The 105,616-nt window shown below is 45.1% G+C and overlaps 2 protein-coding genes and 2 long non-coding RNA genes across 5 annotated transcripts; 2 read left to right on the top strand and 2 right to left on the bottom strand.

Annotated features, from left to right (window-relative positions):
• Nucleotides 1-8,358: 8,358 nt before the first annotated feature.
• Nucleotides 8,359-70,738, top strand: NET1 (neuroepithelial cell transforming 1). 2 transcript variants are annotated; one of them, XM_025445180.3, is made up of 12 exons: nucleotides 8,359-8,502; nucleotides 28,359-28,425; nucleotides 32,508-32,567; nucleotides 62,787-62,894; nucleotides 63,527-63,694; nucleotides 64,102-64,164; nucleotides 64,435-64,531; nucleotides 64,911-64,987; nucleotides 65,656-65,913; nucleotides 66,346-66,516; nucleotides 68,318-68,504; nucleotides 68,822-70,738. In XM_025445180.3, exons 1-12 carry the CDS (start codon nucleotides 8,375-8,377, stop codon nucleotides 69,226-69,228), a joined length of 1,791 nt encoding a protein of 596 aa, XP_025300965.1. In that variant the 5' UTR covers nucleotides 8,359-8,374; the 3' UTR covers nucleotides 69,229-70,738. The 2 variants fall into 2 exon arrangements, with proteins under 2 accessions (XP_025300965.1, XP_025300964.1); XM_025445179.3 differs by lacking the exons at nucleotides 8,359-8,502; nucleotides 28,359-28,425; nucleotides 32,508-32,567 and adding an exon at nucleotides 57,139-57,398.
• On the bottom strand, nucleotides 69,963-79,011 carry LOC125753637 (uncharacterized). Its single transcript, XR_007405905.1, has 2 exons — nucleotides 78,703-79,011; nucleotides 69,963-72,233 (listed from the first exon to the last, which is right to left on the bottom strand). It is a non-coding gene; the product is annotated as an uncharacterized LOC125753637 (long non-coding RNA).
• An 8,883-nt stretch (nucleotides 79,012-87,894) lies between these two features.
• On the bottom strand, nucleotides 87,895-88,751 carry CALML5 (calmodulin like 5). The gene has a single exon (XM_025445524.3). It carries the CDS (start codon nucleotides 88,608-88,610, stop codon nucleotides 88,161-88,163), a length of 450 nt encoding a protein of 149 aa, XP_025301309.1. The 5' UTR covers nucleotides 88,611-88,751; the 3' UTR covers nucleotides 87,895-88,160.
• Nucleotides 88,752-95,427: 6,676 nt separating this feature from the next.
• Nucleotides 95,428-97,360, top strand: LOC118354140 (uncharacterized). The gene is made up of 2 exons (XR_004814152.1): nucleotides 95,428-95,576; nucleotides 97,132-97,360. It is a non-coding gene; the product is annotated as an uncharacterized LOC118354140 (long non-coding RNA).
• Nucleotides 97,361-105,616: the final 8,256 nt, after the last annotated feature.

Raw genomic sequence — 105,616 nt, 5'->3', positions numbered from 1 at the left:
GAGATCCTCATTTGTTTCCCAAACTTAAGAGTCTCTTACGGTTTGTCTCTCTCTGATTTAAACTTGTTTTATTTTTTTCCTCTCTTCTCCTGTGATCCTGTTTTGTTTCTTAAGTTCTATACATGAGTGAGATCATTTGATAATTGTCTTTTTCTGACTGATTTATTTTGCTCATCATAGTATCTTCCAGTTCCATCCACGTTGTTGCAAATGGCAAGACTGATTGACTGATTGATTTTTTTTTTGCTGCTTTAGAATTCATCTTTGTAAAAAAAAAAAAAGGAATTCATCTTTGTGTTCAGTTTCTTTAGTTTTACCATACGTGTCTTTTTTGCATATTTTTTATAATGTGTCTTTATGTGGATTTCTTTATTTGTCTAGCATTGGATTTGTTGGGCTTAATGATATGTAGATCCATGTCTTTCTTAAGTTTTAGAGAGTTCTCAGCCATTACCTTTTTGAATATTGCTTTCCTCTCATTTTCTCTTTCCTCTTCCTTTTGGTCGACATTTTTACTGTAGCTGGTACATCTCTGAACACCTTGTATTTGCAATCTCTTTGTACCCCTGTGCCACATCCTGCTTAATTTCTACGGCTATCTTCCTCTTCATCCATTGCTTTTCTTTGGCTTCGCCTAATCTTTTTTAAAAGTCACATACTGAGTTGTTAATTGTAATTATATATGTTTTCGCTTTTAGAAGTTTTTTTTCTAAATCTGCTACATCCAGCTTTTTATAAATAAATAAATAAATATTTTATTTATTTGAGATAGAGCAAGAGAAAGAGAGAACGAGCGGGGTGGGGAGCAGAGGGAGAGGGAGAAGCAGAATTCCCACTGAGCAGGGAGCCTGACTTAAGACTCAATCCCAGGACCCTGAGATCATGACTTGAGCCAAAGGCAGACACTTAACCAACTGGGCCACCCAGGAGCCCCTCCAGCTTTTTTCTCTTTTTGTAATTGACTCTTTCCCAGTGATATTTTCCATCTTGTCTTCTATACATTTAGACACAGTAACTGTAAATGTTTCCTAATCTGTCTGATTATTCCATGAAACAAACATCCTTCTGGTCTGTTTCCTCTGTCAGTTTTTTTTTTTTTTCTGATTCTTCCCAACAGTGGCTTTTCCCCCCTTATGTGTGAGCTTCTGATTTTCTTCAAAAACTTACATGAAGAGCATCTTTGAGGTCTGAGATGAACATGTTTCTCCAGAGATGATTTGCGTTTGCTTCTGCAAGGCACCTAGGGGATTTATCTGTTTACACTGATTCACTGAAGTTTTCTTTTTCAGACCATCCAAGTGAATGATTTTAGGTTCCCTTTTGGTCTAGGGCCAGCTTGTGGTTATAACTTCTGAGATGCAATCCCTCCCAACATCCTGCTCTGCTCAATGCCAGGAAAAAGCTTTGTCATTTCTTGAGTGTTGAAAACTAGAGCCGGCTTACCCTTATTCTAAAAGTATTTTGGGATTTGAACTTTTTGGAGAAGGATCTCCTATGAAACTATCTTGGGTTGGGGTCCTCTTCCTTGTGCCCACTGAGTCCATGAAAGCTGATGCTTCCCGGTTTGGCACCCTTAGCACAAAAGCAAGTTTCTGGCCTCCACCACCTCTCTCATTTCCTCAGGAATTGGCCTATCTTATTCATGAGTCCTTTCAATATATTCTTTTGTGTGTTTGTTGGCGTTTTTAGTTTCACTTAGTGGTCAAAAGGGTCCAAATAACTTATCCCATCTTATTACTGGAGCTGGAACTGTTTTTTCTTAGGATTTTATTTATTTATTCATGAAAGACATAGAGAGAGAGGCAGAGACACAGGTAGAGGGAGAAGCAGGCTCCCTGCAGGGAGCCTGATGTGGGACTAGATCCCGGGACCCCAGGATCATGACCTGAGCCAAAGGCAGATGCTCAACGACTGACATATCCAGGTGTCCCTCCAATTGTTTATTTTTAAACTTGTAGATGTGCTTCTTATAACGATGATGAGAGTCTGTCTTTTGATGAGAAAATGTGTTCACATTGCTTGTGATTACCAATATGCCTGAGTATATTCTTGCCTTACTTCATGTTTTCCACTATGTTTTTCTTTTCTTACTTTTCTCCAATTTGATAGATCGATTGAATTTTCTTTGCACCACAATTTTTTTTTCTAGTGGTTTGTAAGTTGTAGCACATTTTCCAGGACTTCTGTTACTCTCAAAATTTTAATATGCAGATTTGATTATATTTTTTAATTTATATATTATTTTAATCTTATATTTTTGTCTTTTAGAAATATATTACCCGCTGAAACACACACACACATTTTCAATCTTTCCCCTCTCCCTTTCCAAAAATTTTTTTTAAAAATTTTATTTATCTTTTTAAAAATTGTATTTATTTATTCAACAGAGACAAAGAAAGAGACATGGACACAGGCAGAGGGAGAGAAGCAGGCTCCTCGCAGGGAGCCCAATGCGGGACTCGATTCCCAGGCCCCAGGATCATGCCCTGAGCAGAAAGCAGACGTTCAACCACTGAGCCACCCAGGCATCCCAACATTTTATTTTTAAGTGATCTCTACACCCAGTGTGGAGCTTGAACTTATAACACTGAGCGAAGAGTAGCATGTTCCACTGACTGAGCCAGTCAGGCACCCCTCATTCTTCCTCTTTTGATGCTATCTTCACTTCTATCACTTCCCAAACTGAAAATATCTGGAATTTTGGTGCCTAAGTATCACTAAAATAAATTTTTTACACTAGCCATCAAAAATTATTTGGGCATAAAGATAGTTTTGGCTTCTTTATACACTACTGCTCCCTGTAACCCACTTATTCTTTCTTACAGGATTTGTTAGTCATGTTGCTACATTATATATGCAATTATTTTTTTCTTTTTTTAAATTTAATTTAAATTTTTTTTGCAAGTAATTTTTTCAATTATGCAGATGGTACATTTGATAGGTTCTTCTTGCAGATCCAAAAATGTGTTCTCTTGTTCTTAACCTTTAAGTACCAATCTGTTTGAATATGGGCTTTTAGGTTCCAAATCATATGTCCTCAAATCTCTGAAGATATCGACCGTTATTTTTTCTTTCCAATGAAAACTATTGCACTGCTCTGATTCTTTTTTCCTTGTAGATAACCTATTTTTCTCTGAGAACTTTTATGATTTTTCTCTTTATTTCTTCTAACATGAAAATTTCCATGACGTGTCTATATAAGTAAATCTTTTTAAAATCACCTTGTTCTGTACTTGGAGGACACTTCAAATATTCAGGTCATATGCTTTCTTGAGTCTGGGCTTTTTATTTATTTGATTATTTTCTCCTCTCCATACTGCCTGTTCTCTTTCCTGGAACTCTTGTTAGATGTAAGTTGAAACTTTTAGTTCTACCCTTTTGACTCTAAATTGTCCTTTCATTCTTTCGTTTCCCAGGCTCTTTGCATTATATTTTTGGAAAATTCCTCAGCTAGAACTTTTGGCTAGTTAATTTGCTTCTCATCCGTGTTGGCTCTGCTACTCATGTGTCTTTTGGTTTATTTTTATTTTAAATGGCCAGAATTTTAGTGTGTTTTTTTTTTTTTCCATGGCTGAACTGGCATCTCATCTCTCCCTTTGAAGTTTTCTTCTGTTTACTTTATTTACTCTCTTTCCTTGTGTTCAAATTCTTCCCCCTTTAGGATTTTGATGTCTCTCTCATCGTGAAGGTTTTCCTTAAATCTTTTAACAGTCATGGTTTTGTCTTTCATCTTGTTTTCTTAGACCTCTATTTGCCAAGCTGTGCTATTTTCTACAGCCTGTTTCTAGTGATAAAGGGGGAGGGTTGGAATGTACTGCCAGAGTGGCTTGTACATCTCCTGGTTTAGTGTTCTCCATCTTCCCTGGAATATTCAGCTTTCTGAGGCACTGCTCCACATCTCCAGCTCTGAGTCCCACTCACTGCTTTAGCCTATGGGCAAGTATACTTCACAATTGACTCACGTGCTCCGTATATACCTTCCAACTTAATGGCTCCAACAAATCATTCAAACTCCTTCTGCATCTTGTACCTGTTGATTCTGCATGGGGAGCTCCTTTAATCATGTGCTCTCCAGCAGTTTTCTCCTGAATTTATGAGTTCTACTTGTCTCAGAATTTGATCTTCATAAAGTCAATCCTGTCTGTCCCTACCTGCCAATAATCCCCCAAATTTTTAGGGTTCTGGTAGTTCTATATAATAGAGATGAAGAGTAAGCCGATTCCATTTTATAAAATCAGAATCATGTTTATTATGTTGCTGTGTCAAATTTCTCCCATTGCCCTCTGATTATTTTTAATTGAAACAAGATAAGGGAAAATGAGATGATTTGAGTATCTCATTTCTGGTCCACTGACATATTCAGTATGTTTCATTTTTTTTTTTAATTCTCAACCTCATATAGAGCTATGATTAACTTAGATTTGCAAAGGAATTAGAACAAAATTAGAAGAATCTCTTCTGCAAAGTAACTTAAGAAATACATCTTAGTATTATTTTTTTTAGTAATTCCTTACTACCTTGAAAGACTAAATCTGAAAGCAATAAAGTTCCCTAAAGTAATAATAATTGGAATTTCAAGTCTGGAGAAGTCTTCTGTTGTGATGGTTAGTTTCATGTAGCAACTTGGCTAGCCCATGGTGCTCAGTTATTCAATTGAACACTAATCTAGGTGTTGCTGAGAAGGCCTTCTGTAGATATGGTTAACACTGACAATCAATTGATTTTAAATATTACCCTTGATCATGTGGGTGGGCCTCATCTAATCAGTTGAAATGCCTTAGGAGCAAAGCAGCAGCAGCAGCTTCAGCATCTACCTGAGTTGCCAGCCTTCCAGTCTGTCCTACTGACTTGAGACTTTACAGTGCCCACAGTGATATAAGCCATTCCATGAAATACATCTCTACATATGTATAATATACTACTTCATTATCTCATATACATATAATCTCTCCTCTATATAAAACTCCATTTTTCATAAACATAAACACACACATACACACATATATATTATATAAATTTATTACTATTTCTATTTCTCTGGTAGACTCCTCACTGACACATGGGGTGGCACTCCTTAGATCTTGAAAGAGAATGAAAAAATACCTGCATGTATAAAAGTATGGTGTGTATAGTTAGGATTTCCTTTCTTTACAAAGTTCCCCTCTTAAGTATTTTTTGTTTTGGTTTGTTTTTCTTTTTTTTTTTTTCTTCTTAAGTATTTTTTAATATAGGCCAGTCAACTCACTGGCTAAGTGAATGAGAAAAAGAAAGCTTCTAAGGAAGAAATTCCTGTTCAACAAAAATTCTTCAGCATTGAGAAGTAATTCTGATATTCTCACATTTCTGAAGTTATCTTTGCTAATTCTCCGTTGGCAGCCAGAATCACTTTTCATTGTCATTCCCACCCCCGCTGAGCCCACATCCCTATATTCCTCCCTCTCCATCTTCCTCCCCCATGACTAACATAATTCAGTACTTTAAAACTCCAATGGCCTCCTCACAAGACAGTCCAAGAATAAAAGCAATTCGACTCAATCTACTTCTAATCAATTGTGCTTCTCCTGGGCACACATTTTTCTCCCCAACTTCCATTCTCCTAAAACTCCCCCAGCTGGCACTCTAGTTTCCAATTTTACTGTTTTTCTCCTTAAAATATCTAAAAGCAAACCACAATAGTAAATAGATGATAAATGGGTGAAAAAAAAAAAAAGAATAACTCTCCCTTCCTTCCCCTACACACAAACACACATGATAGATTTTAAAAAACAATAAAACTGATTTCAAATAGTCTGCTCTCTGGTGCCTGTACATACTGTTCTGCTGGTCAGATTAGATGATGGAACATTGTCTTCATCAAATAATTTTACCATCAGAGTAACCTTCCCATTTGGCAGTTTATGAAAGCACAGCTTCGATATTTTTTAAAGCATTCTTCTAACTCTGATTTTCCTGCAAAACATGTCTCTGAGGGCCTGGTGAAAGAACTGAAGTATCCAGGGTGCAGAATTAAAGAAACTTGTGCATTCCCAGCATTTTCCCTCTATAACCCCACTCACATACAACTGGCACATACTATCTGACCGCGCTGGTTGCTAAAACAAGCATGATCCGTATCACTTGGTAAGTAGTTTCACAAAAAGAGAGTGGGATTCACTTAGGGAATGAAGAGAATAGGTTTTAGAATTATTGATTTGTGAACTACTTCATATCAGTCTACTAGTTGTTGAAATAACCTTTGAGAAAGACCCCCAAGAGAATATTTGTAAATCTCTGTTTTGGTTGAAACCAGCTCCTTCTGGGCACCTGGCTGGCTCGGTTGGAGGAGCATGTGGCTCTTGATCTTGGGGTCATGAGTTCAAGCTCCTGTTGGGTGCAGACACGACTTAAATAAATAAAAACAAAGAAAAACAGATCCTTAACATTTCTTTTTTTTTCTCTCTCTCTCTCTAGCATTTCTGTACTGCTTTATTCTAATGGCTGCAAAGCAATACTCTCTTCTTTAACTTTGGGGGAAGGGTAGGATAAGGTAGGATAACTCAACATGATTCTCATAACACAAGAACTTTTCCTTGTCTTATAAATGCAATTCAAATTCAGCATCTCATGATTTAAAAAATCACGAAATAGGGACTCCTGGGTGGCTCAGTGGTTGAGCCGCCGCCTTTGGCTCAGGTCGGGATCCTGGGGTCCTGGGATTGAGTCCTGCGTTGGGCTCCCTGCAAGGAGCCTGCTTCTCCCTCTGCCTGTGTCTCTGCCTCTTTCTCTGTGTCTCTCATGAATAAATACATAAATAAAATCTTTTTTAAAAAATTCTGAAATACAATAAAGTAAAAAAAATTTAATACTCATACTCTGACTACTTAGAGATACATTTATACATTGATTTCATCTTCTTCCTGTTTAATTGCTCACAAGTCATAACTCAGAATATACTGAATATACCTTTATATTCCTTGTTTTTATTTCAAAAGTACAGTACTTATTGTATCATACATTCCAAAATTAATTTTTATTGGCTGCAAATACTCTTTCTAACGGATCAACTATCATTAACCACTTCCCTATCATTATTTAGATTGTCTTTACTTTTTCTGATATTAGAAACATCAGTGCCCTTAACATCTTCACGTTGTAGGGAGAACCCAATGTCACATCCATCCTCTCAGGGTGTCCAGTGGGCATGAGAGTTAAAATGAATGCAGATTAACAGGGTTTGAAAAGCAAATCAAGGGCAGCCCGAGGGGCTCAGCGGTTTAGCGTCTGCCTTCAGCCCTGGGCCTGATCCTGGAGTTCCAGGATTGAGTCCCACGTTGGGCTCCCTGCAGGGAGCCTGCTTCTCCTTCTGCCTGTGTGTCTACCTCTGTGTCTCTCATGAATAAATAAATAAAATCTTTTTTTAAAAAAAAAAAAAAAGGTCAGAGGAAGAGAGACTTAATTGTGGGAAAGTAGCTGCAATATATGAGAAGAGAAGAGGTACTGTAATGAGTGTTGTTTCTACGAATTCTCTGTCCTTGGGCTTCCTCTTATCTCCCCAATGGGTTGTTCAGGACGCTTTTTCCTTCTTGGTTCAGGAAGGGCAGCTTTCACAGGGGAGTCCGACCTCCAGGTTTGAGGAAGGAAAGGACGAGCTCAGAACTGGTGCACATAGCTCAGAACAGACCCGACAGTATACTGGGGGGGGGGGGGGGCATGCTCTGCACCCCTCGATGCACATGCAATCCTTTTTTTTATTATTATTTTTATTTTTATGTTATGTATTTATTTTTTTGCACATGCAACCTTATGATGCCTTAGGATGTAGTCCCAGAAACGGAATCTGTAGCGTCAGAGAGAAGTTTTGCAGCCTTTGACACATAAAACGCAAGAACTTAAAAGCAAAGACCGTGCTATTGAACGCCCGTGTTCTTTACTTGAGAAGGTCCTTCACTTGCTGACTCGGCTCCCGAGGGCGATCAGACCGCAGCAGGGCTTCCCCAGGCGCCGCCCCGAGGTCGCCTGCACCTGCGGTTCCCGGGGATCTACGTCACGAGGAGGTATGTGGCCAGCACATCCCAGCTTAGGGCACCACCTTCGGCCTCTCTCGGACCCCAGCACCCTTCCGGCGCGCCCCGGCCGCGGGCGATAGCCCAGGAGCTGTCCGAAGCGCCTGCGCGCCGGGGGCGGGCCTCGCGTCTCCTAGCAACCGCCCGCCGCCCCCGATTGGCTGCTCGCCGCGCGGCCGCCATTTTCAAACCCCGGAAGATGGCGGCGGCGGCGGCGGCGCCCCCCTGACAGGACCCGCGCTCCGGGCCGAGGCGGTCGGGCGCCGTGCCCGTCCCAGCGGGCCCCCCGGGCACCCGGCCACCGCCCCACCCCCGCCCGCCCCCTCCGCGCCATGGAGCCCGCGCCCGCGGCCCCGAAGCCGCCCCGGCCGCGGAGGCGAAGCCGTCGGGCCTCCGGGCTCCACGCCGACGGCGCCGCGGGACCCTCGGCCGACGCCCCCAGGCCCGAGCCGGACGGCGGGTAGGCGCGGGGAGGGGAGCGGGGGAGGGGCGGAGAGGGGATGGAGGGGGAGGGGCGGGGGCTGGAGGGCGGGACCGGGGGGAGGGGAGAGAGGAGGAGGGGCCTCCCCCGCCTCCAGCCCTGCCTCAGAGGGGGCGTGCGCTCCGCCTCCCCCGCGCCCCCCTGCTGGGGGGGCCTCAGGCTGCTCCCCCTACTCTTCCCCTTCCTCCCCCCGCTCTGGGGGGGCTCAGGCTGCTCCCCCTCCTCCCCTTCCTCCCCCTGCCCTGGGGGGCTCAGGCTGCTCCCCCTCCTCCTCCCCTTCCTCCCCCTGCCCTGGGGGGGCTCAGGCTGCTCCCCCTCCTCCTCCCCTTCCTCCCCCTGCTCTGGGGGAGGGCTCAGGCTGCTCCTCCTCCTCCTCCCCTTCCTCCCCCTGCTCTGGGGGAGGGCTCAGGCTGCTCCTCCTCCTCCTCCCCTTCCTCCCCCTGCTCTGGGGGGGGCCTCAGGCTGCTCCTCCTCCTCCTCCCCTTCCTCCCCCTGCTCTGGGGGGGGCCTCAGGCTGCTCCTCCTCCCCTTCCTCCCCCTGCTCTGGGGGGGGCCTCAGGCTGCTCCCCCTCCTCCTCCCCTTCCTCCCCCTGCCCTGGGGGGGCTCAGGCTGCTCCTCGTCCTCCTCCCCTTCCTCCCCCCGCTCTGGGGGGGCTCAGGCTGCTCCCCCTCCTCCTCCCCTTCCCCCCCCCTGCTCTGGGGGGCTCAGGCTGCTCCCCCTCCTCCTCCCCTTCCTCCCCCTGCCCTGGGGGGGCTCAGGCTGCTCCCCGTCCTCCTCCCCTTCCTCCCCCTGCTCTGGGGGTGCTCAGGCTGCTCCTCCTCCTCCTCCCCTTCCTCCCTCTGCCCTGTGGGGGTCAGGCTGCTCCGCCTCCCCCGCGTCCCCCTGCTCTGGGGGGCTCAGGCTGCTCCCCGTCCTCCTCCCCTTCCTTCCCCTGCTCTGGGGGGGCTCAGGCTGCCCCTCCTCCTCCTCCCCTTTCTCCCCCTGCTCTGGGGGGGGGGCCTCAGGCTGCTTCTCCTCCCCTTCCTCCCCCTGCTCTGGGGGGGCCTCAGGCTGCTCCTCCTCCTCCTCCTCCTCCTCCTCCTCCTCCTCCTTCTCCTTTTCCTCCTCCTCCCCCTTTTCCTCCTCCTCCCCTTTCCCCCCTGGCTGTGGACCGGCTCAGGCTGCTCTGGCTCCTCCTGCTGCCCCTCCCCCAGGCAGCGGGGTGGGGGTGGGGGGTGTGGTGGGCGGCTCAGCTGGGGGGTAGGCTCAGAGGAGGCAGTGACCCTGCTCTCCACTGGCTGCAGGGGTGGGGTCGTGGCGGGGGCGGGTCCTAAATGCAAACCGGGAGCCTGAAAGTGCCGTGGGTGACTCCCAACAGGCAGGGAGGTTTTGGCCTAGAGGGTGCCTGTGATGTTGGGGGACACCAGCATCGGTCTTTTGGAGAACTGGCCCAGTCGGTGAACCGAGCAGAACTGCCGGTTCCAGCCTCCCCAGTGCAGAGATGCGAGAGGGTGGCCGCCGACCCTTTTTCCCTGTTCACGCCGTGTCTCGAGTGTCCCGAGTGTCCGGAAGGGGCACTGAGGGCTTCAGGAGGCGGTCTGAGGAGCAGCGCTGCAGGGAAGTGCGGAGAGCTCCGCTTGCCCACCCACGTGGGAGGTGGGACCCTACATGTCAGGCCTGTCCTCGCCCTCGCCCGTCGGTACCTGGAGACGGTGCCGGCCCCCTCTTGTACAGGTCGAGACCTGTGCCGGGCGTCTAGTGAGATGGTGCCCGTGCCGGGCGGACGGAGCAGCTGCGCAGAGAGCCCTGTTCGCTCCTGCTTGTGGTTCTCGTCTGTGAGTTCCACCTCTGCTCATCATTTCAGAAGCCCCTGTGGGCCATTTCACACACTGCTTTGGGCAGAGTCCCGTACATGACTTACGTTCCCTGTATGCCTGATGTGCTGATCCCTTTTTGAGAGCCAAGACACCTTACTTTCATCAGCAAGGCATTTATAAACCCATCAGTAGGTTACTCCGCAGAGGTCTAGGTTTTTTGTTTTTTTGTTTTGATTCTGGGAGTTCTGGTGAATAAAGTAGATGAAGTCCCTGTTCTTGTGAAGCTTGACTTCTCACTAGGGGAGGGTCACCTGGTTGGCTCAGTGGTTGAGCATCTGCCTTAGGCTCAAGTCCCCAGGACCTTCATCAGCCTCCCCGCATGGAGCCTGCTTCTCTCTCTGCCTCTCTCTGTGTGTCTCTCATGAATTAATAAGTCTTAAAAATTCTGATTGGGTGAGAAAGACCTGAATCAAATATATAAAACAACAGGTGGTCATGCTGTGAAGAGAATAAAGGCATTAATAGACCTAAGGAAGGGGTAGTGTTGCTGTTTTTAAAAGAGCAGAAGGGGGATCCCTGGGTGGCGCAGCGGTTTAGCGCCTGCCTTTGGCCCAGGGCGCGATCCTGGAGACCCGGGATCGAGTCCCACGTCGGGCTCCCGGTGCATGGAGCCTGCTTCTCCCTCTGCCTGTGTCTCTGCCTCTCTTTCTCTCTCTGACGATCATAAATAAATAAATAAATAAAAATTAAAAAAACATAAAAGAGCAGAAGGAAAAGCCTGTCTTACAACGACATTTGAGATCTGAAGGAATTAAGGAACTAAAGCTTTGTGAATATTTGGAGAGGAGCAGCAAGTGCAAAGGCCTTGAAGTAGAATCTTGTTTGGTGTGTTTAAGGAACTGCAAAGAAGCCAAGATGAGCTAGTGCTCAGGGGAAGAAGGGCAAAGGATGCAGAGACATGGCTGGGGCCATATCATGCAGTACCTAGGAGCCCCGGAAAGGGCTTTATATTTGAATTCGTGAGTTGGGAAGCTAGAGGAAATGATGTGATGTATATTTTAAAAATACCACTCTGTTAAAAAGCAGAGACCAATTAAGGTATTGCAGTGGAGACATCATATCAGAGTGGGAGATGTGGAAAATACTCACATTTGGGACGTGCTTGAAAATAGAGCTGACAGGATTTGCAGATGGATTAACTGTGGAGTTAAGAGAAAAAGACAAAGGAGCACTCTGAGGTTTTTGGCCTCAGCACTAGAAGGGTGGATTTTACTCATGTCAGAAAAGGAAGACTTGGAGGAGGTTTGTTTTCTGGTAGGTTATGAGACGCTTATTAAAGAGTTCACAAAATAAAGAGTTCACAATTATTTTTTTCCTCTTTTTTTTAAATTGAAATATAATCAACATACAGTGTTCTATTAGTTTCAGGTGTACAATATGGCGATTCAACAATTCTATACGTTATTCTACTCGTTACTCTCTTATTTGCTTTTTTCTCTTTTTTTAACCTCTTATTGAACTTTAACACTTGAAAGAGTGCACAAATTGTGTTTAGCTCAGTAAAATTTCATTAAGTGAACCCACCTACATATCCAGATACGAATTTGAGAGTTGTCAGCAAATTGGCTTGAAATCATGGAACTGGGAAGTCATCTAGATAGCGAGTATAAATAAAGAAGAGTTTGAGGACAAACTCTGGAAGCACTCCCAATATTTAAAGGTCAGGGTAAAGAGAATTCTCAGAACCAAGTAAGAACAGTATCTAGGAGGGCAGATGAAGAAAGGACTTCAAGAAAGAGGATATGGTAAACTATGTCAAATGTTACTGATAAGGAAGGACTGCAAAGTTTAGGTTGGATAAGGAAGAAAAAGACCATTAAATCTGGTCATGAGAAGAACATCATCTTAGATCATTTCTATAGACTAGATAAAATACTGAATTTAGAATGTTTGCAGGGTTTGAGAAGAAAATGAGGTTTGATTTATTCAGGAAATATGTAAATGCCAGATACTAGAAATACGGAGATGGAAGATACTATCCTTAATCTGTAAGAGTTTATAATTTTATAGGGAAGAAAGATACATTGATAATTACAGTTGTGACAAAAGTTACGTAGAGGTGTACACAGGATGCCATAGATGCAAATAAAGGGAACACTTAAGAAAAGAACAGAAAATGATTTCCTGTTGAAATCCCTGAGTCTTGGAGGACCAATCTAGAGAGGTGTAAACAGGTGGCTTCTTACAGGGGAGAAGCATGCTGAAAGGCCCTGAGGCAAATGAGCATGAGTTCTGTATATCACCTAGTTGGCTGTGACTGGACACTACTTGTGTGGAGGGAAGGATTTAGGGATAGTGATGAGAGATTATGCTGAAGAGGTAAGAGCCACATCATGAAGGAGTCCTTTATGCCATAAGAGTTTGGGTTTTATCTTAAAGGTGATGGGGAAATACTGAAAGACAAGCCAGGGACATGATCATATTTGCAATTTAAAAGGTCATTCTGCCTTCACTGAGAAAAGTAGGTAGCAATTGGGGTCATAACACTCCTTAAGTCTTAGAAAATACCCCCAAATTTCAGATTTGTAGTCCCTTGCAGTCCAACTATGGATACCAAATTAAAAATCCCAAGTGTAGATGATGACTTGGTGGGAAGTCAGTCTGTAGTAGTCTGGATAAAAAATGAGTTTTTGAATGAGAGCTGGCAATGAGATTGGAAAACAAGAAATACTCAGTGTGGATTGCACTTTCAAGAAGTTTCATTGCAACAGGAAGGCAAGAGTAACGGGGGAGGCAACACAATTTTGTGGGGCAGACTCTTCAGGTATAAACTTGATAGGATTGGGAAATAGGTAGAGGGAGACAGGAAAGAAAGGATGATTAAGCAAGGAGCCAAGAAGGCAGAAAAGGATGGAATTCAGATTAAGGGTAGAGAATTTAGCCTGGCTAAGAGCTATGGATGGCTTACTTTTGGATAAGTTTTGAGGAGTAGGGAACGTTGTGAGCGGGAATTTGAGGCTGCCATTTTTTTGTGTGGGTAGAAATGAGGTCTGCTGAAGAAAGGAGGTTAACACAAGCGGCATGAGGATAAAAATGAACTTGGAAGAACCCTGGAGGCAAACTAGGGAGTGAAATAACTATTCCATTTTCCAGAAAGAATGTAAGACACCTGCATAAAGACACAAAATATGACAGGGTAATATCAATTAATAGTGGAGGAAGGAAGAAACAACTATTTAAGTTGACACCAAATCCGGAAATCATTAAGGAGAAAACCTGGTGTATGAATCTATGTAAATATAAAACTTTCTGTAGATAAACTCACTGTACACTAATTTGAAAAACAACATACAGTACAATTTTGCCCATTTAAAGTATACAATGTTTTTCTATGTATTCACGTATGTGCAACCATCACCACCATTTTAGAATAATTTTATTAATCTTGAAAAGAAACCCCATGCCCTTTGGTTATCATTCCACCTCCCCAAAGCCCCTCCCCTTCCTTTGTCCCCAGCTCTGAGTTCTTTCTGTCTCTGTATTTCCCAGCTCTGGACATTTCATACAGATGGAATCATGGGGCCTTTTTTGCTGGGCCATCTTTTGCCCATCTTTTTTTAGTTATTTGTCCTTCATTATTGAGTTACAAGAGTTCTTTATTCTAGACTCAAGTCCTTTATCAGATTTATGATTTGCAGATATTTTCTCTTATTCTCGGTTGTCTTTTCAGTTTCCTGATGTCCTTTGAAGAACAAAAGTTTTTTTTTTTTTTTTTTTTAATTTTGATGAAGTCCAACTTATTTGTATTTGTTGCTTTTTCTTTTGGTGTCACATCTAAGAATCCTTTGCCAAATTCAAGGTTGTGAAGACTTACCCCTAAGTTTTCCAGTTTAAGCTCTTATATTTAGGATTTTGATCCATGTGAGTTAATTTTTATATATGATGTGAAGTAAGAGAACTCTTTTTCCTGTAGCTGTCCAGTTGCCCCAGCTCCGTTTGTTGAAAAACCTGTTCTTTCCCTATCAGACGGGCTTGGCATCTTGTCAAAAACCAGTTGATCATAAGTATCTGTTTCCTTTGGGACTTTAGATTTTATTCCCTTGATCTGTATGTATATCCTTGTTCCAGCACCACACCTTATTATCATTACTTTGTAGTAAATTTTGAAATCGAGACATACGAGTCCTGCTTTTGTTCTTCATTTTTCATGACTCTTTCACCTATTCTGGGTCTATCGCAACTCCATGTGAATTTTAGCATCAGCTTGTCCATTTTTACAAAGAAATCAGCTGGGATTCTGATAGGGATTACATTGAATCTGTAGATCAGTTGTGGGAGGTATTGTCATCTTAGCCATGTTAAGTGTTTCATCTATGAACAAATAATGTTTTTCCAACTATTTAGATCTTTATTCTTTCATCAGTATTTTGCAGTTTTCAGAGTATAACTTTTGTACTATTTGCTTAATTTATTCCTAAGTATTTTTTTTCTTTTGGATGCTATTGTAAATGGAATTTCTTTAATTTCATTTACAGTTTCATAATTTCAAGTGTATAGAAATACAATTGATTCTTGTATCCAGCACTGTTGCTGAACTCATTTTTTATCGTTTTGATTGTTTTTCTTGGTGAATTCTTCAGGATTTTTCTACAATGTTATGTCATCAACAAATAAAAATAGTTATATTTCTTCTTTTCCAACCTGGATACCTTAATTCTTTCTCTTCCCTAATTGCCTTCACTAGAAACTCAAGTACATTGTTGAATAGAATCAGAGACTGGAAATCCTTATCTAGTTCCTGACCTTGGAGGGAAAGCATCAAGTCTTTTACCTTTAACTGTGATGTTAGCTGTGGAATTTTGTAGATGCCCTTATCAGACTGCCATTTATCAAACTTCTATTTCTAGTTTTTTGAGTGATTTTATCTTGAAAAGGTATTGGATATTGTCAGATGCTTCTCTCCCCGCCACACCCTAACTTTGGTCTGTTTTTTATTGTTACGATGTATTGCCTTTTTTTTTTTCTTCAAAGATTTTATTTATTCATGAGAGACAGAGAGGAAGAGACACAGGCAGAGGGAGAAGCAGGACCCATGCAGGGAGCCCAATGTGGGACCCGATCCCGGGTTTCCAGGATCACACCCTGGGTTGAAGGCGGAACTGCTGAGCCACCCGGGCTGCCTGTATTGCCTTTTTTTTTAAAAAAAAAATATTTTATTTATTCATGAGAGACACAGAGAGAGAAGCAGAGACAGGCAGAAGAAGAAGCAGGCTCCATGCAGGGAGCCCAACGGGGGACTCATAGGACTCGATCCCAGGAACCCCAGGACCACATCCCAGGCTGAAGGCAGGCACCAAACCCGCTGAGCCACCCAGGGATCCTGATGTATTGCATTTTTAAAAACATTTTTATTTATTTGTCAGAGAGAGGGAGCACAAACAGAGGGAGAATCTGGCTCTCCACTGAGCAGGGAACCTAATGCGGGACTCAGTCCCAGGACCTGGGATCATGACCCAGGCCGAAGGCAGATGCCCAAACCAACCTTGCTACCCAGGTGCAATACCCTTGATGTATTACATTAATTTTTAGGTGTTATAACAACTTTGCCTGACTATAAGTCTCCCTGGTCATGGTGTATAACTTTTATACTATTGGATTCAGTTTGCTAGTATTTTATTGAGAATTTTTTTCCATCTATATTCACAATATAGTTTTCTTCTAGTGTCTTTGGTTTTGGCATCAAAGTAATACTGGTTTCATGAATTGAATGGTGTTCCCTACTCTTCCGTTTTTTGGAAGAGTTAGTGAAGAATTGGTATTAAATCTTTAAATGTTTGGTAGGATTCAGGGGTAAAGCCATCTGGACCTGAGCTTTTCTTTATAGTTTTTTGATGGCTAATTTAGTCTCTTCCCTTGTTTTAGATCTGCTTCTTAAATCAGTTTCAGTAGTTTGTGTCTTTTAGAAATTTGCTCATTGCATCTAAGTTAATTTGTCAGCATACACTTATTCATAGTATCTTTTATAATCTTTTATTTTGTAAGATAAATGATAATTTATTATCTTTTATTTCTGTTTCTAGTAATTTGAGTCTTTCCTTTAATCTTGGTCTGTCTGGAGATTGTCCATTTTGTTGATCTTTCCAAAGTATGAGCTTTTGATTTCATTGATTTTTCTCTACTGTTTTTTCTGTTTCATTAATTTCTACTTTAACTATTATTATTTCTATTCCTTTGCTTGTTTTGGGTTTAGTTTGCCCTTCTTTATCCATTGTCTTAAAATGGAAAACTATTTCTTTGAAATCTTTTAATATAGTTATTTATAGCTGTAACTTTCTCCCCAAGCACCACTTTGGTTGCATCCTACAAATTTTGATGTTTTGTGTCTTCACTAGCACTAATCTCAAATTATTTTGTGATTTCTCTTTGCTTTCTTCTTGAAGACTCATTGCTTTCTCTTTGCTTTCTTCTTGAAGACTCATTGACCCATTGTTTACTCAGGAGTGGGTTGTTTAATTTCCACATATTTGTTAGTTTCCCAATTTTTTTTCCTATTGTTGATTTCCACTTGCATTCCACTGTGGCTAAGAATGTATTTTGTATTATTTATATCCTTTTAAATATATTAAATGTTGTTTTATGCCCTAGAATATAGTCTCTCAAGGAGAATGTTCTATGTGTATTTGAAAAGAACCTATATTCTTTTGGATGTAGTGTCTATAGATGGCTGCTAGATCTAGTTGGTTTATAGGCTATTTAAGTCTTGTATTTCCTAGTTGATCTTCTAGTTACTACTGTACCATTATTGAAGATGAGGTGTTGAAGGTATTATTGTTGAACTGTTTTTCCCGTCATTTCTGTCAGTTTTTGCTTCCTGTATTTTGTTATTAGATACATACATTTGTAGTTGTTATTCTTCCCTGATGCATTGAACCTTTTATCATTATAAAATGGCCCCCTTATCTCTGGTTACTGTTTTTTGTTTTAAAATCTATTTTGTCTGATATTAAATAACAGTCTAGCTTTCTTGTGGTTTGCTGTTTGTATGATGTCTTCTCTCTTACTTTCAAGCTATTTGTATCTTTGAAGCTAAGATATATCTTCTATAGATGGTACAGTTGACTCTTGAACAATGTGGGTTTGAGCTACATGGGCCCACTTATATGTGGATTTTTGACAGTGCTGTAAATATATCTTCTTTTCCTTATGATTTTCTTAATAACGTTTTCTCAAGCTTGCTTTATAGTAAAAATGTATTGTGTATAATACATATACAAAATAAGTGCAAATCTACTATTTATGTTATTGTCAGGGGTTATGGTCAACAGCAGAGGGTATTAGTAATTAAGTTTTGCACGAATGAAAAGTTAAATGTGGATTTTTGACCACATTGTCCAGGGGGTGGGGGGGTCACAATGTCCTCCTAACTCCACATTGTTCAAGGGTTGATGATATATAGTTGGATTATGATTCTTTTTTTTAAATCCAGGTTAACAATCTCTTTTGATTGGGTGATTTACTCCCTCATTTGTAATATTAACTATTGATAAAATTTGATTTATGCCTGCTATTTTATTTTGTTTTCTATGTGACTTTTGTTTCTCTGTTTGCCCTTTACTGCTTTCTTTTGCATAAAATTTCTAATTTATGGCATTTTAATTTCTTTATGGATTTTTTTTTCTCTTTTAAACTGATTTAATTGATGCTCTTTTTTTTTTTGGGTAGATTCCTATAGGCTCATTGCTTTTAGTCTGAATAATTCTGTATGTGGGACAGGTCTACAAATAACAAATTTTCTCAGTTTTTGTTTATCTGATAATGTCTTTAGTTCACTTTCATATGTGCAAGATAGATTTGCTGGATATAGCATTCTTTGTCAATAGTCTTTTTCCTTGAGCACTTTGAATATGACATCCCACTGCGTTTGGCTTTCATTGTTTCTGCTTATAGGTCAGCCCTTAAACATGTTGGGATTACTTTGTAATTAGCAAGTCATTTTTCTCTTGCTCCTTTTAAGATTCTCTCCAATGTTTGACCATTTTTACTGTGATATATCTGTGGATCTCTTTGAATTTATCTTCCTTGGACTTCACTTAGCTTTCTGGATGTATATGTTTTTGTTTTTCAGTAAATTTGAGTCTTCAGGCATTATTTCTTCAAATATTTTTTCTGCTCCTTTCTCTCTGGTACTCCCATTACATGTATGTTGTAGAAGAAATTTGGCAGATGAAACAAAATTTTAAGAGTACATATATATTTTTTGATATGGATTTTATTTATTTATTCATGAGAGACACAGAGAGGCAGAGACATAGAGGGAGAAGCAGGCTCCCTGTGGGGAGCCTGATGGGGGGCTCAATCCCAGGACCCTAGGATCACGACCTGAGCCACCCAGATGCCCCTAAGAGCACATATATTTAAACTGAACACTATATATAAAGTAATTTATCTTAAGAAAGTAACTGTACAAGTATATGTGGGTGTATGTATAATCAAGTATATCACAACACATTTTTATAGTAATAAAAAGGCTAGAAAAAACTGGAAGGAAATTAAATACATTATGATACTTTTTTACAGTGAAATATTACTACAATAGTTTTAAGTCTTTTTCCATAATTCAGATGGAGTTTATTTGGTATATCATATAAGGTATATTTGGATGTCCATTTTCTTTACCTGTACAAGTCTTTTCTAGGGTAGCAGTTCTCATTTTTGTGGTATCATGACTTCTGTATACTCTTTAAAATTATTGAGGATACCAAAGAGCTTTTGTTGATGTCTATTATATTTATTTAGAATGATTAATTTGTTAATTTTTTTAGCAGTCAGACCCGTTATATTTGCATAAACAACATATTTTTGAAAACAAAGATTTTCAAAACCAAAAATTAGTGAGAGGTCTGGAGTTTTTATAAGTTTCATTGATTTCTAATACCTAACTTTTTTTTTTTTTAATGATTTTTTTTAATTTTTATTTATTTATGATAGTCACACAGAGAGAGAGAGGCAGAGACACAGGCAGAGGGAGAAGCAGGCTCCATGCACCAGGAGCCCGATGTGGGATTCGATCACGGGTCTCCAGGATCGCGCCCTGGGCCAAAGGCAGGCGCCAAACCGCTGCGCCACCCAGGGATCCCTCTAATACCTAGCTTAATAAAAGAGAGCAGGATTCTTTTGCTTCCTGCAGTATGTAGAGATGAAGTATATTAGAGAATGAAGTATACTTGAGTATATAAAGAAAATATGCCCTGACATAGATTTTTAGTTCAAAGTGCATGAGCCCTTTAATGGTCTTTTCAGACAATTATGGGTATTCTTCTTGGATTAATATACCAGAACTTGACAAGTGGTAGTTTCTTAAGGTTTGGCTACAGTTTGGAATCTGAAATGTATCATGAACTTTTCATTCTTTGTTATACTAAAATCCATTGTCTTTTAAATTTTTTAATAGATATGTTTTACTTATCCATGATTTTGTGACATGTATTTGTCATTTAAAAAATACTGGTGTACTGAGTTATGCAGATCTTCTAAAGGTTGATACAAACTATTACATGCTATCAAAAAATCACATTTATATAATCACCAATCTCACTTGAAAAGCTTTTAAGTGTTGAGGTATGCTCACATGATACAGTTTTCAAACATCCTAATTTTCATTTGAAAGCACAGATTTTTATCATTGGCAGGAATACTTCATTGTAGAGTAAATGCCTGCAAAGTAGTCAAGTCCAAATAATGATAGTTTATCTGTTAGTGGCTCCTTCAAGTAAATACATTGTTCTCTGAAAATGACCAGCTAAATCAGTTCATAAATCCATTGATCACACAATTGCTTTTCTTCAAGACAACCTTGTTAAACTATGTGCCCTTATTCATCAAGGATCTTCCTCTAGCAATTTTTATCTTTAAATTGTTGCATTTCATCTAGTTATTTTCATATCTGATTATTGGGGTTTTTTGAAGTTAATGTGTTTTGTCTCTGGCTTCTCTAAAGAGTAGAGAAGAGAAGATACAACCCAGTGTATAGGTGGAGGGTTTGGTCTCCTAATACGGCTTACACATTGTAACAAAAAAAAGAAGAAAAAGTTTAGAATATGTTGGTAGATTGGACAGCGTAAATGTGGGGGATATAATATTATAAGATGCAAAGTCATAAGCTGAAAGTGAGGGCCAGTTGAGGAGGGAGTATTGGAAGAGTAAGAGAAAGGTTTGAAATAGTTATTTCCAAAAGTAGGAGAGGAAATGACCAGTAATTTCACTGCTAGGCCAGAGTGAAGACCTACCTGAAATTTGTGGTCAGGGCAGCCTGGGTGGCTTAGTGGTTTGGCGCCGCCTTCGGCCCAGGGCATGATCCTGGAGACCTGGGATCGAGTCCCATGTCAGGCTCCCTGTATGGAGTCTGCTTCTCCCTCGCCTGTGCCTCTGCCTCTCTCTCTCTCTCTCTCTCTCTCTCTCTCTCTCTTTTTCTCGTGAATAAATAAATAAAATCTTAAAAAAAAAAATTTGTGGTCAGAAATTTAAAGTGAAACTAGTCAGCACATGGTGTGTGTGTGCGCGCACACGTATTTGTGCATGTGTGCATGCACATGCATACATACACATGCATGCCCACCCTCTAATAACCTGACCCACAGGTCTGGAGCTCATTTCCAGCTATACCCATTGCTAATAATTAATCCTGGCCTGCGAAGCAAGAAATGCGCTACGTCAGAATGAAGTGGGCAATAGAAATGGCTAGGATGTACAGCTCCTAGGAGAGATAGATGACTTACTGTTTTTAAGTCTGTACCAAGTTAAATAAAGGGTTATGAAGCTGGTTTGCCTCCACTAAATACTGATTGTGGGGGGAACATGTCATATGTGTAGTGACTGCTATAGGCTCTAACAGGGGAGAAATTAATGGGGAGGAAGGTAGAAACAGCTAGAATCCAGTGGAGTGTAAGCTTCTGTGTAGGTTCTATGGCAGGCCTCTCAAATCCTTTCTCCCCTTATGTCCCTCTCTTTTTGTCCTGGGTAGGAGGAAAGGGTCTTGTCCACGGACCTTGTCCTGGGTAGGAGGAAAGGGTCAGTCCACTGGGTAGGAGGCCCTGCCATATAATTCAGAGCTCAGAGGAAGGCCTGCTTTCCTGGTCTCATTTCCCTGATGCTGACTCTGTTCGGGCCCTAGCTTTGATTCACCTAATTATTTTCTCTGGTAATGTACATTCTTTTAGACTGACACCCATAACCCAAATAAAATACTAGTGTTTAAAGAGTTTAGGCTTTACGGTCAGGTTTCCTGGGTTCAAACTCTGGCTCTTGAGGACTTAGCCTCTTTAAATCTTATTTCATAGTATCTCTGCCTCGTTAGGTTTTGAAAATCATGTGACATAATTCATGTAAAGCATTAGGACAGTACCTAGACAGAGCAAATGCTCCATAAATATTAGGTATTATAATTTGTAATTTTTGCAGGAAACACTAGAACTATCACTTACTTAACATTTATCAAGAATATTAGCAGTTAGCTCTGTTGTCAGCTTTTGTAGAGGTGGTGTAGGATATTTAGCAGTGTAATGCGAGATGCAAACTGACTAGATGTGAATCCTGATGCTGCCACTGCCGACTTTGAGGCCTTGACTAAGGTTTCACTGATGTGTGCTGCCACCTTCTTCATTTATACTTTGTTTATAAGAACCCGACTTTTAGAGTTGCTTGTAAGAGTTATGAGTCAATGTACAGAACTCATGTAAACATCCAGACGCTTAGAATAGTGCCTGGGACATAACAGGCATTCCATAAATTTCTTGATGCTGCTGTTATTAACTCTAAGAAACATTGAGTCATCCATTTTAGTACCAAGAGGGCCTTAGAATTTAGCACAACTTCTTCTATGGATGAGAATGTGAAGCTCTGAAATTTCACAGCTCGATGCTAGAAAATGTCCTGTATTTCCTAACTCTTAATGTTCCGTTTGCCATGCCTCCACAATATGTCTCTAAAGAGATGTATTAGTAGCATTAACCATTGGAACAATTACCATCAGTCATGTAACCACATTTAAGGAGCTTTTCTATGCAAATACTACAATTACTGGATATAAATAACATTTAAATAATTCTATTTCTGCTGTTTGGAGCCTTGGGAGAATCTACCAAATATTCTATATCACTTGTATAGCAGGAGCATAAATCCCTACTGATCCTTCTAAGGATTTTATAGCATTTTTCTTTTAACAGACTTGAAGTAATGTTCTCCATTGGTAGAAAGATAATACATGGGGTGCCCGGGTGCCTCACTCAGTTAAGCCATAGACCCTTGATTCATGATCTCAGGATCCTGAAATCCAGCAGCATGCCTCCCCCAACACTACATCAGGCTCCATGCTCAGCAGGGAGCTCGCTTGTCCCTCTCCCTCCCCCAACTGTCATGTGCATGTCATTCGCATGTGCATGCGAATGCTCTTCGTCTCTCTCAAATAAATAAAATCAAAAAATTAAAAAAGAAAGATAATTCCATCCCAGTGATTAACCAGTGGTGATGGGACTTACTCTGTACATTTTTTTTCCAATGAAAGTGATAAATATACAGAATGCTATCAAGGGTTAAAGGTAGTCTTTAGCCAGACTAGCTGTTATATAAACTCAGAGCTAAGGATTTCTGTTCCCTTATTTAAAGAAATTTCACTTTTTGAATAGGCTATTTTTCAAAATGTATTTTATTTTATTTTGTTTTGTTTTGTTTTGTTTAAGATTTTATTTATTTACTCATGAGAGATACAGAGAGAGAGGCAGAGACATAGGCAGAGGGAGAAGCAGGCTCCCTGCAAGGAGCCGGATGTGGGACTCGATCCTGGATCCTGGAATCATGCCCTGGGCCAAAGGCAGACGCTCAACTGCTGAGCCACCCAGGTGTCCCTCAAAACGTATTTTAAACCACATTAGGGCATATAAACAAATAATTGAGCCAGTCCTCGATAATTTGAGATTGTCATTGTCATTACTGTTTATATAGTTGCTAAAAATAAAAGGATATCCTCATTAGTTCCTAAGGCTATTTGCTCCCAAATCAAATGATTACTTTTTTAACAGTTTTATTGAGATACAATTTGCACATCATAACATTTACCCATTGTAAGTGTATGATTCAGTGAATATTAGTAAATTTATGTAGTTGTGCAACTATTACCACAATCCGTTGATGGAACATTTCATCACCACGGATATTACCTCATGTTTGTGTGCCGTCAACCCCCACTTCCACCCATAGGCCTAGGCAGCCACCAACCTGCTTTCCATTTGTATAAATTTATATTTCTTTACATCTTATATAAATGGAATCATATAATATATAATCTTGCAGTTTATCCAAATTATGGCTTGCATGAATATTTCATTCCTTTTTATTGCTAAATAGTATTCCATTATATGAAATGAATATTCTACATTTTGTATATATGCGTGATGCTCAAATGTGTTCTAGAAATGTTCCAAAATATATCTATTATTTGGGGCTCACAGATAACAAAGTTGAGAAAGCCCTAATAGAGTAAGAGATATTAGTCTATATGACTTTCTTGCGGAACCTTTACCAAGTGGGAGAAGAGACAATTTCTTTTTTTTTTCTTTAAGATTTTATTTATTTATATATTTATTTATAAATGAGAGACACAGAGAGAAAGGCAGAGACACAGGCGAGGGAAAAGCAGCTTCCCTGTGGGGAGCCCGATGTGGGACTTGATCCCAGGACCCCAGGATCACACCCTGAGCCAAAAGCAGACGCTCAATTGCTGAGCCACCAGGTGCCCCAAGAAGAGACAATTTCTTAATAGCAAAGATGCTAAGTAGTCAAAACAGTCCATTATATCAGATATTTGGCCCAAATAAATGAATTGTTTCAGTAATATTTGTCATTGTTTTTTGCCTGATTTACGAAGAAATGGGAGAACCTTAATAGTTCAGCACCCCAAATACCAACAAATTTTCACTACAGAGAATAGTTTACATCATTCTTTCTACATTCATGGTAACCTTAGCATCTACAGAGTAAAATTTTAAATTTTAGCTGCTTATGAGTTATGCATAGTAGTTTGTAGTTAGGCTAAGACATTTATTTGAGTTGCACTGCTGGTGTGTAGGACCAGCTTCCTTTGTCTAGCAGCTGTATTTCAGCCCTATTGTATTCTTTTCTTGTTTTACCATGTAGGAACTAATTCTCCGTAACAGATCTGGAGGCATCACAATTTTCAATTATACTCTGTCTTATTTTGGGTGCCCTATGCATCAAGTCGTCTTGCTAAATGTCAATGACCTAGTCTGTTATATTCCTATCTTTAGCCCTTCTATTTTCCTTGCTTTTTAAAAATATTTATTTTGCTAACTCATTTTGGTGGTTCTTTGTTAAAAACTTCTAAATGTCTACCTTGTTATAAGCCAGTATCTTTACATTTTTGTGGTTTTCCTTTTTAATTGGAAGATTAACTCCCTTATGTTGTCTAGTACATTTTATGAAAATGTTCATTGAGCTGTCTTTCTGCTATTTATAATTCAAATTCAGTTCTTACTTATTTGCCACGATAGAAGAGGGCAGTAATACAAATCATAATCTAAGAATGAACTAACGATTTTTCTCTTATTGAATATCATCTTTACCATTGTAGTTTTGCTTTGTGTAGGCCAAAACTAGTTCAATGTAAAAATAATTTACATTGTTTAAAAACACACCAAAAGATAAGAAAAGAAGTATGGATGTTAGGCCAAGGAATAATCACAATGAATTAATAGAAAACACGATTTACTACAACAAGCTGGTTCCTTCACTTATTAGTTTATTTTATGCCTGAAATGTTGTAATTGTTTGAATATATTAAAAAGAGGATTGGACAAAAATTATTGAAAAGATGAAGGACCATCATTTCTTATTTCAGCCCTTAATACCTCTTTAAATGAACTCTGCTTAGTATCTTTTAGAAAGGCCACTTACAATTTTAACATTTTATGAAATAAAAACTTTTTTTCCCACAAGGATTTAAAATAGCTATTACATTTGGGCCTGACCCCTGTGAAAGATAACTGTATGTCTTTCCAAGATTTTTTAAAAGTTGGCACTGTCTTACATGATTTTTGGGCACAATTTGTTTATTGGGTTCTTTTTTTCCATGGGTATTCAGAATAAATAGGTACTTGTTATTCAATTGGGAAAAAATAGCATTACTATAAAACTGATTACAGCTTGTACTGGAAAGAATCTTGCCATCTGATTGGAAATATTTTTCCAGTTTGTTGACCTATTTGAAATTCCTAAGAGCTATTTTTCTTTCCAGCTTTCAAACATGAAATTCATTCTGAGGTCAGTTTGGTTGATTCTAGGGACTAAAGAAATGAGTAACTTTGGTTTTGTGTTCTCCTTAAAACTCATCTTAAGGATGTATTTATTGAATATTTTAAGTGCTACTATAATTACTACTTTGTAATGAATATTTGCATTGGATTAAAAATAATCTTATGAGAAATCATAATTAATGCTTCTCAACCAAGTCCCCACTGATGCTGTTATTAACCATGTAGTATATAACAGCACTTACCTAGAGAAGTATTTTTAAAAAGTATGATCCATGGATACATGGGGTATGAATGTCCTGTTTTTCCCTATTATCTTTTAGCGTTGTTTATAATATTATATCTATGTATTGTTTAGACATATGAATTCTGATTCTTTTCAGATGTCATGTTGGTTTAACCTAAATACCTCACTCTAGTGTTTTATCAAAAATCATACTATTTTCTTCATTGTTACTTTTTCTGCAGTGGCAAGAAAAATCAGTTCCTTAAGTTCTCTTGCTCCGCTAAAGAGGCCCTGGGGAGGCCTGGGATGGGGGGACGGAAGGGGGTGGGATGAGTTTTAATAGTAATAAAGGTGGGGCATCCAGGGGTTCAGTGGTTGAGTGTCTGCCTTTGGCTCAGGTCGTGATCCTGGGGTCCTGGGATCGAGTTCCGCATCGGACTCCCTACAGGGAACCTGCTTCTCCCTCTACCTGGGTCTCTGCCTCTCTCTCTGTGTGTCTCATGAATAAATGAATAAAAATCTTTTTTTAAAATAGTAACAAAGGCTTACTGTTTTAATATTTCATAATAATAATTTAAATAATTATTTAGGAAATGCTTACTTAAATATCTTAAGATCTTTCTGCATCTAATTATCAGTGGAACCCTATTTCTCTGTGCCGGGAAACTTGCTGGAAACTGAGGCTGACATAGAAAGAGGGAAAAATCTGCTAGTTTTGTCATTGAGCCCACTTTCTAATATGCTTCACTAAACTTTGTTGCTATGCCTTCACCCTCTTGCTTCTTCCCGACCAGTCTTGTTGCCTCCCAGTTCATCCCTCTTGTTCCAAGGCTTATTGCTGCCGCCATTCAAGATCAAGTCCATACTCTCTAAGGGTTGTTATGTAAGGCCTTTTATCTAGTCCTACCTTATTTCTTTAGATACTCAAACATAAGGAACTACTTGCTGTTTCCTGAATATAATTCATTTCACTCCCACTTGTGCTGTTCTCTTTGCCGGAAAAGCCTTCCTGGCTCTCCTATGCTTTGCTAATTACTATTTCTCTTTGATTTAGCTTTAGTATTGTTTAAGAATGGATTCTGTGAAGCCTTTTGACATCCTCTTTCTCTGTGTAGCCATTTTCCCTTGTGTTCCTTGTCAACATGTAAGCAGACTGCTGCTTTATATTTAGCTTAAAAAACTACCTGTATTTGATGTAAGCTTGTAAAGTCTTGTAGGTTTAATAGCGTCTGTGGTATTTTGTACTTAGAGTGAATAAAGACCATGAGGATCAAGGGTGAGAGGTGGAATGAATATACAAATGGAGGATAGCCTTTCAATCCAGAAAGCGGAACACTAACTTTTCTAACAATTGAACCACGTGGCCAGGACTTGATCATAACTGCCAGGTTCCCTAATTTTTATCCTTGCTTCCAACTTAGAACCAATCAAAGCAAGCCAAATACACCTTCCGCCGCCACCACCAATCACATAGGATGTCTCACCTTCAGCTTCCCATTGCCAACAGTCTCCAATCAGGGCACACTTTTGAAACCTTCCCTTTTTTCCACTATGAAGCTTTCCCACTCTTCAGCCTTCCTTTGAGTCTTCCTCAACACAAATGATGGTGACTGACTCCCCGCGTCTGGCAGGCTCTGAATATATAGCCTTTGCTTTTCTCATTTATTTCTATACAAGGGGAAAACCTATTTATATTTACTTACATCCAAAGTGATTAATGGTAAGTATTTATAAACCGTATTTCTTGTGCTATCTATATTTTGTGGTTTTTTTCTACATGTTTTATAAACATAGAGGTTTATATTTTATAAAGGTGAAGACAGGTTTTGGTTATAAGGATTTTCATGAATGGAAAAATAACACAGAAGAAAAGTCTGTCACTTAATAGTAATGAACAAAAACTAGTCAAATTTTAATCTTGAGATCTTCGTCTCAGATACAGTTTTTAAAATTCTTTATTTGGTTAATTAAGCCATAACTTTTTTAAAAAGTACATGCAAGAGATTTAAACATGAAATGCAAATTAAATATGTTTGGGTTTTATTATATTGAACATCCTTTTATTTTTAAAATACTAGGCATACATAATGACTTTTATTAAATATTTTTTGCATCATTTACTGCTTTTTATTTAACCTATTAGTATACTATACTATATAGATTTCTTGCTATTGAACCATGTATATGTACCTAAAGTAACCCTGCTTGGTTTGGTGAATTATTTTTGATATGTCCACTAATTTTATAAAGGCCCTTTCACCTTTTTAAAGATCGTAAAAATGACTAAACCCTATACCCTGGTTTTTTTGGGTTTTTTTTATTTTTTTTATTTTTATTTTTTTTTGCATGCTCTCATTTCTACAATGAAATGACTAATAAGGCTACTTAAAATCATTTTGAACCTATGAAAAAGAGCTTTTAGTATGTCTAGAGTGCTTTGTTTTATAAAAGTTACTCTCAGTTTATTTATTACTTGAATTTTCTTTTAACAGATATTCCCTTCGGAGAGGTAGCTCCTTCACATTTTTAACACCTGGCCCCCATTGGGACTTCACTTTGGTGAGTAGCTCCTGGGTATTTTATGTCCGGGCATTGATAGAATTAATTCCTAGATTGTCTTTCAGTCAATGTGGTGTACAACTCAGTTGTCGGTACTTCTCTGAGTATCTTAAGGTACAGACTTCCTATCACCATCCTTGGCAGTCTAATTTAATTCTTTTCTGCTAACAAGCTAAAAAAATACTTTTATTTCAATTAAATATAAAACGTATTTTGAAAAGTACCAGATCTTTTTATTTTTAACCCTATGCAACCCTTTTTCTTATTACTACCAGTTTTTAAATTAGAATATATTATGAAACATGAAGTTGTTTTTGTGTTCATACTCTAACAGCTTTTTTCTTGTTTGAAAAATATAAAAATGATTTCAGATGATATATATGAGTGAATTATTTTGTGTTGTTAATCATCCTTGTATCCTAGTCTCATTATTTTTAGAATGAGACTTTACGGAGGCATCTAACTGCAAAATGACACCAGACAATTGATTCTTTTTGTAATTAAAAACTCATACCTTATAAATACTCATAAAAATAGTGTATATACAAATAGAACATGATTCTTTATTTTCTTATTTGGAAGAAATAGCACATATCATTCTGTTTCTAGTTTGCCAAGCTTTACATAATCATGTGCCAATGGGTTCAGCAATACAGATTTAATTTGTACTCTCTTCTTTTGTGTTTAATTTATATTTCTGTTGGAGACTTTGAGATTTCTGTACTCTTAACACCAGTAACTTATATTAATTGGTCAGTGAAGCATTCATAACAAGAATCTCCTGACTTTAATATAATTCTCTATTTTCTTTGAAACTTTTTTCATCTTAGTTTCTTTCCCTTAATAGTTGACAAGCCTAAACTCACACAGAAAAACTTTAGTAGAGAAGTATCTCCAAACTTGATTTTGTAAACCTATCAGCAAAAATATTTTGAACATGTATGCCTGATACATTTATTTGGAATTTTTATGTATGTACCACCATTATTAACTACTAACAGCACAGTACTCAACTTAGGGTGAAGTTCATGATAGTGGACATAAGTCTTTATTGCAAATAGCCATGACATTTTCACAGTGTGAGGTCAATTTCTTAATCTGTTATATTTCCTTATGATGTAGATGATGATGAGCTCATCATCTGTGTATTGAATATTAGTAAAGCTTATTCTTAAGGATTAGTAAATACATAAAAATAGAAGTTCTTGCATTTTCCTCCTCCACTCCAGGGAAGATATCTTACATCTCCTCTGGGATGGGTACATCCCACTTGGGAAAAACACTTTTGTAGAGTTCTCCCATGACAAAAGAAACGTCTCATGGTTCATGTATTACGACGTTTGGAATGTGATTAAGGAGTTCTAAGAGAGAGATTTATAAGGAAAAAAACATGGTTTAAGAAAGGAAAAAACAAAAGTAAGCATCTAGCTTACTTTTTTTATAAGTAAAAAAAGAGATTTATAAGGAAAAAACATGGTTTAAGAAAGGAAAAAAACAAAAAGTAAGCATCTAGCTCAAGTAATTAGAGAAAACAGCAGAATGAACCCAAGAAAATAGAAGGAAAAGTGAGAATGGTTAAAAATAAAATCAGCGCCCAATCATGAGAAAATTCTTGGCAAACTAGGAATAGAATTGAACTTTCTTAGCCTGAGACCTACCACAAGCAACATGTTTTGTAATGATAATATGTTAGAAACATCCCCTTAAATTTTTTTTAAAAAGCCTACTGTCACCATGTCTATCCAGTATAGTACTGGTGCTTCTAACCAACACAGTTAGACAGGAAAACAAGTGGTATTCAAATTAGAAAGGAAGAGACAGTAGGATTCCATTACTTAGGAACAATATGACTATCTACATAGAATATCCAAGAGAATATTAATTGCAGCTGTTAGAACTAATAAGAGTTCAAGCAAGATTACAGACTATAAAATTTATAAAAAGAATTCAATAAAATGTATATATACTGGCAATAAACAATTACATGTAACTTGTAAAGCTTTTATTGAAATAACAATTTTTAAACCTAGAATAAATCTATGAGAAGATCTGTGAGATTTTTATTGGAAAGATTGGAAAGCGTTAATAAAGAACATAGACACCAAATTAAATGGAAAGAGAGTTACGCAACATGAAAATATCAGTACTCCCCGTATTAATTTGTAAATTCAATGCAGTTCTGATAGAGTATAAGAGATCTCAATTCTACAGCTCAGGAAGAAAAGTGAAGGCCCGACAGCTGTAAAAGTATTGTGCAAGTCGGGGATACATGTGACTTATTATATTAGCTGTTTAGACTTATCCCACAGGTACAGTTAAGTATGGAACCACAGTGTGAATGAAAGTCTAGGTAAGTAGGCCAATGCCATAAGATCGAGAACCCAGAAACTGACATATATATGAGAACTTACGGCATCATAGGCATCAGGGGGAATAGTGCTTGCAACAGAGATAATAGCGGTGGGACAGTTAGTTAGCTGTGGCTCATACCATATACCAACAAACAAGTTCTAGATGGGCTGCACGTGTAAATAGGAAAAGCAAAATATTCTTAAGATACTTAAAAGAAAGTACAATAGAATGTTTTAAAATATGTTAAATGTCTTTATACATATGCAGACACATGTACATGATTTTATATAAATGCATAAGTACACTCATAAATGAGCTTTTCCCCTCAGTACACTTCTTTCTGACAGTTTTCCCCCTTTCCTCTCTTCCGTCAATCCTTCCATCCCCAACCTCCACTCTAACCCTTGTACCTGTCCTTTATGTTTTGCTCATATAATTATTTACACACACACACACAGCTTTACAAATAAAATACACACATGCATGATCTTTGCTTAGTTTGTTTTTCTAAATTAGGATCATATTATTCATATTTTTCTAGATCTTCTGGATATGAACTTAGGATCGATAAAGATTTCTTGTCACATCATTTTTCATTTTTTCCAATCCTGATTTATATTTTCTTTCAGATCTTACACAATTTTCTTAATGTCTTTTAGCTAAATTTTGAAAAGTATGTCATAGCTTTGCCCTGCTTCTTTGAGCATTTTGTTCTGAGGTACTTTCATTCCCTGTAGGGATGTTACTCTTCCCTTTTTCCCGTTTTTTCCTTAGTTACTTTGTATAGGATTTGACTTGGAGAATTTTCTGTTCATTTTAATGTGAATTTAGTTTTTCTGAACTTTGCAAAGAGGCTTGATTCAGATCAACTTTGATCTTCACAAAGAACTTTGCTAACTTCACAGAGCTCCCTCTCCTCATTTTGATGATGCCTTACTTCTGCGAGATCCAGGCTCCATCTGTTCTCCCCCTTCCGTCTGGACTTCATCTTTCCTTTTCTCTATAGTCCCTATCCTGCTCGATTTTGACTCCACTCCTAGCAGTTTCTCCTTGGGATAGAGTCAGGTCCTGGAAGGGAACCCTGGCTGGTCAGTTTTGAGAGTTCACAAGAGCTAGACTGTGTCACAGGTAATCCGAAAAGTTATTCTGAGGGGTAAGTGGATGACATGTTACTTAACGATTCTTCTTCAGTAGTGATAAAGGACAGAAATAAGATTGTACAGTTTCTCCACTACAGGCATCAGCAGAGTTGAATGAGGCTGAAGAATGATAGCTAGGAGTGTGTTGTCTTCCAACCAATAAATCCTGCTTCAGGCAACAAGTCTTAATTTCTTTGAGCCACGAGAAAAGGATTTTTTTTTTTTCCTAGTGAAGGCCTTCCCCCCTCCATAGGATAAATAATGTGTTCCTTAAAAAAAAAAAAAAAAAAAAAAAAGTTGCCTTTATGTTTAAAACATAATTTACTTTTTCTCAGAGTTGTGTTCTAGAAAAACTTTCCGTAAGGTTTTTTTTAATAGGGTGTAGCATGAGATGATTCACTCAGGGAGACTAAGTAGTAAATATACTAGAGATAATTTATGAGCATCCCTCAGAAATAACCTCTTTTAAAAAAATTTTAAGTACAGCTTCACTTTTTTTATAGTGATTTTTCTGGTTTTATGGAGTCCTTGTTTAATGAAGCAACATGCATTCCTTCTATATAAGAATGAAATCTTTTTTTTTCCACATAGAAAAGAAAGCGGAGAGCAAAGGATGATGATGTTGTGAGCCTTAACAGCCTTGATCTAAAGGTAAGCCTTCCTTCTCTGTCAAAGAAAAGCACTTTAAAAATGCAGATAGTGTTTTATTTTTTGTAGCTATAATAATAATGAATGCTAATTTTTAAAAAATTGTAAGTGCAAAACTGAATAATGCTGGCTCTTATAGGTATTTTCTTTTTCCTGTTGTTCTTAAGAATGAGGTGAGAAAACAAAAAAAAAAAAGAATGAGGTGAGAGCCTTCCTTAAGAACCATGTAGGCTTTAGCTAGTGCTCTCACATTCAAATGTGTAAAGAGGTCAGGCCTACTGTATATGCCTTGAGGAAGGAAGGGCTGTGGTGGAAAAGAGAAACATGCCCTCCTGCAAGAGGCAGCTGCTACTGTGCTCTAGCCCTTGGCTACCTTTAGGACTATCGAAATCTGGATTTTTAAGTGAATACTATGTAAAATTGTTAAGTCCCAAAACCTAGTGTCTCTGGAATTTCTTAGACCATTTTCGTCAGTTGGCCAACTTTATAGAACCATCTTGGTTTTAAGGAACCTTTTTTTAAAGATCGTTATGTAAAAGTTATACATTTGTTAAGTGAGTTAAAAAATGTCTGGCATCGTGTGAAATGATGGCAAATTTTTATAGGTCTGTCCATCAACATTTTACCAAATCCAGCTAGCCAGAGGGGGGTGGGATGGGGCATGTGTATGTACATAATATGTTTATGGAAGAACTCTGTGTTTTAAGTGTTAGGCTTTTTGCAAAACAATTTTAATTACACTTAAAAATCTTACAAAGAGAAAAAAGGATAAAATGGCAGCTCTGAATATTTTTAGGTATGCTTCAAATCAGATCACATACAGAAATAGGACAGTATTTATCATTCACCACAATAAAATCCATGGTCAAATCTACTTAAAGACAATCCTCTGGTTGATCCCAACTTCTGCATAAAGACAATCCTCCTTTGGTTTATCCCAACTTCTGCAATTTGGATCATTCTCATTTTAACTATCAACCTGCCTCCTCTCCCCTGTATTATTTTGAAGAAAATCCTTTAAGTTGTATCATTTTATCTTTATCGTCAGATTAAGTGTTCATACTTCCCTTGATTTGTCTTACACCTTTTTTGTTTTGGTTTTGTTCATTTTGTCTGTTTGAATTGGAATTCATATAAAAGTCCAAACGTTGTCTCTTCAGTGTCTTTTAATCCACAGATTCTCTCTCTAGCTTTTTGGGTTTTTTTAGGATTTGTTGTTGAAAAAGAAATCGTGTGTAGAGCCTTTTACAGTCTGCATGTTCATGGTTGTGTCTCCATGGTATCATTTCTTCTGTCCTCTCTTCCCTTTATTCTTGATCAACTGATAGAGCTAGAGATGGTTTGGGCTCTCTAATTCCTTGGGAGGTACATCATGTCTTTTTGTGATGTTGTCAAAATTAATTATCATTGCCTAGATTTATTTGTTCATTGAGGGTTGCAAAATGGTGAAAGTGCCTTTATCAGTCATCTTTATTATATTTCTGTAAAAAGAAAACTGCCCTTGGGGCACCTAGATGGCTCAGTCAGTTACACGTCTGCCTTCAGCTCATGTCATAGTCTCAGGGTCCTGGGATCTAGACCCACATTGGGCTCCCTACTCAGCAAGGAGTCTGCTTTTCCCTCTGTTCTCCCTCTGCCCCACACCCCCCACTTCCTGCTCTCTCTCTAATAAGTAAATAAAATCTTTAAAAAAATAAATAAATAGAACTCCCTTCATCAACCATTTGGTTACTATGACGTACTTACTTATACTAAAGGTAGGACAGGTGCTTGATTTGATTCCTTTTATGGTTTTCAAAAGTGATGAGTTTTATTCATTACAATTCTCTGAAAATAGTTAATTTTTTTCTTTTTAATATAATTATGAACTTGCAGATATTAGCACATTTGTGGTGTTCTGATCCATTCTGGTTATTACTCTTACAATGTTTAGATTACCCTATCTTTGGCCACTGGACGCTGCTTCAGGATGGCTTGCTCCTAGGTCCTTTTTTCCCCTAGTTTTAAGGTATAATTGACATTTAATATAATGTAAATTTAAGGAATGCAATGCATTGATTTCCTATATCCTTTGACATTGACCCCCCCCCCCTTATACCTAGAGGCTCAGTGGCCTCCCTTTCTTCAAGGATGACCAGTTATTCCATGCCCACTTGTACATTTTGTTGTTTCTGCTCCATACCTGGACTCCGTCATTTATAAAAATCCTGGTTTCCTTAGGAAATGGTAGAGGCTTAAACCTGTACTTTAAGAACACTCCCTGCTGCTGTATTGATCCTTTTTCTGTGCCTTTTAATGGACAAAGCTAGGAAATATATATCACTTTTTCAGATAAATTATAAGTTTATACTTATATTTCAGATTTGAGGCTACAATGTTTCTTACTCAGTCTCATCAATATTACTATCTGGATTTCTCGGCCACACCAAAAATCTAGGTCTTGGAGATACTGACATAATTACTGATTTGATTTACTCACAGTTCAAAGACGACAGTCTACATTACTGCAAATCACTACTGTATTACTATAAATGAGACAATTACTGAAAACATGTTTCATTTTTCAGATTTTTTTTGTTTTTTACATATAAGTTGTAGTGAGTATTACAGCTTACTATGTTTTTCAATTATTGAACTAGTATTTTTTTTGTTAAGATAGCACTTGCAAGTAGGAACAGGGGAGGGGCAGAGGAGAGAGAGAGAATCTCAAGCAGACTCCTTGCCTCCTTGCTGAGCATGATGGGGAGGGGTGGGGTTGGCTCAATCTCAGGACCCCAAGATCATGACCTGAGCTGAAACCAAGAGTTGGATGCTTAACCAACTGTGGCACCCAGGCGCCCCTGAACTAGTGCTTTTCTATGTGTAATTACAACAACAACTCACTTGTTCCTTTTTATTTTCAATTTTTAAGAACTACTACTTTTTAATTATTTTTTCTTATAATCATGTGACAAAATTGTATGGAATTTCTTTTTTTTTTTTTTTTTTTTTTTTAATTGTATGGAATTTCAAAGTTAAGTTCCACAGTATTCTTGTTTCTATTCCTGGCCCTTCTACCCTACTTCTTTCTTCCATACAGAATCCTTTTTTTCTTTTTTTTTTTTTATTTTATGCTTTATTCTTTCACTTTTTAAAAATAGAAGCAGTTGCATGTATATTTGTATATCCCACTTTATTGGCTACACAGTAGCACGCTGTCCTTCATTATGTGCTCTATTTTATTCTTTCCTTGTTTGTTTTGCTTGTGTGTTTATTGCTTTGTAATGTCTTTCCATATTTAGGAATGTTCATGTTTTTGTTCTCTTGGTTATTTTTTTTTGCTTCAGTTTGCTCTTTTTAGCCTTTGTAAGTTGGTTCATTCCTATGAGCATTATTTTAATCAACTAACACCTCTTCTCCCTCCTCTCCTCCTCTGTTAACAAACTAAAGTAATATCTCTTCATTCTAAATTAATACATTTAAAGTATTAAGTGCTTATTTTACTTTTTATGAACATCACCATTTTCCATTTCTTGAACAGTTTAATTGTGTCCATAAGATCAGAGCATTTAGCCATTGCAGACTGCTGTGTACCCTGGTAACCATTATCTAGGCTTTAGTTTCACAGGTAAGTGTATATTGAATGTTGAGTACCAGTTCTAGGTTTTTGGTTTTCTGAAATTCATTCCCTAGCAAAGGGGTCAGCAAACTGTAGCCCACAAACCATTTCTGATCTGCTCATTGACTGACATGTATTGTTAACGGCTGCTTTTAAAAACACTACAGTGGCAGAGGTTGAGTAGCAGTGACAGAGACCATCTGACCTATAGAGACTGAAATATTTACTATTTGGCCTTTTATAGAGAGTTTGCTGACCCCTCCTCTAGACTTGAGTAAAATTCAGAGGACTTGTTTGTTAATGAGGACAGTATTATGTGAGTTACCGAATGTTCATGTTGGTTGATTTGCAGTCACTGTACTTGAAGGGTTTGAATGGATGAAATCCATGGCTCACATTTTCTTTCCTTGATAATTAAATATTTTACTCCATTAATTTCTGCATAAAATGCTACTGTTGAAAAGTTACTATAAATACATATTTTTGAGTCATCTTTTATTTTAGGAACATTTTTTTCCTCATAGTTTTTGTCATTTTTTTCTATTCCATTGTTTTCTGTCCTCTCCCTGCCTTTTATACTTGGATTGGATTTTTTTTCTTTTATATTTATCACTAAAAATATTTTTTATCTGCTCATATCTTTTTTATTTTTATTTTTATTATTTTTAGTAGGCTCCATGCCCATCATGGAGAGCAACATGCGGGGCTTGAACTCCTCATGACCATGACCTGAGCTGAGATCAAGAGTCAGATGCTTTGCTGACTGAACCACCCAGGCTGTCTTTAAATTTGTCTTCCCTTTTGTCTTCTTTTTCTCTTAATGCAGTAGATAGATTTTCTTTATTCTGAAATAATTTTTCTTCTATTTTTAATTGTTTTTGAGTCTGTCACCTCATTACAAATCTTGCTTTCTCTGCCCATCTAATTTCTGAGTTTTGTGTTCTTCCATAGCTTCTATAATTTTTTTAATTTATGTTATAGAGATATTATTCTACTTCACATTTTCTGCATCTTTATAATACTTTTAAAAGGGATTCATGGGGACGCCTGAGTGGCTCAGCAGTTGAGTGTCTGCCTTCGGCTCAGGAAGTGATCCTAGGGTCCTGGGATTGAGTCCTGCATCAGGCTCCCCATAGGAAACTTGCTTCTCCTTCTGCCTGTGTCTCTGCCTCTCTCTCTCTATCTCTCTCTCTCTCTCTCTGTCTCTCATGAATAAATAAATAAAATCTTAAATAAATAAATAGGATTCATGATTCTTTTCTGTTGCTCTTTTTTTTTTTTTTTGAAGTGGAATAAGTTTTCCTGTCTTAAAGGTGAGAGGAGTGAGCCCTTTTACCCTGTCTTCACCTTCATTGCTCCAGAGCTCCCTCTTCTGTTGTCTGCACAAAGTGGTTTTTAACAGTACAGCCTCAGGCTTTCTGAGATCTTTTTCTTTTCTGCTCTTTTTTATCTGGGCTTTTTTTTTTTTTCTTTCTTTGCTTCTGTTGCTCTGTTCCACTCAATTTGGATCTACTCCTAGTATTTTTTTCAAAGTAGTGTTATCTTCAAGAGTTTAAGTGCCGCAGACTGCTTAACCTTTATAGCACTGCAGGATCTTTGCTCAGCCCAAGAATTTGATCTTGGGGTCCTTCCCAGGTTAGACTACTGTCCGCAGACTAGCATGCTCGTGAGGGGTTCCCTGTCCTCAGTGCTCTCAGAGAAGCCCAGTTGCCTTCCCTTTGATAACCCTGTAGGTCTCCTAGCTGTCCTATTTGTCACTGCCTGGCCAAGAAAAGGTTTGGGGGGAAATACTGTGTCTTCATTTTGTTGTAGATTGAGTTTCCTGTTTTGCTAGGTTAGTTGCTCTAGCTGCCTTTTTTTTTTTTTTTTAACTTTAAAGAGTGAAGACCTGTCAAAGACTTAATTAACATAATAATGAGTGAACCAACAGAATGGTAAAGCTAATCAAACGACTATAGGAAACACTGAAGTATTCTAATTACTGAAAGAAGGAAAGAATGGTGAAGGGGGGCCTGGGTGGCTCAGTCTGTTGGGTGTCTGACTTCTTCTGGCTGGAGTTGTGATCTCAGGGCCCTGGGATGGAGCCCCACGAGGGGCTCTGCGCTCAGCCTGGAGTTTGCTTCTCTTTCTCCCTCTGCCCCTCCACTCATGCTCTCTGTCTCTCTCTAAACTAATTAAAATATTTTTTAATAAAAGAAAGAATGATGGAATAAGATTGCTGAATTAGATGGAAAACAGATTAATGTCCTCATCTGTAGCTCTACCTGCAAAATGTATTTGCACTGTTTTCAGCTTTCTGCAGTTTAATATTTGCCGTTACAGAGTCACAAAACCTGATCAATAACAGTGAGTCAGAGAAGATGCACATCCTAGAAGATGAAATCATCCACTGAGAGGACGTGGGGACACCCTTTATGTCTGATTTCAAGTTTTGATTTTCCTCTATTGCTAATTGTTAATATTACCACTTTTCTAATTCTGATTTATACTCTTTAATAGCTAATATTGGAATATTACAGTTTTTTATGAGCATGTTTTTCTACCAGGCTTTTCTTTTTTGTCGGGATATTATTTTTTCCCTTATACCTTTTTTCTTCATGAAAATTTCATAGAGATGTGACTGTGATTCTTTTCTATTGGTCATTACCACAGGAAAATGGCCTTAGAAAGGAGGAGTGCGTCAGTAGAGCTTTTCTAGCTTCATGACTCTAAAGCTTCCTCTTCTGTTGACTTTAACAAATGGTAGATATAGATAGACTTTGAGCTCTCCAGGACCTGTTTCCCTCCTCAACTTTATTCAGAACTCTTTCCTGTGTATCTGTCACTTCTATTCCTCTTGACTTGAATCTATTCCCAGAACTTGCGCCACAGTGTAGGGCTTTGTCCCGGAAGGGAGCTTTGAAAGTTTCTAAGCTCATGTGTTCCAGCCTTGAACCCTTTACTGCTACACTTGAGGAGATAAAACCCTTCCCGGTTTCAATTACTGTGCTCTCTGAAGCTGCAGCCAGTAGCTGTCATGGTTTCAGGATTCCTCTCTACTCAGACCTGGCAGATATTTTATTTTTCTCTGCTTTCTCTTCTGATACCATATAAATCTTATAGTTAGTTGTTGGTAGTTTATCCATATTAACTTGTATTTTGGAGTTAATGGAGATATGTACCTTGTTACATATCTATTCATAATAACCTTTGGGTTTTGGCCTAGCTGTCCTTGTTCTGAAGGATTTGGAAAAATTGTAAAACTATGTCTCTGCCACCACCTTAAGCCAGAATTATGCCTTCTGTATCTTATTCCCAATGGTGAAAGGCAAATTTAGCGTTCTTCTGAACCTAATATAATTTGATCACATATTATTGACATTGAATTTACAGGAATTATTTAAATTGCTATAATTCTTAGGGTCATATGTTATGAACTGATACCAATATTCATCAACTAGCCAAAAGATAAGCTTTTTATTGTCTTTGAAAATTTATCAAGTTTGGGGCAATGATTATACATTTGCATGTACTGTTACTAGCTTCTTCAAATTGTGGAGTTATCTTCAAGAAAGAAATCCTTATAAAAATTTGGTGACATTAACCAGACTCACTTGCATGCCATGATATAATCTCCATTTCTTCTAAACCTAAGTAATCATATACAACTGTGATAAGAAAAGAATGAATTTGAAATAATAATTTATTGAATATCATCTTTGTATACTCAAAACTTCACTAGGGTCAGCTCTAAATTCTTTCTTTTTTCTTTTCTTTCTTTCTTTTTTTTTTTTTTTTTTTTTTTGATTCCACAAATATTTTATGGAGCACCCATAGTGTTCCAGGTCCTATACTTAGTTTCCAACCAGGACAAAATCATGCCTGCATAGATTACAGAAGTATGATAGTGTTCTTAAAAAGAGGAATTGGAGGGAGAAATAGAAGATTTGGGGAGGTTTTGATTTGGAGTTGAGTTTTTATGAAAGTGAATATGAACTGGGAAAAACCAGACACCCCAGTTGGGGGCGTCTACAATGGAGATTATCATTGGATTGGAGAAAAACCAGACACCCCAGTTGGGGGCGTGTACAATGGAGATAGTCATTGGATTGGAGCATGTCAAGAATTAAAATGAGTTAAGTGTAAGGAATAATAAACATATTATTTGGAAAGAGTCAAATATATGAGGAAGAACTAAGAAATGAAGTAGTACAGAGGCCTAATTGGCCACTCAGTTTGGAGGCTGAAGAGTTTATCAATCTATGAAAATGAGCAGAAAGGACATTCTGGATTCTTGAACTGATTTTCTGTGGTTACAGTCCTTCCATCTCTGTAGAAAGTACTGGTTAGTGAGGGCCTGGTACAGAGTCTGGAAGCCTGGAATGAGACTGATGGCTGTGGAAATGAAAAAAGCATTCCTAATGTTTCATCTTCATCAATTTTTTTCTTCTTACTTAATTATCTTTCTTTGGAGAGTTCATTCACTCGCCAGATTCAGCTGTCTGTAATTGATGACTCCCTAATCTGAATCTCTAAGCTAGATCACAGTCCTGATTTTCAGACCCTTTATCCAGTTGCTTCTAGAGATACAGCCTTGTAACTGGCCTCCCTGCCTATAGCCTCTTTATGATGCTGTATTGATTTTCTTGGGTCTGTTTTTTTTGTTTTGTTTTTTGTTTTTTTAAGAGAGAGCGAGCTAGAAAGTGAGCATGCGCGTGCATGCAAGTTGGGGAGGGGCAGAGGAAGGGAGAGAGAATCAGAGAGAATCTCAAGAGGACTCCTCCATGCCCAGGGTGGAGCCCAACATGTGCTCATTCTCATGACCGGAGCTGAAAACAGGAGTCGGGAAGCCTGACCAACTGAGCCACCCAGGTGCTCCTCTTTGCTCCTCTTTGGTCTGTTCGGTACCTTGCTTAAATTGTTTCAGTAGCTACTCATTGCTTTAAAGATAAAACCCAGATATTACTTAACAGGTAATCCCCATTGTATGAGCTTCCTGCAGCATCTCTTCAAAATCTCTCTTCTTATCATACTCCCTGTTTCCTTTCCCTTCTACATCCTTATTTTCTTTGCCTGAAGAATGCCTCCCTATCCCCACTCAGGCATTATATCCAGGAACCCTTCCCAGAGTCTTACACCTCTGCTGTATCCCACCCCCACGAACCTGGGCTGGTTACTTTTCCCATTAGCCCTCTAGGTAGGGAAAATTGAATAGAGAAGGAACAAATTAGGATTTCATGAGGAGGAAGGAGGTCAGCATTGAAGTTCTGATGATCACAGTAGCATTAAGCTATATTTATAGCTTGAAAATAACAACTCAACTCTGACTGCAGGTCAGAGTCACCTGAGAGTTTTTAGAGGAGGAAATGTATGGCTAGGTCCTATCCCGGACTGTGTAAATGTGAGGAGATGGCGGAATAAGGATGGGTGCCCTTGGGACCTAGGAACATCTGGTTGTTGGTTTCTTTTAAGATTTTTATTTATTTATTCATGAGAGACACGGAGAGAGAGAGAGGCAGAGATACAGGCAGAGGGAGAAGCAGGCTGCATGCAAGGAGCCTGATGTGGGACTTGAACCTGGGAATCCGGGATCACGCCCTGAGCCAAAGGCAAGCATTCAACCGCTGAGCCACCCAGGTGTCCCTTGGGTTTTGTTTTTGTTGTTAAAGTTGTTGTGGTGATTCTTAAGTATAGCCAGGGTTAGAAAACCATTAAGTTAGAATGTGACATTCTTAAGGTTGTCCTTCTCCCCCAAAACACACCGTGAAACAGATACACTGCCAACTCTCCCAGCCCTGTTTTGGTTTTGCGTGGCCTTTCATCTAAATACAACAGTGATTATGTAATATACTAATCACTTTGTATGGTCTTTTGAGGACTGCTGCTTCCAGCCATTGCTTCATTTACCTCTACTTCAGTCACCTAGCCCCATGGCCTGACACATAATAGGTGCTCAGTAAATATTTAATGAATGAACAGATAATATAGGTTAAATGAATCCAATAAGACTTTGGACTTAGGTAAACATGTAATATGAGCATTGTTACATGTTTTGATTTTGGATATCTTACATTAGGAATGTAATACTGATGTTAAGAATTTGTCATGTAGGGGATCTTTGGCTATTTTGTTGCGAAGTTGTGGTTGCTTAATCAAATTTGTCTCTAAATTTTAGCACTCTGTTTTATCAGGTTGCCTCACCATTATATTACATATAAAATTATTCATTTTAAAAGGAACAAAGTATTTGTTTTTCAAAGGTGTTTCTCAGCTGTGTTGTTAGCAACCATAACCTTGCCCTTTTCTTCTGATAGTAAAGAGTCCAAAGTGACTTTTTACAAATAATACCAGGATGAGTAATACTGAGTCATATTTTTATGGCTAAAGTTTTTTAGCTCTGATAGTCATGAACAAAAAACAAACCAGAACTCTTCAAAGGAAATGATTATATATATATATAAATAGTTCATTCTTTTTCAGAATGTTCAGATTTAGGGATTTCACTTTCTGATTAAATAGTATATTAAAGGGTTATACTTTGAGTATTTGTATACTGTAACTTTTAGATTAAACATAATGAGTTATATATATTATTCCTAATAAATGATTTTAAAAACATTTGTGATTGTTTAGAATTATAATACTCTTTTGTCAGTTCCTGGCTTAATAAAATCTCACTTTTGACAAACCCACCTCTTAGAACCATGACAGGTAATTGGTGATTTTTCTGAGGCACAGATTTGAATAATTTGAAGCTCGCTGGCATGCTAAAACTAGTGGCTTATTATATTTTTTAAAGATTTATTTAGAGAGAGCAGGGGGAGGGGCAGAGGGAGAAAGAGTCTTCACACAGTCTCTGTACTGAGCAGAGAGCCTGATGCAGGGCTGGTTCTCACCAACCCAGAGATCAAGACCTGAGCTGAAACTAAGAGTTGGAGGCTTAACCCACTGTGTCACCCAGGAGCCCCTAGTGGCTTATCTTATGAATAAGGCTAACTTACTGCTCCCCCTTCTTCCATTTTGATGTAACTTATGGTCTCTGCTGGTTGCCCTGTAAGATAATATAATAAAATATTATTTCTGTGGGACACAGGTCCAGAAAATGAAGCCAACTGCTGGCACAAGTAATGAAAGTTAAGAGGAACAGAGGATAGATACAAGACAATGGTTCTTCTTAGCCAAAAACATAAAAGTTAAACATAAAACAATTACTCCTGATAATGCTCTAAGAAGCCACTGAAGTATCCAGAGTTATTTATCCTTATGCTTAATCATTCCTAGACCTCTGTGAATCATTCCTAGACTATGTGCATTTAAATGCTTGTATCTACTTTTCAGTTATAAAAGTAATACAAGAATGTATTGTCCTTGTTCAAAATTAAATATTTTTTTTTAAGTTTCCTTGTATCACCTTCATCCTGTGAAGTAGCCAGTTACTATTTGATGTGTTCCAGGTTCCTTTCTGTTTATTTAAGTACTTTCACGCAATGTATATAATGGTTACCTATATATGATCTTACTATACATGTGTTATAGCTTGCTTTTTTCTCTTTATGTCTTATCAATACCATATAAAGCTACCTTATTCTTTGGTTGCCATATTCCTGTTCCATAGTATAAAGTACCATAATTTATTTAACCAGTCCTTAAAGAATGGCCCTTTAATATCTTTTCCATTTTTTTCACTTTAAAAATAATGCTGCAGAGGTGCTTGGGTGGCTCAGTCAGTTAAGCACCTACCTTCAGCTCAGGTCGTGATCCCAGTGTGCTGGGATCAAGCCACACAGGAGGCTCCCTTCTCCGCGAGGAGCGTGCATCTCTTCTCCCTCTACTGCTCTCCCTGCTTGTGCTTGCGCTCTCTGTTAAATAAATAAAAAATAAAATCTTTAAAAAAAATTTAAAAATAATGCCACAGTGTGTCTTCTTGTATACAGAGGAACCATTGTTGTGTCTCTAATACAGATATCGAGGTAGAAATGCTGGGTTACAAGTTTCAATTTTGATAATATTGTTCACTTGCCTTCCAGTAGTTTGACAAATTTATACGTCTTCATCAGTTTATGAAAACATATCTCTGCATTCTTCTCAACCCTGAATGTTTTTAATGTTTTAAATTTTTGCCACTGTTGTGATAGACAACCGGACAGAAAGTTAATAAGGGAATAGAAGACTTGAACACCACCGTAAACCAATTGGACCTGACATCTATAGAACACTATCCAAAACGAGCAGAATATACATTTTTCTCAAGTGCATGTAGAACATTCTCCAAGATAGACCATATAAAGCCTTAATCAATTGGAAAAGATTGAAATTACAAAATTGCATTGTGATTACAAAAATAAAATATTTTTGTAATCACAATGGAATGAAACTAGAAATAATAGAAGGAAAATTTTAGCACTATCTCGTATCAGATTACCTTACTACTATATTATGTATAATAATGTATGTGAAAAATTCACAACTATGTAGAAATTAAACAACACAGTATTGGACAACCAGTGGGTCAAAGAAAAAAAATCACAAAGAAAATCAGAAAATACTTTAAGACAAATGGAAATGAAGACATAACAAAACATACCAAACTAGTGGGATGCGGCAAAAGCAGTGCTAAGAGGGAAATTTATAGCTCTAAACTCTTATATTAAAAAGGAAGAAAGATCTTGGGGCACTTGAATGGCTCAGTTGGTTAAGTGTCCAACTCTTGATTTTGGCTCAGTCATGAGGGTTGTGAGATCAAGACCCACACTGGGTTCTACTCTGGACTTGGAGCCTGCTTAACTTTCTCTCTCTCCCTTTCCCCCAAACCCCTGCTTGCGTGCATGCACTCTCTTTCTCTCTCTCAAAAAAAAGATCTCAAATGAGCAACCTATTTTCACACTTTAAGGAACTAGAAAAAGATGAACAAGCTAAACTCAAAGCTAGCAGGAGGAGGGAAAAAGTAAAGATTTGATGGGCATTAAATTAAAAAGGGAATAGAACAACAATAGAGAAAAATCAATGAAACTAAAATATGGTTCTTTGAAAAGATAAAACCAACAAATCTTTAGGTAAATTGACCTAAAGAAATGAAATGAAATAAATGAAAATGAAATGAAAATAAAGACATCACTACCAATTTGCAGAAATAAAAAGGGTTATGAGAGAGAACTGTGAACAATTTTATGCTAACAGATTGTATGACCTAGATGAGGAGGACAGATTCCTAGAAACCTACCAAGACTGAATCATGGAGACAATCTGAATAGACCTATAACTATTAAAGAGATTGAATAAGTAATCAAAACACCTCCCAAAAAAGAAAAGCCATGGACCAGATGACTTCATTGGTGAATTCTACCCAACATTTAAAGTAGAATTAACACCAGTCCTTCTCAGATTCTTCCAAAAAATTGAAGAGGCCAACAATACCCTGATACCAAAGCCAAAGATACTACAGGAAAACTATAGACCAATATCCTTTATTCCCTTATAAGTTTTGATGCAGAAGTCTTCCAGAAGATACTTGCAAAGTGGATTCAGCATGATAATAGGATTATACACTGAGACCAACTGAGATTGATTCCCAGGATGCAAGGATGGTTCAATAAATGAAAACCAATGTAATAACCCTACATTAACAGAATTCAGGACGAGAAAACCTCATGATCGTTTCAATTGATGCAGAAAAAAACATAAGACAAAATCCAGCACTCTTTTGTGATTAAAAAAAAAATAGCCAACAAACTAGGAATAGAAAGAAACTTCCTCATGGATAAACAAGATGTGATACATACATCCAATGGAATATTCAACTTTAAAGAGGAATTGATTACATGCTACAACACAGATGAACCCTGAAAACATTATGTTAAACAAAATAAACCAGACACAAAAGGACAAGTGTTGTATGAGTTTGTTTATATGAAGTACCTAGAATAGTCCAATTCATAGAAGCAGAACAGAATAGTGGTTACCAGAGGCACAGTAATGTGTATAGGGTTTCTGTTTGGGAAGGAAGATGGTGGTAGTGATGGTTGCACAATGGTGTGAGTGCACTTAATCCTTCTGAGCCCTACTTACTGTACTTTACCCTTCAAAATGGTTAAAGTGGGGGGTGCCTGACAGGCCTATTTGGTTAAGCATCTGCCTTAGGCTCAGGTCATGATGGGGGAGGGAGTACCTGCTCAGCAGGGAGTCTGCATCTCCTCCTTGTTCTGTACCTCCCCCCACTCATGTTCTCTCGCTCACTCTCAAATAAATAAAATATTCAAAAATAGTTAAAATTGTAAATTTTATGTGTATTTCATCACAGCTTGTAGGGTTTGGGTTGGTTTTTTTTTTTTTTTTGTCTCTTGTTTTTATCTTTTGATAGGATCATTTATTTAATATTTTTCATTAATTTTTTTGTTAATCCTGTTTGGCATATTTTGGACCTTCTAATTGCAAAGAATTACATACATTTGTTTTTAGAAATGCCTTGTAAAATTTTTTGTTTTCAGATTATTTTCATCCTCTTACTCTGGTTGTAGCTTTTAGAACTCAGGAAGAATCCAGAAAATCTGGAATTATTTTATGTTTACTAACTCTTTTTTTCTTTCCATCTCTTTAATCTTGTATGCTATTCCCCAACTTCATTTTCTAGCTTGCTAATTCCTCATTAGTGTCTATTCTGCTAGTTAGCCTATTTACATTTCTATTTTGGTAATAAATAAAATTTTGACAATTTTATTTCCAAGATCTCTAATTTTTTGTTTTCCCATAATAGTCTTTATTTTCATTAATGTACTTCCCTCTATTACCTTTCTGAGAATACTACTTCTATTTCTTTTAACATCTCCCTCTATTTGCTTTGTTAACTAATATAAAATAAACCATTAACCAAATGAAATTATGCTAGGGCCAGTAAAGATTGTTTAGAAGTTGCAAAGTTTTGGACTCAACCCACGTGTGTAACTATTAGTGTGACCTTGTACAAATTGTATAACCATTTCTGTTTTCTGTATTTATGATAAAATTTTAATCTCAAATTTGATTCATAGCTCTTTTTATCCACTCCTCAGCATATTTGGTCTTCATTCATTCATTCTTGTATTACTGAGCTCCTTCTGTGTGCTAGACACTCAGAGAACAAAATATAGTCTTCGCCCTCATGAAGTGGAGGCATATCTGTCTCCAGATTGTATCTGTCTGCAAACCTAGAAATTTGTAGAAGAGATTTGTATTCTGTTTATTGCATGCATCTCCTTCCCACCTTTTTGAGACCCAGATTCCTCCAAGGGTGAAAGGAGAAATAGGAAAGAGTCTCTTTACCTTACTGGATGAGATTACAATCCTTTCGGTGTTGGTTTGTAACTTCTGTTCTATCTCATCCTCTATGGGATCAGCGAGAATGAGTAATGGCTCCACCAAATCCTGCTAATGAGGGATCCATTCCTGTCAAACTCCTCAAGGTAGTGATGATAGTTTATTGCAAGATGAGCCATGTCTTTTGGATGTCCTCTAGCAAGTAGCATACCATGTACCCTTCAGTACGTGCTGTTGTTTGCCCACCCGGGTGCAGCCACCCCAGCAAGACTATGCCCTCAATCTCACCTCTGCTCTTTGTACTAGAGGAACCAGACATTCATGTGGGCTCAGTGCCATGTTGGCTCTCTCTCCTCTTGAAAGTCCCTAAGGGAAGGAAAGCTTGGAGAGAAGAGAGAACAGTTTCTTTCCAGGCAAACTATAGGCCCCACACCAACAGTTTTATTTCTGAGTCCTTTTCTGCTGAATTGGAGATGGCTACTGTGGGCATGAATGGTTCATTCTCTGATCAGATGCTCATGAGTAAGTCTTGCAGGAAAGCTGTAATTGAAAGACATTTTCCTCCTCCTCTTCCACCACCCAAAATAGGTTTGTCTCACCCTGAGCTAGTGGCTGGTGCCACTTGCTCATAACTCATTGAACTAGAAATATGGGTGTCTTGGGGCTCCTGGGTGACTGAGTAGGTTAAGTGTCTGTCTGCCTTCGGCTCAGGTCATGATCTTCGGGTCCTGGGATCAAGGCTCACATCAGGCTCTCTGCTCAGCAGGTCAGCTTCTCCCTCTCCCTCTGCCCCTGCCTACCCCCCTTGTGTGTGTTCTCTCTCTCTCTCTCTTAAATAAATCTAAAAAAATAATAATAATAATGGGACACCTGGGTGGCTCAGCGGTTGGGCGCCTGCCTTTGGCTCAGGTTGTGATCCCAGGATCCGGGATCGAGTCTCACATCGGGCTCCCTGTGAGGAGCCTGCTTCTCCCTCTGCCTGTGTCTCTGCCTCTCTCTCAGTCTGTGTCTCTCATATAAACGAATCTTTAAAAAAAAAAAAATACGGGGGTCTTAGTCTACGTTTCCCCCAGAAAGTAGAACATGAGATGAGGCTTTTATGTAGATTCTTTATTTGGGGGACATAAGGGACTGGGAAAATGAGGAAAAGTAAGTTCCAGGGCGATTTGTTGGTTTGGCAGCTAGGCCTCTGAGGAGTCACATAGAGCATCCTCACAGGCAGAGAAGAAACAGTTCATCTGTTGGTCCAGGTTCCCTGTAGGATATATGCACCCTAGTATTTTTGTAGGTTGTATATTCATAAAGCATTCAAGAAGCCCTGGAGCAGAAAGATTGATTTGTAGTACAACTAATCAAAGGGTAGGGTTAGGGAATGTGAGGAGGAGGAGGAGGAGGATACAAATGCTGTTTGATTGTGTACACTCTGTACTGTGGAGATGTGCTCATAGACTCCTTTAAATCCCGTCTGTCACAGAGGCTTCTAGGTAGTGGCCAGCTACCAACTCTGCAACAAGCAGATACAGAGCAACAAGCTACAGTGTCTGCTGCTACACAAATCCCTAAATGATGAGCATCTTACTCCTCCACTACTGTGATAGCGTTCCTTCACCCTTGGCCAGCACTTCAGAGTCTGAGTTGCCTGCTCCACCTTCATCCTTGAGGGGTCTGACCTCCTAGTTTGCCTTTTTTGAGCCTTGGTGGCTACAGAGCAGGTTGTAACTGGGAAGCACCACATCTGGGAGTGATGATGAGAGGGATCAGTTCTACTTCCACCCCTTGATTCCTAGGACCAAGTATGATAGCTGTTGAGGACATAGCACCATATATAGGTTATTTCACAAGACCACATTCTGAAGGACAGTGTTCCAACACTGCAGAATTTTAACTGAGCTGCTGCAGTAGCTAAATCTTTAATAAACAATTACGTCATTCAGTTAAGGTGTCTACTTCTGGATAATGGGGAATATGGAGGAACCCATGGATCAAGTGATTATCTTTCCATTGCTGTAACTCCTTTGCTATAAAGTGGGTTCTGAAGTCTGACCCACTTGTTTAGGATCCCATGCAAGTAGAGCAGGCACTATACAAGCCCTTAGAGGATGGTGCTGGCAGGGGCCCTGAAGATAGACCAGGAAATTCAACGTCCAGTGGAGGTGTCCATTGCAGCAGGTGTGAACCACTGCCCACTCTTAGAAATAGGGTCTGATGTAATCAATTAGCTGCCAAGTCTGCCCAGAGAATGGGACTATCTGGCCAGATTTCTAGCTGCTGACAGGTTGGGCATTCATCAGTGGCAGTGGTTAAGTCAGTCTTGGTAAAAGAGGGCTCTGCTGGTGGACCTGCACATACCCTTCATACCCGTGCTACAGCCGCACTCTGTGGGCCTCTTCCATTAGCACTGTGATGGTTTAGGAGAGAGACTTGTTGATATGCACAGGATAAATCATTGTTTTTACCTGATGCTTCCAAGGTACTAGTACCTTTGTATTCTTGATAACAGGAGACAAAGATCCTCTCGCGTTGTGCACACTCCATAGGTCCATTTATATGCTGCTTTCCAAATTCTCAGCCTTGTTTTAATCTTGCTCCTTCCAAGCCCTGAGCAATTAGCCAAGCTATTCACTACTTCTCAGGAGCCTGTATATATCTGTATTTCCTGCCCTTTCTCCTGTATAAATTGGACAACTGCCTGTAGCTCTGCCTGCTGGAATTGTTTCCCTGTACCCTTCTCCTTCAAGATTATCCCTAAATGGCACTGCATTGCAGTAGGGAGTCTGTAGTAGTGCTTATAACAACAGATGAAGCTAATCTACCCAGGAACCAGGGGAAGTTTTTCTCCTCTATCAGTTGGTTATCAAGAACTCACCACCAACAACTGAAGGCTTGAAGGTGTAATATCAGTGTACTGGGACAGTTGGGGACATCTTTTTATGTGATTTACTTAGGCCTTTTGGTGTTGTTCAGGCCTAACTCCACATAGACCATTTCCATCATATAAATGATTGCCATTGTACCTGCCCAACCTCGTGACTTAGTAGGCTTGACCCTGTTCATTTTGGACAGCTCTGATTACATTAATCACATGATGTTCCATGGGCAGGTCCTCATTCTGTAATAGAGCTGCTAGCACATGAGCTGCTGCTCAAACAGCAAGTGATTTCCTGCCGTGGAAAAGCATAGCCTAGTTTCAGAACCCTAAGGACCTGCATTGCAATTCTTTTCCTGGCTTTGCCAGAGATATCACACAGCATCTTTGTCTACCATAGAGACCTCAGGCTTTATCAGATAGGCTGGGTCACATGGTTTGAGCAGCAGGACAGCTTGCACCACAGCCTAGACCTGCTACGGAGACTTCTTTTGCTCCAGATTCCATTCAAAGCATTTTAGGTTACTCCATTAATGGGTCAAAGCAAAACTTCCAGATACAGGTAAAGTCCTTCCTAGTGCTAGGGAATGCAAGGTACAACAACTTGTTCTTCACCTTGGAGGAGAGATCTCAGAAAGTCTCAGGCCATTGGACTGATTAAAACTCTTCTAATGTGAGAGCCCCAGGATTTTCACGGATTTTCATTTGACTTCCTAGGGTGTCCAGAATACTTGCCATCTCCTGCCCACCAAGTTCTGTTTGAACGATGTTGTCAGTTTACTAAACTAATATGTTCTGTGGATAGGAAGGTCCTTTAGGACTCTGACGGAAGAGAAAAGTTAATAGCCTCAGGACATGAAATAGAAACTTCTGTCCTTCCCATCATAAAAGCCAACTACTTTTGATCCTCCTCACTAATGTGAATTGGAAAGAACACACGGGCCAGATCAATAGCCATATTATCAAATGCCAGAGGATGTCTTGATCTGTTCCAATAAAAGATCTGCATCTTACCCAACAGCTGAGATTAAAGCTACCACTTCAGTTAAATTCACAGTAGTCCACTGTTGGCCATCGTGGTCCATCTCATTGTAGGAGCCCCATGAATTAATTGGATGAAAATGTACTGGAGACTGTCATTCCTGCCCACTGTAATTTTGGTGACTATCTCTGCATTTTCCCTTGGTGTGCAATATTGCTTCCATTCATCATCTTGACTCTGGGATAGGGGATAGAATTTCAGGGGCTCCCACTTGCCCCTTCTCACCGTAATGACACTGAGAACATTATGAAAGTTACCAGCTGCTTTTTCAAAGCCTTTGAAACAGTTAAGAGAAGACCACCAATTCTACAACCTTTGCAGTTCCGATAGGATGTTTTTCCTATGCCACAACTGCTCTGTGGGCCATTGCTTAACGCCATCTGTACCGATCAGCAACTATAGACCTCATTACCCTTTTTCCAGAATCTTGTTCTGTATGTCTAGTCTCTAGGGCCAGTATCAGTGTCAGTGTCCTAGCTGGATTCCTTTCAGAAATCAGCCTGAGACATTTTGAGATGTGGTTCCAGGGAATGGGGAATTGAAACAGAAGAAAGTAGCTAATACCAAGTGCCTGCATTTAAGCTGGTCACCACTGGGCAGCTGAGGCTCGTTTTTGCCAGAACCTCCTGAAGAGCCTTGTAAGATACATCACAGAATTGTCTTGTCGAAGGACTGAAGAGGGAGCACTTATCGACCAGCCCCGGTGCTCCATTAGTCAGTGGCTCACCTGTAGGATGTTAGTCTTACAGTCTCAGGCTTCCTGTGTAAATACTACACTCCCTTCAGGAAGCCCAAAGTGGGGAGCAAGAACTGCCGAGTACAGCTGGTTGCTGTAGCAACAATTGAAGTAAAAGTGGGCTGAGGAAATAGGCTGGGCACAGGACATAGTACCATTTGTCTTAAGGTTCGGGCCTTAGCTGAGTTTCAGGGACAAATGAGAAAAATCCCATTCGGCATCTTACTTTGCAAGTGTAAGTGATCTTACATTATCCTGGGTGTTACTTGCTATCCTCTGTACTTGAGATAAAAGTCACCACTAATAGCACCAATACCCCATTTTATTTGCTGTTTGTGTTATTGGAAAAAGAACTCTGGTTTTGCTAATACCAAGCTTCTTAGCCTCTCAGGTATTCTGTTTATAGTCTTTCCTTTTTTTTTTTTTTTTAAGGTTTTATTTATTTATTCGTGAGATGCAGAGAGAGAGGCAGAGACACAGGCAGACGAAGGAGCAGACTCCCTGCGGGGACCCCAATGCAGGACTCAGTACCAGGACCCCAGGATCACCCCCTGAGCAAAAGGCAGGCGCTCAACCACTGAGCCACCCAGGCACCCCTGTTTATAGTCTTTCTAATAGTAAAAGATCTCGATTGATCTTTTTCCAAACCAAGCTCTTAGTAAAGCTTGGAGACCATCAGGTTTTTAATCCAAATAATTTTGTAAAACTCAGATCCATAGGGCACCTGGGTGGCTCAGTCATTAAGTGTCTGCCTTTAGTTCAGGTTATGATCTCAGGGTTCTGGGATCCAACCACCCAGCTCCCTGCTCAGCAAGGAATCTGCTTCTCCATCTCCCACTTTCCATGCTCATTCTTGCTCTTGGCACAGAGCTCTCTCTCATAAATAAATAAAAATCTTTTAAAAGACTCTCAAATCTACATATAACTTTATTACCAACTTCTTTCATGTGCATCTAGTCCAAATGTAACTGCCTTTTTGTTGTTTTGTTTCAAAGATTTATTTATTTCCGGAGTGGGGGTGGGCAGAGAGAAACCAGACTCCTCACTGAGCCCCACAGAGCCTGTGGGACTGATCTAACAACCAGGAGATCCTGACCTGAGCCGAAACGGAGAAAAAAGTAGGTTGGCAATTGCATTTCACAGTATTACCTGCAGAGGGCAGCGGAGAGCTAAGAGTTTGTTTTCTCTTTCCCATACTAGGGCTTTCCTGGCCCAATCTCCAATTGCTTATTACTCCAGACAAAAGTAAATAAAAATAAATAGTATCCAGACCAAAAAAAAGTAATGATTATTCTTTAGCTCTAGTTTATCTAAATTCTAGAATTTTGATTTCATCTTAAAAGGAGGAAAAAAGGTTAAGTAGCCTTTCTCTATAGAAGGGAAGCAATGTTCCCTCTTTTTACCTTCTTCATATTTTAGGAAAGAAAGCATTGAGGGCTCCATACAAGCAGAAAAACAGAGGTTACAACTATAACTGGTCTTTGGAAACCCGTATTTTCACCAAAAACTGGTCTCTTACAGAGCTGCATTATTTCTAGAAAACTCAGTTTTTAAGTTTATAAATTTTAGATTTTTTACACAGAGAAAAGACACCCAATCTGTGCTTCAGTTATGTGATTAGTAATACGTACAAGTCATGCTTTAATAAGCTGGGAATAACATTAAACGATTGAAATAGGATCTCCTCTAAAATTGAAGCAGTTGGAACTATTTTATTATCTTTTTACTTACCTGCCTCATTATGAAAGACTATGAGGCAACTCATCTCTCAATTGTTTCATGATTTCCTTCTCTGCAAAGCATTCACGTTTATTTCACAAACACTAGCCTGAGACCAGGAGACCCAATTCCCTGAAGGAGGCCGGCATTGACCACGCATCAAGTGCACACTGAGCATGCTGCAGGCGGTGCTGTGCTGCCCATCTCAGCAGGAAGGTGTGCTGTGACGGGAGTCGGTAGACCAGACTCAGGCCTGTCCAGCTCCTAGTTAACTCTGCAATTTCGGACAAGTTTCTTAGACTATCTGAGGCCCAGCTCCTCCATTTGTAAAATGGTGCTAATTAATAACACAAACTTCATAAAGCTGGCCAAGCATGAAGCTCCGATCCTGGGGTAAGGACACAAATTTCCCTTTTCTTGTTTTACTGGTGCTCAGTTTCCTCCTAAGAAGATGGAGGAGGAGAAGGAAGACTAATGACCTCAAGGACCTTTTCAGCCTTGTGATTTTATGGAGCATTGTTAGCGTCGGAATCCTCTTAGGCTCATTACTCAGGGTGCTCATTGAACATCCTGTGTTCATTATTGCTTTTTTAGATGCTATCTACAGTTGCCTAAATTATATTTAGACCATACCCCTGAACACTCAAAAGGAAACGAAGATTTTAGGATTGGTGAGCTGGAATTTTTGTGCCATGACTATCACCATTAAACCCTATGTGGCTCCTGTAGGCTTTCAATTTTTATAAGACTTCTGTTTACCTCTTGGGTCCTCAACTACCAGGGAGAAATGACAGGAATCTCCCTCCTCATTATCTTGGCCTTACCTCTATCAGAACTAAATAGAAAAACAGTGAAAAGAGATGTCAGGTAACAGACCCATGAGGTCACACTGGCAGCTTCTTCCTACACTCCCTGAGTGTAAGGCCTGTATTCCCTTAGGAAGCTCAGTGGCCATCAACAACTGGCCTTACTTGCATCATTTTTGAACCAGTGAAACTAAACCAGACTCCTGGGTTGTAGCCTCACCTCTTTCTGAGGGCTTGAGCAGGTCAGTGTTTTTACCTGTAAGAACTGTTCTTACCTGCTATATAGTACTGTCTTCTGCACACAGCCACCCTTGAGGCCAACCATATCCATGAAATGTATGACCAGGTGTGGTCAGAATAGATCATGAGATCCAACCAGTCACCATTCTTATTTTTTTTTTTTTTTAAGTCTCCGAGCAAAAAGATGAATTGCCTTCATCTTGAATACAAAATACATTGGCATTTATAGAACAGCAGCATTGATGCTTCCTGTAAGGAGTTACTCTCTCCCACAAACCTTAGTAACTTGTTATAAATAGCCTGTGCCCCATATTTATTCTGCTCTATTCACTCTCCAGCCTCCTTAGTTTATCTTCTTTCTTGATTTCACTGAACTAGCACACTCCAGGTCCTCATTAAACTTAGAGTCACTCAAACCATGGGCCTTTTCTTACCCTTCTTAACCTTTCTGCTGTAAGCAATACCTTTTCTTCCTTTGGTATCTTGCTGTTTCTTTTCTGCTGACTTTTCCTTTTGCAAAAGTCTTTTTCCCTTGGCATCTCTCCAAAGTTAGATCCTTGTTCTTGTCCAGATTTTCTCTCCTAAGCATCTCATTCACTCCTAGCTTCCACTCTAGTCCCTGTGTATATGGCTCCCCAGTCTAAATCTGCCCTCTGGCCTCTTCCAGGTTCTTGTCCAGCATCTTCAAGTATTAGCTCAGGATTTTCAATTTTACGTTCTTCCACCACCTCAGTAGATCTAAAAATGAAACTCAGAATTCTCTTTCAGAGGTCATTCTTGCTTATTTCTTTATGTGTATTAACGGTAATCCCTCCTAACTTTAACATTGTAGGCATCTTTGACTTCTTGATGTGTTGGCCCTTGTACATATCCTTTTCCTTTCCCACGGTCCCTACCTCAGGCCAAGTTCTTGATACCTGATTGTGATTCTTGCACTGTATTTCCAGTCATCTTTCAAACCATCTGAAAGACCAGCTTATAACCTAACTTCCATTTGGAATCTCTCACCTGCTCAGTATAATCCTCTGCTCATCTATCTTACCCACAGTCCATGATCGCAATCTGTGAGTTTACTTCTTCATGCTCTTTTGGGAAAGCCTACCCTTTCCCCTTTCCCAGTCCCATTTCTCCTCAGAGGACTGCTAGAAGCCACTTCTCCTCCTGAACTCCTATGGCACTTATTAGCTAGCTGTATAACTTACTTGGAATTTTCAAGAGCTGCTTCTTATGAGTTAACTCTTTGTGTAGCCTACTTTTTACACAGTGGTTTATTAACACTTTAGGAGCAGATATGAAACCTATTTTTTATATCATCCACAGTACCTGGAATAAGGCCTTCTACATACACTTCTCAGATTTCTCTGATCCTAATAAATTCTGAGAACAGAATTTTTTTTTGCAAATTACTGACATCATTCATAGTAGTTAAGATAAAATCCTGCCTTTCAAAATAGAATACAGTATGTTCTGTTGAGGAAGAAAATCTGCTTTTTAGCAGGCCTACCAAACCAACATAAGTGGTGTTTTTCTAGAGAGGAAAGAATTTAGAGACTGTCACTAATGCATAACTTGGGCCAGTTACTTCACCTCCCTGAACCTCATTTCTCTACCTGTAAAGTACAAGACTTCTTACGGCGGCCTTTTGACTCTTTTAGGACTATATCAAGAGGAGTTATTCGGAAAAGAATCCTGTTATTAGAAATCACCTTTTTTGTGTATATGTTGTGAAACACCTCTTACACAGATACCAAGTTTTTAAAGCCTGTAAGTGTCCAGAGTGCTGCCTTTGCAATCCAAGGGAGGGCAGTTCTTCCCCCACAGCCGCGTGGTGGGGTGACCTCAGGTGGGCGGGCCCTCGCGGGGGTCGGTGCGCTGGCACTGAAAGCTCCTTGCCTAGTCGGGCTTCTCTTCGGTACATACACGCAGTTTTCTTACTTGGAGCCAAGCTGTCCACAACTGAGTTCGTCCCGAGTTGCTAGGGTTTGAAAGAAAACTGTCCCGGGGACTGAGTTCTAGAGTAGGTAACCTAGATAGGCAATTAGTTTCCCTTCCGGAATGCTTCTTAAGGGAGGAAGACCCCCTAAGGTTTCCTTGAGCCTGCTCGTCTCCAAGTAGAAATGCCAAACTTGGAAAGCTTTCTCCTGCAGGGCCAGCGGGAGCCTAGGTGTGCCGGGCTGTCGGTAGGCGCGGTCACGTGCCCGCAGGCCCCGCCCCCCGCAGGCCCCGCCCCCCGCAGGCCCCGCCCCCGCAGGCCCCGCGGGCTGGGTGGTTCTGGCTGCGGCCGCGGGAGTTGCAGTCGGCGGCGGCAGCGGCGGGAGCGGCGGGGCCGGCAGGGAACGGAGCGGCGGGGCCCATGGCCGCGGGGGGGCCGCGTGCAGGGAGGGGAGGTCTGCGCGCCGGCGGTGCGTCGCCGTAGGGCGGCTCGGCTCCCTTCCAGCTGACGGTCTGCAGGGGCGCGGGGGAAGCATGGTGGCTCATGACGAGGTCGGAGGTCTCCTGCCCATCAAGAGGACGATCCGGGTCCTGGATGTTAGTCATCCGTCCTTCCGAGAGCAAGAGGTAAGGCAGCCGCAGCCTTCGATGGCCCCGCGCTGGCCCGAGGTCTCGGCTTGTTCACGGTCGCCCCGAACCCCACTTTTGACGGAGCGTTGAAATAAATGCAGGACTCGGAGCCCTCTGCAGGTGAACGGCTCCGCGGTGGAGCTGTGGGAACCCTGCACGGGCAGGTTTGCCCGGAGCGACACTGATACGGACAGGGCAGGCTGAGTGTGTAGGCTGCTCCAGTTGGTTACGTTGGTCACGTCTCCCGTGCTTCGCACTTTGTTCTTCTTAACGTGGACTAATGTTCCTCGTCTGAGGACCTGCCTGTGGGCTAAAAGGAACATAAGAAAACCTTCCGTGCAGGTTCACGCTCGGGAGCAAATGGCAACTAAAATGCTCTCACCCAGCGCTGGTTTTTATTTTTCTTTGCGCATCTAGTAAGTTTATCGTGTGTAACTTTTTTTTGGAAAGAAAAATATGTTAAAATGTTTAAACCATCAAATCATTAGTTAAGTAGTTCTCCCCTCCTTTGTCTAAAGTCATCGTGGTTTTTAAAAGTCGTTATGAACATTTATCAAAATAAGTGATTTTTGTGCCATTTTACTTAATTTTGACAGTTGATATTTAATACTGTGTGGATATTCTATTTATACTGCTTACTATAAATAAGTACCCTACGGTATATACTACATTATCACTTACGGGTTAGAAATAGTGTTCCTGTGTTCAATTAACTACAGACTTCTTAATCTGGATTGTGGTGATAGTTTTGTGGCTTTACACTTGCATCAAAACTTACCTGATTATACATTTTAAATATGTGCAGCTTGTTGTATACCTCGGTAAGGCCGCGTATTATACATACACACGCCTTTTGGTAGTTAAAATAGCTGCCATCTCTAGGACTTACGCTTTCATTTGGTATAGTTTAGTTTTGGATTTTGTTTTTGTTTGGTTTTGGTTTTTCCTTTCATGTTTCAGTTCTCTCAAAATGTGTAAGCATTTCCTTTAGGGCAAGTCATACGTGATTATCAGTATAAATACTGAAACTGATCATTTTTTGGACCATCAAAAACTAGTCCTTTTCCATTGGTATCTGGCACTGGCCATGTTTCTGGAATATCTTTATTCCAAGGATTTAAAGCACTGGGAATGTTGTCAAGTTTTTAGTACTAGCAATAAGAACCTAAAATAAATGACTAAATTTGATTGTTTCTAAGTAGAAAGGGAAGAAATCCTGTATAATCATAACTCTTTTATCTTTCTATAAACAATTTTTTCTTTTTGTTTTTCTTATTTTCAAGTTCTTACCAAATAGTTCATCCCGTAACCCAAACAGATAAACCCAGATATATAGATTTTTTTTCTTTTTAACTAAGATTTAATTTTTTTTTTTTTAAGTAAACTCTACACTCAACGTGAGGCTCAAACAACCCCAAGATCAGGAGGCGCACGTTCTGCTGAACAAGCCAGCAAGGCGCCCCTGTACTGGTGTTTGTTTATTTATTTATTTTAAGTGTCTTGTTTTGGTTAACTATAGAAGAGACTCTCCTAGCATATCCTCTTTCATGATGTCATTAGGAGAAAAAAACCTTTTTATCAGAAACAACTGCATTCACAACAGAACTTTTCTGTTTTTGTTGTTATGTGCAAAGTACATTCCAGTAAAAGAATTAAAATCCATCTTGGGACACCTGGGTGGCTCAGCGGCTTAGTGTCTGCCTTCAGCCCAGGGCGTGATCCTGGAGACCCTGGGACCCCGGGATCCAGTCCCACGTTGGGCTCCCTGCATGGAGCCCGCTTCTCCTTCTGCCTGTGTCTCTGCCTCTCTCAGTGTGTGTCTGTCATGAATAAATAAATAAAATATTTTTAAAAAAATAAATAAAATCCATCTTAACAGTTTTCTGTTTTCAACTGGATTAGTAAAATAAATTGAAAACTGTCTAAAAGCAGATATCCTAAAATAATGCATGTGATTGCCTGGCTAAACTAGAAAGTCTAGTTAAAACCTAATCTAAATAAAAAAAAATTAAATAAACAACATAAATTTACATTAGAGGTATTGGAGTATATTTCCATGTCTGTGAACTTTGGCCCTGGTAAGAGATTGGCTACAGGAGAAAGTTCCTGTGTATGGAAAATTCGTTGGTATTCCTTGTTTATTCTCATAGATGTTCAGTGTCTTTTGAGGAGAGTGTATAGTTTCACCATCTGCACTGGCTCTTTAAGCTTTATGTATTCACCATGGCACTGTTAGCCGCACTCCAGAGCAGAAATAACAGCAGCAACAAAACCATTTTGTAAGCCTTATTTTGAGTGATGGTGAGGCAGGTAGACTCCTACCCTACTCCACTCATCACCTCCAAACACTGTGCGTCTTGGCAGATATGAGTGTAATACCAGTTCTTGAAAAACTTTGTGTTTGAAATAGTTTTGGTGCAGGGCAGATGTCTAGGTTCTTAATAACCAAACCTAGAGCATTCAGATGGTTCATCTGGACCTCTAAAGACAAACTCCATTTGGTTGTAGCTGACATAGGCTGAATCCTAACCTGTGTTTTTAAAAGAAATTTTTGTTCCAATTATTAAAGTGACCCTGTAATAGATGAATGCCTAACCCATATCACGTTGCCACAGAAGTTTTCTCTGTGTGATTTTTTTTCTCAAATACTGTATGTGTAGAAGTGAACCATATTCAGTGTTACAGCTTTACATTTCACCCACACTTGAGTTATTAAAATTTTTCATACTCTTGAAGTATATATGCTGAAAGTTGGTGTGTGTCTCCTAAACATTCATCACAGATGTCCTTTTAGTAAGGCAGTAAGGCCTTTACTTCTGGATCTCCAAAAACATGTGAAGAGTACAGAGGTGTCTCCCCCCACACACACACACACACCCATTTCCTGATTTAGTACTTGCACTTACCAGGACAGTCACAGAGTCTCATGTTCTAGTGACTGAGCTAGCCTGGAGCTCTTAATCAAGACATTTTAGATTAGATAAACTCAGAAGACCGCCATATCCTTTGTGAAGATAAGAGATACATGGCTTTCTAAAGGGCTGTAGAATGTACTTAACCACCAAATCCAAATACTGCTCAACGTAAATATCCCACCGCCCTGAACAGACTGTATACACAAGATCCATACTAAGTTCAGAAAGATGCTTTAGATATATTTAACATTTAATCATCTAAATCTAAATTCTGTAGTTTTAACTTGAAGTACCACATAATTTTGAGTTACCAGGAAATGAGTGGTTGAACAGTAACTAATCCTCTAAAGATAAGAATTTTTTTATCATTAACTTGACTTAATATAATAAAATGGATATCAAAAATCTTTTCCATCGAAACTAACTTTTCAAATTCACTGCCGAAAGCTTATTTCCAAAGACATTTTAAGTTGAAATGACTTATTCTGTGAGTTACTAGGAAGTCAAATTTGTTATGTTTTAAGCAGGAAAGAGGAATTAACTTCTGTTTCCAAAAAGTGGAACAGAACTTTCTGACAACTGCTTTGTTTCTGGTTAACATTGGCATATCTTCCTTTGTGAGGAGGTAATTATATCTCTGTTCAAACAGAAGACTCTTTGTCCTGTCTTTACTAAATAGAAAGGAATGCCTTATGCTGGACCTTCTGCCCGTGCACGTGTCACTTCAGTCTTGCACAGATGTATGTTGTAAAGGCATCCGCACATGTCCTTAGCCACACAGTGTGTCACTTTACTATGTATCTTGAAGGTTTCTTTTTTAGTTCATTTAACATTTGCACGTTAGTGGTTTTATAGTCAGTTTTACTTCGGGGTCAATCATGTTGGTGGGAGAGAGTTAGTCTGCAACTCTTCTTCGTTAGGCCTTCAGAGACCTGAGCTGTTACCTGCCCAGCCTCCTTACGTGATAGGTCACACTCCCTTCTGATACGAGTGTGTACCTTCAGGAGCTGTGATAGGCCTTGCGTCATTGAAGGTTCTTCCCAGAGGATTTTAACTCTTTCTGCTAGTTTATTCTAAGGGGACTGTTTTTACTCCATTTTCTCACCCCTTTTTTATATGACTTCAGTCATCTCAAAGAGTTCTTAGAAAAAAATGTTTCATCTGTCATTTTTAAATGGTAATTTTAATTTTTACATGTTATCTTTATTTAAAAATTAATTTATTTTTATTAAGTTAATTTTTTATTATATATCCTTCTGAATTATCATCAAAATTATTTTTTAAGTATACCACAATTATCAAAAGCACCAAATACAATTAAATATGCTTCTTAGATATGTAAAAGACAGACTTTTTGTATGACCTGATGTTATTTCTCTGACTATATGAGTCACCTAATGCTAGGTCTCCATTTTCCTAGCAGTAAAATTAGAATAATGTAATTTGTAAGTTTTGAGATCCTTGAATGATTAAGTAATATGTTTGCTGAACTATTATTTTTGAAACAATACGTATAGAATAACGATTTCTTTTCAACTTATATGTGTTTCTTCCTTTAAGTTAATAAATTAAATGTTTGAGAGAGAATCTAATTACAAATCCCAGTGTTTATGTAGCAAGTGGAAATATTTCTAAGAATGTTAGTAATAGCAGAAACGTAACATGTTCCAGGCATTGTTTAAGCCACTTACACATATCTTATTTAATCTTCGTAACAACTTTATAAGAGAAGGTCTACTATTAACTCCATTCTTCAGATGAGAAAACTGAGGCCCGGGATACTCCCCAACAAGTGCTGGAACCAGGATCTGGGCCCAGTCAGTCTGATCGCAGAGTCCTGGTGCTCTCCTGACCACTGTCCTGCCTCTATTTGAATACCTCCCGTCACAGGGATGCTCTGCCTTCAGAATTGACAGCCATTCCAGTGGCAGATACATTCATTTAAAAGCTATTCTCTAACTGAAGTGCTTAAGAATGAAATGATATACGATGTCTGGGATTTGCTTTGAAATAGATGAAACAAATGCTCACACCAGAAACTTACTGAAGCTGTGTTACAAGTACATGGGATCCATCATGCTACTATTTTTTGCTTTTGTGTATGTTTGAAATTTTTCATAATAAGATACTTTTTTAAAGTGTATTAAACTAAAAAGTTCTGTAGGATTCTGGAATCTAAGGTCTGTGTTTTCATTTTAGTTTTTCTTCCATGTACTGGTAATATTTGTTCTGTTCTCAAAGTGATATTCAGCTGGCCTTTTTCAAACCATTAACTTTTTTAATAATTTACCATCATTAGTGTTCTTAGTATTTTAATAGCAAAGGACAACATTCATTTTCAGAATTTCATGTTTTTCTCTATTTTATAATTTACAAATATGGTTTTTGAGACTGTTCAACTTTGTCCAAACTTGTTTGAAACCATTACACCTAAACACACATTTAGTGTAACCTGTTTTTGTTTTTACAGGAGCCAAGCAATAAAAGAGTTCGACCTCTTGCTCGGGTCACATCCTTGGCAAATTTGATCTCTCCTGTAAGAAATGGAGCAGTCCGACGCTTTGGTCAAACAATTCAGGTAAGCAAGGGATGGGACTGGGTGAGTAGTGTAGTAAGGAAACCTCTTACAGAAGCCTAAAATACGTATTTTCCTTTGAGTTGTACAAACAGTTTTGCACTATTATATTTAAACGCAAAGTTTTTTTAACATGCTGGCAAGGAATATTTTTACCAGGCTGGCAAGGAATATTTTTACCAGAACAGTATCAAGTTACATCTTCTATCAAAGAGGAGTCTTGGGATCCCTGGGTGGTGCAGCGGTTTGGCGTCTGCCTTTGGCCCAGGGCGCGATCCTGGAGACCCGTGATCGAATCCCACGTCGGGCTCCCGGTGCATGGAGCCTGCTTCTCCCTCTACCTGTGTCTCTGCCTCTCTCTCTCTCTTTCTCTCTGTATGACTATCATAAATAAATTAAAAAATTAAAAAAAAAAATTCAAAGAGGAGTCTTAAATAGTTTTTAATCCCCAAAAATGTAATTTTGGCTGATAAATTTTAGATTGAAACTTGGATAAATGATTGTTTTATGTGCTGAGATGCTGAGAAATTCTCAGAACTATGTTTTTGTCTTTGTTTTTTTAAGAAAAAGAAATAATTATTGTATCCTTTAAATCTCTCTTGCTCACCTTTTTTTCTTTTTTTTTTTTTTTTAAGTCATTTACCCTTCGTGGTGACAGCAGATCTCCAGCTTCTGCCCAGAAGTCATCGAGCAGATCAACAGTCCCAACACCTGCCAAAAGGAGAAGCAGTGTACTGTGGTCAGAGATGTTAGATGTCAGTATGAAAGAGTCTTTAACTACCAAAGAAATTAAACGTCAGGAGGTAAGCTGGCATTCAGTAGCAAGGCCATATTTTTTGTCTTACACTAAAAAAAAAAGTCCCTATTTTTTAAACATGTTGTGTCTTAAGAATAGCAAACTAATACCTAAGCAAAATCAGCTTGCAGTTTTCTATCTGAGTGGTAATTCATAACACATGCTGAGCAGGAACATTTTGTGATGGGTGGTAGTCATCAAAGTTAACTCTGATGGACCAAAGTTATAAAACATATGGCAACCTCTTGAGATTCCATTCTGAGTTAGAGTTTTCAGACTGTATCATTTTAAAAAGCACTCTGCAAAACATCAGCTAAATAATTAATGACAAATATCAATTGTATATAATTTTCCTTTCTCAAAGGAAGGAATGACCTGTAATGTTTGCTGGATTTTTTTTTTTCCTTTTTTTAGGCAATATATGAAATGTCCCGAGGTGAACAGGATTTAATTGAGGATCTCAAGCTTGCAAGAAAGGTCAGTAAATAACTTCTTATCACTTGCTCTAGTTTTAAAAAATTATATTTCACAAATTTTAAACTTTTTATATGACTTGAAAATCTCTTCAAATATGAGTATCAATAAGAGACTTTGAGTATTAACATATAGTTTGGTTTCTTTTATGTGTAACATATAGAATCCACACTAGCTTTTATATAGTTAGTCATGTTTGCGTTCAAGGAAGGTGTCTCATCATGTTTTATTTGCTTGATCTCTTTGGGTGACATATTTTTCCCCCTCTGACAGGCCTACCATGACCCTATGTTAAAGTTGTCTATAATGTCAGAAGAGGAACTCACCCATATATTTGGTGATTTGGACGCTTATATACCTCTCCATGAAGGTGAGATATATGATATTTAATTTCTATTAGTGTCTGAACAGCATTAACACAAAGTTTTTTTTTTTTTAATTTGTGGGGGAGGGTATTTTTTGTTTGTTTTTTAGAGCAAGCAAGGTGGGGTAGAAGGAAGGGAGAGAGAGAGAGAAAGAGAGAGAGACAATTTCAAGCAGGCTCCATGCCCAGCACAGAGCTCGAGGTGGGGCTTGATCTCACAGCCCTGAGATCATGACTGGAGTTGAAATCAAGAGTCAGATGCTCAACCAACTGAGCCACCCAGACACTCCAACACAAGTTCTTTTGAATCTAAACTTCTAATTTAGTGCTGAATTACTTTTTAAGATAAATTTGTTATTGGTATTTCTGCCTTTTTACATTTCAGATTTGTTGGCAAGAATAGGAGAAGCAACCAAACCTGGTGGAACAGTGGAACAAATTGGTCACATTCTTGTGAACTGGGTATGTAGTGAGCTCCTTACACCAGCTCCTTTTTCAGTCTATGCCATACTTGTCATTTGTGGTGAATAGCAGATCTAGTAAATGAATTCTAAAAACAGAGAAACAAGGCATTAAGACAGAACAAAATTATATAGCTGTAAGAAGTTACAGTGTTTACTTAAGAAAATACTTCACGAATGATACAGTTGTATTTGTTTTAAAAATCTCTTTCTCTTGGGACAGAATTCCCACATTGCCTGTTTTGTTCCTTCAGTTAACATTTCGGTCCCTCCTAGATGCTAGGTGCTGTTCCAGGAGGGCTCACTGGGGGTTCAGTAGTGGAAGGTGTCTACATTTATAATCCAGTGAGAAAGGGTGGGTAGTCAAGTACATATGCGATCTTAAGGTTGGTGATGACTGTGGTAGAGAAACACTCAGGTGCCCTGGAAATATAGAAGACTACCATCTAAACTGAGGCTGGGAGAAAGTAGAAGCCATGGGTCTTGGGTTAGATGTAGTCAAAATTACAAAAGGACATTCTGATGTTGGCTCAGATACTACCTTACCCCCATCATCATCTGCAGGGAAACTTTTGCAGCTTATTAAAATTTTCAAGAATTAGCTGCAAGTTTTGTTTTTGTTTTCACAAAAACATGTATCCTACTGTGTTTTCTCTTCGTATTCTTTAGTTGCCAGGCTTGAATGCCTACAAAGGCTACTGTAGTAACCAGCTGGCAGCCAAAGCTCTTCTTGATCAAAAGAAACAGGATCCACGCGTCCAGGACTTCCTCCAACGATGTCTTGAATCTCCCTTCAGTCGAAAACTAGATCTTTGGAGCTTTCTAGATATTCCTCGAAGTCGCCTGGTCAAATACCCTCTACTGTTGAAAGAAATTCTTAGACACACTCCAAAAGACCACCCTGATGTTCAGCCTTTGGAGGAAGCTGTAAGTCTAGTAAATGATTCTTAGATTTTTCAAGTTTATATATTAGCTTGCCTTAGAAATATACACAGTGGTACTCTCAAATCTTATGCGTATTGCAACATAGCAAAATGCTCTGTTCATTACCCAGTACACTTGTGTACTAAGCAGTAAAGAGACGTAATGCGTGTTATATTTATATTTTAATCAGAAGACTAGATTGTAATATCTGACCTCTTCCACCAGCTAGCTGTGTGGCTTTGGGCAAGTCACCCAATTTGGCTGTGGCTGTCTTTTCATCTGTAAATTGAAGAGACTGACTGAATTATCTGATTTCTAGAGAGAGTCCTTTCAAGCTTTAAAATCCTATCACTTTAATATAATGTTTTAGCCCTGTAAGGAAACCATAAAGCTAATATGCTGAAAATGCTTCATTGATTTCTTGATAACTTTTAGATACTGATAATACAAGGAGTTCTCTCTGATATCAACTTGAAGAAAGGTGAATCAGAATGCCAATATTACATTGACAAACTGGAGTATCTAGACGAAAAGCAGAAGGATCCTAGAATTGAAGCAAGCAAAGTACTGCTCTGCCATGGGGAGCTGAAGAATAAAAATGGACATGTGAGTGTATATTTTTTCTCACCAATATGAAATGAGCTATTACTTTCACCTTTCCCCCTTGTTTAATTTTTTCTGCATAAGTTATGAAGCAAGTTTTAAAATAAAATCATCACAGTGAGAAAATTACTAGTTTTTACTTTACATTATTAGCTTTGATGAAGCAAACTTTGGTTTCTGTTGTGACAGAATGACTCAAAGGTCTTGGTTGGAGAACAGTTTGTATATTTTAGTTTAGTTTTTTTTTTTTTTTCAAAGATTTTATTTATTATCACCAATTCATGAGAGACACAGAGAGAGAGGCAGAGACACAGGCAGAGGCAGAGAGAGAGACAGACAGAAGCACAGGCAGAGGGAGAAATAGGCTCCATGCAGGGAGCCCCTGTGGGACTCAATCCCAGGTCTTCAGAATCAGGTCCAGGGCTGAAGGCGGCAGTAAACCACTGAGCCACCTGGGCTGCCCTATATTTTAGTTTTGAAGCATAAATCAACTTTTTTGGCTAGGGGTTCCTTTCAAAATAAATTAATAGTTTCCTAATTTAAAAAACATGTCTTTCAATTTTTTTTTCAAAGAGTTTATAGTGATAGAAGTAACTTGTAGCACTACTAAACAAATTTCTACAACAGTTTGAATGAAAGCAAACTTATTTTTTAAATATTAATTATACAGGCACCTGGGTGGCTCAGTGGTTGAGTGTCTGCCTTCGGCTCAGGGTGTGATCCCGAGATGGAGTCCCTCATAGGGCTCCTGGCATGGAGCCTGCTTCTCCCTCTGCCTCTCTCTCTCTCTCTCTCTCTGTCTTTCATGAATAAATAAGTAAAATCTTTAAAAATGAATGTTTATTATAAAAGTATTTGCTAGAACTAAATAAATGTAAGCATGGATTTTTTTTTTTTTTTTAAGATTTATCTATTTATTTGAGAAAGAGACAGAATGCACCTGTTCAAGGGAGGTGCAGAGGCAGAGAGAGAGAGAGAATCTCAAGCAGGTTCCATGCCCAACATGGAGCCCGATGTGGGGCTTGATCTCAGGACCCTGAGATCATGACCTGAGACAAAACCAGGAGTCAGACGCTTAACCAACTATGCCACCCAGGGACCCCATGTAATGGTATTTTGTTTTATTATGTGCTTTTCAGAAAAAAGGCCATTTTTTTGGAAGTTTTATTTTAATTCCAGTTAGTTAACATACAGTATAATATTAGTTTCAGGTGTATAATGTAGTGATTCACCAATTCTGTACATCACCCAGAGCTCACCACAAGTGCACTCCATCATCTGCATCACCTATTTCCCCCATTTCCCTACTCCCTAGAAGCCCAGTTTAGAAGTTGAGATCTTTTCGGAAAAAGTTGAAACCTGACACCTCTGATTTCTATTATGAAGCCTAATTGTTCTATAAAGGCTTACATTTGTGTGGGACAAAATCAAACCATTAACATTTTTACCAGCTTGCATTTGTTAATCCTTGTTTTGTTAGAAAACTGGTATCTGATACTGGTGTCTCCAGACATGTTACTACTGGTAGGTGTTTTGTGGTGCATAGCGTTTACTCAGCTGCTGCTTAATCTAATGTTACCCGCTGATAAAAATAAATTTTATATAGTCTGAGATTAGAAAAGCTCTCCAAGTAGAACATGGGTAGCTTTGAAATCAAAGTCTTTATGAGATCATTTGTAAGGAGGATGTTAGTAAATAAATCTGAGGAAGTTACTGTCGAATCAAGTCATTTTAATGGTGGATTTCAGTCACTTAAAATTACAGAGTTTCACATTTAAGACATATTTATTTCTTGTTTTTCCAGAAACTTTACATATTCCTGTTTCAAGACATCTTGGTTTTGACTCGGCCTGTTACACGAAATGAGCGTCACTCTTACCAGGTTTATCGGCAGCCAATCCCTGTCCAAGAGCTGGTCTTGGAAGACCTGCAGGATGGAGATGTGAGAATGGGAGGGTCCTTTCGAGGGGCTTTCAGCAACTCAGATAAAGGTAAGAAAACAAGCTTTAAAGTAGTTTAAATACACATAAATTCAAAACCTAAGTGAATTTAGTTGTCCTTATACAAAAAAAATTGTAAATGAGAAGGATTCCATTGTCCTGTACCTGTTGCACTCACTGAGTTGGCAGGTGCTTTGCTGCCCTGACCCAGCAGGTGTATCTAAGGAGTCAGGGATGGGCTTTTCCTAGGCTGTCTGCCTAATGGATGTACCTGCGATATGAACACCCCCCATCCTAAGATTGCATGCTGACTTTATTTACCAGAAACTTTTTTAAGTCTCTTTTTTTACATTTCTTTATTCTTCTAGCTAAAAATATCTTTAGAATTCGCTTCCAAGACCCCTCCCCAGGCCAGTCCCACACTCTGCAGGCCAACGATGTGTTCCACAAACAGCAGTGGTTCAACTGCATCCGTTCGGCCATCGCTCCTTTCCAGCAGGCTGTCTGCCCAGCTGACCTGCAGGGTCTCCCAGAGCTCGACGAGGAGTGTGGGGAGAACGACCCCTCTGCCGGGAGCATCCGGGCCCGGAGAAGGGCCTCCACGGCGTCCAGCATGACTCAGGTCCAGGTTGACGGAGACACTTCAGAATGTGTGTCCCCAGTGCACACAGCAGAGGACGTGAAGAGTGTGAAAGTTCACCAAACACAGTCTGGCTTCCGAAAAGCAAGGGACAAAGCCCAGTTCAGTGGCAAACGGAAAGAGACTTTGGTATAAAGGAAGTTCTGTGTATGAACTGGTGGAGAGACTGTTTATTTATAAATGTGTACAGTTTGTTTTTTCTTGTAATGTAAGCATGGGAGCATTGCAGGGCTACTTAATACCAGTCTTAACATTTTCTGTGTTTTTGGTTGGTTTGGGTGGTTGTTCCTTTTTTTTTTTTTTTTTAAGGCAGCTAAAGATACATGCAGATTACTGTTAAACTGTAGCCTTTTTTTTTAAAGATATTTTTCTCAGATTATTTAGAACATGCAAGCCTTTTATTAATCAAATGAAATATTTATGAAATGGATTTTCTCTTCTGCATTCATCAAGACTTTCTAATTGTGATATTTACAATATTTGCCAAAACTTAAAGTTTTACAAATACTGGGATTTCACCAGTGTTTCTCTGGTAAACTCTGCATACAGAGTTTGAGTTTGTAGCATCAGCAACCTGAAATCTTCACACAATATATGTTTGTGATATTTCAGAACTTACAGTGAAACTTAAAGTCTTTGGAGAACAAACCGTAAAACTTACTAAGTTTTCCATTTTGTCAACTGGAATGCTTTGTATTTGTTTTTCATTGCACATTCCTCATTTTTCATCCATTTAACCTGCCAAGTATTTAATTTTTTTTTAATTTGTAGTTTTTAGTATTTGCTTTTATTTTTTTTTACTTTGATGCATTTTCCTTTTCAAATTGGTGTGTCTCTAAAGTATTTTTCTTTTTTGATTAAAATGTGTATGTATGTGTGTGTGTGTGTATATATATATATATATACATATATATACATATATATATCTTTTTTTAAAAAATCAGATTAACTTGACCAAGTGAAACCAAGCCATATTGTTTTTGAGCCAATTAAGAAAATTGCAATCTTTAAAGCATAGCATGTCAGAATGGAGAACACACATGAAATGACCCCGTGTATCCTGGACTATGGGAAGAAAAATGCCGTAAGGTTTTTCTTGAAAGTTTTAGTGTTGTCTGAGAAGCAAGAGGGAAAGCAGTTGACTGGTAATAAGTTCAAAACAAACAAATAAAAAAGAGAGCCTAAGAGAGTAGTTTTGTCTTAAGGTAAAAACGTCTGGTTGTGCCAGGACGTTGAAACGATATCGTAAAAGCTAAACTTGAGGGTATGTCGTAAGTCGTAGAAGGCTTGGGGGAAGTGAATTTTTCTTTGTCTTGGTTTATGGGTTTGAAAGGAAACAAATGTGTTGAAAATTTGACCATTTAGATCAGTTTTGCTGGATTTATTCATAAGAGGGAAAAATAACTGATGAATCTTTCACTGTAAAATGTTTCTGTTCAATGAGGCCATTGTCTCTAAGGAGGGAAGGCCAAAGCCCTGTGTCATGGCAGATCTATATTGGTAATCAGCTCAAGTAAATGTTGACTATTACGTGAACTGTTTCTGGCCAGTGGAAATGAAAATTGAAAAAGATTGTAAATAGATAATCCAAATGATTTCTCTGTATAAATGAATTATACAATTAAAAAAAAAAGCACACACATAATCACCCTTAAAGGTTTATTGGCTGGTGGATGTTGAGCGACATGTGCCATGACATGCTGGTACAGCAGAGGAGGTTAATGACAAGCTTCACAAAGGTTTTTAAAAATCATAAATAACTAAACCCTTAATTCATTGATGAGTAAGAGAAAGACTGAATTATAAGGTCAAGCTTTGTGAGTCTTTTTAGAATATTAGAATACGATATAATCAAAAATAGCTATTCGATTGAAGTCAGCTGAACATCTGGCTGCTTTCTGATTATAGTAGTAAAGCTAATAGCAAAACATGCTGATTAATTTCAGATTTTCATGTCAGTATCTCAGGTTTCCAGGTTTGGAAATGCAAAGTCAAAGTGTAGGTTACATGAATAGTTGTGATCTGAAAAGTCAGAAAACAAGATGTTATATAGAATATTCCTTCCAGAATTACCCTGTTCAGCTTCTGAAGGTACAGAAACAAGTTCAAATGCTGTTAATGGAATGATTTTTCATCAAAAACTGTATCTTCTTTGGTTCACTCAAGAGAGAAAATAGGCCCAGAAACTGAATAATTACATGGAATGAACATTTCAGAAATTGCATCTGTGTATTTGAGAGCATCTGATAATCTAGCTAGTGGCTCTCAAACCAGTTCAGGCATCAGAATCACCAGGGGTGCTTTAAAAAAAAAAAAAAGGAAGTGGGCCCACCCCTTAGCTCCTCCCCATATAAATACCCATTTCCCTGAATCAGGATCTTGCGGAGAAGGGGTGGCAAGAGTGAGGGTTGATCATCTGTATTTGTAAACACTCCCTCCTAGTAATTCTGATAAGTGAACTCCTTGGGTCAGCACTTCATAATCAGTGACCCAGCCAATAGCCATTATGTAAATGATACACGTAAGTATAGGCATATTGCTAACTTGTCCATCTGCCTCACACTCTTCAGGGTCTGTCTGAAGTCTGATTTTTCTAACTTCTTTCAGTGAGTGCATTTATGTATTTTGAGCAAAGTTAGTCTCTGCCTAGGGAGATCTTTTTTAAACTCAGGATGTGTGCACACGAGGTGGGGCGGGAAACTAAGGCACCCGCCCAGATTAACTCTAGAGAACGGGAAGCCATTGTCATTCAGTCACCCTTGAGTCTGTGGTGGGGACTGGTGTTTCATCAACTGACTCAGGTGAGCAGTTACTTTTGTGCTAGCTTCTCTCCACAAGCAGATCCAGCCCAGTACTTGGTTATTTAATATATAGAGAACTATAATATTACTAGATTAATTTTGCAAACCACAGCAAATGTCCGGTTGAATGCCCAGGGAAGGCTTCCTTCCACCTTTCAGGCCTGGTAACTGAGATGCAGAGAGGAGGTCTTACAGTTTGTCTTCATGATGCCCATCAGATAAAATTCCTGCCTGTCCCCAGAGATGAAACTGGTGTTCGTTGTTCATTCAGAAGTCCACCGGATTCAGAGGACATGACAGCTCAACCTTGAGCTTTTCTTAACCAGCATTCAAGAACACCTACGAAAGAATGGTATTTCCTTGTCCACTGAACCTAATTCCCCTGAGGGGAGTGTCCTATCGAAAAAAATCTCCCTCAATCCAGAGGACTCCATAATCTCCACGATCCGAAGGAGTTTTGATTCTTGCCTGCGTATTTGAACAACTCCAGAACCAACCGCAAGCCTGAGGATGCCTCAGATAGAAGTTCCTCAGGGCCAGTCGATAGGAGTACCTTGAGACTCCCGATACAAGGTATGGGCTCTCTCCCAGAAAATGTATATATGTACATACACATCCACACAGGTTAGTGGGGTTCAGGGATATTCCCCAAACCTATCTATGGACCCCAAGTTAAGATTTGCTCAAATGTAGTCTGACCAGGACTTTGTTTAGGGAAACATGCCATAGATTCTCAATTTTTAAAAATCAGGAAAATATAAAAAAAACTTGTGTCAGGGAAATAAGACTCTACAGACTCTAGGAGAGAGTATTTGTAAAAGACACATCTGATAAAGGATTATACTAGCCAAAATCTGCCAAAAACAACCAAAAAAAAAAACCTTAAAACTTGACAATAAGAAAATGAACAAACTAGTTAAAAAAATGGACAAAAGACCCAAACAGACACTTCAGCGAAGAAGATACGCAGGTGACAAGCACAGGAAGAGAGACTCCACATCATACGGCCTTAGAGAAGTTCATGTTCTAACAAGGGGGTTCCACTCCAGCCTGTTGGGACGGTGAGTCCTACCCCAGGCCCTGACTCCAGGCCCGGCCGAAATGTAGAGCAGCAGGGACGCTCATTCGTTCCCGCTGGGAACGCAAACGAAGCGTTGGGCAGTCTCTTCCCAAACTGCAAAGGACAAACCCCGCCCCGCGGTCAAGCAGTCCTGCTCTGGTTTTACCCACGGAGCTGAAAAGTTCTGTCCACACAGGAACTTGCACATGGATGCTCATGGCAGCTTTATCCGCAAAAGCCAAAGCTCCAGAACAACCGTGGTGCTCTGCTTGGTGACGGGGAAGTAAACCATGGTGCATTTAGACCTAAATAAGACACTCGGCACTAAAAACGCAAGTAGCCATCAAGCCCCGAAGACAAGACAGAGAGGAATCTTAGACGCGTATTAGCAAGGGGAAGAAGCCAATCTGAAAGGGCTCTGCGCTGTAGGATCCCAACTTTACTACGTTCTGGAAAAGGCCAAACGGAAGAGACCGTGGGGATCAGTGGTTGGCAGGGGATAGGGCGATGGGGTTTTTACTTCTAGGGCAGTGTGTGTGATACCATAAGGGTGGATACATGGCATTGTGCATTCGCCCAAACCCAGAGAGTGCACAACACCGAGCATGAGCTCTAATGTCAGTTACGGACTTTGGGTAATGTGACGGTGTAGGTTCACCGCTGTCCCAGTCGGGGGGGGGGGGGGGGGGGGGGGGGGGGGGGGGGGGGGGGAGGGGTTGCTGATGGTAGGGGCGGCTGTGGGTGTTTGGAAGCAGAGGGTAAGGGAAAGCTGCACTTCAAACGTCTTATTTTTGAGAAAAGAACAAAAAAATTACCCAGGCCCAGAAAAAAAAATGTGCACTTAGGAATATGCATCTTTCAGGTCAGATCTGCAGAGACCAAAACTGGAACACTACTGTGGATATTCTAAGACTTCGGGTGTAAAGTGAGAAAAGTGAGCTGTGTGCACGGCCGGGCCAGGACCTCAGGTTCGGCGCCTGCCGGCCAGGACCTGGGATGGGAAGACGGCTGGGCCAGTCCTCCCCTCAGAGGAGGAGGAGGAGCAGGAGGAGGAGGAGGAGGAGGTGCCGTCAGCAGCAGCACCCCAGCTGGGTGTGGAGGGGCGCCCTGGACTCGGCCGTCCTCCCCGGCTTGCATCTGCGGTTGGGGCTGTGCGCTGTCCTCGGTGCCCCGGAGCCCCACTGCCCCCGTCTGTCCCAGTCTGTCCCCGTGGGCCCCCGTGGTCCGAGGGAGCAGGGCCTGCCCTCACTGCCGCCGCCTGGCCGAGGCCGCACCTGGCGCCCACCCCGGAGGGTTGAGGACGAGCTCGAGCTCGTGGCGGCCGGCGGGGTGTCCCCTTCCCGCACACGCTGCTCCCAGCGCTTCCAACCGCTACTGTCAGGGCAGGACATGAGAGGTTGGCCCAGGCCGCCCCCCTCCTGGAAGGGAGCCCCTCGCGTGACCTCACCGCCCCGCCTGCGCCGCCTGCCCGGTCTCCGCTCTCCGGTGTTGGGCGCTCTCCAGGTGTGAGCTCAGCCCGCGCCCCGCCCGACTGTCCCAGAAACCCGGGGGCTGCGGTGCCCGCGGCGTGCGGGCGCAGGCGGGCAGGGGCACAGAGCATCAGGTGGAGCTGTAGCCCACAGCCTGCCCAGCACCCCGTCCCGCCCCACGGGGTGCAAGCCCACCCCATGGCAACCCACACAGGCCTCCCGTGGGGACAGAGAGCTCGCGGGTTCCTATTCATACATCAAGGGTCCAGTGCACTGTACGGAGGGAGGGGTTGCCGGAAACGGGGTGCTGTGCTGTGGAACTGGCGGGCCTGTGGTCACCAGTGTCCCCCAGACCGCCGGCCACCTGCTCCCCCACGGGCAGCGCACTTCTCCACCGCAAAGGACAGCCGCCCGGGCGGGCAGCCGCACACCCCGCGCCCTGTGGAGCAACTGGGGGGCCAAAACCCCGAAAGCACGTCCGCCTGCAGGCAAGAGGCGTGAAGCAGTGTTTTCCATCACTGAAAAGTCCTTCTGTGCTGTCGTGACCCACAGCCAGCTCCTCCAGGCTGAAAGTCCCAGAACTTTCCAACGAGCTTCTTTGTTGCAGGAACAGACAAGCACAACCTGGCATCGGTCTAACAGATCGCGCTGGAATGATGCGGAACTTTCCATTGGTTCTGGGAGGTTCTGAAACCAGAGCGTGTGGGAGAAGAGACATCCTCGCGGGGCAAGGCCGCGCCCCGACCCAGGCCGCCCGGCTCTGCACCTGCCCCACGTCTCCGCATCTGGGCGCCGCTCCTCCGTCCTCCCCGAGACCTCCTCCGCGCCCTTGGGGCCCGCCGGCCCTCACCTGAGCCCAGCAGCCCTCTCCATCCCGCCCGCTCAGCTCTGTGACATGGGACACCTTCCCGCCGAGCATCGCCGTCGCGTCCAGGCTCTGGGTGTCCCCAGTAACGGCCACTTCCCCCACTTCCCCCGATGCAGGGAACGCACTCGCGTGGGTTTGCTGAAGGAACCGGACGGATACGTTATCCCGGCCCCGTGGGAGCAGGAGTCGGTGGCACAGGGACGACTCGCGGCCTCTCCGATGGCCTCCGACGTGGCCGGCCCTCCCGGTGGCCGCAGGCCAGCCCCACCGCCTGCAGCTCACACTGTTCCCGGTCCCTCCCACAACGCATCGCTGGTCCCCACGACCCACAGAGTGACACGGATGTGACGGCGTGCGACTGCTGCTTGCTGTGCCTCGGGTGGCAGACTCTGGAGGACAGTCGGGCTGCTCAGGCGGCGGAGAGGCCCTGGGGAGGTCCGGCTTTTGGGGGGCGCCGGGGGCGCCCTGGGACGTGGAACCGAGCTGCCCCGACGGCCAAACTCATGAGAGGTGCGGCCTCTCGCCCAGCAGCTAGCTGCTCCCCGAAAGGTGAGCTACCCCCTGCTGGTTCTGTCTCGAGCCACCAGGTTGTCATCCCGCAGCAGCAGGCGAGTATCTCAAGTCCCCGAGGCTCAGCGGGGTTGTGGCCGCTGCGGGGAGAGCCGTGGGGTCGCCGGCTGCGGGGGCTCACGGCGGGCACCCTGGGCCCGGGACACGCCCGATGGAAGCAGCGAGGAGCACCTCCCAGGAGGAGCGACCGGGCTCACCCCCGGGCCCAGACGAGGCACAGGTCATGCGAACACTGAGCAGGCGTGGCTGTGGCCCACGCCCCGGGGCCTGCTGCCCTGCGTCCCCGAGTCCGCGTCCCCGAGCGTGCTGGCCTTAACTGCCCCACTCTGTCAGTCGCACTAGGGACCGTCGCCCCCGAGCAGCTCCAGAGGCCCCCACCTGCCCCCGCACCTGGACGCCATCCCCAGCTGTGTAGCAGCCGCACAAGCCCCGTCAGCCCCTGAACACCCCACTTCGGTCACACCGCCACCGGGAACGGCTGTCTCCTGGGCTCCGCCGCCCGCCACCCCAACCTGGGCCCAGAGGGTCCTGCGCACCCGGCCCACACCCCACCCGGGGTCAAGGGGCTCCAACGGCAGCGATCTGCCCCGAGTGGGGAACAAACAGGCCCCGGAGGCGGGTGCAGGGTCCCAGAAGGGGGGGCTATGGCTGCGGAGCCGTGGGCCCAGCAGCGCCCGACTCCTGGGCTTGGCCAGGTGGGGACATGCCCATGGGTGCCCAGAGCAGCGGCCCCAGGCTCAGGCAAGGACGGCCATCCAGGCGCTGGAAACCTGGCCCGGCCTTATTTGCCCCTGGACACTCGCTGCGCCTGAAGGTCTCCTCGAAGTCTGTCCGAGGCGCTGGGGCTCCGCCTGACCCCCCGGGAAGCCGTGCAGACCTGAACCTGAGCGTCCTGGGGCCGATGGGGGCGGGCTGGGCAGCACACTTGGTGGCAGCGGGACCACAGGCCCCCAGACTGGCACGGAGTCGGGGGGGCACCGCGCCCAAGGCCAGCATCCCAGGGCAAGTCGGGGGGAGGGGTCCCGAGGCAGCCCAGGAGGGGTCCTCCAGCACCCGCCCCGTGCTGTGAAGCCAGTGCCTGTGGACTCAGGCTCGGGGCTCAGGGAGCCGCCGGTCGGGGGGCTCCCCGAGGAGGAGGCCACGCTCAGGTCCCTCTCCAGCCCCAGCCCACCGGCTCCCCGGGACTGGAGGGCAGCTCCCTGCAAGGGGCCGCAGGGCATCACCCGGGGGGCATCACCCGGGCCGCCCTGAGCCCCGCCTGCCGCCAGCCAGGCTGGAGCACCCGGAGACCCTCACTGCGCGGCAGCCAAGCCTGGGGAGACCGAGTCACGCCACGGAGCCCTCGATTCTGCAGGGCCTCCCGCGTGCAAGCAGGTCACCCTGGAGGGCGCCTCGAGGCCTGTGCTCGGGGAGACGTCAGGGACGCGGTAGTGGCGCCCAGGAGCCCACGATTGTGGGTTCACCCCAACCGCAATCCTGTGTCTGCCCCACACGCCTCAAGGCCGTTGCTCCTGCTTAGTGAACTTATTCTCATAACGTGACCAAGCTTCCCCTCTGTCGGCCACCGCGTCCCAAGGAGGTGGCCGGGGAGGCGTCACTGACCGCCAGGGGCGGGGTTGGAATGGCCTGTCCTAACCCACGTGGAGGGCGTGCGGCACACGCCTCCGAGACCCCGCAGGTCACCCCGGGCGGCTGGGCCTCCTCCCAAAGGGACTCCAATGGGGACACACGCGCTGTACACGTCCAGGCAGCCGGAGATAACCAATGAGGACTTCAGACACTCGCCGCCGGTCGACGGTCAGCGGCCTGGACGAGCTCAGGGTGGCGACCACAGCTCCGTGCTACAGCCTGGTGGCCGCAGGCGGCGCCTCTGCGGGGTGACACTGGCGATTACCCGGGATCGCGCCGGGGCGCTCAGCTTAGGGACCCGGACCTGCGGGATAAACGCCGCCGCCCGAACCCCGGCGCTCCGCAAACCCGTGCACGACTCCGGGCTCAAACGGCTGCCCGCCAACGAGCGTGGGGCCTCGCACAGGCCCGGGGGTACCGGGGTCAAGCCCCCCTTGCTGCCCGCGAGCCCCCTCGACGCCTCACACCGGGTCACTCCCCCGAGGCTCGGGTGCGCTCTTCTGTGCTGCATACGTTTCCGTCTACACCTCCCGTATTTATTTTAAGAGACCGCTTCAGGCCCCGATTAAGTGGAAAACCAGCTTCCCTCGCCATAAATAGGAGGAAACGACAACAATCAGGGTCCTGCCTCGATTCGCAAGGGGGGGTCTGCTCTCTCTCGTTGTGTTTGTCATCCTGGGAGGGGGGGTGCAGAGGCCCCAAGTGAGTTCAGAGACGTTTGGGGTCCCTTCCAGAGCGACCAGTGGAACTATTTATTTTTGTTTCTCCCCCTCCACCCCCAGGATCCCCCCGTGGTCGCTGTAACCCCCCGTGAGGATCACAACACACGCAGGAGCACAATCCTGGGCTGTGAATGGGCACGCCTCGAAAGACCCTTTTTTTTCTTTCTTTCTTTTTTTTTTTTTTTCCTTTTTTTGCCAGCCCATGGAACAAGGGCCCGGCACGGTCAGGGGAGAGATAAGGGGCTGTGTTTCCAGCACTTGTCCCACTGGCCCTGAGAGATACCCCAGTGGTTCCTGATAGGAAATCCCCTTGTGCCTCATGGAAAACCCAGAGAGGGAAGCGGAGCAGCCCCTGCGGTGGGTTCAGGCTCCACCCAGAGCTGCAAGGGCCGAGTCCCCGGGGGGGGGGGGGCAGGCCTGGGTCCCCTCCCCTGGCCTGTGGGCTCCGACCATCCGGGGCAGGGACCCCAGAGCCCGAGTGGCCTCTCACCGTGGCACCGCGTGTGAGCTGCTCCAACGGGGTCTCCGCACCCACGGCACCTCGTGGAAATCTGCAGTGGGGGGGGGCCTGGGGGCTCAGTGGGTGAGCATCTGCCCTCGGCTCAGGCCACGATCTCAGGGTTCTGGGATCGAGGCCCATGAGGGGCTCACTGCACAGCGGGGAGTCTGCTTCTCCCCCTCCTTCCGCTCCCTCTGCTCATGCCCTCTCGCTCTCTCACTCGCTCTTTCTGTGTCATATGAATAAATAAGATTTAAAAACATCTGCAGAGAGAGAGAAGCATCGCTGCCCCCAGATCTGCAAATAGAAAAGTCAGGGCGAAGGCAGGCTCCCAAGATCTAACTCGAGGTCAGTGCCAAGGTCAGCATCACTGCCTGCCCCGCCCCTGCCCCCCACCCCTGGCGTCAAGGCTCCCCAGATGTGTCGCCTGTTCCTTCCAGAACTCAAGAGCTGAGCTGTCCAAGGCCACCAGGGAAGGCGGCCTGAGCCTCTGGCACAGGAGGAAGGAGAGAGAACAGGGAGGTGCAGGACAGCGTGGTCTTGGGGCCCCCGGCAGCTGCCCTGCGCACCTCAGGCTTCCTCTCCCAGTGGCGGTGGCGGCTGTGGCCCTCTCTGCCCTCAGGGACCACGGCTCCAGTCCTCGGCCTCGCTGCAGCCCAAGGGCACCTGAGTCCCAGTTACAGAGCGGGGTGCGCAGGCCAAGCACCACTGCACCCTCCTCCCCGACCCGCCCCGGCCTGGGGGGCAGAGGCTGACCCCCCTGGGAGGAGGGGATGCTGATCCGCTGTTACAGGCCTTCCCGAAACCGGGGAGCCCGACCCCAAGATGCGCCCTGCCTGGCGGGAAAGCAGTAGGGGGAGCTGGGCTCCAGCTGGGACCCTCTGGGGGGCCACCTCCCCACCCTTCCCCCCGGGGTCCTCGCCACCCCCGCCCCTGTGGCCTGGGGAGCCCGCGGCGCCTTCCAATCTGCTCACAGCCACCCAAACCCTTTGCTACCCAGGAGCCTTTATTCCCAAATGGTGTTTTTAGCACAATTCAGCACCGACACTGCTAAGCAGCGCTCCTCTGGTCTTCCTACTCAGTGCAGATCAGGGACTTGGAGACCCCCAAAGCCTGCGCAGCTGCAGAAGGGGGGGACTGTGCACCCCTTCCTCCATTCCCTGCGAGCAGCTGACCGTTCACCTCCCCAACCCGTGTGCACCCCCCAGGACCCAGTGACAAAGCACGGCACACTGGGTGCCCCGACACCAGAGCTCATCCAGCCTGGGCCGGTTCACTTGCCCCCCCCACCCCCAGTGTTGCAGGATGTGCTTCCCAGAGGGGAACTGGGGGGAATGTTAGGTCTCTGGGGGCGGGCAGGACCCCGACATGCAGTTCATCTCATTGCTTCCAATAAAACAAGGGTGTTTAGACCCGTCTTAGGGAGTTAGGGAACCGCTGAAGTGGGGCGGGGTGGACGTGTGGTCACCACATCTTCCTGGATGCTCCGCCCACCGGCTCCCTGCAACCGTGGAGCCTGGGGGAGCCCCGCTTGGGGGAGCCCAGTCCTGCCCCCCTCCTGGCCCCGATTTTAGCCCCAGGAAGCAGGGGGATGTCCCCGGGCATCCAGCAGGCACTGTGTCCGTCTGTCTGCCCTGCTGCTTGCCCAACAAGGGCCTGCACCCCTGCCTTCAGAAGGGGGTGCCCGTTGCCAAGAAGGGTGGCCTTCGCGGATGCACGTGGCCTCCAGGATGGAATCCGCGCAGGGGAAACCAGCAGTGCGCAGGACAGTCTTCCAGGGCAGAGGAGGGGAAGGGGGAGGGGAGGAGAGGGAAGGGAAAGGGTGAGGGGAGGGGAGGGGGGGAAGGGCGAGAGGAGGGAGGGGGAAGGGGAGGGGAGCTGCTCCAACGGGCTCTCCTCACCATTGGCACCTCGTGGAAATCTGCGGGGGGGGGGGGGCCCTGGGGGCTCAGTGGGTGAGCGTCTGCCTTCGGCTCAGGCCATGGTCTCGGTCCTGGGATCGAGGCCCATGAGGGGCTCACTGCGCAGCGGGGAGTCTGCTTCTCCCTCTCCTTCTGCTCCCTCTGCTCATGCCCTCTCCCTCTCCCTCTCTCGCTGCCCTGGGGTCACTTCTACACCTTGGCCTCACCCCACCGCCAGGGCCCTGGCCAAAGGGGGATCTGAGCTCCCCTCTCCATTCCTGGGACCTGGGGACTGGGGACTTTTCCAGGCCAGGCACTCTGCCCTCTTCTACCAGAGTCTGAGGCTCTCGGGCTCCCTGTGGCCCCAGGATTCTGAGAACTAACGTGTTGTCACCACTTGGTGGGACGAGAGGCCACACGTGCCCCACGGTGCCGGTCCTCCAGCCACGGCGAGGACAGAGGCAGCTCCCGAGGCGGGGCGGCCGGGGCGGCACCTCCCTGGTGTGGCCGAGCGCGGAGTCCCCTCCCTGCCACCACCACCTCCCACCCCGGGGGTCCCCGAGGCCCCAGTGGACACAGTCAGCGCCACCCCTGCCCTGCCCTTGCTTGGCCGCCCCGGACCCGTCTGCCGCACCTCTTCCTCATCGGCTCAGGTTCGGGGTGTCCCCGAGCCCCCGCTCTGCTTCACCGCCTGCCGCTGACGATAACCTGCCAAGAGCAGGTGTGACCGTGTGTCCCCTCCCATCAAACTCCTCCCCGAGGCTCCGTTGCACGGATCGCGCTGCGTGCGAATCCAGAGCCAGCTACTCGGTCCCTACTCGGTCACTACTGCCAGCACGTCCTCCGTAGGACTCACCGAGGCCTCTCGGCCACATCGACGGAGGCGTGTTATTGCCCCCACCTGCCAAGGAAACCGGCAGAGGGGAGCTGACTTGTCCAAGGTCACGCGCTGGGGGTGGCTCCACTGGGAGGCCCTCCGTCCCAGGGCGCCAGCGTCTCCCCCGTCTCCCAGGCCATGGGACGCCCCAAGAAGGCTCGGGGCGTCCCCACTGCCACACCTTTAGTCTCATGGTTCCTCTGCCAAGAGCATGAAGGCCCCTTGCTCCTCCCCAGGTCTCTGCCCTCCGTGTGTGTGCTCCCGACGCCAGAATCCATCACGAGGCACCTGCCACCCACCGTCTTCGCCCGTGTGTTCACAACCACACCTCGTCACCCTCCACGGGCAGAGGTGTGACATTTCCCTCCGTGTCCTCACAGACCCGTGGTAAGGTGGGTGGCTCAAGAGAACTCTGCAGAATGGATCAACGGATGGCTGGAGGTCACTGCCACCACTGCCACCTCCACCACGCGGCCACGGGGCTCCGCCGGGGCCCCCACATCCCTGCCCCAAGACGGACTTCCAGCTGAGTCAAAGGTCAACCAGGCAGAAAGGAGGCAGAGAGCTGAACTGGTGGCGTTCCAGGCACCAAGCGTCCCTGAGCGGGTATTGGGGCTGGCGGGTCACCAAGCAGAGCACCATCTGTTCCCAAACACAGTGACTCACACTTGACTTGTGCAACCAGTGGAGACCTGTAAAGACGAGTGCCTACTCCCCCGGATTCCTCTCCACATGCTGTGCCCGTCTGCCCAGTGGGGCAAAGGAAGAGTTGCGGGGGGGGGCATAGCGTCATGGTTTCCAGAGATAGGCTGGAGCAGTACTTCTTACTCTTGGCTTCTCAATCATGGCCACACAAGCACTTGGAAGCATAAAACAGATGGTCAAGCCTGGGCCCCCAGACCAACTGGGGTGTCAGAACATTGGGGGGCCCCTAGACCATCTGGGAGGGTCAGCTCATCGAGGAAACCCTAGACCATCTGGGGGGGTCAGAATGCCGGGGACCCCTAGATCATCTGGGGGGGTCAGCTCGTCAGGGGACCCCTAGACCATTTGGGGGGGTCAGCTCATCAGGGGGCCCCTAGACCATCTGGGGGGGCAGAACGTCGGGGGACCCCTAGACCATCTGGGGAGAGTCAGAACATCGAAAGACCCCTAGACCATCTGGGGGGTCAGAACGTTGGAGGACCCACCCATGGCTGGTCTCAGCAGAGCGCAGGTGCAGGCTGGATCAGCACAGCTGGGGCGAGAAGCAGGGGCCGGGTCCCTGGGCGCGAGGACCACCTGCTGTTGGGAAGGGGGAGGGCACCCTAAGAGAGGAAACAACTGTAGATGGGCAAGGGGGAGAGTGCAGGGTGGGCGTCTGGGTGCTTTCCCAGAGAGAAGGGCGGGAGGAGCAGGGGCGCTCCCGCTGGGGCTGGCCCTGCTCCCTCAGTGGGGGTGGGGTGGGGTGCCGAGCAGACCCAGAGAAGGAGGGCCGCGGCAGCCGTACTGCACACCCTCAAACTCAAAACCTGACCAGTCTACAGGGAACACAGGCCGAGATGTCTTATCTAGATTTGTCCTGAGCACCTGGCCATACAGGTCCTGTCCCCGGGGTGGCAGAGGGGACGGTGCCCCAGGAAAAGCACTGATCTGAAATCCTGCAAACTGGCACAGAGGCCCGACCCCTGCAATCTCTGTCCTGTGACTCACATGCCCTGGGACCTCCCTCTTTCTACTCTAAGAGCCATTGAACTTGAGACGGTTCATTTTTGGTGTCAACCTGGCTGGACCGAGGGGCGCGCAGACGGCTGGTGAAACCTTGTTTCTGGGTGTGTGTGCAGGGGGCCGATTCGGGGCACCGTGTACAGCAGGTGGCCTCCCCGGAGGCAGGGGCGCCATCCAGTGCATCCAGGGCCCGGATGGAACAAAAAGGTGGAGGAAGGGCGAATCGGCTCCCTGCTCTTGAGCCGGGACGTCCATCCTCTCCTGACCTGGGCCTCCCGCCCTGCTGTTCCTTGGGCCTGGGGACGTGGATGGGATTTCTACCCTCAGCCCCCCCGATTCTCAGGCCTAAAGACTCGGGCTGAATGACGCTGCGGGTCGCAGCACCTCTGGGCCGTCATACTTCTGGGACCCAGTTCCCATAATAAATCCCCTCTTGGGTGTCTCTATGTCCCACGGGCCCTGTTTCCCTGGAGCACCCAGGACTGTCGAATTTTAGAGCTTGCGCATAGAGCACAGTGCAGAAGGGGGGCAGGCTCCCCCTCTGTCCCTCCGGGTCTCTCCTTTTCCTGCTGAGTGGACGTTGCGGAGACCTCCCCCCCCATCCTGTGGGCACCGCGGAAGCCACATCTGGGCGGTAGAGGCGATGCCTCGTGGGGGATGGAGCCCGCCCGGTCATCACATCTACTGCAGACTCAGGGACCTTGAAAGAAAGGCCCATCCGGAATCGATAGAAATTAGAATTTTTTTTAAAAATCCAGGGGCAATTCAATGATGAGATTGTATTACCGAGTGTAGGGAAGTCGAAAGATCTGTTTTGACCGGACGCAGAATAATTCATCTCAAATCCATGTCCTGATTAATATCTTGAAGGATTTTGGGAAAATTTTGCTTCAGTTCGGATTAGTTTTGTTTTGACGGAGGCTGTTCCTCCCCTGCCGGTGCCCGTTGACTTATCAGTTCCGTTCTGCTAAATGTCAGTTTTGTGGGTGATTTCCTATTTCAGACACCGAGCCTTCACCAAATACGTCCTAGAACACACACAAAATACCCATCCTGCTGAGCCAGTTCATACATCTGGGAATTAAAAAAAAAAAAAAGTATGAAAGCAACAGCCAACATTGAAAATCTTTTTTTTTAAATTGTATTTACTTATTTATAAGAGACACAGAGAGAGAGAGACAGAGACACAGGCAGAGGGGGAAGCAGGCTCCCTGTGGGGAGCCCATGCAGGACTCGATCCCGGGACCCCGGGGTCACAACCTGAGCCAAAGGCAGACGCTCCACCGCTGAGCCCCCCAGGAGTCCCCAACATTGGAAATCTGTTTGTGATTTATAATCCAGAAGATCCTTGCTATTAGAGGCCCCTCGACCTTGAAACGCCCCGTTCTCCTTCCCCCAAATCACAGACCCGATGCACCCAAAACAAACACAAGAACAGAAAACAGCCAACATTCGTGTCTGTCGGGTGGTGGGGCGAGGTTTTGGTGAGCGGAGTAACGCAATGTACTGCGCCAGGCAACGGAATGTAGCGAAAGCTTTAACCTGGGTGAGGAAATCTCCAGAGAATTATTCCAAAAGTCTTAAGCCATCTCATCCAGTATGAAGGTCTGTAATCCTCATAAAGTGTTTTTACAATTTTTTTTTTCTTTGGTAGATTGGGAAATACCAGCACACTGGCCTTTTGCAGAACTGGTCTTGGCAAACTGAGTTTCAGAGAAGAGGCTTTCAGAGAACTGAGCTTCCCTGAGGTCCCCTTTGGCCACGGGGTGCCCTCCTTCCAGTCTCCCCCCAGCTCCAGATTGGGGCGGGGCTGCCTCCTGAGCTTGGACTCCACCCCCAGAGGTCTTCCAGGGGAGTCAGAGCCCCGCAGAAACTGGTTCTGCACAGCTCCCAGGTGCCAGGTGCAGCGAGAAGGTCACCAGGATCGGGATTGCGGGCTTCCAGAAGAAGTTCCACAATGTGGGTCCCCACCGACCTTCTCCACCAGACCCACCAGCATCCCCAAGGGTCTTTGCTCCTTGGCGGATGGCGCCAGCATCTCCAGGGGCAGAAGAAGCCCTTGTGGGGGGAGGTGGTCCCACACGTCTCCCCATCTCTCATTGGAAACCTGAAGTGAGTCACTTGTCTCCCAGACCCTTGGTCCCCACTTGTCCTCCTGGGACAGCAGGTTAGGAGAAGCCCCTGTGCCCTGTGCACGAGCTGCTCACGGTGAGCAGCCTCAGGCGCCCCATCTCCCAGCGCCTGGGCTGGCAGGGCCTCAGTTCTGTCTTTCCCTCTGCCAGGGCCAGCTTTCAAGTACCTTGTGCATTGGGCTTAGTAGGACACCCTGTGCATATCCAGAAACCTGGAGAAAACATCACACAAAACTCCTGCAGCTCCCCCCCCCTCCCCCCGCAACCGCCGGGGAAGCGCAGCAGGAGGCCGTGGTGGCCTCCCCCACCCTGCCCTGTGCAAACACCTCTCTGGGGCCAACACCCACCCGGCCCTGACATCCTTTTTTTTTTTTTTTAATAATAAATTTATTTTTTATTGGTGTTCAATTTGCCAACATACAGAATAACACCCAGTGTTCATCCCGTCAAGTGCCCCCTCAGTGCCCGTCACCCAGTCACCCCCACCCCCCCGCCCACCTCCCTTTCCACCACTCCTAGTTCATTTCCCAGAGTTAGGAGTCTTCATGTTCTGTCTCCCTTTCTGATATTTCCTACCCATTTCGGTCCCAACATCCTGAAGGAGCATTTACTATTTACTCTGGGAGTTGACTATTCCCAGTGATGAGCCACCTCCTTCCTTCCTCAAAGTCGGGGGGGAAAAGGTAGAAAGAAAGAGAGAAAGAGGAAAGAGAAAGAAAGAAAGAAAGAAAGAAAGAAAGAAAGAAAGAAAGAAAGAAAGAAAGAAAGAAAGAAAGAAAGAAAGAAAGAAAGAAGGAAGGAAGGAAGGAAGGAAGGAAGGAAGGAAGGAAGGAAGGAAGAAAGAAAGAAAGAAAGAAAGAAAGAAAGAAAGAAAGAAAGAAAGAAAGAAAGAAGGAAGGAAGGAAATCGACTTTACACGCCCCCCACTCCAGCAGTGGTTCTCAGACATCTGGGACCACGGGGCAGTGAAACCCCCACATTAACTGCGGAGGGGGGTGGGCACTTGTAAGGACTCTTCAGTTTTTTTCAGACTAAGAACATTAAAAAAAAAAAAAAAGAAAGAAATCCCACACAACTACCACCTGCCATCCTGGTGGCTTCTTGGGAGCAAGGACATGTAGCCTTTAGAAATTTCAGAACGGCATCCGTTCGGGCAGGTCGAGAAAGTCTTTATGGTGCCTGTTTCCACACCGAGGCAGCCTGGCATTTAGGACTCACTAATTCAGAAACTCAGGCCGCGGTGACCTGCATCTGTGAGGGGACAGGGACTTTCTGGAGGGAAGCACCCCGGTGCTGGACGTCAGCCACCGCAGCCTTCACCACACCAGGTGGGCCGCCTGCCTCCCCCCTCCCCCACCCCGGCTCCTCCTCGTTGTCACGTCTTGACCTCCTCTGGGTTGCACACTTCTGTCCTCCTGCTCCTCGGCCCATCCCCTGCCTCCCTCAGGACCTTCGGGGACCTGAAACTCTTTCCCCACCTCGGAGCCCCCAGCCCTCCCCCCAGGACCTGCCCTGCTGTGTCCAGCACCTGCTGTGCTTTGGAGGGGGCTTGGCCATACCCTGGTATCCCGGGCACTTGGTCTGAGGACGGGCCTGGGAGATGGCAACCTGTGAGGGTCACAGGACACTGCAGTGACCCACCGACCATGTCAATGGGAGGAAAAACCCAGAAAAGCATCATCTGAGCAGCAGTGCCTACCCCCATGCCCTGCCCCCCCCAGCCCTGCGCTCACCCACCACTCACCCACCACCTGGGCTGGAAAGAGGGGTGGGCAGGCAAGGGCGGGCACCAGGATTTTGCAACAACCCCCCCGGGGGAGCTGGCTCTGCCTCCCTGCCCAGAGCTGGAAACCACTGACTTGGCGCAGCTAGGAAAACATAGTCATCGCCAGAAGGAGGAGAAACCTCATTTCGCGAAGGAGGACGCAGAAGCCCACCATTGCAGGGCACCCAGAGCCGCACGGCCGCATGCAAGACGCCGCCAGAAAACCGACGTGTGTGTGTGTGTGTGTGTGTGTGTGTGTGCATTCTGGATCCCGGGTCCCGGGGCTCATCCTGCCTCCCCTCCAGCCCTCGGATTTCATTCTGATGCCACCTGGGCCTCAGTTCCCTCTGGCACAGGGGGACCTCAGGTGGAGCCATCTCTGAGACCCAGGACAGGTGACGAGCAGCGTCCAGCAGGCCTGATGCAGGGGGACCACCCTGCAGTGTCACATGCCCCAGGTCACATAGGGTGAGGGCACAGCAGAGAACGATGGGGTGCAAAAGAGGCAGTGTCCCAGCCCCAGGCTCCAGCCTCCGGCCTCCAGTCAAGACCCAGGCTCAGGTAGTCCCTCGAGCCAAAGAAATGCTCCTCTTCTGTCCTCCCCCCTTGTCACACCCCACTTGCACCTGTTCTCCTCAGGTGTCCGGGAGATGCTGGAGGAGGACTGTGTGGCCTACCCAGGCGGGTTTCCCCACTGGGACCCAGTGAAGGGGGTAGAGGCTCAAAGGAAACCCAAATGCCACCGTTTGGGGCCTTCGATTTTCTACTTTCCAACCGCTCAAGCACAAGCACGCACCCCCCTTTGGAGCTCACACTGCTTTTATTTCAACCACCACATTGCGTTGGGTTTCCTCAGCGCAGTGAGGTGGGGGCTCCCCACTTCTCTGTAGGGTCTCACCAGGCGCAGAGAGCACAGAACCCAGGCCCAAGAGAGGCCATGCTTTCCCACCAGTAGGTAATTTCCCAACCACCACCCACACTTGCCCTTTACATCCCCGCCACACAAGCAGGGGCCCCAAAGAGGCCTGAAGACTGGAGTCCAGCAGGAGATGGGCCAGGACTGGGCCTCACTTCTGGGAGAGGATGCGCATGAACTCTTCGTAGTTCACTTGCCCGTCCTTGTCCACATCGGCCTCCTGGATCATGGTGTCCAGCTCCTCCTGGGACAGCAACTCGCCCAGCTTGGCCATGGCCTGCTTGAGCTCGTCCACGCTGATGTGGCCGTCGCCGTTCAGGTCAAAGGCGCGGAAGACCTCCCGCATCTCCTGCTCACTGCCCCAGGACTTCATCCTCTTGACCATCGCCTCCAGGAACTCTTGGAAGCTGATGACCCCGTCGCCGTCCGTGTCCACCTGGGCGATGAGCATCTTCAGCTCGTCCTCTGATATATCCTGGCCCAGGGCCTGCATCACAGCGCCCAGCTCCTGGGTGTTGATGGTGTTGTCACCGTTCTTGTCAAATCTGGAGAAGACCTCCTTGAACTTGGCCACCTGTTCTGGAGGCAGCTCCTCGGCCATGTTGCCCACACCTGTCACGGAGCTTCCGACCTTGCTGCCAACCGGCTCAGAGCTGGGCACTGCAATGGGGACGGGCGGCTGAGTGTGTGCGAGGGCACAGCCTCTGTGGCAGCCTTGCCGTGGGATGGGAACCCCTCCTTTTCTGCAATTGGAGCAAAGGGAGGAGGAAGGCTCTCCACCCTCCCCATCATGTCCTTGGGCAAAATCCTCCTCCCAGGGAGGGACAGACCAGCTGCAGACCAGAAATTCAGGAATTGGAGTGGCGGGGCCCACCCAGGGGAGGCTGGAGGGAGCCACACCACACGGGGGGCCATCGGCGGCCTCCCCACAGCCCCTGGCCCTGATGGCAGATGGGCCACTGTGGAAGCTTCTTGCCGAGGTGATCCCCACAGAGAGCACGGCTGGGAAGGGGAAGGGAGCCTCGCGTGGTGGACACAGCAGGTCCCGGGTGAGAGGGGGCCTGGCTGGCCATCCTGTGCTCCTCTCGGGCCGCCCGTCAGTGCTCACCCCACAGGGTGGACTGTGGAGGCGGATGTGCTGGAACTGAGTGGAATCAGGGTGGCCCCATGGGCGTCACTGAACTCCCAGCCCAGGTGGCCAACAGGTCTGTAATGGAGGGTGCGGCCAGCTGCCTGCGGCTTGGAGCGAGCAAGGAGCTTGGGTGCGCACAGACCCTGGCACATGGATGTGCCACTTGTCACACGAATATTCCGAGGGTGATTTCGGGTGCGAGGGAAAGGCTTCCTGTCCCCGCAGAATACCTCTCCTCTAGCTCCTCTGAATCCGTTCCATCGTTAGGTCCAAGTCTCTCCCTGAGGCCACAGGGAGGAGTGGGGCGTCCCTACCCAGAGCAGCGGGGATGCTGGGGAGCCTGGGCACCCCCATCTTGTGTGTTCTCTAAATGCCCGCTGCCCTGAGTACAGAGTTAGAGCAAGAGCTCAGCCCTTGGGGTCTATTCCTCAAGTCCTTGGCAAGTGGGACCCGAGGCTCTGGCTGGGAGTCGCTATGGGGTCTCTCTGCATGCGAGCCCTACACATTCCCAGGACCTCCACCCTCCACGCAGTAGGACCTGCGTCTCTGAGGGATCAGATAAACTCCAGCTCTGCCTCAGCCCATCAAACCCTCTGAGGAGTCTCTCCTCCCCTAGGAGGCAGCCAGGCAAACAGCTCCCCGGCCTGGTGCACCTGCCCCCTCAGCCCACCCTGGGCTCAGCGCACCTGCCCCCCCTGACAGTCTACCCCGGGCTCAATGCACCTGTCCCCCCAGCTCATCCCTCACTCAATGTCCCCCAAGCCCATGTCATGCTCGGTGCACCTGCCCCCCCAGCCCATCCCAGGCTCAATGCACCTGTGCCCCCATTCCACCCCGGGCTCAGTATACCTGCCCCCTCAGCCCACCTTGGGCTCAGCGCACCTGCCCCCCAAGCCCACCCCGAGTCAGGGGACCCCCAGGTGGAGACACAAAGGGAAATGCTCTCGTCGTCTAACTTCTTTAAAGAGGTCTTGAAGAAGCGCCGCGGTTTCATCTTCGTGCTGGAAGAGGACTGAGGCCTCGATACGTCTTGAGCAATCGGTTAGTCAACAAAGCCGCAGTCGCATCGGGTGGAGAACGCGGTGCAGCGGGGCCTGGCCTAGGGCGGGGCTCCCGGCAACCAGGGCGTTCTCTGAAGACTCTATGAAGATATAAATCTATATTTTCACATTTTATTTTCCTCTTCCCTTAGGAGCGGGACCCGTGATTAAAAATCCGAGGCGCTTACCATTTTCTTGTTTTCCCTCGGTATTAAATGGTGCGGCGTAAACCACGAGGAATTTTTCCGATGCTATCAGGAGGCAAAAGCTCTTGGTTCTTGCTCCGCCGCTGATTTGGAAATCCAACTTGGTCTCGGTATCTTCATCTATAAAATAGGATACCACGTCATCCTCCGTGTATGATCAGGGCACTTAAGATCAAAGATCAAAGCATCTTTGATCAACGGAAGGCATTATTATTCTAGGATAAAGCTCATCTTCGGTAGCAAGGGCTGTGTTTGATGTGACCCGACACTCAGAGGAGGGCCTCCCTCTCTATTTTGTTATTATACGTTTCTTGATTGAGCTGATAAACCAAACGCGTCTGCCCGGAGGTCTGGAGCCTGTCAAGCCGTCCGAGGCTCTGGCGTCCGTCAGCTCGTGGACGTCGTGGCTCGCACGCAGCAGAGGTGGTGTCTAGAGAGCATCTAGCGAGTGTCCTCATGGGACGGCAGGGGGAGAATGGTGGTCACTCACTGTCCCCACGCACAGATGGGGCCTTGGGAGGGATGGTCCTCTGCCCAAGGCCACCCACCCCTGGGGAGAGGGCCACCCTCTGTGAGTACCTCCCCACCTGCCACTTTGGGGCCTGCTTCCTCCCTCTGCATCACCGTATGTTCCAAGCCACATGGAAATCCCTCACTTCCCCTCCCACCCGGTGTCCTGCCTCAAGCAGCCCTGGGTCCCCTGCACTGGAGAGTGCTGATGGTGGACCCCAGGGCCGGGGAAGGGGGACAGCAGGGCCTGTGTTGCCAGAACCTAACCCAGCGTGATCCAGCCCCTTTCTTGCTCCGCAGCAGCCCCCGCAGAGCCCAGCGCTTTGGAAGGAGCAGGAGGGAGCCGGGAGGAGTCTGAGGCTGGGACACTGTCACTTGCTTGTGTCCCAGCACTGGGTCCCCGGGGCCTGTAAAAAGCAGGCACAGGAGAGAAGAATGCCTCACGTCAGCCCGTGGGGTGCCCCCCTCCCCAACCGAGTGTGAGGTTTACAGAGAAAGGCTGCCTGCTGGTAGAGGGGGACCCGGGTCTGCTGAGAATGGAGCGCCCGGAGCCCACGAGAACCCAGAGGCTGTGGCCCAGAGACCCAGCAGGCCGGCTGGAGGAAGCCTGGGGCCCTCCTGGTGTCACCTGCCCGAAGTCAGAGGTCAGCTGTCCCGCCCAGGACTGACTCCCTCACCTGCCCCACCCTGCAGCCAGGGACACGGGGTCTGCTGCCATGGTGAGTGGCTGCGGTCCTAGAGGTCCAGGGGATCCCCGGGGCAGAAGGGAGGGCAGGGAGGCAGCAGCCCTCCCCTAGGGTATGGGGGTTCCTGAGAGTGTCCCCCCAGGGAGGGAGTCCTCCCTCCCACTGCTCATGCAGCAGCCCTGCGTGTGCATGTGCACGTGCCTGTGTCGGGCCCAGGTGTGTGGGGGGTGGCCCAGGCCTCAGCACCCCCAGCCAGCCCGGGCTTCCCCAGGAGCAGCAGCTCACTCAGCCCTCCCTTCGCTAGGGGCCAAGTATGGGTGAGAAACCAGTCAGACAGGTTTGGGGGCCTCCTCTGGCTTCCCTGACTTGCGGGAACCTGCTCTCCCTCCTGTCCCTCCCACTCGGCCAGTCCTTGGAGTTGGCACCTCCGCCAGCCCGCCTGGAACCTCGTGTGCCCGCGTGAGGCCATCCACACACAGAGCTTCCAGAACTGGCTCCCGCCCCCCATCAGGCCGTCAGGCGTCTCGAGAGCAGTGGGCGGTGGAAGTGCTGAGCCTCTGTGCTGCCCTCACAGATGGCGGGGCCCCCAGGGTCCCTGCTGAGCCCCTAACCTAAACCCAAGCCACATCCCCAGGAGTGCTCGGGCCCTGGAACCCGGCAGCCACGTGGGGTGTCGCCCTGGCCTCACGGGTCACAGATGCTGTAGCCCAAGGCAGGTGACCTCACTGCAGACAGGATGCCGTCCCCGCCTAAGAGGGTTGACCCCGGTGCAGCTGCAGGACGAGGAGCATCTGCTCGGGACGGGCTCAGGCATGCAGTCACCAGGAGCCTTTAGGGCCACCCTGCCCCGTCACCCGAGCGCCAGCGCTGTGGGGGACCTCGGGTGGCCCCTGGCTGCGAGCATCTTCTTGCAGGTCGCAGGACAGACATCCTAGAAGCAGACCAGGGGGGCTGCGCCCCGTTCCCAGAAAGTCCCAGGCCTGGGCAAACACCTGGTCTCACTGCTGTGAGGGTCAGTGTCTGTCGCCTTCACCGCTTCCACCCCTCTCACCCACGATGGAGCAGGTGCTCCCAGGGGCGCCGAGTCAATCTGGTAGGTGACCATCATCCTACAGGAAGCAGTCACACGTTGAAGGCTCAGAAGTCAGAGGTCATCTTTCCATTTTATTCTTATTTTTTTTAAGGATTTGTGGACTTGAGAGAGAGAGAGAGAGAGAGCAGGAGGGAGGGGCAGGGAGAGGGAGAGAGAATCCAAGCAGACTCTGCACTGAGCACAGAGGCCAACTCGGGGCTCGATCCCACGGCCCCGGGATCATGACCTGAGCTGAAATCAAGTCAGACACTGAACTGACTGAGCCCCCTGGGCGCCCCGCATCTTTCCATTTTGGATGGTTGTGCAAGCCACGCCAGGATTCTCAGGCTACCAGCAGGTCACCTGGACAAGGGCAGAGGCCCTGCTGCCATGAGGCTCGTGTTCAAAGAGCAGGCCTTGCGGGTGACCCTATGCCCCCAGCGCTGCCTGCTGGCACCGTCGGTGCCCGTGGTCTGCCTAGACTTGCCGGGCGGTGGGCAAGGGCCATCCTTCCCACCCTGTGACACCCCTGGGAGCTCGGCAGGACACACGCCGCCCTCCTCGCACCGTCCCCACACACGCACGCGGCCCCGGCAACGAGGGCCCTCTAGCTCTCCAGTGCTTTCCACGCGAGATGCTTTTCCGGGGACAGAGAGGTGGCCCTTCAGGCACCAAGCACGTTAATTTTGGCCATCTGTGGTGGGGACCTTCCAAGGGGGTTCCCTACTCTACTCCCCGTCACTCTGGGCAAGCGGGGCGGGCTGTGGCCCCAAGAAATGGCCTCGTGGGTCCCGTCACAGTGGGGACAGGACAGGTGCACACACCGAGCCCTGGAGGGTCCAGTTGCTGCACCTTCTCGGGCCGACCAGCCCCAGCTCCTGTCTGCACACAACCGTGCACCTGCCACGGCTCCCGGCCTCGTTTCACAGCGGTTTAGACACAACAAGGTGGAACCGAAGTTGTCAGGGAAGAAAAAAGTCGATCAAACGTGTAAATCAGCAAGCTTAATTTAAAAACAGTAATAAATCGGGGCTCCCGGGTGGCTCTGCGGGTTGAGGGTCTGATTCTTGGTTTCAGCTCAGGTCGTGATGTCGGGGTCGTGAGGTTGAGCCCCCGGTCAGGCTCTGAGCTCATCAGGGAGTCTGCTAGGGCTTCTCTCTCTCCCTCACTAGTGTGCATGCTCACTCTCTAAAAAAAAAAAAAAAAAAAAAAAAAAAAAAAAAAATTTATTTACTTATTTTTAAAGATTTTTATTTATTTGAGAGACAACATGGCAGAGAGAGAGAGAGTGTGTGAGCATGGGCGGGGGTGGGAGAGGGAGAAGCAGACTCCCCAGTGAGCAGGAGCCCGACTCGGGGCTCGATCCCAGGACCCCAAGGTCATGACCTGAGCGGAAGGCAGATGCTTCACCGACTGAACAACCCAGGGGCTTTCAAAAAATTTTTAAATGTTAATTAAAAAAAACAATAATAAATCAATCAGTCTGAGGGCGGTGCCGGGTGCATCTAATTTATCTCTGGATTCCGGAAGAGACCCTAACGCATCGCATGAGGCTGCTGTTCCCTGCACCCTGGCTCAGACACACCTGCTGCAGCTCCCTCCCCTGACCCCTGCTCCAGGGCTGCCGCTGGTTCCATCCACCTGGCAAGAAATGAGGGAGGGAGGGGCCCCTGGGTGGCTCAGCAGTGGAGCGCCTGCCTTCAACTCAGGGAGTGATCTCGGAGTCCTGGGATCGAGTCCCACATCAGGCTCCCTGCAAGGAGCCTGCTTCTCCCTCGCCTGTGTCTCTGCCTCTCTCTCTGTGTCTCTCATGAAGAAATAAATAAAATCTTAAAGAAGGAAAGAAATGAGGGAGGGAGCAGCCCCAGGTCATCCTGCAGATGGAGGAGTGCCGGGTGCACCCACGCGTCCCAGTGCATCCCATATGTCCCAGTGTGTCCCAGCTCATCCCAGTGCGTCCCAGTGCATTGCTCAGAAAGAGCCAGTTAGGCTGCGGAGCTCCCAGAGCGCCAGCCGCGGGGCCCTCCCTACCCGCTGGGGTTCCCTTGGAGAGCTCCCAACAGCTCTTCGCCATCCCGCCCCAAGTCCCCTTTTCCATCTGCCCGGAGGAGAGCCAGGCAGGAGGCTAACAGGGTCTCCGTCCAAACATGCCCGCCCCACTGTGGACATGACCACACTAACTGGGTCACGATGTCCTATGTTGGTGAGTAGAACATTCCAGAGCGTGGATGATAGCCTCCCCCCCACCGCAGGACTGGTAATACCTGACGCATGCCCTTCTCTTGCTCTCTACATTGGCTTGAACGCACGCACATCCGCACGAAGGACTGGAACGACATGACCGCCCACATTTTACCTTGTAGGGTAAGGACAGTTCAAGACAGGACCACCTTTCCTTTTACCCTTAAGAACCTTAAGGACCTTCTCCGTTAAAAAACAGTTGGCAAGTTTATATAAACTCCTTTCTCAATGGGTAGGTGAACGCTCCATCACAGTCGGTCAGGCACCAGACCAGGGGCTGACTTTGGGGATCCCCGAGGTGGGGGTGCAGGCATAGCACAGGGTAGAAGCGGGAAGCAGGGGGGCACAGCTGCTAGAGCTTGGGGGGCAATCTGGGGGGGCCAGTGGGGTGTCAGGATGTGAGGGGGGAAGAGCAGGGTCTCTGGGTCCCTGGAGAGACAAGTGGTAACAGGAGGGAGAAGAAGAGGGGAGCCCCAAAGCAGAGAAGTTGCCAGAAACTAATTACGATTCTTCACCATTTTGCCAGAAGTCCCAGGACACAAATAATCCACCTGTTACACGAGGACATAACCAGTGCCCTGTCCTGGTCATGCTAAATGCTGTGACACGCGGACTCAGACAGCCATCAGGAAGTTTAGATCTGACTCGACGTGCCAGTGGATGGAGGCCCAAAGTCAGAGGTGAAACAGCAGAAATACAGTAAAATGATTCTGGAAATGCGAAGTCATGAAAGACTACGCTAAAAAATAAGAGGGACTCTGTTAAAAATAAGCTGTCTTGTGAGTGGTAAAAAGTGACTGTCCATAAAGAAAAGTTGGTGCCTTTTGTGTTGGCATGAATACTCCTAGCGGTCAGGGCTCAGAAGGAGAGATGAAATATCTCATTTAGAGCCTGGGTCGTGCCGAGAACGCAAACAGCTTCTCTGGGATTTCGTGGCAAAGACGACCAAGAGTTTATACTCACAGCCTTCCCTAAAAGTAATATGAATGTCATAAACCCCATTATTTCTCCCAGGAAATGTGGCCAGCTGGAGGCTTCCAAGAATACACTTACAACTTCCCTTGCTAGAAGGGAAGGAGGAGATGGACTTTCTCCACCATTTTCCAGAATTCCAGCTTGAGGCGAGGCCCTGACCCGTCGCTGGGGATCAGGAGGTGGTGTAGAAGTAGGGACATCATCACATGGCTCTCCTGTGGACTTCCTTTATATTCATGGAATAAAATCCTACATTGTGTAAGCTAAAAAAAAAAAAAAAAAAAAAAAAGACAAGAGAAAGAAAAAGAAAAAGTGACAGGTCTTGGAGGAAATGATCGAGAGACCAGTCATTTAATATATCAATGAAGAGCCCTTAATTTTTTTTTTTAAGAAACCATAATTAAATAGAAAAAAACAGGCCAAGGATACGAAGCCAGCTCACAGAAGAGCAAATCCAAATGGCCAACAAACATATGGAAAGACTCTGCCATTTGGCAGGAGATGGAGACGTACAAACTAGAGTAATAATAATAACAAGGTATCATTTTATCCCCAGTCTGGCTGGCAAAAATTCGTTGAAATCGCTATTGCCAGAGAGAGAGGACACCAAGAAATGGGTATCGCTCCAGGTTGCTCGGCAAGAGGTCAGCTGGGGCAGCAACAGGTCATGCAGTAAAACCCGGAGTAGGATTATATGAGCACGATCACAAATCTGGGCCGTGAGCAGGGCGGGGAGCGCAGGGAAAGAAGTACAAAGAGAAGGAAAAGATGAAAAACATGCATGATATGGTCCGTGTGCGCACATGAGCACGGGTGTACGTGTGCAAGACAACTTATCTTTAAAGGACCTTTATATCTGCTGCTATTTCTGTGATGACTCATTTTCCTTTTTTTTTAAATTTTCTAATTCTTTCATTTTTCTTAGTTGTAAGACTTATATAAAAAAGACATTTCCTATTAACTATTTGGTTATCTTGAGGCAGTTTGTAGAGGAAAAACAGGATAAATACTTTGATTTTTTTTTCAGCTTATTTATCAGTTTTTGGAAAAATAGGTTGTTCTCTTAGCATCCCCTGAAGGTGACCAGTGAGAGTTGTTTTGTTTTCTGAGTGTCATTATAAATTCATGGATTTAAGTGCTTTGGGTGTGTTCTAATCCATTGCAGTTATTATCATAATTGCTGCTGAACTTGTCCCAACTTTGGCTAGTGGAAAATCTTTTAGGTTGACTCTTTCTTTTTTTTTTTTTTTTTTTTTTTAGGTTGACTCTTTCATCATCATTATGAACAAGCTTTATTAAAGATTATGAATTCAGTTTCCAAGGGAGTTATAAATGGTTTTCTACAGAGAGATTATTTACTTGGTTTGTTGTTTTCACAGATAATATGTGTTTTGACCCATTGGGGTTATGTAGCTCATGTATTAAAATTGGAAGTTTATTCTGTTGTTCTTAACATCTGTGACCTGCAATGTTTGATTTGATCTCTGAACTATTTGTCTTCACTCTCTTTTTTTTTTGTATATTTTTTATTGGAGTTCGATTTGCCAATATATAGCATAACACCCAGTGCTCATCCCATCAAGTGCCCATCACCCAGTCACCCCATTCCTCCACCCACCTCCCTTCCACTACCCCTTGTTTGTGTTTTTCACAAATCCAAGGCTTCGCAGGGCTTTCATTTTTAAGAAAAAAGGGAATCAAGAGAGGCACGCTTGGTGGAATCGATTCACCATCCTGGGTTTCCAGAGAGCCGGAGGGGGAGGCCTGGTCCCCCGGCGGTGGCCCCCAGGCGCGAGTGAGGCCTCCCTGCCACTGGGAAGGGTCCGCAGGCCCAGCGGCTTCTGGTCCTTGGGGCTTCCGGCCCAAGGGGGTTTCAGAGGGGTTCTTTCTCTCCGGCCTTTTGTTTTTTTTAAGATTTTTATTTATTTATTTGAGTGAGAGAGAGAGCACCAATGGGGTAAGGGGCAGGGGGGAGAGGCAGGCTCCCCGCTGAGCTGGGAGGCTCACTGAGGCAGGGCTGGATCCCAGGGCTCTGAGGTCATGACCTGAGCCCAAGGCAGACCCTCAACTGATGGAGACCCCGGGCACTCCCTCTTTCCTTTTAGATCCACCTGAGGGACTGTCTTGTTGGCTCCTCAAACTTGCCCAGGACGTGAGCAGGTCTTGATTTTTGTTATGTTTTCTCAAGCTGCACGTTTGGTATCTTTTGAGTGTCACCTGGGAAGCAGGTAGCAAGTCGGGCAAGGTGACTCTGTTAGATCATCACGTTCAGGGAGACTCTCGGCTGTTCAGGGAGCCAAGTGTAGAACACGTGGAACGGAACCTCCGTAGGGCACATTCCCTGACACCAGGGGTCCCCGCTCTGGGCCTAAGGAGGTGGCGAGGACATGCTTCCACGAGATGCGGCCCATGGGCCTGTTGGCGCCTGACGGGGTGTATCTGAGGCTCGGCTGGTACTAGGTGGTGTGGCTGAGCCACCGACTCAACTCCGGGGAAGGGGGGGCCTTTCCATAATGCCCAGGTTAGCAACGGTGGGACAATGGGCACAGCAGGGCTCCTCCGATCCCCCTGGAGTCCCCAGGAGCGGGCCTGAGGCCTGTGGCCGGCGCGCCCCCAGGGCCACTCCTGCTGCCCCCAGGCCAACCCCGCGAAGGAACTTTCTAGTCTCAGGTCCTGGACGGCCCCTGACCCCAGAGGGAGGGAATGGAGCGGCCCAGGAGGGCCCGGGGCAGGGGCCGTGTGAGGGCGCCCAGGCAGGGTGCGCGGGGCCCCGAGGGACCAGCCTGGGAGAGGAGGCCTCGCAGGACGAGGGGCTCAGCGGCTGCCCTGCCCATCAGGCTGCGGAGAAGCCACTGCTCAGGAGTGAATGGGGCCGTCCCGGGGTGATCCCCCCGCGTCCTCTCTAGACCGCCCAGCCTCCCCTGGATCCCAGGGGCCCCGGGCCAGCCGACCACCGGTAGGGGGTGACCCAGCGTCTTCGTGTTCACCACCCCCCGCCTGGGCTGACCCGGAGGCTCCTTTTGACCCAGATGCTGCAAAGGAAGACGCTGGCGGTCCTTGCACCTGCCCGGGGGGCCGGGGAGAGAGGGACCTGCGGCCGAGTGGCGGGGCAGGCTCGGGGTTCCTGGGGGCTCTGACAGCGGATGTGGGGGGCTCCACAGAGCCCAGAGCCAGGGAGAAGGGCCGCCCGCCCCGCCTGACAGGCTCCTTGCCCAACCTGGGCAGGACCAGGTGACACACCGCGGGGCGGCTCCTCATGACCCCGCCCGGAAAGGCTCAGTCATCCCCAAGGAGCCCGTCCCCTTGTGCCAGCTTCAGCGCGGGGGGGGGAGGGGGGCCTCGGCACAGACGCCCCATGCCCCAGCTCCGGCTGTTCCCAGAGCCCCTGCTGCCCGCGGAGAGGTGCCCCAGCAGGGATTGCTCAGTGCTGCCTCCCCGGGGGGCTGTGCCCACCCCAGGGACCCCAGGCTGTGTTCACTCCTTCCTCCCTCCCTGGGGGGGGGTGCGGTGCCCACCCCCACAGACCCCAGGCCTGGGTCAGTGCAGGCCCTGAGCTCACACTCCCCCTGGGGGAGCCCTGGACCTGAGGTCACCTGGCCCCGAGTTCCCACCACCTTGGGTGTGGGGATATCAGACCTTCTGGGTCAGGGCCCCTCACGCCCACTGCTCTGCCTGGCCCCTCCACATGGGCTCACCTGCCCGGGCTGCACCCACGCGCCTGCCCCCCGCGTCGCCTCCACGAGCCTGCATCCACCTTCGTCCGCCCTCAGCTTCCTGCTCCCCAGCCTTCCGGGGCACGCTGCCCCCCTCCTGCCTGACCCCCTCCGTCCCTGGGTAACCTGGCCTGTGGCCTCGCCCATCTCTTTTCTGGGGCTTTTTCATGTTTTTCTCCTACTTTTCCTCCGGGTTCTTCATCTGTGTGTCTTTTTGAGGTCCACGCTCCCCATTCACATATGGAACAATGATTTGTTTTTTAAAGATCTCCAGTCTTTACCTTGAAGAAAATTTAAGAATTTTCTTCACATTTTTTTAGCTTATCTGACTACTTTCCGGCATCTTGAAAAGAGAACAGAAGGGCACCTGGGGGGCTCAGTGGTTGAGCGTCTGCCTTCAGCCCAGGTCATGACCCCAGGGTCCTGGGATCGAGTCCCGCACCGGGCTCCCCGCAGGGAGCCTGCTTCTCCCTCTGCCTGTGTCTCTGCCTCTCTCCCTGTGTCTCTCATGAAGAAATAAATAAAATCTTTAAAAAAGAGAGAGAGAAGAGGGGAGCAGAGCTTCCTCTCCACCTGTGCCCGCCCACGCAGGCCGTGCTCTGCAGCCTGATCCCCACGCGGCCGACAGCACCTGCCTAGCTCTCTCTTCCTGCTCCCTGTGCCGCCGCTGATGCTGGGCCATCTCGCTTCCCTGAGTGTATTCCAAACTGTTACCACGCACACTGAAACAATCTTCTTTTAGAACCAAAGTGTTGCACACTAGTGCTAAATATTTGGGTTCATGGTCATGTGGTACATTTGTTTCCTCGAGCTGCACAGCTTTTCCCCCTACGATGCATTTGAAATTCCTTCCTCTGGGTCTACTAGACGGACAGACATATGGATAATAGATAGTAGATAAGAGAAGACTGATCGATAACGGGTGAGAGAGGGGGGCCATAGTTCTGCAGCTCCCCAGGTCAGCGTGGCAAGGAGTTGGGGCACCGATGAGCGGAGCAGCGGGGGCACACACCAAGAGCCCCACCCAGCCCTCCGCGCATCCTGCACCTGCCGCCTCCTTCCCTGTAGGGAAGCAGCACCCACCCAGCGCCCAGCCTCACAGGGGCCTCCGCCCTGGCAGGTCTAGGGGTCAGGTGCTGCCGAAACCCCGACTCCTCGGGAGGCCAAAGATGCTGTCCCCACACCTGCCCACCGAGACACGCCTGGCTCCGCGCAGACAGAGGAGGTCAGGGGAAGTTGGGGGGTACAATGTCAGGCCCCCCGGGGCGGACCCGATGCTGGGCCCACCCCCACCCCCCAAGTCAGGCCTGCAGCAGGTGCCTCCTTCTCGAGCCCGCCCCGAGCTCACCTGTGACTTGCCCTCCAGCACCCCGCGGAGGAAAATCTCAGAACTGAGCACCGCCCCATCCATTCCCCCCTTTGCCCCGGACTCCTGGTGGGGCTCCCGGAGGCAACTCCACACCGCACACCCGGCCCCTTTCTCCTCCTGGGGCCATCCCTTCTCCGCGTCCCCAAATTTGGCCTTGTCCACGTGCAATGCTTGCTCCTGGGTGAGGTGCACTGGGGGCCCCTGTACTGCTTCAAAGGAGCTCGGGGTGGCCTGTCCTCCGGGCTCAAACCCAGAAACGCCGACGCCGGGTTGGACGCCGGGTTGGACGCGGGGGGCGCTCCGGGTCAGCTGGGCCCTGGAGAGCCTTGGCTGGCTCCGAGACACTGCGCCCCAGGTCACCAGCCCTCCTGCCCCGTCCCCCCCACCACACAGCCCCACTCCTGGGACCAAGCCTTCCAGCACCTTCTGTCTCCCAGGTTCCACCCCCGCCAGCTGACCTTGGCCAAAGGCCTCATCGCCCGTGCAGCAGGTGTTTCTTGAACGCCGGCTCCATGCTGGGGGCTCTGCGGGACCTGGAGAGTCTCCCGTGAACGAGACGCCCTCCCTGCCTCCCAGGGACTCAGAGGAGAGATTCCCTCGGCGGTGGTGACGCCCCTCAGCCCGGTCCCCAGAGCCCAGAAAGCCAGGACACCCTCCCGCTGGCGCGGTTTTGTGGCTCCATCCCAAGGTGCCGAGTCCGGGGTAATCACCCGAGGCTGGTGGGTGACCACGTCCTTGTCTGGGGAAGAAGGGGGTTTAGGCGGGAGGCGTCTTTCGGAAATCCTGAGCCGCGGAGGCCGGTTTTGCAAGGACATCTTCCTCAGATGCTCAGTGACCATCGGCTCCTATGGAGCCCTCGGCGTCACACGGGCTGACCCCTGTGCCACCCTGCAGATGACGACCCCGGGCCAGCAGAGCCGCAACCGGGCCCCGCGCGGGAAGGACAGGCACCCGGGCCTCCGCATCCCCCTCTCGGTCACCGGCCTCTCGGGAGGGACCCCTGCCGACGCCCAGCGAGTTGAGAGCCACCGAGTGAGCAGCCTGCAAAGAGACGTCCGCACTTGGCTGAACCCCTTCGCCCCTCTCAAATCGCTTACGGGTACGGAGCCCGCGCCCCAGACGCTCCTGCCTTCCCCACCCCGCCGGTGCTCCCGGCAGGTGGGGGGGCTCACCTGGCGCTCACCTGAGCCCCATGCCCACACGAGCACACACTTGCACACACACAAGCACATGCACGCACACGTGCTTTCTGCATCCAGGGAAAATGTTTTCATCACAATTATAAACTTCAAAGGCCTGGAACTTGGAACAAACGCTCTTCCGGCCTCTTCAAGAGCTCTGAACCCTCCGGGAAGACCAGCTCGTTCTCTGGAAGGTAAGTCCCGCACCCTGTTCTCGTGGGGACTGGGGGTCACCCGCCTGGCCACCCAAGTGTAGCCTGCCGGCGAGCATTGCTCCAGCCCCTCAGCAACGTCACCTCCTTTAATGTTTTCTGTTGGTTGATTTCATTTCAAAACATCAAATATTTTTTTAGACTTTAGTTTTTATTAATTAATTTAATTTTATTAATTTTAATTTTAGATTTTTTTTAATTTAAAAATTTTAAAATAAAATTAAAAAATTTTTTAATTTAAAATTTTTTTAAAGTTTTATATAAAAAAATGCAACGGGGGTGCCTGAGTTGCTCAGCTCAGACTGCTTCTCCCTCTGCCCATGTCTCTGCCTCTGTCTCTCATGAATAAATAAACAAATCCTTAAAAAAATAAAATAAGTTAAAAATGTAAACACCATATCCAATATCAGATTTCAAAGGCCAGCGGGTGGTACAGAGAGGCCCTTCCAGACCCCTGCCCTGCCTCTCCACCCTGCCCTCCCCTAAGGCTTCTCCAGGACTCTGTCGCCTGCCCAGATGGTCACGGGAGACACCAGGGATCACAGTGAGTTACCTGGGCTAAGTCACCAGCAGGTGTCAGAAAAAAAAAAAAAAATCACCCTTATCCCTGGAAAACAGGAAGTCTGAGAAGAGATTTGAATTTGTTTATCTGCTTTTATTGTGGGATTTAGTACTAATTTGCTTTCGTTTGGGGTGATCATTTAATCTTGACTTAATCCAAGGGACTGTCAATAATTAAATAGAGGTCACTTCGTGTCCTGCGTCCTCCTGCCTCTTGTGTACGTGCGCTGATTGAGGTGCTCTAAGTCACTGGAGGCAGAGGCTTCAGTCGTCGAGCTGCTAAGGAGCTTGGAGATACCCAACAGGGGGCCTTGGCACGGGGTGGAGAACCCCCCTGAAGGCTGCCCCCAGATCTGCTGCCGGTAAAAGCAGGGGAAGCTGACGTGAGGACACACTGACCCGAGAAGATCCAAGAAACTTCTCAGAACAGCCCAATTTTTTGCTTCCTGTGCCTCGGTGGACTTCATTCTGCAGGTGAGGCCTCCGATCATAAAAGTGAACCACTCCTTTCCCTTTATGACCTAGCAAGAGGCAACAGGCGCTGCCCTGCCAGCTCGGGAAAAGGTGCTCTCACACCCTCTACCAGCCTCCTAAACCATGAGGTCACTCGGTTACTCAATCAGATTTCAGTCAAACGACTCCCAGGTGTGATCAGAACAACGATCTCCTCCCTCAGCTCAAACTCCAGTCTTAGCCTACCTAACCCAGGACGGCTGTGGAGGGCTCTGGATGACTCACACGAGAGTGACCAAGAGTCATTCCAAGAGCTGGGTCATGCACTGAGTCTGGAAGCCACCCAGTTTGTTGTATTTTGTTGTAGTGACCTGAACACACCAGGACAAGGTGTTTCTAATTCATCCTGGGGGCTGGTTGTTGAGCAACTGTTAGGCCTGGGGAGTGGCTTAAGAGAGAGGCGTGGAGGGGGGAGAAGTTCTCATGGCCCTTCTTGCAGGGCACACGCATGGCACCGGCTGACCGCACTGGGGAATCCCGGTGGGCTTCTCCAGAGCCCCCTGCGGCAGAGGCACCGCCCCGAGGGTGCTCCATGAACCCTTTAACAAAACCTACTCTGCCACCAATTCACACAGACCAGCGATACCTCGGGTCCCCTACTCTTCAAAGGCAGTAGCCGCAGTAGGCAGTCCCTTTGACGGGCGTCTTCATGAAGGCCGGGGGGTTGATCGGGGTCCTCATGAATACGGATTCTGTAAGGCCAACCCTGCCCCGGCCAGGATCCCAGCGTCCTCGGCACCTCTCACCTCCAGCCCAGGGAGCTCTGCTCTTGGTTCAGACTTGGTTCTCCATGCTCCACCGTCGTCATCCTCCAAGTGTATTCCAAGGACCCCTGTGGGGGAAGGGTGGCCCCAGTGCCCTTCAGAGAGCCTGGGAGGTCGGAATGATTCTCCTAATAATACATTATTTGCCTTTTTTTTTTTTTCCTGTGCTGACATCTTGCTCTGAGGCCAAAGCAATGTTGGGTGCAATCACAGCCCCTTAGCGTGAATCAAGGCTCCTGCACGAACAGTCATGATATTCTTCATGGCATCTCAATTGTTTAAAAAAAAAAAAAAAAAAAAGCCAGTTTCACTTAAGAATATTCTTGGAGTGGTGAATTTTATTCAATTTCCCCCCTTGCACGTGCATCTTTAATACACTACTGAATGTGGAGATATAGTGGCTGCCATCAGAAAAGCGCCCGTGCGAACACCCTAAGTAACAGGGACCGCCTTTTGGACGGAATGCCACTTTTACTGGAAAGAACAGCTGATGTGACAAGTATGGTCGCTCAGACTGCGTATTTGGCAGACGCTTTTTCAAAATTGGATGAAGTGAGCCTGTCGCTTCAAGAAAAACAACTGACCCTATTTGTTGTCGATGATGACATTGGAGTTTTCATTTTTTTTTTTTTTTTTTTTTTTTTTTTTTTTTTATTTATGATAGTCATACAGAGAGAGAGAGAGAGAGGCAGAGACACAGGCAGAGGGAGAAGCAGGCTCCATGCACGGGGAGCCTGATGTGGGATTCGATCCCGGGTCTCCAGGATCGCGCCCTGGGCCAAAGGCAGGCGCCAAACCGCTGCGCCACCCAGGGATCCCGACATTGGAGTTTTCAAATGAAAATTATAAATTTTTGGAAATTTCACATGTGCTTGAGACTTTCTGATACTTTTCTAATAGGATTGGTGGTGACATTAATGAATGTGATTTTTTTTAAATTATATGTGCAATGGCTCAACCTGTAGATCTGCAGAACTCGGTGAACCAATATCATCCAAATGACCAACCACAGCGTGACAAAATCACAAAGCACAAGACGACCAACGGATTTTAATGTGACAGTACGAATAGATTCGTTGGCGTGGTTTTAGATTCCACACTACGGGTAATGTTTGAGGAACCACCACTTATCAAATTTTGATACCGTACCAAAGAAGACTATCCACCAATATCCAGAGGAGTCACTTACATGTTCTTTCTTTTTCCAACTGCGAATCTGTGTGAAGCTGGGTTAACCCATGTTTCAAATCAAAGCACCTTCCCACAAATCCAGTGCGGCAGGGGCAGACATGCTTCTACAAGATCGGACGTATAAAAAGACTTGCAAAATTATTTTTATTAGGTGCCCCTCATCTCCTTTTTTTTTTTTTTTTTTAGTTTTAGAAATGTAATTATTTTCCGGAAAACAATATTTGCATATAATGAGTTTTTC

This window comes from Canis lupus, chromosome 2 (genome assembly GCF_003254725.2).
Source record: "Canis lupus dingo isolate Sandy chromosome 2, ASM325472v2, whole genome shotgun sequence".
In the NCBI taxonomy this organism is placed as follows: domain Eukaryota; kingdom Metazoa; phylum Chordata; class Mammalia; order Carnivora; family Canidae; genus Canis; species Canis lupus.
Note: the sequence above shows the minus strand (reverse complement) of the source record. Positions and strands in the feature narration are given on the sequence as shown.

Excerpts from the sequence above, each read along its gene's own strand:
- NET1 (XM_025445180.3), top strand. The coding sequence starts at position 8,375 with ATGGAGCCCGCGCCCGCGGCCCCGAAGCCGCCCCGGCCGCGGAGGCGA. Across the intron at positions 64,165-64,434 it reads ATCTCAAGCTTGCAAGAAAG|GCCTACCATGACCCTATGTT; the intron begins GTCAGTAAATAA and ends CCCCTCTGACAG. Across the intron at positions 66,517-68,317 it reads TGAAGAATAAAAATGGACAT|AAACTTTACATATTCCTGTT; the intron begins GTGAGTGTATAT and ends TTGTTTTTCCAG.
- CALML5 (XM_025445524.3), bottom strand. The coding sequence starts at position 88,610 with ATGGCCGAGGAGCTGCCTCCAGAACAGGTGGCCAAGTTCAAGGAGGTC.